The sequence below is a fragment of the Pogona vitticeps genome, chromosome 5 (genome assembly GCF_051106095.1).
Source record: "Pogona vitticeps strain Pit_001003342236 chromosome 5, PviZW2.1, whole genome shotgun sequence".
Classification (NCBI taxonomy): domain Eukaryota; kingdom Metazoa; phylum Chordata; class Lepidosauria; order Squamata; family Agamidae; genus Pogona; species Pogona vitticeps.
The window spans coordinates 183,565,469-183,670,122 of record NC_135787.1 but is presented as its reverse complement, the minus strand read 5'-3'; the positions used below and the strand labels follow the sequence as shown (position 1 = coordinate 183,670,122).

The following is a 104,654-nucleotide window of genomic DNA, read 5'->3' as shown; positions in this document are numbered from 1 at the left end:
CTGATCTTTGTTACTACAATATTGTGTGAAGTTTAATAGTACAGTCGCCATGTTCATTGCTTTTCTTTATTTCTGTGTAACTGAGTGCTAATAACATATGGTATGACAGGTGATTTGCTTCAGAGGGCTCAGTCCTTGGGAAGAATGAACCGAGGCTTCGTAGCGTCAGCCTGCAGCCCTCCACCTTCCTCCTCTCTAATTCTATAAACCCGTCGACACTCCCCCCCGCCAGAACAGAAAACAACAGCAACCAGCCGTTCCCCTTTTCCCGCGCTTTTACACCGCCTTGACAAACGAGAGAGACTCATGATTAGGGGCTTAAATGGAAGGGGCGGGGAGAACGATGGGCGGTGAAGGCAAGATTTGTCCCCGGAGCTGTCAATCGCGGGATGCGGCTCGCGGCAGAACCGTTGGCGAAGAACGGCGCCTCGTGACGCGATAGAGGTCCGCGTGCCGAGGTCGCCTCCTTCCGCGGCGGCCCGGCCCCTTCTTCCCCACCTGTTTTTTTAAACGTCGCCTGGGGCGCGCGCACACGTGTGCGCGCATTCCTCCCTTATTTTCCCCTCGTTCTTTCGCTTTTGTTTGTGAGGGGGAATAGTGGGAGCGGAGGGCAGGAAGGAGCGGCCGGAGTGGGGCTGGAACCCCTTTCCCCCTGGCTGGCCCAAGGGAGGGACTATGCCGCCCAGGTCGCTGCCGAGGAAAAGGCGCGAAAGGCTGTGAGGAGCCTGCCCGCCATGGAAGCCAAATATCCTTCTTCCCTTCGTGCCTTCTGCTGGCATCTCGGGAAGTTACAAAGAGCGGGAGTTGCCGCCTTCCGTGTAATTGATTTAAGTCCCCTCGGCATCGGCGGAGACAACACTTGGGCGTGTTGTGTGAGGGAAATCCTCGAAGGAGAAAGTACAGTAGGATCCCTGTATCCATGGGAATCGGTTCCATGACCTTCCCCATAAGGATGCTGAAAAACGTGGATTGTAGCGAAGGCTAGGCGTAACATGGTCTCTGGCTCTCCTATATTGGCAACCTCTGATAACGTCATTATGTGAACTTTCTAGGATTTAGAAGGATGTTTCTAAGATTTTCTTTAAATATTTTCAGACACAGACAAGTGACTCAGCAGATACTGATTCCATGGATAATGGAGGTTCTACTGCACTTTAATGTGGAGAAACCATGTTCCTTCATAATTCTGGGGGCAGCTGGGCTGTTGCACTCCTAAATCCCATGGAAATACCAGAGAACTGCTTTCTGCTCCTCAAGATATAGCACCCTGCTAACCCTAACCCAGCTTCTTTGTTCCCATAGGCTAAACCAAGATGTTAGTCCCAAATAGAATAGACACACTCAATCAGGATTTATGTGGCAAAACAAGTTGCACCAATTTAGTGGTCCATGTGGGGGGCAGGGGAGGGCATTGATCATTTGACTTACACTGTAATTATAAAAGTAAGGAGGCTTTAAATAATACTGTTTTACATTATTATAGCCCAGACCTGCTTTTTATGGATTTGTTGTAGACAAGAAATGGTTACAAATTTATACATACAGTATATATATACAATATATATTAATGCATTATAGCAGGACTCCCCTACTTATGAGCCCAAAGAATTTGCCATGTCAAAAAAACTTGTGGACTCTTGGAAGGGATTAGGAAAATGATTCTATGGAGGAGTCATTTTAAGTTAAAATATTAAATCTCATCTGAAGGAAAGCTTCCCTCCACCCACTGACTCGTGATCATTCTGTTTTTATTTAAAGTGTAGTTATTCTGTCACTGCAATGGATACTGATGGCTTGGACTCAGAAGGCTTGGTTTTGAAATCCCTTTCAAACATAGAAACTCACTAGATAGAGTTGAACTGGTACATCCTTGAAAGCTGTGTTAGGGTTGCTGTAAGTTCTACGTTAATGGCACAAAACAAAATTATTCTATCAACTAGATCAACAATAAAGCAACATTCTTATCGGTCCTGTTGACATGCTCTTGGGACAGTTGTTATGTGTAAGTTAGAGAGAAATATATAATTAAACACTGAAATAATAAAGAAGTAGAAATGTGAACATAGATTGTTGATTTCCTTAACTAGTTTCCATTTACATGGTTCCTAAGTATCTGTGGTAAGTTTGCAAAAGGAAAGATTAATTTTGAAAATACCTTGGAATTGCTTGATAAATTGGACATCCCTTTTGATCATATCCATGTGAAATACATTTTTAAGGTGAGAACTTGTATAATTGAGTAAGTGTAAAAGAATTATTCATCTCTATAGTTGAGAAATGTTTTAAAGAAGAGTTTACTATGAATCAAATGCTGATTAGCTTATAATATTGGCCAAGTTCAAAAGTAATCCAAAGGTACAGTAGTTGTAAAGTCTCTCTCCAGGACTGTATAATGCTTTATATATAATTGGTTTTACGTAATTGTTAAACAGCAGGAGAAAGAGGCAAATGTGAAAATCATACCATAGAAGTGATATATTTTCAGGCTAGCAGTTTTTGCTGTAATGGGTACCTCTGACGTATTCTGAAATCTCATATAAGTCATGAACTGCATAGTCTAGTGTTTTTATTTAGCTTAAATACAATCTGGAGCTCCCAGTTTTGCTTTTTGTAAAAAGAGCCATGAATGGAGTCCTATTTGAATCTGTGCCTCAGTGATCAACATCCCCTAGCCTCCAGCTGTTGTTGTTTAGTCGTGACCCCATGGATCAGAGCATGCCAGGTCCTCCTATCTTCCACTGCTTCACGGAGTTGTGTCAAATTCATGTTGGTAGCTTCAATGACACTGTCCAACCATCTCATCCTGTGTCGCCCCCTTCTCCTCATGTCTTCACACTTTCTGAACATCAGGGTCTTTCCAAGGAGTCTTCTCATGAGATGGCCACAGTATTCGAGCTTCAGCTTCAGGATCTGTCCTTCCAGTGAGCACTCAGGTTTGATTTCCTTCAAAATGGATAGGTTTGTTCTCCTTGCAGTCCAGGGAACTCTCAAGAGTCTCCCCCTGCACCATGATTCAAAAGCATCAATTCTTTGGCGGTCAGCTTTCTTTATGGTCCAGCTCTCACTTCCATACATCACTACCGGAAAAACCATAGCTTTGACTATTTGGACATTTGTTGGCAAGGTGATTTCTCTGCTTTTTAAGATGCTGTCAAGGTTTGTCATCACTTTCCTCCCAAGAAGCTGGCGCCTTTTAATTTCGTTGCTGCTGTCACCATCTGCAGTGATCATGGAGCCCAAGAAAGTAAAATCTGTCACTGCCTCCATCTCTTCCCCTTCTATTTGCCAGGGGGTGATAGGACCAGTGGCAATGATCTTAGCTGTTGTTTTTATGTTAAGCTTCAGACCATTTTTTGCGCTCTCCTCTCACCCTCATTACGAGGTTCTTTAATTCCTCCTCACTTTCTGCCATCAGAGTTGTATCATCTGCATATTGGAGGTCGTTGATATTTCTTCTGGCAATCTTAATTCCGGTTTGGGATTCCTCTAGTCCAGCATTTCGCATGATGTATTCTGCATATAAGTTAAATAAGCCAGGGGACAATATACAGCCTTGTCGTACTCCTTTCCCAGAACCAATCAGTTGTTTCATATTCAGTTCTAACTGTTGCTTCCTGTCTCACGTATAGGTTTCTCAGGAGATAAATGAGGTGGTCAGGCACTCCCATTTCTTGAAGAATTTGCCATAGTTTGCTGTGGTCAACACAGTCAAAGGCTTTTGCATAGTCAATGAAGCAGCAGTAGATGTTTTTCTGGAACTCTCTGGCTTTCTCCATAATCCAGCGCATGTTAGCAATTTGGTCTCTAGTTCCTCTGCCCCTTTGGAATCCAGCTTGTACCTCTGGGAGTTCTCGGTCCACATACTGCTGAAGCCTATTTTGTAGTATTTTGAGCATAACCTTGCTAACGTGTGAAATGAGTGCAATTGTACGGTAGTTGGAGCATTCTTTGGCGTTGCCCTTCTTTGGGATTGGGATGTAGACTGATCTTTTCCAGTCCTCTGGCCACTGTTGAATTTTCCAAACTTGCTGGCATATTGATTGTAGCACCTTAACAGCATCATCTTTTAAGATTTTAAATAGTTCAACTGGAATGCCATCACCTCCACTGGCCTTGTTGTTAGCCATGCTTTCTAAGGCCCACTTGACTTCACTCTCCAGGATGTCTGGCTCAAGGTCAGCAACCACACTACAGTGGACCCTTGACTTACAGACGGCTTGACTTACAGACTTTTTGAGTTACAGACTTCTCTGGCCGCAAAATTTAGGTTTGACTTGCAGACTGAGATTTGACTTACAGACCAGAAAAAAACCAAAATGGAACAAAAACGGCCTGTTACGGGATTAATCGGTTTTCAATGCACTGTAGGTCAATGGAGACTTGACTTACAGACTTTTTGACTTGAGAACCGCCTTCCAATACGGATTAAGTTCTCAAGTCAAGACCCCACTGTATACGGGTTATCCGGGGTATCCAAATCTTTCTGGTATAATTCCTCTGTGTATTCTTGCCACCTCTTCTTGATATCTTCTGCTTCTGTTAGGTCCCTCCCATTTTTGTCCTTTATCATGTCCATCTTTGCACAAAATGTTCCTTTAGTATCTCCAATTTTCCTAAACAGATCTCTGGTTTTTCCCTTTCTGTTATTTTCCTCTATTTCTTTGCATTGTTCATTTACGAAGACCCTCTTGTCTCTTCTTGCTATTCTTTGGAAGTCTGCATTCAATTTTCTGTAACTTTCCCTATCTCCCTTGCATTTTGTTTCCCTTCTCTGCTATTTGTAAGGCCTTACTGGACAGCCACTTTGCTTTCTTGCATTTCCTTTTCTTTGGGATAGTTTTTGTTGCTACCTCCTGTACAATGTTACGAGCCTCTATCCAAAGTTCTTCAGGCACTCTGTCCACCAAATCTAGTTCCTTAAATCTGTTCTTCACTTCCACTGTGTATTCATTGGGGATTTGGTTTAGATTACACCTGACTAGCCCAGTGGTTTTTCCTACTCTCTTCAGTTTAAGCTTGAATTTTGCTATGGGAAGCTGATGATCAGAGCCACAATCAGCTCCAGGTCTTGTTTTTGCTGTGTGTATAGAGCTTTTCCATCTTTGGCTGCAGAGAATATAATCAATCTGATATCGGTATTGCCCATCTGGTAATTTCCATGTATAGAGTCGCCTCTTGTGTTCTTGGAAAAGAGTGTTTGTGATGACCAGCTTGTTCTCTTGACAAAACTCTATTAGCCTTTGCCCTGCTTTGGCCATCTCATAAGAGGGGAAGACTCCTTGGAAAAGACCTTGATGTTGGGAAAGTGTGAAGGCAAGAGGAGAAGGGGACGGCAGAGGATGAGATTGGACAGTGTCATCGAAGCGACCAACATGAACTTGACACAACTCCAGGAGGCAGTGAAAGATAGGAGGGCCTGGCGTGCTCTTGTCCATGGGGTCACGAAGAGTTGGACACGACTAAACGACGACGATGGGTTTCTTGGAAACATCTCGTTGGCTATTGCTGGAATTAAAAAGTTAGACTAACCCTTTGTCAGATCCAGGGGGCTTTTCTTTTAATCTTCATTTTTATCTGCATAAGAGAAAACATGATTTTTTAGTTGTTTTAGGATTGCACAGAAATGCCTATCCTTGTTTTTCGTTTTGTATTAATGATATCATGTGCCCTGTATATTTCATTATACATTTGTCTGTCCATTTCCCCCCATGTAGGCAAGCGATTCACTGAAGTCTGGGACTATTACTCTAGATGATTTTAGAGGGATTTACCGGGCTATAGCACACAGATATGAAATTCATGAAATCTTCAAAACTCATTCTCCAAACCACAAAATCCTACAACTACCAAATCTAGTTGAATTTCTTAGACGTGAACAATTTCAGCCTGAAACTGATGAAACAACTGCTTCTCAACTGATTGCGAAATTTGAACCTATTGAAGAAGGTATGCTGATGATTTAAATTTTCTTAAACAATTTTATTTTATGGTATTAATTGTTTTTGGAAACTAATTTTTATCATTGAAGATGTGTATTTTGCAGTGATATACAGTGGTGCCCTGCTAGACGCTTACCCTGGTAGATGACAAAATTGCTTCACGATGAGTATTTTCCAATTTTCTTGCGATCGCAAAACAGTGTTTAGATGGGGAAAAACTGCTTGACGACAATCGGTTCCCTGCTTCAGGAACTGATTTTCCCTTTACGACGATCAAAACAGCTGATCGTCGGGTTTCAAAATGGCCACGCGCTGTTTCAAAATGGCTCCCGGCTGTGTTTCCTCGCTTTACAGGCACCAGAAAATGGCCGCCCTATGGAGGATCTTCGCTTTACGATGAGGTATTTCGCCCATTGGAATGCATTGAGCGGTTTTCAGTGCATTTCAATGGGCTTTTTACTTTCACTTGATGACGATTTCATTCTACAGCGATTTTGCTGGAACGGATTAGCGTCGTCAAGCGGGGCACTGTACTACATATATATATTTGGACATAAATCTAAGTTTATTGAGAACATCAGCATGCATAGAAATTTCAATTTTAAATAACTTGTGATCAGACCTAAGGCAAAATTGATATGTTTACTTTGTTTAATTTTGTAAGGGTGATGGCCAGTATCATATTGAGATTCTGCTGAGCAGAAAGTCCTACCAACATAGCAACACAAGGTCATGCTGTTTGCTCAGGTATTGCCACTGTGCATGCAGGGGGTTAGGTTTACTTTATAATGATCACTACTTGTACTATACCTGTTCTTGCCCAAGTGACATGATCCTACAGTACTGTACCAGAGGGACTTTCCTCATAGCAGAAACATGGCCAATACAGTCTAGGTTGCAGTACACTTCAGACTTACCCAAGAGTGAGTTAGAGTTTGTGCTATGTGAGAATAACATTGTACAGATACATGTTTAACACATGCTATCTTGAGTTGTATTTACTACGTGCTGTTTTAGCATTCAGAGACATTTTAACGTATAGCTCATAAAACTTTCCCAAGAGCAATACTGAACTTCCCAAAATATGTGGACAACTTATGGTTGTTCCTGTTCACTGGAAATGTTCATTGTATATAGTTCTGGCCATCCTTCTCCATTGGCTATGCTAGATAAGACTGATGGGAGTTGTCATCTAACAACATATACAGTGGTGCCTCCACTTACGAATGGCCCTACTTGTGACCATTTTGAGTTACAACCAGCTCTGGCCGCAAAATTTTGCTTCTACTTATCACCGGAGCTTCCACTTACGAACAGAAAAAGGCAGGGGGAAAAGGTGGGAAATTCAAATTTCTAACTGTAGGTAACAATGAGGCTGCATCTTTGTAGCTCTTTCATCCCAGCAGTTAGAGATCATTGGAGGCTTCGGAGGCTTGGGACTGCCTCCTTCTGCTTCTGAGAGTGTGTGTGTGTTTGCAGGGAGACTTCAGGCTCCTTGTAAGGTAAGGTGCTGTTTTCTGCTTTTTAAAAACTGTTCTGGGTGTTTTTGCGGCATGGTTTTGAGCTGAGGGGGTTATGTTTCTGTGCTGTGATGGGTCTTGGGGGGTTTGTTTGTTTTTTGGTTTCTCCTCCCATTTCCAATGGGTCTTGGGGCGTTTGGTTACTTTTTGGATTCTCCCCTCCCATTTCAGATGGGTCTTGGGGGGTTTGTTTGCTTTTTGGATTTTCCGCCCATTTCCAGTGGGTCTTGGGGGGGGTTCCTTGCTTTTTAGTCCCTCCCTTGCATGATCTGCTTGATTGCTTTTTGCTTTCTCTTGTTTGCATTTGCAATGGGTTTTGCACGGTTTATTGGTTTTTGGTTTGTTTTCTTTGCATTAGGTCTTCCACACTTGATTGCTTTTTGCCTTCTCTTGTTTGCATTTGCAATGGGTCTTGCAACAGTTGATTGCTTTTCTCTCCCCCTCCCCCTTTCAGCTGGAAGGGATTAATCAAGTTTCTGACCGGTCTTGCAGTGATTTGTGTGTGTGTGTGTGTGTGTGTGTGTGTGTGTGTGTGTGTGTGTGTGTGTGTGTGCGCGCGCGTGTGTGCGTGCGCGCGCGCGCTTCAACTTACAACCATTTTGACTTATGCCCATCTTCCTGAAAGAATTAAGTTTGTAAATCGAGGTACCCACTGTACAGATAATCCACTCAGGAGCTTTGTGGCACAGTAGTTGTACTGCAGCCAAAACTCTGCTCATGACCTTGGTTCAATCCCAAGTACCAAAAATGTTATACTCAGCCTTCCATCCTTATAAGGTTGCTAAATTGAATAATAATAAAACAAGCTCACTTTGGGGACAATGTGTAGCTTGCATAATTGAACTGTAAATTGCCCAGAGAGTGCTTTAAGCACTATAGGACAGTATATAGGCAGCACATCTCTTTCTTTGCTTTATCAGTAACCTGTTTCCCCGAAAATAAGATCCTGAAAATAAGCCCTAGTATGATTTTTCAGAATGCTCTAATACAAGCCCTACTCCAAAAATAAGCCCTAGTTAAGTGAAACCCTGTCCTCCACCATTGTGCAGCAACCAGAAGATGACATGACTGTATTTGAATAAATACAGTATAGATGGTTGTACATGAAAAAAAAAATTAAAACATCCCCTGAAATTAAGCCCTAATGCTTTTTTTTGAGCAAAAATTAATACAAGACCCTGTCTTATTTTCGGAGAAACATGGTACTAGAAACAGACCAACAAATGGAAAGTCAACATGTGAGAAGTTGACAACTATACCTAAAACAAGTAAGAATCATCTGCAATACCTTTTCTAGTTAGAGAAACCACTAATCAGAATAAAACAAATAAAAATAAATTGGTATTATAGATACTGAATTATTGTAATCAGTTACTGTTGAGCTACAGTATCTTTGTAGAAGCATCATGAATGAGATACAGACATTAAAACAAAAAATTAACAGAAAATACTGATAATAACCTAAAACAGATCAGCCCTATGCAGGTCACTATGCATGCACTTCTAAGAAAGCTGCACACACTTGTAAGGACAGATATTTTGAACTTGTTTCAACCTATGATTTATTTATGCCTTCAAGATATAAATAAGCTGAAGCAAATGAGTTCTGGAAAAAGGCATCTTGAAATAATTTGCATTCTCCACCTATTATTTGTATTTTCAGTTTAGAGTACTGTAATAACAAATAAAATATAGTGTTAGATTAGATTAATTTAATGTAGCTTTTTAGCTTGTGTAGCATCAGATGTTTTGAGCAACTAACAACATTTTAAAAACCTGAGAAATTAAGTAAAATTAAAATATTATAAATGTGATAGTGCTAGATGTTAAAAGTTAGCTTCTACCAGCATTATTATATCATCCTAGTCTTTAAAAAGTAACAATTTCCAGGAGTATTGTAAGGCCTTATGTGTACTATGTCACATATCCAGCTAAAGTCAATAGAAAGACATGTATGGAGTGTGTGCATAAAATATGTATAAATGAGATGCATCTATTTATAAATGTATGAGCATACCTTGTAACAATGCATTAGGTAAAATAAAAGGATCCATATCCATGTTCCATTCATATCTGAGACCTTGTGTATCATATTTATTAACTGACAGTAGATAGATATAAAGAAATAATTTGGTTTCCTTTCTTTGGTTGATACAATAAGCATTTTCAAAAGTGCAGGAGACTCTGGAGCACTCAATGCAGCTGGATCATTTTTCTGGTTGTTGTTGTTTAGTCGTGTCCGACTCTTCGTGACCCCATGGACCAGAGCACGCCAGGCCCTCCTGTCTTCCACTGCCTCCCAGAGTTGGGTCAAATTCATGTTGGTAGCTTCGATGAAACTGTCCAACCATCTCATCCTCTGTCATCCCCTTCCCCTCTTGCTTTCACACTTCCCTAACATCAGGGTCTTTTCCAGGGAGTTTTCTCTTCTCATGAGATGGCCAAAGTATTGGAGCCTCAGCTTCAGGATCTGTCTTTCCAGTGAGCACTCAGGGTTGATTTCCTTTAGAATCAATAGGTTTGTTCTCCTTGCAGTCCAGGAGACGTCTCAAGAGCCTCTTCCATCACCACAATTCAAAGGCATCAGTTCTTCAGTGGTCAGCTTTCTTTATGGTCCAGCTCTCACTTCCATACATCACTAAAGGAAAAACCATAGTTTCGACTATGTGGACTTTTGTTCGCAAGGTGATGTCTCTGCTTTTTAAGATGCTGTCGAGGTTTGTCATCGCTTTCCTCCCAAGAAGCAGGCGTCTTTTAATTTCGTTGCTGCTGTCACCATCTGCAGTGATCATGGAGCCCAAGAAAGTAAAATCTGTCACTGCCTCCATATCTTCCCCTTCTATTTGCCAGGAGGTGATGGGACTGGTGGTCATGATCTTAATTTTTTTGCTGTTAAGCTTCAGACCATTTTGCACTCTCCTCTTTCACCCTCACTAAGAGGTTCTTTAATTTCTTCTCACTTTCTGCCATCAGAGTGGTATCATTTGCATATCGGAGGTGTTGATATTTCTTCAAGCCAGAATTAAGATTGCCAGAAGAAATATCAACAACCTCCGATATGCAGATGATACCACTCTGATATCATATCTGCAGAGTGATATCATCTTTAGATATCACTAGAATCTGTAATAGTAAATATAGCTGTTTAACTGAAGCTGGCAGATCATGCCTACTTTTCACATCCTCCATAAAAAGGTTTTCTTCCCAATTTTAAGGCCGGCTCACCCCATAAAATTAATTTAGCATGTGAATGTGGGTCGAATTGGAATTATCTTGACAATATGTGCCATATTTTTCTTACTGCAGAGATTATTGTCCGTTTGGAGAGAGGCTCCAGGAGTCCAAGATGGATAACATCACTGTGGAACATAGTTCCAATAATTAATACCATTTAGCAGATATGCCTGAGGATGTAAACTAAGATTAGGAAAACCAAATCTACCTTCAGTAAAAGAAAATTGAATTCCTTTCATAGAAATTCAAGATGGCACAGAACCTTACATACATTTCTGAAACAGTATTTTAATTTTGTCTGCTGGGTATATGAAAGGCAGTACTCACTAGTATACCTGAGAGATCCATAGATCTTAAGCTGCAACTCATCCAATAAAAGATAATGTTTAGAATATACTGGACACTAGTGTCTTTTTAGAAAGGGTCTGAATATATATAAATGTTGGTACTGTGATTCTTTTGATGCATCTCTTACTGCTGTAGTTATGCCCAGCTGTCAGCTCATTTTGGAGAGGAGTTATTACTTGCATTAATTTTGTACTGGACAAGTCTTCAATCTTTGTTGATGCTTATGTAATTTAAAATCATTTATGCTGATGTTCTTGCCTTGGCAGTGCAAGGGGAAACCTTTGAGGCCATTGAGCACCAGCTAACCTCTGCATTACTATATCCTTATATGATAAAAATCAGCCAGTTGAAACCAAATCCTTTAAAAGCACAGGTTTTAAAGAACTTAGAGAACAGAGAAGCACAGAGGAAACTCCAAGTTAACTGGGAAGGCAAGATTTTGGAGCATTGCCCTACCCCCAAGTATTTTATTTTTCTCTGTTTCCCCTTTTTTCTTTCTATTTTTCCTTTGCTTTTGCAATATCATTATAATTTTGAGTTTAGAGCTATAAAAGAAATGTTTGATCTATCATAACGTGGCATATCAAAGGAGAGGTCTCTTATGTATATTGTGCAAATTTCCTAAATAAAAACCAGTAAGTTGAATTGTGTTTTGAAAACAGTAGGAAGCTAATACAAATCTGGGCTCTGGGGAAAGATCTTAGTAATCCATCCCCTTTGAAGATGTGCTGCTATGTTTTGTATCAGTTGTGAAGTTATGAATGATGGTTACTTGATCTAGACCACTGGTTCTTAACCTTGGGTTACTCAGGAGTTTTGGACTGCAACTCTCAGAAGCAGTGGTGGGATTCAAATAAATTAACAACAGGTTCTATGTCCTAATGATTAATAGATAAATAAATAAATAAATAAATAAATAAATAAATAAATAAATAAATAAATAAATAAATTAGACCACTGTAATGCGCTCTACGTGGGGCTACCTTTGAGGCTGCTGCGGAAACTACAGGTGGTGCAGAACGCTGCGGCCAGATTACTTAGTGGAGTGAGAAGATACCAACATATCTCCCCCACCCTGGCCGCGTTGCATTGGCTGCCCATCCGATTCCGCATCGACTTCAAAGTATTGATGCTTACTTATAAAGCCCTAAACGGTTTAGGACCTCAATATCTGGCGGAACGCCTTCTCCCACCAAGATCTACCCGGGTCACTCGTGCGAGCCAGGAGGTGAGGCTGAGGAGCCTGACGCCGAGAGAGGCCCGGAATGAGAAGACCAGAAATCGGGCCTTCTCGGCGGTGGCTCCTCGCCTATGGAACAACTTACCTCCTGAGATCCGCGCCGCTCCCTCGCTGGGTATTTTCAAGAAACAATTAAAAACACTTATGTATAGGCAGGCCTTCCCAACAGCTAACCCCTGACGATCTTTCTCTTTCTATATCATTTTGACCTTTATTTTTATTAATTTATAATGTTTTTAGAACTTATTGCTGTGATTTGTAAGCCGCCTAGAGTGGTCGAATAAGACCAGATAGGCGGGATAGAAATAAAATAAATAATAATAATAAAAAAATAAATAAATAAATAAATAAATAAATAAATAAATAAATAAATAAATAAATAAATAAATAAATAAATAAATAAATAAATAAATAAATAAATAAATAAATAAATAAATAAATAAATAAATAAATAAATAAATAAATAAATAAATAAATAAATAAATAAATATCCAGGACAGTGGGATCCGATGAGGGCTTCTTCCACAGTGGTCTTCCAGCAGTATGCCCAAACAGAGTATCTGTTTGGGCATACCACTGCTATTACCCTCACCATGGGCATGTGCCAAACACACACACAAACAAACAAACACCTCACAGTGGATGCTTATGACCAAGTCTGACAGAGAACTGACACATCTCTCCTTCCCTTTACCTCCTATTTCGCCCTATAGCTTACCAGTAAAAATTGCTTCCCTCCCCTTTCCTGCTCCTGAAATGACTGATAGCCCTGTTTGTTGTTACCTGGAGGCCGCCTTTGCACACCTGTTGTGGAGTTATTCTCCCCCCCCCCCCGTTTCCTTCTGGCTTGCAAGGTATGGTCTCTTTTCAATCTGTCGCCACTCCACCTCAACCCCACCACCTCAATCAGTCCTTCAGTTACTGAATCCTCTGAAGTCTCCTCCTCCTCCATCTTTCCCCTCCACCCTGCACCCACCGCTTCTCCTTGCCAGTCACTTTGAGGGGCGTTGGTGTTGGTGGCAGCGCTGGTGGTCATGATGTCTTCCCTCAGAGCCCTGGCAGGCTCCACCTCCCCCACTCACCCTCGGCGGCCGCTTCCAAGAGAAAAGTTTCAATTCCCCTTATCTATTGATTATGTTTATGTGTTTTCCTTTCTTGAACCTGGATATATGGCCTTCAAGAATAGTAAATCTTACTAGTGTTAAAATACTGATAGCTGTCTTCCTTCTTCTAACAGAGTGGGCCATATGTGTGCCATTTGTCTCCCGAAATTGTCAGTATTGGGGCAGGAGGAAAAGTTCTTTGTTATTCTAAATGGAGCTTGGAGCTTTGATCTCTTTGTGGTGTGAGTGACTTTTCTATTGTATACCTTGCTTGCGTGGATCAGTGAGACCGTAACCGGTTCATGCATTGGATATTCTCTGAGATTTAAAAAAAAAAACTGTTTCTAGGCAGAGCAACAGTCTTATGTGGTACCTTTAACTTGAAAAAAAATCATAGTAAAACGAGGACAGTTGGGTGTTTGACTGAAGCTGTCTCACTCCAAAACTTTTTCCCTCTGTGTCCTGCCCTCATGCCTTGTCAATCACCCCCCCTCAAGGAGTCATCCTCCCCCCCCCTTTCCCCCAGTGATGCCTCTGCTCTTTCCAGGGCTCTATCTCTCTCACCCCCACCCCACCTCAGATGGCTCAGTGTGGCATGGGAAGGGAGGCAGCTAATTGTGCCCCCTTCCCCCCCACTAGTCGCTGGTCACCTGGCCCCTCCTCCATTCTCAGGCCAGCAAACGGTTCTACGAACCAATAGTACATTTAGGAATCGGTTCTATAGAATAGGTGCGAACCTGCTGAGTCCCACCTCTGCTCAGAAGCCTTCACCACCAGCTGTCCTGACTGGGGTTTCTGAGAGTTGCAGTTCAAAAGCATTCAAGTAACAAAGGTTAAGAACCACTGATCTAGACCTGGGGAAAATGTCATGGCTATCTCGGATGACAATAAATAGCACTCTTGACTCCTCTTGATCTTCTGCCTGCTGTTGTAGAAGAAAACTCCAATTTAATGTGTCTACACAGGTCTACTTTCTCATAATAAGAGTGGGATTATATGGCATTTGTCCATGAAAGTTCACATTAAAATATTGTATAGCAGTTAATCTTTAAGGTGCCACAGTGTTTTTGCCTTCTTTATTATTATTATTATTATTATTATTATTATTATTATTATTATTATTATTATTATTATTATTATTATTATTATTATTATTATTATTATTATTATTGTTGTTGTTGTTGTTGTTGTTGTTGTTGTTGTTGTTGTTGTTGTTGTTGTTGTTATTATTATTATTATTATTATTATTATTATTATTATTATTATTATTATTATTATTATTATTATTATTATTATTTTGCCTGATATCCCTGTTGTCAGTAACCAAGAAACACTCGAAAAAGATGAGCTTCTATGACTAAGTGAAGCTGGTCATCCATAATTATTCCAACAGTGCATAGATTTGGAGGAGTGGATAATTTGTCTGGCCCTTTCTGTACATTATTTACCTTTAAATTGTATGCTTATGTTATCCTAAGGATAATGTGAGAAGAGTTTTAGATCTGGGGAAGTGCCTTTTGTGATGTCTCCCATGTGGCTATGATTTAGACACAGTTCAAAAATAAATTTATTTGTGCAATCTTCTAGGATGTATACAAAGGACATGCTATATTTCTCTACTTTTTTTAAATTTATGGTTATATTAGCTAAACTTCTCTTGCATAAAGTTATGTCCACACAAGCTGATGATGTCATTAGCCGTAGGCCTTTATCACTCATTAGTTTCCTTTTCTACCCTGCCCCCAGGTTCTGAAGCCCCCAGTGGTGGCAATTTTCAGGCATTAAAGGCCCCCTCCTCAGACCTGAGGCTCCCAAAGGCTTCCCCAGGTCAAAAGGAATCAAAAGGAATAGGAAATCTTTAATGAGTGACAAAAACTTGATGATGATTATGCTATCTGCTTGTGTTGGCATAACTTCACGCAAGAAGACTTTGGCTGCAATATTTAATTGATGTGTTACACATCTAATATATGTAGCATACAGTGGTGCCTCGGTTTACAATTGCCCCACATTACGATGAAACCACATTACGACGAAACCGCATTACAACGATCTTTTTGCGATCGCAATTGCGATTGCAAAACAATGGTCTGAATGTGGTTTTTTCACTTTGCGATGATCGGTTCCCTGCTTTGGGAACCGATTCTTTGCAAAACGACGATTTTTAGAACACCTGATTGGTGGTTTCAAAATGGCCACCGGGTAAACAAAACGGCTCCCTGCTGTTTTCTGGGACGGATTCCTTGCTGCACAGGCACCGAAAAATGAAGCATCTTCGCTGGACGGTGAGTTTCCAGCCCATTGGAACACATTGAAGGGGTTTCACTGCGTTTCAATTGGCTTTTTATTTTCGCATTGTGCCGTTTTCGTTCTACAGCGATTTTGCTGGAACGAATTAATGTCGTAATGCGAGGCACCACTGTATATGATTTTAGAATCAAATAAAGGAATATAATGCTGACTTTTGAAATTCATTGCCACTCATAATTTCCAACTGTTTGAAAAGTCTTGTATAATTTGGTAAGTTTTATATGATGAATTTTGTATTTTAGCTCTAATGCCTGAGTATAATACACACTAATGGCCAATATTCTATTCATGGTATAACATAAATGGTGTAACTTCTGATGGCAATTTGCTTGAACTAATGAATTATTTGTTGCCTGCTGAGTTGTGCAATGTAGTATGTGACAGATAATATCTACACTTGTTTCATAACATGCAGCAAAAGTTGTCTCATTTACACTATAATAAACAAATAAGCATAGTAGGATTTTGGTCAATGTTAACCATTTTTCTTTTTTATTTGAAAGCCTGTGTTGATATTTTACCTTGTATAAGAAGGACAGCTAATTCTGCAAATTTCTGTTTTGTTCCCTTGAGATTCCACATAGCATACATTCCATCACCGCGGTGTTGCTGAAATTCAGCAGTATGTTATATCTCAGGATTTCAGCAACAAACCACAAAAAATTGTTAAACAAGATGTGCTCTCTCTCTTTTTTGAAAGGCTGTCCCTAGTTTGCCACTGAATTTTGGGAAAAAACCAGAAAATGCTTTTTACTTAAACTGAAAATGTTATTTTCCAAGTGCTTTAGTACATTTGAAAGGGCTGACTGCTGGAATGACAGCCCTTGGGGCTGAATATGCCCATGTGATACGTGTGGTTCTCGTCTGTTATATAACATTTAATGGATTTATAATCTAAATCATTCTTTTATTAAAGATTCAGCCGTTTAAGGACAGATTCATAACTGGTGAATTTCTGATTTTTAAAAATCATTAAATTTAGATACAGTGGTACCTCGACTTATGAACATCTCCACTTACGAACATTTCGAGTTACGAATGGCTCAGTTCGCAAAATGTTGTTTTGACTTGCGAACGAAAAAAGACCTTTCCTGCACTTTTTTTGACCTAAATTCATCTTAGGTCAAAAGAAGAAAAAAATAAAAAAAAATCTCCCACCTAGTACGGACTAAGCGGCTTTGCATTAGTTCCTATTAGTTTCTACGGGAACTAATGCCTCTGCTTGCGAATAGCGCCTCGACATAAGACCAAAAAACAGCCGGAATGGATTTAATGGTTTTCAATGCATTCCTATGGGAAATCCAATACGGATTAAGTTCGTAAGTCGAGGTACCACTGTACTGTTAACCCATTATTTACTTTGCTTATAATTCTGTATTTGTGAACAATTTAAAAAGTGCCTGAATATAAAATGTACATGAAACACATTGGTTCTTCATTGTGGTCTCCATGAATCACACATTCCTGCACAGGAACAGTCTCAGAACTTTCTAGAGCCTAAGGAGAAGCATCATCACCCTTTATGTCACGGTGCATTACCAGGCACACCCTAAGGGCTCTCACCCAAAGCACAAGCAGCATTTCAGTGAGAACACTGGAGCCTTGATTACTTAGAATTCTACAGTTCTTCAAACTGTAAATAGTTCTTTCTTTATTTCTTCTACTTTCTCATTTTCCTCAGATCCTTTAAAAATATTCTGCCAAATGACAAGTTTCCCACATAGTATGTTCCATTCTGCAGCTGCAGCATGTAGCAGAAGGCACAGCTTATGTCATTCAATGACTGTTGGGTGTTCAATATGCAAGACTGCAAATGTATCTGCTTCAAATGTGGCTCCTTCACAGCTTGAATCCCCTGAGTTCCTTAAGTCCCTTGAGAGAATCACCAAATGAAGAAACTTCAGATACCAACCCATCTCAGAATGCACCTATCTTGATGGACAATTCCTACATACCTACTAATGGAAATTCCCTTCAGGCAATCTCACCTGTCCCATCATCTTCAAAACAGATGCAAGTTTAAGTGGGTGGGGAGCACATTGCCAGGAGAGCACCACTCACAGTTTCTGGACTGCAAAAGAGCACTAGCACCACAAATTAACTTGACTTGTTGGCATTTCTCAGAGCATTTTGAGCATTCAAGCAGCAGCTGAAAGGTTGAGTTGTTCATGTGTCCACAGACAATACAACAGCCAAGTATCACACCAATAAGCACGGAGCATTCATTTGTTATCCTTGCTCTTCTCATCACCCAACTATTTTGTACATCACAACCAATTGTGTTACCTACTTTTTTCAGTGATCCTCAAAGCCTCTCAACAACCTGGTGTCATCCTAAAGACTGACAAAATGGGTTTTAGAGACCATCAAGTTAGCTTACGAGATGGTCCATTGGCCATCTCAGGTATAACCTCAGGTATTAAAAGCCACCTAATGAGGCCTTTTGCAACCTTGACCAAGAGTCAGCCCAAAGAGGACTGACTTTGACATCTGCAAGGCTATGACTTGGTAACAGCCATTTATTTTTGTCAAGCTTTATAGGCTGGACATTCATTCCCAGCAGGACACTTCTTTTGGACAAACAATGCTTTCATTGGTGATAGTGTGATATCTCTCCTCCAGTGAGGTTGCTAGTCACCCATATACAGTGGTGCCTCGCACAACGAGTGCCTCACACAACGATGAATTCACACAACGATGCCTTTTTCTGTCAAATTTGCTGCCTCACACAGCAATGTTTCCTATGGGGGATTTTCACACAATGATCTCCCTTTTCGCTCCTGTAAAAGTGTCTTACAATGTTTGGAAGCTGTTTTAAATGGTTGCAATGGTTAGTCCACCTCCTGAAACCTATGCAAACTGATTTTGGTGTTGTTCTGACACTTCGTTAATTTATGATGATTTTTTGCATTTTCTCCATTGGAAACCATTGGATGGTCTCCCTAATGGTTTCCAATGGAAAAAACAAAAAATCATCATAAATTAACGAAGTGTCAGAACAACACCAAAATCAGTTTGCATAGGTTTCAGGAGGTGGACTAACCATTGCAATCATTTAAAACAGCTTCCAAACATTGTAAGACACTTTTACAGGAGCGAAAAGGGAGATCGGTAAGAGTTTTAAAAGGCAAACGGAGATCAAAGAGCTCTTTCCCGATCTCCCTTTTCGCTCCTGTAAAAGTGTCTTACAATGTTTGGAAGCTGTTTTAAATGATTGCAATGGTTAGTCCACCTCCTGAAACCTATGCAAACTGATTTTGGTGTTGTTCTGACACTTCGTTAATTTATGATGATTTTTTGCATTTTCTCCATTGGAAACCATTGGATGGTCTCCCTAATGGTTTCCAATGGAGAAAATTCAAAAAACCATCATAAATTAACGAAGTGTCAGAACAACACCAAAATCAGTTTGCATAGGTTTCAGGAGGTGGACTAACCATTGCAATCATTTAAAACAGCTTCCAAACATTGTAAGACACTTTTACAGGAGCGAAAAAGGACTTCGCAAAGCCATTGGAATGTATTGAGTCGGCTTCAATACATTCCAAATAAGGAAACATTGTTTCACACAGCGATGTTTCCTATGGGGATTTTCACTCAGCGATGGCAATCCATTCCAATTGGAACGGATTAACCGGTTTTCAATGCATTCCTATGAGAAATGGTGTTTCACAGAACGATGTTTCACACAACGTTGATTTTTTTGGAACCAATTAACATCGTTGTGATTCACAGAGACTACGATGAAGAAAGACAGTTTGCTTACCTGTAACTGTAGTTCTTTGAGTCATCTTCTGTGAACTTACACATCCTGCCCTCCTCCCCTTTGTCACATTCAGACAGAGGGGGAGGAACTTCCTTCCGGTGGTGGGACAGAGGAGACCTGAGTGAGAGCCATTAGAGTATGCCTGGGTATTGACACTAGAGGAGAGGGAAATGCTTCTCCTTAGATTCTCGAAAGTTCCAAGGCTACTTTCTGTGCAGGTGCAGAACCCCCATATACTGTATGCAAATTCACTGATAATCGCTTGAAGAACTGCAATTACAGGTAAGCATCCTGTCCATATATATATATATGGTTTTCATATATAAATTTTACTGATGGTAGATAAGGAAAAAGGAATTGCTCTGAAGACTTTTATTTTTTCAAAGATGGCATGCAAATATTCTAAATTATATATATTTGCATGCCATCTTAAAAAAATTAGTCTTCAGAGCAATTTTTGGTAAAATTTCACCTCAGGCTGAACTGTATCTCATTTTTCCTTATCTACCATCGGTCAATAAAAGCCTTCCAGGCTTTCTGGGTAGTGGGATAATGAGGACCAGCTTAAGTAATGCCATATGTTGGAGACTATCTAGTGTTACCATATTGTATTATTTTATGTAATCTCCCTTTGATGCCTTCTGCATCAAAAGACTAAGCAAAAATCAAATCAAATGAGGTATAAATGTACATATTAATGCACCTTTTATTCTGAGTAAGGAATGTGTAAAGTCCACCTAGACTAGCTATGTTTATCTCATCCAAATGTATTTTTTTTCTGATGCTATCAGTAACGAATTATAAAAAATTAAATACCCTACATAGATTAGAGCCTGAAACAACTAGTGACAAAAGTTAAAGAAACTGCAAAAAACAGGATTACAGGTGAACAAAATACAAAAATAGACAAAAACAATGAATATATTACAATTGAATAACATTATTGCTGACAGTGAAAAAACTGACATCACTGAAGGTATTCTGTGCCTTGGTTCAATTAGTAATCCAGATGGAGACTTCAGCTGAGAAGCAGAAAAAGACACTTGTAAAGGGATTAGAAAAGATACTTAAGTGCTGCTGGTCAAGGTCGTAACCATTCATAGAATTATGGATAGAATTACCTTATTTTTCGCACCATAAGACGCACTTTTTTTCTCTCCAAAGGGGGGGTAGAAAGTCCGTGCGTCTTATGGTGCGAAGGTGGTGACTTCTCCCTCACTGGCCCCGTGGGGGGGAGCATCACAAGGGTCCGAGGAAGCCTTCCAGCACCCTTGCGATGCTCCCCCACCCCCCCACGGGGCCAGCACAGGCGAAATAGCGACCTTCCAGGACCTTTTGAGAGGCTTGAAAGCTTCTCAAAAGGTCCTGGAAGGTCACTATTTTGCCCGCGCTGGCCCCGTGGGGGTGGGTGGGGGAGTGTGGCAAGGGTCTGGAAGGCTCCCTTGGACCCTTGCCATACTTCCTCCACCCCCCCACGGGTCCAGGGGGGGCAAAATCGCCAGCTCCCAGGACCTTTTGAGAGGCTTGAAAGCTTCTCAAAAGGTCCTGGAAGCTCGCTATTTTGCCCGCGCTGGCCCCGTGGGGGGTGGGTGGGGGAGTGTGGCAAGGGTCTGGAAGGCTCCCTTGGACCCTTGCCATGCTTCCTCCACCCCCCCCCCCAGGTCCAGGGGTGCCAAAATCGCCAGCTCCCAGGACCTTTTGAGAGGCTTGAAAGCTTCTCAAAAGGTCCTGGAAGGTCGCTATTTTGCCCGCGCTGGCCCCGTGGGGGGTGGGTGGGGGAGTGTGGCAAGGGTCTGGAAGGCTCCCTTGGACCCTTGCCATGCTTCCTCCACCCCCCCACGGGTCCAGGGGTGCCAAAATCGCCACCTTCTAGGGCTCTTTTGAAGCTTCCCAAGCCTTAAAAGAGCCCCAGAAGGTGGCAATTTTGGCCCCTCTGACCCCGAGGGGGCAGGGTGAGTCTCTAAAGGGTCCTGGAACACACTCTAGGACCCTTTGGAGGCTCACCCTGCCCCCCCAGGCTAGAGGGGGCGAAATTGCCACCTTCTGGGGCTCTTCTGAAGCTTTCCAAGCCTCAAAAGAGCCCCAGAAGGTGGCAATTTTGGCCCCTCTGACCCCGGGGGGCAGGGTGAGTCTCTAAAGGGTCCTGGAACACACTCTAGGACCCTTTGGAGGCTCACCCTGCCCCCCCCACCTGGCTAGAGGGGGCAAAATTGCCACCTTCTGGGGCTCTTCTGAAGCTTTCCAAGCCTCAAAAGAGCCCCAGAAGGTGGTGATTTTGCCCCCTATGGCCTTTGGGGGGAGGGGGCTGGGTGAGCCTCCAAATGGTCCTAGGTTGTGTTCCATAAGACGGACCTTTCCATAAGGCTCACCAATTTTTAGGAGAAGAAAACAGATTTTTTTCCTGTTTTCTTCTCCTAAAAATTTGGTGCGTCTTATGGAGAGGTGCGTCTTATGGAGCGAAAAATACGTATATTCCCAATTACTGTGTACAGATATCAAAAATGGATAGTGAAGAAAGGTGACATAAAAAAACTGATTTGTTTGAAATAAGGTGGTGGTAAAGATATTTACTGGCAACATGAACTGCCAGGAAAATTAATAAATTGGTGAGATTTTTACCCCACCCCCTAGACAACGTCTACTCGGGGCGGCTTACATATCAAGTTTGAAATCTCTCTAGAAGTGAAAATGACTGAATTGACACTATGGGTGTAGCACGAGAGGACAGAAATCATTGGAAATGGTTGGACAGCTCAGTGGTTTAGGTATCTGGCTGTGGAGCCAGAGGGTGGGGGTTTGATTCCTTCCAGTTCTGCAGTTCTAAGATAATGATGATGATGAAGGCAACAATGCTTGGAAAAGTTAAAGGCAGCAGGAAGAGAAGACAAAATGTAAGGTTGATTTACTTAAAAAGGAAGTCTCAGCTTTTCATTTCCAAGACCTGAGGAGGATTGTTAGTGCTAGTACCTTTTGGAGGTTGCTAATTCATAGGATTGCTATAAATTGACGCAATTTGGTGGCACATAACAACATGTAAGCTGAACTTTGCAAGCAGAAATGCTGTTTCAAGAACTGAGCTATGCTCTTCTAACATGAAAACTTATCTGAAGGCTTACTTACAATTTGATAACCTGGAACTATTTTGTTCACCACATGCCTGTGATGAATTTGAACGTATATTTTTAAAAAGTGATAATAATTTTGATTTAACAAACATGTCTTGACAAGGTCAGGATTTGAGGAGGTGTTTGTTTGGGGGAAACTCCCATGATAGATCTTGTCTACTTGGTAGCAGTTTCTGCCTACTGTCACTGCACAAATGACATTGAAAGGAAGCAATACTTCTGATGAGTATGTGTGCACAAAAGGAGCCAAAGAAGGTTCCAAAAAGGAGGATTTTATCCAATAAGAATTATAACAAACAAGCCAATTCTCTCTAATTTGACAGCGGCAGTACAGACAATGTCAAAACAGTCAAAGAGCAGCATCTTTGCCCTAGCCATGTAAGGCAGCATCATTCACCCCTGTCCTGCTAGAGTTTTGAATTCATAATTAAAATCACAGATCTTATTTCTTCACAATATTATAGTATTTCAAGCAGATACTTGGGAGACCAAGTCATTTTGATGGTATGTTATGCTCTTTCTAGCACTCAATCCTATGGTCTGCTGCCACATGGCAGTAAAGCAAAAAATTGGGTTATTTAATTAGCCTACAGCCTGGCTATCCCAGGGGTTCAGATGCAGAACAGTGTTTCTCCTTGAAAATGATGGTTTCTTTCTTCCCAAAAGGCTTGCAAACTAAGAAAGTGAGGATTCGAAATAATTTGGATCAAAGGAATGAAAAGTAAAGACAAAATGTACTTGATGTTGAAATAAAGATGGCTGTGTGCTTCAGAACTCTGAACATAAAGATTTCTCTTTTCTTTTGCACCACTTTAAAGGTCTCATCTTTTTCTTCTGCCAGCCTTATATACAATATTAACTACATAAAACTAATGTTGTACCCCACAAGATTTCTTAAAAATTATTCAGATGTCCTTAAAGGATCTCTGGATCTAACTCATTGAATCTTTAAAAACTAAAAATGGGATTTTATTTTATTGATTTTTTAAAAAAGAGAAGGATGTATTTTAAAATACAGGAGCCAAATGCCTCTCCAAAGCCAAGAAACAGGATGTAAAGGCAATTACCCCATTCTTGTTCTTCTCCAGTTATTGGTTTTCAGAGATTGTATATAGGCATTATGATTTGTATCTTTGTCCTCTATGAATTTGTCTAATCCCTTGCTTTTTTAACAGGCACATAGTTGACTCAGACTGACTACAAAGAACATATTGTGGCAATGTTTGTTTATATATTAAACACATCCATGGCAATATGCTCTCTATAGTCAATTCCAGTTAATAGACTGGCCAGCACATGCTCTACCAATTCATATTGCTGAATACTGTGCAGAGATGGTCACATTTATTGCTTGTTATGATAATCTGAACTGGCTAGGCATTATCAGAAAAATGATGCAGTTGGCTGGGAGGGGGACTATCTGCCCATGCCTGCTAGTAGACTTGATGGAGAACCTGGCAGCTGGGCTCCAGGAAGTTACAGAAAATGATTTGGAAGTTATGGTTGGGGAGAAAGAGCTGGAGGAAGATGAGCCACACCTGGAAAGGGGACAGAAGCAGGTCCAAGCTGGTGTGAGCCTGGTTTAGAGGAGGAAGAAGAGTGGATGAGATATTGCCCTCAACAGAGTTGGAGGCATAGGAGATGGGAGTGTGGCAGAGGAGCTGGAGATCATACAGTATTTTGTGCTCTGGGAGTGGATTATGTGCTGTGGAGAACCCCTGGACTGTGGTATGGGTCCAGACAGGTTGCTAAATGATAAGAGCATGGAGAAGGTAGAGTAGTCTTAATTGATTAGATAGGCAGGATATAAATAAAATAATAAAAAAAACACCAGTGCTGATCCCCTCATCCACTCCCTGCCCTATTGAGCACACCAGCCAGGCCCCACCCTTATTCAGTGAAGGTTCTGGAGGAAACACTGAAAGGAGTGCCTGTGGACCCCTGGAAGGACTTGGGGAATGAGGGAATCTGTGCACTCAGCAATACAACCCCTCCCTTAAGGACATTAGGTGGCTGGGGTCGTTTTGGAAGACCAGATTCCAGCCATGTACTGCAGAGTGCACCAGTCCAGTGGATAGAACTCAGACTGAACTTAGGAATGGACTTTGTGGGGGTTAGTGAAGTTAATTCAGCCCACCTGCGAATGGTCATGATGGGATGTGTCAGGCACCCAATCTTTCTTGTTCCCTTACTGTAATAAAGTCTAGTTCCAGCAGCCCTAAGAACTTCAACTTTATGGAACACATGGCCAAGGAGGGTCTCCCTGTCATCCCTTCCATGGGGTGGCAGCATTCCCACTGGCACAGTATTATTTATTTATTTATTTTATTTTATTTTATTTTATTTTATTTTATTTATATCCCGCCTATCTAGTCACTTAAGACCACTCTAGGCAGCTTACAACAGGCGTGATACAATATAATTAAAACAGTTTTAAAAAGGGGACAAACTTTGGACAAGATGTAACAGACACTAGGAGAGAGGGAAAAAGAGGGAAAATCAGGAATTGGTTGAGGGGAAGGCCTGCCGAAACATCAGTGTTTTTAATTGTTTTTTAAAAATACGTATGAAAAACGTATGAAAAATAGTCTTCATCTACTGAGTTCAGATGAATGTGAGATAGTGCTTATGCAAACCAAATAAGTTACGTCATGTAATTCTTTTAAGAAAGTTTACAACACATTGAATTTAAAAAATTAGGTCTTCATGTAGACTTCCAACTGCATTGATATTGTGGAATATTTTCAAGTTTGACTTAACTGAATGTAAATATATATTTTTTCTGTAATGTGGCTTTCAGCAAAGAGAAATAAAGAGATGACATTTGAAGGATTTCTAAGATACATGACTTCAGAGGACTGCATGATATTTAAAAATGAGCACAGAACTGTTTACCAAGATATGTCCCGTCCACTGTGTGAATACTTTATTTCATCTTCACATAACACTTACCTCATATCTGATCAGCTAGTAGGGCCAAGTCATCTCTGGGGCTATGCAAGGTATTTCCATCTAATTTAAATAAAATGAAATAAAAAATTAAATAACATTTAAATAAATAGTTAACAAAAAAGTTTATGTTCTCTTGCATCCATTAGCAAAAGCATTTTAGAAATGTAAGTTTATGTACTTCACATAAACACACATAGAAAACAAAGTAGACTACAACGTAATCTGAGAGATAACGCATAACATTTGAAACTGGCTATTGATTTGAGTAGAAGGATATATATTTGCATAATAAACAATACTTTTTAGTGTCTTATCAGTGATAACATAAACATGTAGTGTCAAAGTATGGCAAAGAATTAGTTCAAGAACGGTGGGAATTTCTTAAAAAGGAAGTTCTAAAGGTACAACTAAAAACAATTCCAATAAACAAAACAAAAAAAAGACATGTATAGGAAGTGGAAAGGAGGCTAAGTCACAAAGTAAGAGTACAGACAAGTAGCAATGAATTGCAGGGATGGCATTAGGAAGGCAAAAGCTGAAAATGAGCTGAGGTTAGCTAGAGACACCAGAAGTTAAAAAAAAAGCAGGTATGCATAGCAAAAGAGAAAAGAAACAGGGGCTCATTACTCAATGGAGATAATAATAATAGTAGACAAAGAAAAGGCAGAAGTGCTCGATTCCTATTGTAGTTCAGCAGCTGAGCAGGGAGATGTGTCATCCCGCCTCCTTGCTAGATTGGTCAGTAGCACAGGGAGGCAGGGCTGCTTCTGCAGTCGGCACAGCTTGAACAGCTATAGTTATGTGTGCCCCACCATGAGCGGCAAGTGGATGGCCCAGTTCTAGGGGGAGGGTCCAATCAGCCCCGCCACCTATGGCTGGGAGATTAATATGAACATCGCACCGCTAGTGGTGAGTGCTCCCACATTGGAGGCATTCAAGAGAAATGTAGACAACCACCTGGCAGATGTCCTTTGATTTGTATTCCTGCATTGAGCAGGGACTTGGACTCGATGGCCTTATAGGCGCCTTCCAACCTTATGATTCTAAATGGAAGGAGATAGACATCTATTGAATGTATTGCATTTATTTCTACTGATTTGGTTCTTAATCCAGGATTCTGCTAAATCCCAAATACACAACAATAGATAGCTGATGTAGGTACTGGAACTTCTCAGAGGGCATAGCATAGGAGAACCAACAATATATCTCTTGGGCAAAAGGGTACAAAGAGGATTTGTCACTTGAGTATAATCTAATTGTGCATAGTGTATGTGTTCATGCATTTGTTTGCATTCATGAAAATGTACATGGGTCCATTTGAGGACAAAGGTGGAGTAAAACTATTTTAAATAAATTTATTTATTTATTTATTTACAACTCACCTTTCTCCGTGAAAAGGACTGGAAGTGGCTTACAACAATTAAAAGACATATTTAAGGTAATAACAGTGAGCATATAATACCAAGACTACTATGAATCAATGAATACAATACAAAATAAAAATAAAAATAAGAAAGGATAAGAAATGAGGAGGGGACATTACTTTTTGAGTGAAACTGATAGCAAGCTTATTATGTTCTGCAGAACCTGGCAAGGCAGGTATCTCCAGGGATTTCTCTTGATTGGTTCAGTCCATGCTCTTTGTCATTACTACCATCTGCACCCAAGGCTTTGTAGTAACATCAAAATGTAGGCAGGGGATCATAAATTTGAATGTCTTCAATTTTTTTAAAGGTCCCTGGCAGTAGAAAGATTTTTTTTTTTGTCAGAGGGAAGGGTTGCAGCTTAATTTTATTGATGTGCTCTTTTATCTTTATACAAATATTTAAAATAAGCATCAGGGATATTCAGCTCCTAAGTCCCACACAAATTAGTAGGACTTATTTCCAATAAAGGATATGAATAATTTTCATCCCTAGAATGGAAATTGGCCACAGGGCAGCAGATTTTTAAGAAATCATGTTATCTTGGTTATCAATATTTTTTAAAAAGAAAACAGTAATTAGGTCAATCCATACAGTTGTTTGTATTGTACTGTTTGGCCTGCCTGTTTTGCACATGGTCGTCCCTTATGCAGCTCTGTTCCTTTCCATATGAGAAGAAAATGCCCAAAGCCTAGCTTCCTAGACGTATAATAAAAATGAAAACCATGGGCTCGTGGTACCTATAAGCCTAAAAAATTATTTCAGTATGAGCTGTTCTAGACTGTAGTCCACAGAAGCACAAACTGAAATCTGTTAGGCTTAAAGGAGCCAAACACCTTATTTTGTTTTTGTTATATACTCTGGAACAAATTAATAGAGCTACCTCTTTGAAAATTCCTCTTAGGCATGTAAGCTTTGGATACACATTTGATGGCATGTAAGCTTTGGGTACACAATTTCATGATGTCCACTTTCCCCACAGCCCAGTTGGGTGTGGAATATATTCTGTTTTAACAACTTCTAGTATGCTCACAAATAAAAATATCTTTCTTTGCTAAGTTTCTTAGTTGCCTCTCTCTCCCCCCCCCCCACACTACCTCTTTTAAGTGCTCTCATGAAAGGGTGCCGCTGCCTGGAAATTGACTGCTGGGATGGACCAAGCAAAGATCCTGTTGTTTATCATGGACATACCTTAACAAGCAAAATTAGCTTTAAGACTGTCATCCAGGTGATCAACAAATATGCTTTTTTGGTATGTATATGTATGACAGATCTAAAGGTAACCAGACATGATCATCAGTTGAACGTTTCTTCAGAGTTGCTACATATCTAATTGTTTATGTTTCTGCAACTATCTTAATGTCTTTTCATCTTAAATGTGTTATGATGTTGCTTGCTTGGTTTTACTTGGGAGCTACTTTGATCATGCATTTAAATTGAGTGGAAAGTTAGCAGCTATATCTTGAATATGTGTATACATCTGGTTTGTCTGTGGGAAAAATAATTAGTAGAACTGAAAACATGTGGTCTCACCTTTATTCTTAATTCAGTTTGGTCTATAAGAGCTGGGTTAAATGATAGACCAGCCTAATTAACATTGTGCTACCACTGGGTGAGAAATATTTTTAAAGTGTATTGCTTTACTATCCCTGGATGAGACAATTCCTATGGCAGAAATATTGTCTTCTATTCCTAAACACTGACTGAGCAGCAGTGAATCTGGAGAGAGGGGGAAAACACAGGGAGACACAAGGAAAATAAATTGGATATTAATTAGACATTTAATTATGCTTCAAGGAAGGAAGTTTGGTATTAGTTTGTTGTTATAAACTTAAGAATCTCCTGAAAACATTTTTGGCAACAACTCTAGGAAACTAAAATTTGTTTATGCTACTTGTAACAGCTATCTAAGGTGTTGATAAACAGCCTAGAATCAGTGACCTTGAACACTTTATGGCTGTTTGGAATTCCTTTTCTTTTTGAGGACGGCATTGAACTACAGATAAATTACCGCTAGAAAGCCCAATCCAGCCAAAGTGGAACTTTTAAACCGTATACTGGGTTCTGAACTTGATGTGACATTGAGCCTTTTGTTGTTTAGTCATTAAGTTGTGACCGACTCTTCATGACTCCATGGACCAGAGCACACCAGGCCCTCCTGTCTTCCACTGTCTCCTGGAGTTTGGTCAAATTCATGTTGGTAACTTCACTGACACTGTCCATCCATCTCGTCCTCTGTCTTCTCCTTCTCCTCTTGCCTTCACATTTTCCAACATCAGAGTATTTTCCAGGGACTCTTCTCTTCTCCCTTCAGCCTTTAGGTGGGGAAAACTCTCTACATCTGAGACTGGTTTCAAGCTTAACCCGAAAGATGATCAATCTATTAAAGTGGACCTATGGAAAGCAAGTATTGATGGAACTGGACGGATTACTTTAAGCATCTAGACAACCTTCACTTGGAATACAATTATTTGACATCTGGGACATAATGCCACAACAAGGACAATTTTGGGATGAAACAAAACCTACTCCAAGCAATTTTAGAAATAGTGAGGATCCCATAATGAAGAGGTGAAATTATTCAAGGAGCAGTTGAAGAAGAACCGAAGTAAACAGGAGACAGGGAATAATGAACAAGGAAATGAGAGGGTGGGGATGATGTATGCCAATCAAAAGAGGGGCTGGAGGAAATTATAGGAGAAAACCTAGGAGATTTAACTCTAACCCTGGAACCGAGAATTTTAGGTGTGCAAAGGGAAGTTGAGGGGAGAGAATCAGCAGATCTAATTAAAAAGAGCCTGGATGATCTATTGGAGATAGATCAAGTGTATAAAATGTTCTCAGATGGCACAAGGTATGGCAGAATTTTTAGAGAGCTAGAAACGAGAATTGGGAAAAGAAATAAGAGAAGGAGTTACTTAGAAAGATGAAAAAGGAAAAAAGTATTAAGGTGGCCTTTAACATGGGAAACATGTATATACCTAACTTCTGGAATTGTAAGGCGGCATATCCTATATATTGGAAAAAGGATTAAATTGAAATAAAGGATCACTAATCAGGGTAAAGGCATAACACAGTGGTTCTTAAGGTAAATTGAAGCTAGATATAAGGATGAGGTAAAACAAATACAGTGGTGCCTCGCTAGACGGTTGCCCCGCTTAACGACAAAATTGCTTTACGATGTTTTTTGTGGTCGTTTTAGTGATTGCAAAATGATGGTTCCAATGGGGCTTTTTCTCTACGATCACCCGCGCCCGCTTTAGAGCACTTTGGAGGCTTTTCCTGCACCGTCAGGAGAGGCCTCCAAAGTACTCTAAAGCAGGCGCGGGTGGTTTCGGGGCACCCCCGCCAGGGCTCTGATGGTGCAGGAGAAGTCATCAGAACCCTAGCGGGGTTGCCCCAAAACCACACCCCGCCTTTGGGGGTCCCCCGGGGCTTACTTTGCACCATAGGAGAACTCGCCCGGATCCCTCTGCACAGCGATCAGCATTTGCAGAGGCTTGTCCGAAACCCTTTTTAAAGTTCCCGCTTCTTCCTCCAGCCTTCGACAAGCCTTGGAAGGGAAAAATGCTCTCCCCCCCCCTTTTCCCTTCTGAGGCTTGCCGAAGGCTGGAGAAAGAGGAGGGAACTTTAAAAAGGGTTTTGGACAAGCCTCTGCAAATGCTGATCGCTGCGCAGAGGGATCCGGGCGAGTCCTCCCATGGTGCAAGGTAAGCCCCGGGGCACCCCCAAAGCCGACTCGTGTGGTTTCGGGGCATCCCCGCCAGGGTTCTGATGGTGCAGGAGAACCCATCAGAACCCTGGCAGGGGTGCCACGAAACCACCTGTGCCTGCTTTAGAGCACATTGTAGGCTTTTCCTGCGCTGTCAGAGAACTGGCGGGCCTCCAAAGCTGGCGATCGCAGCGAGGGGACCCCCCGCCAGTCCTCTCATGGTGCTTCCCCAGCTCCCTACCCTTTAAGTTCCTGAAAAAAATTTTTCCCCCTAGGAACGCATTAATTAATTTTCAGTGTATTCCTATGGGAATTTTGGTTTCGCAAGACGATGTTTTCTCAAGACAGCGATTTAAGCAGAATGGATTAACATCGTCTTGCAAGGCACCACTGTAGTAATTAATGAACATACAATAGATATGATATTGACATAGACATGATCGAAAATGAGGAGATAGAAATGGCTAAACAATTATATAAAGAAAATCTGTATAAAATGCTTTAAATCACTGGTTCTTAACCTTCGGTTACTCAGGAGTTTTGGACTGCAACTCCCAGAAGCCTTCACCACCAACTGTGCTGGCTGGAGTTTCTGGGAGTTGCAGTTTAAAAACATCCGAGTAACAAAGGTTAAGAACCACTGCTTTAAATAACATTTATTATGTGTTAAGAACCTATTTAGTTATTATTGATATAAAATACAAAATTCGTCAGTTAAATCACCTCAAAAATTATATAAATTTGGAACCGGAATTACTTTTATTAGATATGTTATTAGAGGACTTTGAGAACATTGCATACTATGAGAGCAATATTATGATAGTAGCCAATATTGTATACTAAAATATACACATGAATGGTTTAAATGTTTTTAAAATGTATAGATTTTGAAGGGGTAACTAAGAAGACACCAAGATGCAAAAGACAAAATAATTATAAGTAACCGATGTAACAAAATGTTTAACAAGCACAAATTGAATGTAGATAGATTGAAAAACTAATAAAAAATTTTTTAAAAAAGAAAAGGGTGAAGGAGGAGAATCCACATTATTCTGTTCTACCAGTAGAGTGGGAAGAATATTTTAAGCAGCAAATATACTCGAAGAGAAATGATTCTTGTAGTTTTGGAAATGAATTGCTATTTTGGTTTGTCCTTATAGTGGAATAGTAGTGATTCAGCAGCACTGTAAATTGTTCATGCAGAAGCAACCTGTGATAACACAATTTTGTTTTGTGTCTTTATTATAAATTACTGTACATACTTTTTACAGTGTTTATTGTTTTAATTTTACCATGTTCTTATTCATATGACTAGGAGTTATACTAGCCTTGAAATTGTACTTTCAGGTATCTGATTATCCTCTGTTACTGTCTTTGGACAATCACTGCAGCCCTAAACAACAGGAAGTAATAGCAGATTATCTGACAAGTATCCTTGGTGACAAATTGGTTACATCTACAGCTGATGATAGGATACCAACTCAGTTACCTTCCCCTGAGGTAGGAACAATGCATTTTTATCTTATAAAAGACAAAGTTGAAATGCTGTAATTGGTATACTTATTTCTTGGGGAAAAAAGCTTCTCCCTACAAAACAGAAATAATTATAAATATTTGGGATGGACCAAAATAATGGTAGAAAAGTGCACTGATTATTTTTACAGGTGTAAGTTAAAATATAATATTCTGTTGCTCAGCATAGTAAGTTATAATTAGAGTAGGCCTATGAATCAGTGGGGATTTAGTGAGTCAACTCCTCTCTATTTCATTGATTCAGTGAACCTATTCTAGATGTGACTTACTGTGCTAAGCAGCAGAATCTTCACTGTAGTGTTAAAATCTAAATTATAATATGGGATTGTAAGATCCCATAGAATTCCAGAAATGAACTAGTGTTTAGGAACTAGTGTTCAGAAATGGAATTATGGGTAGCAGCAAACATGCATATTTTCTCAACCATTTTTCACTTTGCCAGCGGTTCCAAATCATAGCCAATATCATAGTCACAATATAAGGGCAATCACATAAGCATTTCCCCACTTTAGCAGGCCCCTATTGCATAACTGATCATGCAGCAGTTTCACAACCAACCTCATAAGCAGTAGGAGACCTGGGATGCTGAGGGAAACCTGCCAGAACTTGGAGAATGCTTAGGCAATTGCTCTTCCATTATCATGTGACACAGGTGGATACTGGACAAAAGTTCTTTGGGAGATCATATAGAAAAATAATAATTTCACTTAAGAATACTGGAATAGTAATAAAGGGTTTAAACAGTATGTGTGAGGCTACAGACCACATGTTTTAAAATCTGTTTTGAATACTCAAGGGTAGTTATTGAGAACTGAAACCTCTGGATGCTTCAAAAATTCTTTCCACACAAATATCTTTCCCATGTGTTGGAGGCTGTTTTTCTCAGCAACACTATATTCACTAAAATTGTGTAACAAAGAAATGAAAGATTTTCTGTGTTCCCAGCCACAGAGTAATGATAAATCACAATCACACATATTGGAAAATTCAAGCTCCTAAAAGCATTATATCATTGTGTTTTCTCTTTATACTTCAAACTTCTGGTACATATATTTTCTTCTTAATGGAGGCACACTGCTTAATTTCTATTTGTTTATTTGTGTACTAACTTGAAATTCAAAATAAAATTCTTGGCCATGGAGAAGGTAATGCGGGTTTCAACAGAGCAGAACTAGCCTCAGAGTAGACTACCCTTTTTTTGTCTGTCTCATCAGTTGGCACGTAGTCTCAATTATTCATTCTGAGACACTGGTAAGGGAAAGAATAAAAGGTTCCATTTGCTCACAGTTCAGAACAGATAAAAAAGGCATACAGTAGAAAAATGACTGGTTACAGAAACAGGGCTTAGCTTACTACTGTATATTATATATTAGTGTTCTAGGGCAGGAATAAGCATCTGGTGTTGGTCATGGAGCTGTATTGCCAGTCTCACCTCAGGTACATTGCCGGATGCTAAAGCTAAATGGTATAGTAGCAATACCTTATTTGAGGCAGTAGCAATGTCACTGAGACTCCTGTGGGCTGTCTGTTGTTCTTCCATTCTAGGGTTTCAATAATGTCTTGTTAACTGACAACATTGGTCATCCTGAGCCATGGATCATAGATATAGTTGCACTGTCTGCAACTTAACTTTAGTCTTCATATACTGTATTTTTGAGCATTTGTAACCAGTTCATTTGTATCCTCTTTAGAGGAGGATATTTTCTAGAGCAGAAGTCCCCAACCCCGTGGCCTGAGCCGGACCAGGCCGCAGAGACAGACCTCCCCCCCACCCCTGCGTGCACTCCCCCCCCGCACAGCCCCTTTGTGCATGCACCCACGCACGTTCTCCCCCACCCCTTTGTGCATGCACACAATGCCCCGAGTGCCATCCTGCCCTTTGCACATGTGCATGAGCACGGGGGGGTGCCCTGCCTCCCCAACCAATCTGTGGGGGTTAAAAAGGTTGGGGACCACTGTTCTAGAGCTCATATTTATCCATATCCATGTGGTGGAAATACCAAGTGGTGAATCTAGTGGATACAATTACCTTGTTAGAGAAATTTATCACAAATTCTACAACACTACAGCCATTTTTCGGACCTATCAACCCAAGAAGAGTAGTAATCATGGTTTGTTTAGTACTATTGTGTATACAGTATAAAGTGGTGCCTCGACTTACGAACGTCCTGACCTACGACCATTAGGACCAGCTACGGCCGCAAAATTTTGCTTCGACTTGTGGCCGGAACTTTTAGTTGTGAACAGAAAAGGGCAAGGAAAAAAGGTGGGAAATTCAAATTGCTTACTGTAGGTGGTGACGAGGCTGCTTCTTTGTAGCTTTTTTGCCCCAGCAGTTAGAGAGTGTGTGATCGGAGGAGGCTGCCTGGTAAGGTAAGGTGGTGCTTTCTGCTTTTAAAAAACTGTTCTGGGTGTTTTTGCAGTGTGGTTTTGAGCTGAGGGTGTTATGTTTCTGTGCTGTGATGTGTCTTGTGGGATTTCTTTGGTTTTTTTGGGGGGGTTTCCCCCATTTCTGATGGGTCTTGGGGTTTTTTCTTATTTTTTGGGTTTCCCCCCCATTTCCGATGGGTCTTGGGGAGTTTGTTTGCTTTTTAGTTCCCCCCCCCCCATTTCCGATCTTGCACGATCTGCTTCATTTCTTTTGGCTTTGTTTTCTTTGCATTTGCAACGCGTCTTGCATGGTTGATTAGTTTTTTGTTTTCTTTGCATTTGCAATAGGTCTTCCATGCTTGATTGCTTTTTTGCTTTGTACACAGTGTACAAGTTAAGTATGTCCCTTTTCATCTGAACTCAAGATACTGTACTTGAACCATATATCCATGATAGCCTTATTTTGCTGGGACTCAGCTTTATATCCGTAATTCTCTACTGATCCATTTTGCAATTAAAAACAATACAACCTAGCATCTGTATGATTAAATCCATTCCATAAAAGCTCTTGCATTGTACTCCTGTGTAGATTTTAATGGTACACAATAGCTAAAAGAATATGAACATGATTGTCAAACCTGTATGTTTAAATTGTGCCAAACACCAAGCATGCTAGTGTAAATAAAGAGTCATCAAATTTAATAGGTATGTCAAAATTTTGCACATTCCTGAATTGCCTAAACGATATCAGCAACAAGAGCTCTTGCTTAAGTCATGTGTGCAATTTATTTTTGGACATTAATCCCAGTATAAGGTATCACAAAAATTATATGGTTGTGTGGCATTCACCCTAAGTTGCATGCATTATTCATAAGTTACATGCTAATGTGGTTGTGAAGCGGGGCCAAAGAGGCTGCTGAAGAGGCGGAACCTGGGAAAGAGGAGTAGAGTTGGAGTCAGAGACAGCTGGAGAAGAGAACAGTTTGGGGGTTTGAGGCAGAGAGTTTTTAAGGAGTGATTAGGCAGTGATTAGTTAGAGTCTGACCAGTATTAATTAATATAGAAGAGAGTACAGTGGTGCCTCGCAAGACGAATTTAATTTGTTCCGCGCTTAATGTCATCTTGTGAAAAATTTGTCTTGCGAAACACATTTTCCCATAGGAATGCTTTGAAATCTAATTAATGCGATCCTATGGGCAAAAAAAGAACAATGTCAAATTTGGTTTACAAAGAGTTTAAGTGCTCTTTAAAGCCATACATATTGTGCAGATGATTTCAAAAAATGCAATCAAAAAACGTTAACTTTTTAAACATCATAGAAAAACATTTAAAAATCAGCAAACATGGGGCAGGTCATCAATCCCATCACCAAAATCATTCGTATTGCGAGTTTTTCATCCCACAAGGCATTTGTCTTGCGAGGTACCACTGTAAAGTAAAATGTTGAAGCTGTGTGGAACTTTAAGAATCTGCTTAAGAATTATACCTGAAACCACGTGTAATCAATAAAGCTGTTTCTGTTAAAAGTCAGTACTGGATGTACCTTAATCTTTCATAAGGAATAAGTTGATAAAGTGATCAACTGGTGGAAGCGTGTCAGAGGGCATGTTGAGATACCTTTGTGAGTCTGTGTTTGGTGAGACAAGCAGGGGCCACAGGGGTAAATGGCACTAGCTGTTTGTGAGATGAACTTTTCTAAGCCAAATAAGACTCCTCTAGAATTACTATCTAATTACTGTGTTGACTCTGTCCAATTCTGGTTTTGTCCAGATGGGGTGATTTGAAGCACTCTGTTGCATAGTCTCTATACTATGTCCTTACAGTTCATAACAGTACTGTTTGCTCTGTGCATCCACATATATATCCAGGGTCTTTTATTCTGGAGTGTTTTGGTACATCTGTTCACACAGAGGATGAAAAGCATATGGCTGTTTCTGAGATGAACATTATCTCACAACACATCATCCCAACTCTTTCCCCATTCTCCTTCTCCACCACCAGTTACCCCACTCTATTCCCACAACCTTTCATCATGTTTGTTTACTGCCTCTCTTCACCTACCCCCTTCCCACCCAGTCACGAAACTAGAGTTTTGAGAACAATCAGTATTTCTTTTTGTTGTACAGTATCTCTACGTTTATTGCAAGTCTTTTTAAAGATATGCTTTATAATACATTTTATGTTAAAGTGATTCATTCATTGTAATCTCCTTGGTTAGCACTAAATGTACTGGTGGTGGGGACCAAGTTCACCCTGTTTGCACCCAAAACTGATCACCATCACTTTCACAGCATTCTGTTAGACACACCTTTTCCCCACATACCTGTTTAAAAATAAAATTGTGATAATGTTTTGCTGGCTTTTGTGTATGAGTGTCCTATATATCATATTATTTATTATATGCAGCCAAGTTATTTCCAACATCTGGTGAAACTGTGAATTGCTGACTTTTAAAAGGTCCAGTCATTAACAGCCCTGCTTAGGTCCTGTAAATAAAAGGCTGGAATGTCTTTTATTGAGTCTATTAATTCATGTTAGTTCTTTAGTTCAGCCTAAGCCACTTTGTTCTTTGCTGTCTAGCATTAAGCTCCTTGCAGAGTTGAATTTAAAAATGTCTATTGTTATTCATACTTTAGAGGATAATCCCAATGGAAGGCAGGGGAAATAAAAGAGGTTAGACACTCTTAACACCTTGTGTTATTGGAGACATCAAAAACTACATGGCCATCACAAGTCCAGTGTCAAACTGTAACATATTGTACTTGTATAAATTAGGACACAGCAAAAGACAAACAAAAAAAAAAAAAACTCCAATAGCACTCCAGGCTGAAAATAAAGATCTAGCAAGTTGCAAGAAAAGATTGACTTTTAAAAATCAGCATGAACAAAATATTGTCTGAACATCAGAGAAAATAGCATGCGGGACCCCTAGCTTACAGGGGGACAAATGTCAATTTGGGCAGGCCCTCTATTAAAACCAGTAGACTTTGGTGCAGCAATTGTTATTATCAATTTTATACTACAGGTCTTTTGTAACACCTGCCTATTGTATCATACGCCTATAAGTCAGTGTTCCCCAACCTATTTCAGACCACCGACTGGTTGAGGGGTATGGACTCCATGCGTGGACCGGTTGGGGGTCAGGGGCACCCCTTGCGCTCATGGGTGGGAGTGTCAATATTGTGCACATGAGTGACACACCCCTCACACTCATGCATGACATGCCAACCTCTTGGGCAAGCTGGGGGGAGGCACGCTTGCAAGGGAGAGTGGGCATGCTGTCAGGGCTGCGTGGAGCCCTCCTCGCCTTGCCCCATCGCCTTGCACTCCCAGCTGACAGAGCCCAGGAAAAATTCAAAAGACCTCCCCCCGGGGTTCTGCCTCCTGCCGTGGGGTCTCAGCAGCATGGAAAGACCCCGCGGCTGAAGACAGAGCCGGGGAGTGAAGGCAGGCTTGCAAGGGAGAGCGGGCGGGCTGTCAGGGCTGTGCAGAGCCCTCCTCACCTTGCCCCATGGCCGTGTGCCAACAGAGCCTGGGAAAAATTCAAAAGACCTTCCCCCCCAAAAGCTCCTGCCTCCTGCCATAGGGTCCCTCCGTCCTGCTAGCTTTCCAGCTGCGCTCCAGGAGACCACACCACCATTAGAGCAGGCACGCAAGCATGCACGCAGGCACAAACAACCATTGTGGGGGTGAGTGTGTATGTGGGGGGAGAGGTTCTGCCTTGGCGGTCCGGTCGGGCTTAAGCCACAGACCGGCAGTGGCCGTGGACCGGGGGTTGATGACCTCTGCTATGATACACAAGCCCTCATAAAGAGAGGAGCACTCTAGTCCCACACCTCAACTCTTGGCTTTTCTCATGTGAAAGCAATGAATCTGAAGAGGAAAGCCAGTTTTATCTGTCGAGGTTCCACATGTGAACCAGAAAAATAAAATTTCTATTTATGAAGGAAGGTGAGGCTACAGTGTTTCGTGTCTTGCACCTGGGTACACATATTTCTGTAACACCTGAATAGGGTTACTGTCTCATTGCCTGAAGATGCACGGAGTAGTGTCCACAAAGAAAATTTTGATCAGCAACAAGCTTGGGATTTATGTGGATAATACTACTGCTGCTGATTCTAGCACTTTACAGAATAATATAGATAATGGTGTACAATTCATTTATGTGAACAAAGACTATTTGAAGTTCTGTATAAATATGGAATCCTCCTATATGTACCTGTACGTGTCGTCATGAGGTCATACTCCAAGTACCCCATAATTCTAATGGGATACTCCATGTAGCCCATCATTCTCTTGTAGTGGCCCTGATCCTACTGGAGAATGGAGAATCATGTAGTATTTAATGTTTTGGTCTAATGCATGCTGCTTTCAGAGATTGTTTGACTGTATGGCTTATGTGATTTATGGCACTTAATGTCAACTTAATTATGTTCACAGTCACTGAAATTCAAAATCATTATAAAAAATAAGAAACTTGGAACACTTGAAGAAACACTTGCAAGAAAGGATACAGATAGCCATGGCCAAATAGGGGAATTTGAAGAAGAGGAAACAAGCGATGAGGAGCAAGATGATGATCCTTCACACCCTAAGCAACCCCTTCTTAAGAAGAGACATGCACATTGGAAAGGTTCAGGTCCGCCTTGGAAAAAAAAGAGAGTAAGTACACTTAGACGAAACTAAGATTCTGAATCTCAAAGGTTTTTCCTTAATTGAAGAATTTATCTTTAGAGAAGATTTTTCTGATCAAGAAGCGTCTTCAAAGAAAGATTCTTCACTTCTTAAAACTGGTTTATACGACAAGTTGAATGAACAAAAAGTGTGATTAATATTTCTCTCAAATTGATGTGCAATTTCTCACAGTTCCACAGTTCTTTCTGTTAGTAATATGGAAACTTTGTAGATCTATGAGTAGATAGGATGATTTTCTTTTGTCTTTTAAAGTTTAAATAAAGCTGCTGCATAGTTCAGTGAGTTGGAAATGTGGCTGTGAAGCCAGACATCAGAAGTTCAGTTCTCAGTGCTTCCCAGAAGAGCTAGCCTATGCATCCTTGGGCACGCTGCAGAATCCCAGGATGCTCCCAGAAGAAGGGAATGGTAAACCACTTCTGAGGAGAAAACCCTGGAAAGGGTCACTATAGGTTGGAATTCACTTTATGTCATGTCACGTCATGTCAAATAAAACTGTCTAAAATAGTATTTTTGTCGCTTTTTAATCTTCTGCTTTACTGGTATACTGTCTGAACCTGACTGTTGCTTCAGCTTTGGTGTTTTGCTTGGGAAAGCAGGCATGTGCTTTTGTTTTGTTAGAGTATGCTATCTGTTGCTGTTTTGAGTTAATGATATCCAAATGAGAGCAAGAATGAGTATGGAAAAATCCATTTCATCATCTTTATGAGACCGAAGAAGGAAATGAATGAAAACAAGTAGACCAAGATTTTATATTCACTTATATAGGCAATGTTAGATATTCAAGTATTTGATTTTTTTTCTTATCACTCTCAAAACTTCAGTAGACAACATTCTTACATAAATTACATATGCTGAAGAAATAATTTCAGAACTTCAGGACTGTCTTGTAAGCAACATGACAGATCTAATGCCCTAGCAAAATATTGAGGAGACATTTTAGACCAATGAAAACACCCTGGAAGCTCCATCTATATCAGTTGTTCCCTAACCTGAGTCCCCAGATGTTCTTGGACTGCAATTCCCAGAAGTCTTCACCACTAACTATGTTGGCAAAGGCTTCTGGGAGTTATAGTCCAAGAACATCTGGGGACCCAAGGTTGGGCACCACTGATCTAGACAATATGAGGGATTTGTATGAAGGCTGAGGCAACCCAGTCTGTTTCTTAGATGGAAATATTTTTAAGAGAAATACTCAATCTTTGAGGAGAGTACCACCATGAGATACTACATTGTTTTCCTATCCCAACCTACTCTTCTTAAATGGCAAACATTTACCTCCACTTAATTTTTATACCATTCCTCCTTTGGACATTGTATTACTGTAGTCTACAACAAGAGATGACTTGCCAAGGTGTTGTCAGGATCTTTTTTTAAAAAAAATGCTAGTGTCTACACACTTCTCGAAGTAGTTATTTTGTACCTGCTTCTTCTTACTATAACTACAAAAATTTAGACACCATGCTGACCATTTGGACTTTCTAGTGTTTACACTGAAGTTTCCTTTTCTGAGCCCTGAAAAACATGTGTTAAATTTTGAATCTTGAGCAACTATTGGCACAATGTATGTGATTTTTCTTGAACATAATCATGAGAGTTAGAAACTTATTTTCTAAAATATTACATTATCTTTTCTATATGCTTTGCCTGGAAAATGTAACAGTGGTCACTCCCTATATACATGATTCTGCTATAAGTCCATTAGACAGAGAAGCAGAAGCAGCCTTTGATTATGCTTTAAATCCAGCTCTGTAATTTGTTGAACATTGTACCTAAGAATCTATTGGTGGATGTTTATAGGTTCTCCAATTCCCTTTTCCTTCTACATTTTGTCTACCAGAATATAAATGTATGGGCAGGACTGTGTTATTTCTGATCTTAGGGCCTCTATACTTGGCGGATCGCCTACTTCCACCAAGTTCTACCCGTGTCACTCGCGTGAGTCAGGAGGTGAGGCTGAGGAGCCTAACGCCGAGGGAGGCCCGGAAAGAAAAAACAAGAAATCGGGCCTTCTCGGCGGTGGCTCCTCGCCTCTGGAATAACCTTCCCCCTGACATTCGCGCGGCTCCCTCGCTGGGTATTTTTAAAAATCAATTAAAAACACTGATGTTTCGGCAGGCCTTCCCTTCAGCCATTCCCTGATCCTTCTTCTTTCTCCTCTCCCCTGTCTTTGTCCCTTTTCGTTTAAGTATTTAAAATTGTCTTAAGTCTATTGTAATTGCACTTGTTGTAAGCCGCCTAGAGTGGCCTTAAGTGGCTAGATAGGCGGGATATAAATAAAAAAACAAACAAACAAACAAATAAATAAATAAATAAATAAATAAATAAATAAATAAATCTTTGTTAAACCACTATTGGAGCTTTCTACATTTAAGAGCAGGGTAAAAGAGTTTTAAATGGAAAATAAATACTTGTATGATTTCCACAATTCTAGCAACAAGCATGTACGATTGGCTAGTATAATAATCTCTAGGTACATGGTCAAATAATTGAATTGAAGTTGGAATCAGGATATTTTGGTGTGCATTTCATGCTTTTAACTGCTGTGTTACATTTTATTGAGATTCTTAATCTAGCTTTATTTCTATACTGTGAACCTTTTCAGCCCATTTCTCCAAATGTGACATCTCAATACAAAGATGAATCTGTCACTTCAGTATTTTCTAATAAAACGTCTTTATTGTTTAACAAGGTTTCGTGGGCTTTTTCAACAATAACATCAGCCTCTGATTTCACAGAAATGGTGCCATATTTATCTTCCTTAAACAACAAAAAGTTCCCCTTCCTATTGAAGGGTGAAGAATTCAAAACCAGTTTATAACTGTCAAACTCTGATAAGAAGTCCCCTGGAGATACTGTCTTTTGCTTCAGGGTGAGGGGTAAAAGATCCAGCCTACCTATGGCTCTCAAACCTTGCCTGGCATAGGTCTCAAATTGGGACGAAATGGACTGGCCCTACGGGGTCTCCCACCTCTCTCTCTCTACTTTGTTTGCTTTCTTTCCACTGAGCCTCCCTCTGTATCCATGCTTTATATCTCTTTCTCTCTCCTCTCTTCTGTCTCGCCCCCATAGGGTGGCTTCCTATATATCTGCCTTTTCCACTCCTTCTTCATGTACTCTTCAGGAACTCTAAATTCCACCCATTCTCCTGTCTAGGGGTCTTCTTGAACCAAATCCACTAAATCCTCCTTCTCTTCTACCTTCTCCATCCAGCATGCTTCCTCTTCCCCTTCTTCCTCCAACTGCCCCCTCTGCCTCCCTACACCTTCCTTTTCCTCTCTTTTCCCCACCTAAATGGCACCCCCTATTGCTTCTGTCCCTATGCCTAGTAGCCCTTGTAAGTCTTTCATTATATCTGCCAGCTATCCCTCGTGGTTTCCTCTTGAAGAGACCGGCAGTACACCTCTCAGGCCACCTCAGGTTGGTCTCAGCCTCACATATGTCAATATTAAACAACTATATTCTATATTGAATCGTTTGTTCATGGATTGTATCTATCAAGGGTATTCTCAGCATTAGTTTGGCATAGGGCAGACTAGACGTAGGTGTCTTGTTCACAAATGGGATGATCCCACTGGCAAGGTCTGAGTACTAAGGGTCAGATACTAGAACAAAGCAGACAGTACCTGGAGGTCTGAAGATATGTTATCACTAAGAAGGCCACAGTCCCAAAGCTAAACTTTATATGGCAGTGATGCTGGAGCCCCACACAGAGCTCATCTGCAGACATTTGAGTAGCTGGTTTCTGTAGGGAGAAGAGCAGCTGCAGAATTTTGAGTACTTATGTCTTTGGGAAGAATTGCTTTTCCCCGGGGCTGTTCTCTACTATCCTTCTCACTAGTCTTTAGTTGCAGCTGAGCAGTTTCCCTGGGGGCTTCTAATCAATTTTATGCCACCAGTCTGTGGCATTCTTGTGGGCGAAGAGACGGGTCTAGCCACCTCTTCTGACTCTGAGAGCGGCCTTTATCTGGGGGTCCAGCCTCCATGGCTACTTAGGATCTAGGGCTTAGGATGCTTGTAAGTTGCTCACTCACTTGATGGTCAGAAGGTTTCAGGCCCATGCTGTGACAAGAAGACCAAAGAGAGCCAAGTTCAAATATGCACTGTTTTATGCAATCCATTGCACTAGTTATTATCTCTTAGCCTAATCTACCTCTCAGGACTGTTGTAAAGATAAGATGGTAGATAATTTTGTACACCAACCAAGCTCTTTAGAGGAAAAAGTGGGATATAAATGTATTTACATGTCTTGTTTCTTTCGAAATTATTTAGCAGTCTAATATAAGTATTTTATTGACTGTTGGAAAGATCATTTTAAGCTGCTTCAGTTTTCCTTCATATTATTTTTAGATGAAGAAAATAAAGATTGCCTTGGCACTGTCAGAACTGGTGATTTATGGCAAATCTCGAAAGTTTGTAAGCTTTGAAGAGTCAAGAGAAAAGCAGTTATTTTATGAAAATAATTCAATTAGTGAGGCAAAAGCCCGAAAGTTGGCAAAACAGAAAGGTAATTCTTAGAATTCAGTCTGGTAAAACTGATAATGGTGCTGTTCTCTCTTGCTTAAGCCATCAGAACTGCCAATAAATTTTATGAGGCAGCTTGTCATAGACTGGCAGCTTGTGAAATGTTTCACATGATGATTCTGCACACACTGTGATTTCTGTGGCTAAAACTTCATGTTAATTGGCCACGAGCTACTACTTTTTATCCAAGCTAAGCAATATAAGAAAATATGAAAGATAAATAAATGTAATCTTGCTCTTGTTCTTTTAAACCCCAAGAAACTAATATTGTTCCTTGACCTTAGTTCAAACATAGTTTGAGCTATATAGGCTACAGAACTGTTTTTTTCATCTCTTGCTCTGTAAAAATTGAGGAATGGAGCTTTCCGCTTTTTTGGACTGCAACTTCAAGAACTGTCCTAGGCAGAATTCTTGGAGATACAACTAAAAACAGATTACACAGCAGCTTTAACTACCTACAGTTAAGGGTTCATGGGATAGGTAGTTTTCTGAATGCTGACCTTATAGAGCATGATGGGCAGCAAGACCCTCTGCCCCAGGAGCCTTCTAACTCGCATAGAAACTCATATCTCCCAGGTACCATCTGGGCAGTTTTCTTTTTCTTGAAAAGTGAGTAAGAGCAGTGAAAGCCACATGTAATAAGTGAATGGTTCTCTGTAAACTTCTGTGTTTTTTCTCCTGTGCCTCACAGAATTCTGCCTAAAGAAATTCTAAGTTAATTCTGGGAGTTGTGGACCAAATAATCCACATCCCTAAAAATTATTCTCAGCCATTTTCCATCCTTCTAATTTTGTTTACTGTTATCTGGCTATTGCTAAATCTGGCTAAAATGAAGTCAGATATTTTTCTAAATTCATGTTAAGAACTCTGTTTTAATCAGGATTTTCTGGAATAAATCTGACCAGATACAATTTGTTTCTAGTCACAGGATTAGCATGTGTATTGTGGTAGGACCTCATATCTGTCTCATTCACTCTTGTTCAGTGCTCCACAGTAGAGTTGGGATAACAGAATTCTTATGACCCTAAGGCTTGCTTTGATCCATGAAACCCTGTGTCCACTGAGCATGACGCAGACATCCAATCTTGAATTTGTGACTAAGAGGCATAAAAATATTTTTAAAACAAAGATATGAGGTCCTAACACATTACACATACAGAAGCAGGTGATATCTTTATTAGACCACTAAAAACCAAACAGACAGTGAACTTTCATCGGTCTAGTCAATTTCACTCAGGCTGTGCACCAGAGTTTTGTGGATGGTGCAGAAGAACTATAAATGAGAGTCCAAAAAAAAAAAATCATGGTAGGTGGTTGTGCTTACTCACTCTTGGATGTGTGCTTTACAGACTACACCACAGGTGTAGTTGGTTGGATATTACTCTTCCGCTCCTCAAATAGAGGAGCATGTGCCCCCCCCACCCCAAATAGCCTTCTTTTGAAACTGCGAGTGTCTGTTTGGCTCAGGAAACTGGGGAAGACAAAAACCCGCTGGATCTCAATCATAGAATAATGGAGTTAGAAGGTGCCTGTAATGCCATTGAGTCCAACCATCAGAGAATTGGGTTAAAATTTAGTCTGTCCATTAGGCAAAGCAAGTTGGAGCCAAATTAATAATATTACCTACTGCTTGGAAGTAGGTGTTTCCTTCAGTTTACAAATGTGCTTGGCTGATGTTGTGGTGTTGGTAACTGGGGGATGGGAGGACTTTTTATGGTATACTCATAATCTTCAAGATATCGGTGTATGGCCTGATTTGACTCATGAACTCTCCCTGATAGTTTCATTTTCTTAGTGGTCTAATAATAAAGATATCATTTTTTCCCTTCTTTTGCATTGTATAAAGATCACATGGCTTTGTTTCCCCCAGAACTATCGGTATTTAAAATATGCATACAATTCATTGGCTTTCATCAAATGAGCCGTTTTTCCCCCACCTTGTATCAATAACAACCTGAAAATGTTTCTTTTTAGCTAATGAATTTGTTCAACATACAGTCCGATTCCTTACAAGAATATACCCTAAAAGAACCAGAACTAACTCTTCCAATTATAATCCTCAAGAATTTTGGAATGTTGGATGTCAGTTAGGTAGGTGATTTATGTTTATTGTTGTAGTACAGAACATGATTTTTTTTTTGCTAGTTTTCAAAGGGAAAGCCCAGAAAACTGAACATTAATGTTTCAGAAGAGGTAGCCATGTTAGTCTGTGCTAGCATGTCAAGCAAAAATCAAATTAAAAAAAGACAAAGATGTTGTGGCACCTTAAAGACTAACTGCTGTATTTTAATGTGAGCTTTCGTGAACAAGTCTACTTCAGATTGCTACTTCTGAAAAAGTGGACTTGTCCATGAAAGCTTACATTCAAATATAACAGTCTTTAAGGTGCCATGTTTTGTCCTCTTAATTTTTTTAATTTTTGTTTTTGCATGACATGTTTACATTAATGTGTTAACTTTCATGTGCCATTTCTTAGCTCAGAAATGTGTGAGCAAAACAATTGTTTTAACAGAATGGCATGAAACTGCTGAAGATGTACTGTAATGATACTGAGATAAATCACAGACAGATATCTCAAACCCACTATCTCAAGTCCATAAATAGAAGGACACTATATACACGGAAGAAATTGCAGGGATGAAATATAAGATTAAAATAACACTTTTTTGTAGTAACAGGGGCCTTAAAAGCTAACTACTGCTAAAGTAGTAAGACATACATAATACAGCTTTACATTTGGTAAAAATTAGTATGTCTCCCACAAGCAATTGCAGTACAGTGGTGCCTCACTTAACGATTAATCCGCATACCGATGCGGATTTTGCGATCGCTTTTGCGATCGCATTACGATGTTGCCTATGGGGAAAAATTGCTTTAAACTAAAACTTGCATTAAACTAAGTTTAATGCGTTCCAATGGCTTTTTGCTTTCCGTTTAACGAAGTTTTCACATAGCGAAGGTTAATCCGGAACGGATTAACCTCGCTATGCGAGGCACCACTTAATGGTTGGAAACAAGTACGGTTCTTTTAATTATGAAGAGGATTCAAAAACAGCAGTTTATGCGTAGGAAGAAAATCTGAGATGATTATTGAAGTAAGAATGTTATTCTTCATGTTAGTTTTCTTAGCACAATAGAGTAATAAAAAAGCCCAACATATATCTAAGGTACTGTGTAAGCACGAATGAAACAGAAATATGTAATACTGTATAACAGTAACATCATTAAGCAGGTTTTTTAAAGGCAGTGGTAGGAACAACAAATCGCTTAGCCCATTTTAGCAAAACTTTAGGTCAGACTTCTTCCCTTAACAGAAATTCCTCCCCACACTCCAGGAAGAGATCATCATGAAAATGGCAATGAATCATGAATGATAATTTTTTAACATTATTTTGTGGTAGTCTCAAATTTTGAATTAATATAGAAAATGAAGGTAATAAAAAGAATAATAAAAGTAACCAATAATAAAAGTAACAAATATGGGGGGGAAAAAAACAATGGTCCACAGACTGGAAATGTTCCATATACACTGGTGCCTCGCTTAACGGGCACCCTGTTTAACGATGAAATCACATAGCGATTAACTTTTTGCGATTGCTTTTGTGATTGCTTTGCGATGTTCCCTATGGGGAAAAATTGCTTTGCGATGATCGGTATCCTGTTTCGCTTACCGATCATCGCAAAGCGATTATTTTTTAACAGCTGATTGGCGGTTCCAAAACGGCCACCGGGTTAAAAAAATGGCCACCCGCTGTTTTCTGGAATGGATGCCTTGCCTACCGGGCAGCGAAAATGGCTGCCGTATGTAGGATTTTCGCTTAAAGTTGAGTCTGAAGCCCATAGGAACGGATTGAAGGGGTTTCAATGCATTCCTATGGGCTTTTTAATATCGCATAGCGACGAAATCGCTTTGCAGTGATTTTTGCTGCACGGATTATCGTTGCTATGCGAGGCACCACTGTACATATACAGCAGATAATCTGTGGTGGCTGGGAACTGTGACAGCAGCATGGGGACACAGTACAGATGAGTGAGTGAGTGAGCACAATCTTAGAATACTAGTTGGAAGAGCAAAAGAGACAGAAGGAGGGAGCAGCAAACTGAAGTATGGCATATCGAATACTGTGAGCAGAGTGTGCCACCCTTTATTAAAGGGAACTTAAAGCAAGCCCAGCAATGGTTGACCTTAAGGAAAATAAGTTTTTCTACAGATCCAGGTTACAAGCGAGAATGGTGGGAACTGACAATGTCCCCTTCCTGAGAAAACATTTTTTCACTGGGCCTACTAATTGGTGGGCAAGATAGCAGTCCCACTGCCAGCTTGAACAGATTGCCCGAAACAGACTCCGTCTCAACCCAGTAAAACAAGGGACCAGTCTCTTTTGGTTTGCAGGGCTCCTGCATATATGCCTCTAACTCTGCCATGTCCTTCATCTAGGGTGGTGTTTCTGGAGGATAGTCCCCTGTCATGCTTGTCAAGACAGAGTCCCAGAAAACTTGTTCTGTTGTTGCAGGGGTGCAAGACCTGGACTTGGACCCTAGAATGCAACTGCTGGTACTTCTGTTTCGGATGCTATAAAAGTTGCTAGTTTCTTTTTGTTCTCTCGACCCCTTGGTACTAGTCAGACCTCCTTCACTAGCCGCTGCTGCTGCATGTGATGGAAATTTGGCTAGCATTGCAGCATCTCTTGCTGCTGCTTAATATCCATTGTATCCTGTTTAACTCAGGGGCCCAAGAGGGTTGCTAGAACATGTTCCTCTTTCTTTCACAAGGAAGCAAACCTGTACTGGAGCAGATCCTTTAGCTTGCTGGCCAGGGCCACCACTTCAGGCCAGAAAAAAAATACTGCTCTCCTTTTACAGAATCGCCCTGTCTATCCAGACCCCCCTCATGCCTTTCTATCATGTGAACCAAGCCCTGGATTGCCTTGCTAAGGATTGCTGTCATTTCACTGTGTTTCGCTCTCAATGCTTCAGAGGACATAGACCACTTGACCCACGTTGCCGACTCTTCTCTGTCCAGAGGAGCAGCCACACCAATTGAAGTCTCAAGTGCAAAATCGTAGAATTTACTGCTCTAGCATTCTTTCAAACATTCATAAAGTAGAGTTCCATTGAGTTGCTACATCCTGGATTAGGTGGCACAGTGGCAATCCCAATTTTTCTTGCCTCTACTGCAACAGCACACTGCCATGGACACTGGTGAAAATGCCCTGTCACCTTTCTGGCCCACTCAGTTATTTTAGGTATGTGCCTGTCTCCTGCAACTATTAGGTTGAGAGTGTGGACCGTACACCACGTCCCTTTCATCTTCCCAGCCTGCAGTGCTTACCACTATGTTGCCCTCATTTTTTTGTGACAAACAGATCTTGCTTTTCTGTAGATAGACTCCACTGATGAGTCAAGTCCTGTGTTGATTCAAATGGCCCTAATCTAACTGTGACTTACTATTCTAAAATAATTCACAGTTAGTCCATTTGAATCAATGGAACTTATGGAGGAGTTGACTCAACAAATCAGCATTGATTCAGTGAGCTTACTGTAGTGTGATTCCCTAAACTGAGCAACATAATTTTGTCCTGTGTGTTCTCAGGAATGCATATAATGGAGAATGAACTGTTTATTCAAAACATTTTTCTTCCTGTATCTTTGTAAACCATACAATGCAATTCCATAGACCAGAGATGCAGAGAAACCAGAGACATTTCATCACGGTGTTCCAAAGATGGATCGTTGCTGCATTTCCATAATTTTTATAGACTGATAATATTTAGGAAGTACTGTTGCCCATAATAAGCAGGGAAAAATTGGTTATGGATGTAGTTTCTTCTTACTGTTTCATGAAAGTAAAATTGTATGTCTCAGAAAAAAACAAATCAGTTCAGCCTTCAGCATATTTCAGGGACAGGTGCCTCTAGGTGAAGCACATATTGGTGAGTATGATTTTTAAAAAATCAGTCTCAAGACGTGAGTGTTGTTTTGTAAAAATATAATAACTGTAATCCTGTCCACAGAGCTCCATATGCTATGCTGATGATGTTATGGGTTATGGACTTCTGTTTTTATTTGAAAGTTTCAAACCTCTCCCTTGGGTTCCAAGGCTCTGTAGGGATTCATTTCAACCCGGGAAAGCCCTTGAGGTCCTTGGAGAGGGGAGACTTTGAGGTACAAAACTATTTGAAGGTCCCAGTGATGGAGATTATGAAACTCTCAAGGCTTCACCTTGCCCCAGGGACTCCAAAGGCTTCTCTCGGTCAAAAAGGATTCCTAGAGACCCTCATAACCTGATAGGCAATAATAATAATGATGATGATGATGATGGTGATGTGTCATCAAGTCAATTCTGGCTTATGGTGATCCTTTTCAGGGTTTTCTAGATATTAAGAAGTGGTTTACCATTTTCTTCTTTTGGGACATCCTGAGACTGTGCAGCTTGTTCAGGACCACATTGGCTCTAAACTCACAGGAGGCATAGTGGGGAACTGAACTTCTGACCTATGGCTGCATAGCTGGATGCTTAACTCAGTGAGCTATCCAGTCAGCCCTGTAATGGTTTGATAGGAAACTTAATTAAAGGTTAAAGTTCATGGCTGATGACATTTCAGTCTTACACATGGAGCTATGTGAGCAGGATTGCAGCCAATGCATATTATTATTTTGTTAATCATTTCCTCACACTGTAATTTTAAACTGCTGCATTGGATAACTTGGTGCTGCAATGGTCAATCAGAATGTGATTTATTAAAATATATCAAATTTAATAAATCAGTCTAACTAGATATTCGGTGGCCTTTGTTGTCATCTCCGTGCATCACATAATTGGGGTCTTGGACCTGTGCAGTGAGTACCATGAAATTTTCTGTAGCTGAGCAGTTCTGTATCCCTTCACCCACACCATGGATGTGCAGATGTACCAGCCTGCTCATCCTTTGGCACCAGTATCTCCAGGATGTGCACAACCTTTTGTATGCTTGTTTAGTACTTACCAGCTTTATTTAAAATAGTACCAGTGTCTAGGGTCCCCTCCCCCCCGATAATCCCTTTCGCCTGCTCTATGGATTTTGGACTTCATCTCTTTGTAATACTTCTGTGGCCTCCTTTGAAAATTGTACCTTCTGGGAAGGAAAGATCGCCCCTTCTATTGATCACAGTGCCTTTATTGTCTTGGCGAAGGTCATCTGACTCAATCACGTTGTTTAGTGCAGGGAGTTCACTATGTAAGGCTTTCATAACAGAGTACACAATAAAACCATTTGCCCCAAATACCTCTTTAAAAGCAGCAGACCAGACAGCTCAGAATAAACCAATTCGTAAGGTCTTGTTTCCTATGATTAAAAAGTCATTTTTATTACAGTGGGCCTGGAAGTATCATTGAAGTAAATCAAGTTGGCTTAGAGGTGTATGTCATCTACCACCATAGATGCCATTTGCCTTCTTCATCTGATTGCTCTGACACTTGTTGCTTTGGCCACACTACCACTCCTGATTTGTGCACCATTATTGGACAAACAGTCACCTGACTTAGAATCTTTTTACACATCTTCTTGAAGCAAATATTATGGTTCCAGATTACTCTCTTATTATCACCCCTGAAGCTGACTGCCACTGGCAACCACTGCAGAACTATCATTATTATCATGATTACTTCCCCCACCATAACAGTGTTCACCCTACTTATAACAATAAGTCCCCATCACTTTGCTATTGAGCCCAGCATTCATATGACTATGCCAGTTTGGATCACCCTCTTACCAGCTGACTAGTCACTGGAAACACCAATGTTAATATCCACTATCGACTACCAACTCTAGACTTCTACCCAACAACTACATAGCACTGCAACAGTGCTGCTGTTCCTCAGTATTGACATCAGTCCCAGCAGGTTTTTCGTTATCCATGGTACTGGCCATGATACCACCTTCATTACTCATGTTTTTTCCACTGATCACATGTCTTTCCCTTATTGTTTCAGCAGCACTCCTAGCATATCCGTCACCCTTATTTCATCTTGCACTGATTCTGACCCCTTCTCTGTCAGTCATATCCTACCAATGATTCTAGTGCTTACTTTGTCCTTTGCAGTGACTGCTTCAGAATACTAGTTTCAAGATAATGTGTAAAAGATCTCAAGTCAGGTGAATAGTTTGTCCAATAACTGCACAAATCAGGAGTTGTAGTGTGGCTAAAAGCAACAAGAGTCAGAGCCATGAGACTGAGACTGAGTAAAGCATTATTGGTATTCCAAGCAGAGTAAAAGGTGTTGCCTGCATAGCTGCTTATCAGCAATTCTTATAGAAGAAGCTGTAGCTTGTATAGCATACTTCACACCTTTTCATGGCACCTTATTTCCTCGACAAGGCTTATTGTCAGCAAATCCATAGTGTTTGGCATGTTGTACATTGCACCTCCAAGATGGTGGTGGCCACTGAAGCCCTTAGACTACATTCATGGTCCTGTAGATCAGATGTCAGAGCATGGAACAATGCTTTCTTTGGTGTACTGTCTTGCCTTTAATACTCCAAACTTGTCCACTACAGTAAAGTAGCTTCCTAGTTATCCAGTTGTGTGATGGATCTCAGAATCCCCCTACAGCTCTGTTATTTTCCCACATCAGAGTAGAAACTAAGAGGGGTGAACAAGGTGCACTTGCAAATACCTGGTATGGATGGGGAGATGGGATTATCTCTGAAAGACTGCTCAGCTATAGAACATTCTGCGGGAGCCCCTATATAGGTGCAAGAGCACAATTGCATGCATGTACAGATGATCACTCACCATGGTTACAAGAAAGTGAGCTCTTCTTTTTACATAAGAGCTAAAGTATGGCTAGATGTAGACAATAGTTATTTTAGGGAATAGGAAGTTGTCTGTCCTGTGTGCTGTGTGCACATCTTCTTTGTCATCGTGGCCTCTATGAATCATGTTGAGGATATTCCAGGCATGTGGAGCTTGACCAGAATGTGTACATGCAAAGAAAGATATATTAGTATAGCCTCCCCCTCTATTTGTACCTTGGAGCCAAGGCTCTCCCCTCAGTTCTTTTCAGGTTTTGAAGCAATACAAAGACTTGGTTGAAACTGGTTATCAGTACGTATCCTGAGCCGAGATTCTTCTTTCAAACTACCTTGAACATTAAGAATCTTTGGCCTGTTGAATGAAGCATAAAAAAATAAAGATAACTATTAACTGCAACCAGGCCCTCTTCTTTCTTTCTTTATGTGCCATTCTTCTGTTTAAGGATACCTAGAATGGGAAACAATGTGATTAGGACATTTAAAAAAAATTAAAACACATGACAAATATTGTAATTTTAAAAGAGCAAACAATGCAGTATGTCCTACTGATTTTGCTGTACTGTGTTGAAGAATGTCAGGTTTCTCCATAATTTGCATGATTAAAAATTAGACTGCTTCTAGGAAAGTGGTTTAATAGCTCTATTTGTTTAAGAGACTTGCGTGAAAACTTGGAGTTTCAATTTCAGAACCCAAAGCAGGTTTTAGGTTGACTACTGTAAACATATTTTGAAACTAATTTCTTACTCTTTTCCCCTTATAACTACATGCATTAATTTTTCATACAGTGGCCTTAAATTTCCAAACATCTGGAGTACAAATGGATCTTCAGACTGGGAAATTTTTGGATAATGGTCGTTGTGGTTATATCCTAAAACCTGAATACCTAAGAAGTAAGAACACAAAGTTTTCCCCATATGATCTAACTGAAAATTACCATCGTGTTATGCTTACACTCAAGGTCAGTTCAGTTTGCTGGTAACATTCTCATGGCTAATTTGCTAGACTACTTGCTTTTACAAATATTTATTCTTATGTGAATAGCCAAAATTCTCCACAGCCACTTTAGGTAACTTGTGCTTGATAACTCACAGGTACCCTATTTATATCAGGCAGGATCTGTGTCTTAACACCTGGTTACTATCTTTTTCAGGTAGATTAGTGAAGATGGTAATAGATTATTAGTTTTCATAGCTTTGAACATGATTCGATTCACTGTGAGAAGTATGCCATGAGGACTGATTAGCATACAAACACAAGCCTTGCTGAACGTTCCAGCTAGGAATATGTTTGGGAAGGATTTGAAGCAGATGATTAGTTGATGGTTGTGAAGAGATATGCCTATGTTATAAAATTTTAGGATGTAATTTTAAATATTCCTGTTTACTCAGGCATCTGGTGGCATTTGATTTTCATGCCTATCAGCTCCATGTTCTTTATATATATTGGCTGCATTTTCTCTTATTTTTTTATTGTCTAGATGAATTGTTAATGATATTGTTAATGATAGCGTGAAAACATGTCTAAGATGAGATAGGTAAATCATTAAGTAATCAACGATGGATGGATGGAAGGAAGGGAGGGAGGAAGGAATTTGGATGTTCAGGGATTAGCATACCTTTCAATTTCTGTTTTCACATCATTTGGATGCACATTTTGTTGTGGCTTAGGTGTCTAGCAAAAGTTAAAGTCATTCATCACATTTAGAGCATAATAAGATGGTAGAGTTTGTTGTGGCTATGAATACTGGCTTCTGTCTGGCCTGGGGAGTAGTTACAAAGGTCCTCTCAATTTCTTTGTTGACTCATCATTTAACAGCTACAAAGGAGTTAAAGGTGGGTGCCTGATAATGCTCCCAGATTGATCGGTCACTATGTTGCTTTTGTCCAGAAGGTCCAAAAGAAAAGCTTGTCTCATTCCAGAAATTCCTTTCCTATCTGTTTCCTCCCCACCAGGGGAAAATATTGCTTTTCTCTTCCCAGCTATAGTTTTCTTGACAATAAGATCAACAAGCTTATTCATCAGCTATAACCTATAAATATTATTTATCTGTTAAATCCCAGTGTATTAGACCTGTTGATTCAAGCTACAATGCTCACTATAGCAATGACGTAGAAAAATTGCCAGTCAGAATTAGAATAAACCACACCAGCTTGATTTATTATCTGCAATATTTCCTTCTACTTTTGTCTGCTTGCTGTTAGAAATAAATACCTTGAGTGCCACAGATGCTGAGATTAGCTTCCCTTAAGTGCAATGTAGTCATCAGAGGCATTTGACAAGTTATTAAATACCATTGCTATTGTTTCTTGTCTACTTAGACAGTGGATGTTCTGCGGCATGTGATAATTAGCTGGCTTTAATAGTTACAAAATTTTGAAAATCCAACTATGAAGGTTTATTTTACCCTATTGATTACAAATATGATTAAACTATTTTGTTTATTTTCATTTACATTTTTCTTAAATAATTTGCAACAATTTAGATTGGGTTTTAGATGTAGAGTGGAAACAATACCGAATGATTATGGTTTTCTTCAGATACCATAGTTTTGCCACTGTAAGAGAATGGTTCCTGCAGGGAAGGTTGGGAAGCACCGTAAAATGTCTGGGTTTTCTGATAAGGGCAGGGAAAAAACAAAAATGGGATAACCATGTAGGCAAAACAAGAGTTTGAGGAATCAGTTTAATCTATGATTATAAATAGCTATAGTCCATGATGGCAATCTATTGCACTGAATCCAACATAGCGCTGGCAGTTGCAAAAGATTTTTATTGCCTTCTCCCCACAATCTGATCTGCCACCCAAAAACTGGTTTGTGGGTTTTCCAGCTTTCGAGAGCTGGTGTTGGGGACACATAGAAGGGCTACAGTGGATTAGCACCAAATCTGGAGAGCATGGTTGCTAGTCCCAGACCTGCAAATAAGGGCAGGTCTAAAGGGCAAGTCTTCATGAGAAATGCAGATGTGGAAGCAGTGTTTAGGACAGGACATAGGATAAGATGTACACTACAACTTGCAAATATTTGATGTTTATGTATTTAAAATAGAATTGCTTTTCAAGGCAGTTCTCAATACACTTTTCAACATAATTTTGTTTTAACCACAAATATAAAAATACAACCAAAACAGCAGCATAAGACATTTAAAATAACAGCAACAGTAACATTATAGATGTTGTACAAATGAACTACCAATACAAAGGATTTTAACACTCCAATTTGCAAAGAAACATAATAGAAGAAGTTACTACCCATAGAAATTCACATTCAGTGTTTTGACATAGACAATATAAAGAGAAGGAGCAAAAAAGGTGGGGATGAAGTCAAGAGGAGAAAAAATACATACATGCTCATCTCGTGTACTTAAGATTACTTTAAGTAGCAGATGATGATTAGTTGTAGACTCACTGATATTCTGTGATTTGGAACAAGGTAAAGATACTATATGAATTAATGAGAAGATAGAACAGATTACACAGTTACAAGGCATATAAGTTAAACAGTTTTGTAGCCAATGGAATTGTGTTCTGGAATGGAGAAATGAAAAATTAGCCACTATTTAATCCTTTTCACCTTACCATTTCCCTCCAGTTAGAATTGCTTCTCCTGAATGCATTTTCATCTGCAGTAAAAAGGTACAGGTGCTATAGGAAGCTCTCTTCCCAATCATGAGTGAAATATTATGAAGAAACAATCCCATTCATTTCTTCTCATTTCAGGAAAATCCAATCCTCTTCACCATTTTCAATTAAAAACAAAATGGAAGCCCTACATATGGCTGCTCTGAAATGTCTAATTTGCCTATGAGACTGAAAACCGAAAAAACTTGTATTGTCATTTCAAAGGAGATTGCTATATGGAGATTTGCATCCTGATACATTCGGCATTTTCTCAAGGACACTGTATGTGTCACTGCAGTGAGGCAAATAGGTTTAGAGTTGCAGCAGGAAGCTTAATATATTGAGTTACTTGTACTGGATTCTCACTCATGCCACTAAAATCTGTGTTACTGCAGATAGTGGCTCCACCAATGGTGATTACAATTATTTTACACCGTTGTTGTACTTATATCTCCTGTGGTGAACATACTGGAATCCTTATTAGTCTGGTGGAATCTAGTAGGTCTTCAAGAGCCTAGAGCAGCGATGCCACAGCTGGCACGCAGAGCCCTCTCTGTGGGCACGCGAGCCATAAGTTGCTGAATCACTACCCCCAGCAGCCAAACCCGAGGAGGTGGCTGAAGCTGCAGTACTAGCACCATGACAGGCGGCGGGCCAGGATCTGGAGCAGCTGGCGGGCCAGCCAAGCTATAGGTAGTGGCGGGGTTGGGCATGACTGGAGGTGGATCTGGAGTGGGGTCTGGAGGCACCTCCGTGCCCAGGATTCCTGCATCCACCGCCACTTCCACTTCCCCCACTACTGCTTCTGCCACTGCCCGCCACCCACTTTTTTTTTTGGCAGTTTGGGCTCAAAAAGGTTTGCCATCACTGACCTAAAGTAACCTCCATGCCATGATGGGGTGGCAGAACAAAATGCTCTGAATTATTACCTTCATAGTTCAGAATAAATAGAATTTATGTAGCTTTTTTAAAAAAATAGCTTGTTGTTAGACTTTGTTGAGTAAGTTTCAGTTTAAAAAAAGTTGATGCCAAAATAGCATCCATTTATGTCTGATGCCGTGTTTGAAGTTTGTGTATTGTGTTTGCTTGTGCAGCTTATCAGTGGCCATCAACTACCACCCAGCAGTTTGTCAAGGACTAATAAAGCTGACCCAGTAGTTGTAATAGAAATTTATGGTATTCCAGAAGACCAGACAAAGCAACACAGTTGTGTAGTTAAGGGTAATGGTAAGTACAAGGATTGAATGTGTAAGGACTCAGTAATTTAGAAATGTGGCTCATTAACTTAAATAGGTTAAGGTCATCAAAGTTACTGGATGAGCAGTTGAGACAGTGTACAGAAGAAGCAGTGTACAATTCAATAGGAGAAGCAAAAATAGCACTGGAAGCATTTGTAATGTTAATTTTGACCATTTTAATTTTCTTTGATTTCTTCAGGTTGTAACATAATCACACTTATAGGGACGTGGTGGCGCTGAGGGTTAAACCGCAGAAGCCTCTGTGCTGCAAGCTCAGAAGACCAGCAGTCGTAAGATTGGCTCTATGGCTTGGAGGCGGGGATGAGCACCGCGCCCTAGAGTCGGACACAACTGGACAATTGTCAAGGGGAACCTTTACTTTTACCTATGACACACTTTCCCATGTTGACATATTATATAGTCTCTCATTCTGTTATATATAGCTCCAGACCCATATTTAACAACAAATGTACAGTAGAGTAAGGAGGACAAAAGAGGGTCAAGGGAGAAAAAATAAATAAAAATAGGATAAAAGATAGGTGGTATGACCAATGGAACTCCAAACTCAAAGCCTGGGGTAATTAGTACTAGTAAGATCAAGGATAGTAACACCAAAAGATTCTAAATACAGAATCCTAATACTGTACATACTTTCTGTTTTCAGTGACTAGAAGTTCTAACTGAAGACCTAACAGGTCTATTTTTTACATGTGGACATTGAGAAAATTTCCACTTTCTGAGAAGAAACACTTTGTTACAGCCATAACTTTGCAAAACCAGATTTGTTATTATTATAGAAATCCCATTACTTGAATCTTGATAGATTCCTGTGCTAAAATCGCAGAGGTGTTTTTGAACTGCAATGCAGGTTTTAGGGATGCTTTCAGATGAGGCTTTCAGAATCAATTTTCTCTCTCTCAGACAGAGTTTTCCTTAGGGGTGGTAGCAAAGCAACGTTGTTATCTCTCATTCATTACTCCCCCCATGCTTTGCCACAGTTTTTGTTTTGTTTAGTTTATTTCTACCAAAATGGCCGTTAAGGGGGCAAAAACAGGATAGTTATATAATGCCTTTTAATGAGTAGTTCTAGGAACTGTGTATCTAGAAGTACCTCAGGTTTGATCTTGAGTAGAGGAAGAAGAGATGGTCACAGATGAGGACAACAGAATATTCTTGTAATGCTTCATGTAGGAAATCTGTGGTAGTGTTTTTGAAATACATGTGCTTTGCAAATTTCTTTCTTGCTGTTCAGCCTGAATAGCAGATATTCAGATATTTATGTTTCCTAAATTGATAGGGTAAGTTGCAGAGATTCCCAGAATGATGTAGTGGATCGAGTGAGGGACTAGGACTCTGAAGAACAGGGTTCGGATCCCCAGTTGGTCATGGAAACTCACTGAGTGAGTGGAACTGGTGAAACCATGCCTTACATATCTCATATAACCTTGAAAGTCCTGTTAGGGTCATTATACGTTAATTCTGACTTGACAGCACAGAAAAAAAAAACAATAAAAAGTTGCAGATGTTTTAGATTTATCATGTGTAAAAGGCCTTGTGAAATACTTCCTGAGAGGACAGAGTGATCTGGACATCTGTACCCTTTTTGTTTTTAATCCTTTAATAGGAATTACTTGTTTGTCAGATTTTTCCTCTGTAAATAATTCAGACTAGAAGTGTGAACATCTTAAGAAAATTTGTATTTAGTTTTTCATTAGAGAATTAAACAGGGTGAAGGTGTCAGTATAATTGTGAATATGTGTCCCTGGAGAAACTTTCTCTCAAAGTACAGTGCATGGTTATTTTTCCATAAACAACCTTTGCATGTTACATCTGTACAATGGCAGTTTTTCAGTAGAAGTGCCACCGACTGGTGGGTTTTCCAAGAATGATATTCACATAGAACTTGCATTTGAAAATAGGTAAAGGTAAAGGTTTCCCTTGACATTTAGTCCAGTCGTGTCCAACTCTAGGGGGCGGTGCTCATCCCTGTCTCCAAGCCATAGAGCCAGTGTTTGTCCATAGACAGTTTCTGTGGTCACGTGGCCAGTGCAACTAGACACAGAATACCGTTAGCTTCCCACCATGGTGGTACCTATTTATCTACTTACATTTTTACATGCTTTTGAACTGTTAGGTTGGCAGGAGCTGGGACAAGCGATGGGAGCTCACTCCATCACATGGATTTGATCTTACAACTGCTGGTCTTCTGAGCTTGCAGTACAGAGGCCTCTGTGATTTAACCCACAGCACCACCACATCCCTGAAAATAACCAAGGAGCAATTCTTGAAGAATTGATGAAAATTATGTAACAAGGGTTTCTGCATAGTTAGAATTTCTCCTGCTTTTGTGAGCCTTTCAGACCTGTTCTCTTGCAGTTAACTGGCAAGGTGAAACTCATTTATGAGCAATGAAACTCACTACTTGGCTTATATTGCTCTCTTTATTTCAGCTTTGTGTCCTAGGTGGAATGAAACGTTCACATTTAATGTGCAAGCTTCAGAGCTTGCCTTAGTACGATTTGTTGTTGAAGATCAGCTTTCTCTCACTTCCAATGATTTCCTGGGTCAATATACTTTGCCACTTTTGAGCATGAAGAAAGGTATTCACTATTCTATATGCAAAATATTCTAAATCTCTATCAATGAACTGTTCTCTACATTGTTCTTGTATTTGAAACATAGGTTTAAATTGGATGCAGCCACTACGTAGTGCAGCTTTACTTAACTAGATGCCTTTCAGGTGTTTCGGACTATGCTTCCCATCTTCCAAGATCGTTGGCCATGCTAGCTGTGGCTGAATGGAGTTACAGATCAAAGAAATGGAGGGTGCTAGTTTGGGAAAGGTTGTTATAATACTAGTATGACAGTGCTGATCTGATATGGTATTCTTCTTAGCATTGCAACAGGTATTAAGAATTATAAATTTGTTTATTTAAAATACTACTATATGAATTTAGTTCATGGAATCTGTTCCGTTCCAGTCACAGCATCTATTGGATGTTGTTGTTGTTTAGTTGTTAAGTCGTGTCCGACTCTTCGTGACCCCATGGACCAGAGCACGCCAGGCCCTCCTGCCTTCCACTGCCTCCCGGAGTTTGGTCAAATTCCTGTTGGTAGCTTCAATGACACTGTCCAACCATCTCATCCTCTGTCGTCCCCTTCTCCTCTTGCCTTCAAATTTTCCCAACATCAGGGTCTATTGGATAACGAGCAATAATCTAAGAAGCATGCAGATCCACTTTGAGTGCTTACAACCTCAGATTTCATTTAAGTGAATCTGCAGCTAAATGCACACAATTTATTTGGAGTCACCTTGATTCTGAGGATCGCAGCAGCCACTTTTTCAGCAATGCTTGCTCTATGTACCATTTGGGACCCTCTTGTATGAATTGGACCTTGATCTGGCCAAGCCAGCACTTTGTAAATTGCAGCACTTTTGTTGCAGTGGGAGATGAAAGGGGTGTTCCTGTTCAGCACTATTTTCATTCACATAGTTTCATACATCAGGAACTTAAGAAAACAAAAGAAGATAGTTACATAAATATTGAGTTAGCTGTGAAATTGAAGATAAGAGGAAATAAGTCACTGGGCCAAAAAGAAAGAATAAAGATGTGGACCCCAAACAAAGAGTTAGAAGATGGGTTTGCGAAGAGTGAGTCAACCTTTTGATACACCACCTGATTAAGAATACAGGGGGCTGCTGTTTACCTGAGTGAAATGACTAGTTCTTTTAGCTTAGTGGTATCTACTGACTGGTTATGTTTCTCTGCAGATTCAGACAGAAGTCTTTCCCAACCCTCTATGGAGATGCCAGAGATTTTTTGCATGCTAAGCATGTGCTTTACCATTTAGATCCAGTCCTTATCCTAAATCAATTATCATTGTTTCAAGACTACTGTACCATTGTGATCACGTATCTATCTTGTTCACTAATATGTCAATCTGTATTTCTCTAGGTTTCATTTCTTGATGATAATGGAAAACATAGAACTTTTCTTTGTATATATTAGTGTACGTGCAACACTTTGTATGCAAAGGACTCATACATTGCTATTTCATTTGCAGGTTATCACCAGGTTCCACTGTTTTCCAAACTTGGTGTCAGCTTGCATCCTGCTTCACTCTTTGTACATATTTGGTATTTTAACCAATAATCCTTGTTAATGTTACTGCTGATTTCCTCAATAAAGAAACAATGGTGAAATACTAACAATTAGTAGTGCCAATTGCCTGATATATGATTTTATGCATAGAAGTTGTTATTATTTGGGACATACAAGGGCAATATAAGACTTGTGCTGGAACAGAATGGTTTTTTTTTCTCCTAACAGTTGCTGGACATATGTCTTCTGAGTTCTCAAAAGTATGAATTGTTAGTGACAGTTTTTTTTTAAAAGCAATCATAGCTAATGGCTGTTGGTAGGACTCTACACATTTGTTTAATTTTAAACCTATACAAGTCAATGATCATAATTACATTATGAAGTAGTGAATTCAATTAATTGCATGTTATCATATACCCAGATTAAAGTGTGTGGTCTTTCAGACTTCTTAGAGAGAGAAGAAGATGTTACAGCGAGCCTTCATTAGAAAAGGTGAATCCCTAAGGGCTGAGTAATAGTAATGGAATAATAGAAGATGCCTCCCTCGTCTCCCACTGTTTGTGAATTAGCTTGTTTTATTTTATGAGAGGTCTCCTGGACCTAAGCCTGGGATTCCTTTGAAATCTGATTTCCCAAACACGAAAACTACCTTGTTCAGATCTCTCCAACATTAGTGTGCTTTTAAGTGTTGTGACAAAGTGTTTATAATGTAACATTCATTTCTGTCCTCATTCCTATTCCATTCTCAAGCATGTTCCCCGCTACTCAGATGTGGAAGGCATGTCAATAGGTGAAATATGCAATATCTTTAACATAAGAACAAGTGCCTAGTGGTCTTCAGAATGAGATGTGTGCCATTTGGGACGGATGCCGCTTCAATTTTTCTTTGTACGTTGTACAGTATTCCTTGTCTGATGTTGGGTGACAGCAGTACCATTGAAGTCAAATGGCTGTCAGTTTTTGTGAACGGCTATTTGTAAGAGATTGCTGTGCTATATATTCCACAGCCAGTAAAATAAAATTACTCCTGAAGAAAACAGCTTGTTGTTTATAATTTACTATAGTGTAAGGCCTAAGGTGGCTTTGATGTAGGGTTTTTACCTCTGAATCACTGAGTGCCAAACTACAGGATGCCCATCACAGGTAACATGTCTTTTATTATGGGAAGGGACACTGTCATGAAGATTACAAATTAAATTATAAAAGTAGTACTGGAAGTAGTATTTCTTCAGCGTGGCCTCTGTGAATGCACACAAATGGGTAAAAACAGCGCCTGTGCTGTCCTCTTGGAATCTTCTAGGGCTTTAGGAAAAAGTAACAAACTTTAGGTTGCCCTCTACAGCGCATGCTCCGCCCGTCTCAGCTCTCAGTTCCATTTTTTCTTCCAGTGGAGTTGGAATCTCTCGACTAGAGCTCTCCTTTTCGTGTTCTTATTTTGGCTAGTTCGTATTTGACCTGGCTTGTTCATCGATTTTCCGCTTTTCTGTTGCTCTGACATCGGACTGAACAACTTCTCTACTGGCTAATCCCTGCAAGTACTTGTTGATTGTCTTTTCCCACCTATTAGACCGCCTGCTGTGGCGCCACGCGCCATCTTCCTAATCCTTTTAACACCTCATTATTGGACTTCCTCCCCGTAATTGCCGGCTTATGTCCCATTCAGGACCATTCAGCCGCTGTACTGCCTGTTCCCGAAAGCTACCCTTTTCTGACGGCCACAGTCTTTGTGGTTTTTGCCTGGGAGAAAACCATCAGCCCATTTCTCTGTAGGCACTGCAAAGGATTTTCCAAAGCTGCTCTTCCAAAGCCTGTCAGCAACGATTGAAATATTTTCTTTGGAACCAGACACTCTCTGCCTCTCAACCTTCTGAAATGGTCTATTCCAACTACATCTACTGTACGGTCTGAAGTTTGGGTTGCCTCACCACCCCCTCTTCAAAAAACTAAGACTGTGGACAAACCCAAGAAAAAAGCTATTGCTAAGAAGTCACGTACTGTTTCTTCTGCTTCCAATGCAGCCACTGAGCTGAAACAAAAGGATAAAACAACTAAGACCAAGGGGAGCATACCCTTTCAGTCCCACCAATTTCAGCATCTGTGCCTTCACCTATTCTGGAAGATTCTTCTCAGGACTGAGAATCGTTTTCTGAAACGGGGACTTCATTACCACCCCAACAACAAGAATCACTACCTATCGACACCGGACAATCACCTTCCACAAGCCAACTAGCCCAGACTGTTGCTAGTTCGGCTTTGGCCCATTGCAGCTCTGTTTTTACCGGGTGGGCATCACATTCTCCTTCAATGTTGAGGTCTTTGGCTTCGAATTCTCCACCCCGTAAGAGACCAGCGAAGGCCAAGAACCTCTCTCCTCCTCAACGTCCACATTCAGAGCAGGAGGTGGTCATTTTGCCTAGAAAATCTCAGCACCGACATAAGCACAGGTGGAATAGCTCGGACTCCGACATGGAGAAGAGGAGGAAACGATGCTGAAGAGATGAATCTCTTTCTGACTCAGATTATAGTGAGGACCGAAGGAAATCTCAGCATTGACGTCGAAGACGGGATTATACATCAGACTCCTCTTCGACATCGGAGGGTTAGAGGAGGAGAAGGAAAAGAAGGCATTACGACTATTCCTTGTTCTCTTCGTTAGCCTCTCCTCCTCGCAAGCATCAACGTCGAGATCACATCAACATCGAGAGTCGCAAGTCTTTGAGGCAAAACCATAGGAAGGAGACTGCGATCTCTCATCATGACAAATCACTAACTACTTCCAAAGGCGCAGTTTCTGCCCAGGGACAGTCATCTCAAAAGGAGTCTGGACATCCTGCCAAGAGACATTCGACTTCAGAGCAGGAGCAACTTATTTCTTCAGGCCTCTCTGACCAAGAGGATGATATGATGTCTGAAGCTTCCCTACATCTACGGCCCTGCTGCGAGGAGTTGACATCCCTGACATTTGTAGAGCAGCTACATGGTCCAATGTGTCTACATTCATATCACATTATAGACTGGACCTCAGGGCCAAGGAAGAGACCAACTTTGGGAGAGCAGTGCTGATGTCCATTCTTCAGTGATGGTCCTCCTTCCGGTAAGTGAGCTTGCTAGTCCCCCTTTTGTGTGCATTCACAGAGGCCACGCTGAAGAAAGACAGGTTACTTACCTGTAACCATGGTTTTTCAAGTGGACCTTTGTGAATTCACACATCCCGCCCATTCTCCCCACTGTACGTCACTGACTAAGTCTAGTCTAAGCTCAAGCTTCTGTGGCGGACAAGTGGAACTGAGAGCTGAGGCGGGCGGAGCGTGTGCTGTAGACGGCAACCTAAACTTTGTTTCTTTTTCCTAAAACTCTAAAAGATTCCGAGAGGACCAGCACAGGCGCTGTTTTACCCATTTGTGTGAATTCACAGAGGTTCACTTGAAGAACCATGGTTATAGGTAAGTAACCTGTCTTTTCTTTTGTACCATACCTTTACCATTGCAGGCACAATTCTACCACACAATTTGGTTAACAAAAAGTTTCAGCAGGCAACAGGAGCAGTGGACTATATACAGTAGCTGAACCAGACTGATATCAGAGGCCAGTAAGCAGTTTTGTATGAATGCAAAGCTTTTCCTTCAACCAGAACTACAAACCCAAATTCTAGGGTCTCCAAACCAAATGCATAGCCCCAGGTTGGCTGTATATTAAACAAGGTAAATAATTTTCTCAGTAGCCAGCCAACTGTCACTCTGTTTGTCTAAACATTTTCTAGCTGTGTGGACTAATGCCTGCATAGATCCCCTCACTTAATGTGTGAACTAATAAGCATCAGTGACTGTGGTTGCTTTACATAACATAAATTACTACTGTATGTAAATATTTTGTCTTAAATCTTTGGTCTCCATAGCAAAGGTAGCTCGAGCCTGCAGCTTGTATTAATAAGAAAATGAATATATACACCAGACATTTATAAGAAAATAATTCTTGAGTGCAATCAATCAGGCAATCTCTTTAGAGAAGATGATGGTTTTTACAAAACCTTATATCTCAGCTTTTGGATATTGGTGCTTTTTATGGACATAAAGTTACTTCATGTTCCTAATTTCTATGGCCTACCTATATTTGAGGGCCTGTATCATAATCCTAAGGCAGTGGATGAAAAAACTTGCAAATTCAAATTCCTCTGCTTCATATTCAGATGTACTGCCTTAATGCTGAGTATGTATTAAATGATGGCAAAAATCTAATGGTGTGTTTTGTTATCCAAGAACAGCAAAAGCAGAACTTCTGTCACCCTCGTGTTGTAGCCCTGTGTGGGTTTCCTAGCCCTCTTTTACAGGTTTTAAGGTATATGGGGCTTGTGTGGAAGAGCAGATAATCAGTGCTGATGGCAACTGAGGCCAATTTAATGTACATCACTGGATTCTGGGTGTTAGGTTCAATCTTTTAAATTTCTCATTTTCCCCTCAGAAAAAAGGAGGTTCTCGACAATGCGAATCATACTTACCCTTATTTTTAAAAGAAGATGGAAGGAAGGCTATTGCAAAGAACAAGAGAACACATCGTAAGAACAACAGTATGTGTTCTTTAAAAAGTAGGAATATAAATACTCGTGTTGGCCATCCCACTCTGAGAGAAAAATTCTACATCAAATAATAAGGGCCATGATGACCACTAGGCATTAATGACCTGTTTCTGTCTTCCATTTCATTTCAGTTGTTAGTACAAATACCTGGATTTGCACATGTTTAGAAAAAACCCTTGGTTTGTCTGGAAGTTGAGTCATGGCAACTGGACTTCTTTCTTATTCGGTTGAAATGTTTCACTACTCATCCAAGTAGCTTCTTCGCCCTTGGTTTAATGCATCAAAGCCTTAGAGCACAGTTACACAGCCATGAAACTTGGACACATGATGTCCATTTTATCTGAGCAAAGCCATGGTTGCTGTGAAACTAGTCAGGCTTCCTTCAGCAATGCAGCCCTATAGCTTCCTGAAGTGAGGGAGAGGACTGCCCATTTCATTTGAATGGGAGGATTTGCATCACAGCAGTGGAGAGGAGGCAGTTAGAATTAATAAATGAATTTTTAAAATAAAATCACCCTCAAGACATCCATCCATAGGGCACTCTTAGTGCCACATTTCAGTTGTCTCAGTTAGTGGTTTTGGAACTGTGAGTCTATCAGAGAGACATCCCTTTTTATTACTTTAAATTAAATACATAGATAACCCAAGATTATAGTTGGTTGCACGAAATCTCTTGAACTCGCTTTGACCTAACAATATGATGAATGGTTGAGCTATGCGTTTAACTGAATTATAAAGCTTATTACTCTGTGTGACAGTGACTCATACTGTAATCTCCATCTAGACATGGCCCTTGTTCCTTGAAAAGTACAGATAAAGAGTTCATTGATGAATTAACTAAATCATTTAGATCACAATTTTATTCCATTATTTATGTGTAAAAAGGGGGAAAATGTCTCAAAAATTTGGCAGTGGAATTAACCAAACACACTGCACAGATGTCTTGATTTAATGAAAGATGCCAGTTTTACAGATGTTGGATAAAATAAAGAGAAACTAGGACAAAGAGGAGTGCTTTAGGAATAGACAAGAATAGGAAGAGCATTAGTCTGAAGTGACATTTTCAACACATTTCTAAAATGGTATGATATATCTAGTGTGATTATCTTCTACAATTAGTTAGGCATCCTTCAGTCTCGAAAGACTATGGTAGCGTGCTCTGTGTGGAGGACTTGGAACAGCGTCTAGTGTGGCTGAGGAGGCCAATTCGAGAGTGACAATCCCTTCCACACTGAAGACAAATCCAATCTGTCCCCTGTCCAGCTCCCTGGTTTTGCTGCTTTTGTGATTTCCTCTTTGCCTCGGCCTGCTGGGCAAGGGTCGCTTCAAATTGGGAGAGGCCACGATGCAGTGCCTGCCTCCAGGCTGAACGCTCAGATGTCAGGGTTTCCCATCTGTTGAGGTCTATTCCTAAGGCCTTCAGATCTCGCTTGCAGACGTCCTTGTATCGCAGCTGTGGTCTCCCTCTGGGGCGATTTCCCTGCACTAATTCTCCATACAGGAGGTCCTTTGGAATCCGACCATCAGCCATTCTCACGACGTGCCCAAGCCAACGTAGACGTCGCTGTTTCAGCAATGTATTCATGCTGAAAATTCCAGCTCGTTCTAGGACTACTCTGTTTGGGACTTTGTCCTGCCAGGTGATGCCAAAAATCCGTCGGAGGCAACGCATATGGAACGTGTTCAGCTTCCTCTCCTGCCGTGCACAAAGGGTCCAGGACTCGCTGCAGTACAGGAGTGTGCTTAGGACACAGGCTCTATAGACTTGGATCTTTGTATGTGTCGTCAGCTTCTTATTGAGCCATACTCTCTTTGTGAGTCTAGAGAACATGGTGGCTGCTTTGCCAATGCGTTTATCCAGCTCGACATCCAGAGAGAGGGTGTCAGAGATGGTTGAGCCAAGGTACACAAAGTCATGAACAACCTCCAATTCTTGTGTAGAGATGGTAATGGAAGGAGGTGAGTCCACGCCCTGGCCCATGACTTGTGTTTTCTTCAGGCTGATTGTTAGTCCAAAGTCTTGGCAGGCCTTGCTGAAACGATTCATGAGTTGTTGGAGGTCTTCAGCAGAGTGGGCAACGATGGCTGCATCATCTGCGAAGAGGAAGTCCCGCATGCATTTCAGTTGGACTTTGGTCTTCGCTCTCAATCTGGAGAGATTAAAGAGCTTTCCGTCTGATCTAGTCCGGAGATAGACACCCTCGGTTGCAGTTCCAAAGGCATGCTTCAGCATGACAGCAAAAAAGATCCCAAAAAGTGTTGGTGCGAGGACACAGCCCTGTTTCACTCCGCTTCGGATGTCAAAGGGGTCTGATGTTGAGCCGTCAAAAACTACAGTGCCTTTCATTCCCTCATGGAAAGATCTGATGATGTTAAGGAGACGAGGTGGACATCCAATCTTGGGAAGTATTTTAAAAAGGCCATCCCTGCTGACCAGATCAAATGCTTTTGTAAGGTCTATGAAGGCCACTAAGAGCAGCTGTTGTTGTTCCCTGCATTTCTCCTGCAGCTGTCGGAGGGAGAATACCATGTCAGTGGTGGATCTATTAGCTCGAAATCCGCACTGTGATTCTGGATAGACTCTGTCTGCAAGCACCTGGAGCCTCTTCAGAACAACACGGGCAAGCAGCTTCTCTACAACGCTAAGAAGAGAGATGCCACGGTAGTTATTGCAGTCACCCCTGTCTCCTTTGTTCTTGTACAATGTGACAATGTTTGCATCCTTCATGTCCTGTGGTACTCCACCTTCCCTCCAGCAGAGACAAAAGATTTCGTACAGTTCAGTGGTGATGATCTCCTTACAGCATTTCAGCACTTCAGCAGGGATGTTATCCTTTCCAGGTGCCTTGCCGGAGGCGAGGGAGTCCAAGGCCGCTGTTATTTCTGCTAGGGTTGGTTCGCTGTCCAGCTCTTCCAAGACAGGTAGGCACTCAATGTTATTTAATGCTTCTTCGGTTACTACATTCTCTCTGGAATATAGCTCAGAGTAGTGCTGTACCCAGCGTTCCATCTGCTGTGCTCGGTCCTGGATGAGCACACCTGTAGCAGACTTCAAGGGAGCAGATTTCTTCTGTATTGGACCTAAGGCCTGCTTGATACCGTCATACATTCCTTTGATGTTACCTGTGTCTGCTGCTAACTGTATATGAGAGCTGAGCTGGAGCCAATAGTCGTTGGAGCATCTCCTGGCAGCCTGTTGGACTTGGCTGCGAGCAGCTCGAAGAGCTTGCAAGTTGTACTCGCTAGGACAGGCTTTGTATGCTGCTAGTGCTCTTCTCTTAACCTCGATGGCTGGCATTAACTCCTCTGAATGGGCTTCGAACCAGTCAGCCACCTTTTGGGTCTTCTTGCCAAAGGTGGACAAGGCGGTGTTATAGACAGTGTTCTTGAAGTGTTCCCATCGTTCAGGTGCATTTGCAGTAGCCGGACCTGGAAGGGCTTCCTCAAGTGCTTGGGCAAATTATTTCACTTTTCTTTGATCGCGAGTCTTGCTGATGTCAATACGTGGTCTTCCTTCCTTTTTCGTGTGATATACTCTCTTTGTTCGCAGTTTTACTCTACTACACACCAGGGAGTGATCAGTATCACAATCAGCACTCTGGTAACTGCGTGTGATCGTAATACTAGGAAGGCTGGAACGTCTAGTGAGGATTAGATCGAGCTGATGCCAATGCTTGGATCTTGGATGTCTCCAGGAAACTCTGTGTTGCAGCTTCGTGTTAAAGAATGTGTTGCTGACGCAAAGACCATAATGGCAGCAAAGCTCCAGCAAGCGCTGGCCATTTTCATTCATCTTTCCAGTGCCAAAGCGACCTAGACAAGTGGGCCAAGAATTATGATCAGCACCAACTCTAGCGTTAAAGTCTCCAAGAATGAACAGTGCCTCTCTTTCAGGGACTTTTTTGATAGCAGCTGCCAGATCGTCATAGAATTTGTCTTTCACTTCTGGAGTGGATGACAGTGTTGGTGCATATGCACTAATGAGGGTTACTGGTCCTGCTGATGAGTGGAGCTGCAGAGACAGGATTCTTTCACTCCCCACAGTAGGTGGAACAATGTATCTCAGGAGAGTATTTCTGACTGCAAAGCCAACACCATATTCCCTGGTCTCATTCGATGGTTTTCCCTGCCAGAAGAATGAGAAGTTTTTTTCCTTGACAGATCCCGAGTCTGGCAATCTTGTCTCTTGCAGGGCAACAATGTCCATCTGCAGTCTACTCAGTTCCATGTCAATGACAGCTGTCTTGCGCACATCGTCTATTTCTTGCAGGTCATTAGGAAAGCCGTAGTCAGGAAAGCCAGGGGTCATTGTCCGTACATTCCAGGTGCCCAGCTTTAGGGCAGGCGTTTTCTTACGATTGTTGCATGGTGCACAGTTATCGATCTGCTTGTCAGGTTTGACCCTAAACCCCACGCACCCCGTGAAGTTAACAGACCGTGGCGAGGTAGCACCTTACTGGCTGGGGGCTGCCCAGCTTAAGGCGGGCGGTATCTACCTGGTGAGGTGTAATGACCTCTCCCACCGTCAGAAGTAGCCCCTGGCATCATGCTCTACGCCAATTGAGCAAGGACTTATAACCGGTAACTGCTACTTCCCGTGTTGTTTCGACGCTGTATGCGAAGCTGGAGTGTCCTCTCCAGAGCACGAAGCCTGGGTAAAGTAGTATGGAGGATAGGCTGTTACCCAAGCAGCAAATCCCCCCTCTCCACGTCACTGAAATTGTCCAGTGGAAAGGCAAGAGCCAGTACAATTGGTTCCAGTGACGTCGCAGGAGTTGGCGGAATGATATAAACTGCCTCCGGGACTCCGGCTCCGGATTTTGCCTCGAGGTTATCTCCTGAAGCCCTTTCCATAAGTGGATATAGCCACAAGGCAGTGGAGGTTTGAAGTCGGAGTTTTCCTTCTCCTAGATGGGCTGCCTTCCAGGGCTGACGAGCCCCACCTACCCGGCCTCCTCTCTAATAGTGTGGAAGTGTTCTATGTTTGTTGTCATTCCAATGTATCAAATTTCGGTAAAGATAGGATTTGAAGATTTAGCACGCCATTTGACACGCTCTCCTGCTCAGCCTCCTTCAAAGCTAAAACTCCACCTTCCCACAGGCCATGCATATCTACCATGTTAAGGACGGAGATGGGATCGTAGATAGAATAGGAGTATTTGACAGTTTCGGTCCTGGGAAGTCCCAATTTAACCATGCGGTGGGGGGTGGGGACAGAGAGAATAAGCCAGAAAAGCCCATAGAGCCAGTACCTCTGCTTCCTTCCTAGACAAAACTTCCTGAGGAAATGGAGGGAGCTCTCCTGGGAAGTCCCAATTTAACCATGCGGTGGGGGGTGGGGACAGAGAGAATAAGCCAGAAAAGCCCATAGAGCCAGTACCTCTGCTTCCTTCCTAGACAAAACTTCCTGAGGAAATGGAGGGAGCTCTCCTGGGAAGTCCCAATTTAACCATGCGGTGGGGGGTGGGGACAGAGAGAATAAGCCAGAAAAGCCCATAGAGCCAGTACCTCTGCTTCCTTCCTAGACAAAAACTTCCTGAGGAAATGGAGGGAGCTCTCCTGGGAAGTCCCAATTTAACCATGCGGTGGGGGGTGGGGACAGAGAGAATAAGCCAGAAAAGCCCATAGAGCCAGTACCTCTGCTTCCTTCCTAGACAAAACTTCCTGAGGAAATGGAGGGAGCTCTCCTGGGAAGTCCCAATTTAGCCATGCGGTGGGGGGTGGGGACAGAGAGAATAAGCCAGAAAAGCCCATAAAGCCAGTACCTCTGCTTCCTTCCTAGACAAAACTTCCTGAGGAAATGGAGGGAGCTCTCCTGGGAAGTCCCAATTTAACCATGCGGTGGGGGGTGGGGACAGAGAGAATAAGCCAGAAAAGCCCATAGAGCCAGTACCTCTGCTTCCTTCCTAGACAAAACTTCCTGAGGAAATGGAGGGAGCTCTCCTGGGAAGTCCCAATTTAGCCATGCGGTGGGGGGTGGGGACAGAGAGAATAAGCCAGAAAAGCCCATAAATCCAGTACCTCTGCTTCCTTCCTAGACAAAACTTCCTGAGGAAATGGAGAAAAGCTCTCCTGGGAAGTCCCAATTTAACCATGCGGTGGGGGGTGGGGACAGAGAGAATAAGCCAGAAAAGCCCATAGAGCCAGTACCTCTGCTTCCTTCCTAGACAAAACTTCCTGAGGAAATGGAGGGAGCTCTCCTGGGAAGTCCCAATTTAACCATGCGGTGGGGGGTGGGGACAGAGAGAATAAGCCAGAAAAGCCCATAGAGCCAGTACCTCTGCTTCCTTCCTAGACAAAACTTCCTGAGGAAATGGAGGGAGCTCTCCTGGGAAGTCCCAATTTAGCCATGCGGTGGGGGGTGGGGACAGAGAGAATAAGCCAGAAAAGCCCATAAAGCCAGTACCTCTGCTTCCTTCCTAGACAAAACTTCCTGAGGAAATGGAGAAAAGCTCTCCTGGGAAGTCCCAATTTAACCATGCGGTGGGGGGTGGGGACAGAGAGAATAAGCCAGAAAAGCCCATAGAGCCAGTACCTCTGCTTCCTTCCTAGACAAAACTTCCTGAGGAAATGGAGGGAGCTCTCCTGGGAAGTCCCAATTTAACCATGCAGTGGGGGGTGGGGACAGAGAGAATAAGCCAGAAAAGCCCATAGAGCCAGTACCTCTGCTTCCTTCCTAGACAAAACTTCCTGAGGAAATGGAGGGAGCTCTCCTGGGAAGTCCCAATTTAACCATGCGGTGGGGGGTGGGGACAGAGAGAATAAGCCAGAAAAGCCCATAGAGCCAGTACCTCTGCTTCCTTCCTAGACAAAACTTCCTGAGGAAATGGAGGGAGCTCTCCTGGGAAGTCCCAATTTAACCATGCGGTGGGGGGTGGGGACAGAGAGAATAAGCCAGAAAAGCCCATAGAGCCAGTACCTCTGCTTCCTTCCTAGACAAAACTTCCTGAGGAAATGGAGGGAGCTCTCCTGGGAAGTCCCAATTTAGCCATGCGGTGGGGGGTGGGGACAGAGAGAATAAGCCAGAAAAGCCCATAGAGCCAGTACCTCTGCTTCCTTCCTAGACAAAACTTCCTGAGGAAATGGAGGGAGCTCTCCTGGGAAGTCCCAATTTAACCATGCGGTGGGGGGTGGGGACAGAGAGAATAAGCCAGAAAAGCCCATAGAGCCAGTACCTCTGCTTCCTTCCTAGACAAAACTTCCTGAGGAAATGGAGGGAGCTCTCCTGGGAAGTCCCAATTTAACCATGCGGTGGGGGGTGGGGACAGAGAGAATAAGCCAGAAAAGCCCATAGAGCCAGTACCTCTGCTTCCTTCCTAGACAAAACTTCCTGAGGAAATGGAGGGAGCTCTCCTGAGGAAATGGAGGGAGCTCTTCTACAATTACTTCTTTGTCATTTTAATCCTTTCATTTAATATCTCTCGTATGCATTCCTGCGTGGCTTAAAATTTGAATTCTGTCACTGCATGGATAATGTCTTGAGGTTTTCACAGGGACACAGTGCCTTTTGGGGAAAATACTATTTATTTACAGTAGAAGAGGCCATGATCAAGGTTTATTAAACTTCAGTGGTGGGGAATTTTATAAGAACCAACGGATCAGTGCCAGGGGGGCTGCTAGACTTACACTATGATGGGTCCATTACTTGGAGATAGGTTGTGGGCCACTCTGTTCCAGTCTTCTGCTGAAATGCTAGCTGGATAGATCAGTGAGTTAGGTATCTGTTTGCAGAGCCAGAGGTTAGGAGTTTGGTTCCCCACTATTCATCCTAGAAAAGTCAGCTTTATGGCCTTGGGCAAGCTGCACAGTCCCAGAATGCCCCTAGAATGGTAAACCTCTGCCTAGACAACTTCGAAAAGGGTTGCCATAAGTCAGAATTGACTTGATGGCACACAGTTATTGTTGGATGGCTAAATAGTTCAGTGATTTAGGCAGAGGGTTTGCGTTTGATTCTCCATTCTGCCTCCTGGGGGAACAGCCACCCCATGTTTTCATCGGCAAGCTGCACAATCCCAGGATGGCTCCAGAAGAATGGAATGGTAAATTACTTCTGTGTATTCGCTATCTAGAAAACCCTGGAAAGGGTCACTGTAAGTCAGAATTGACTTGACACCACACAATTTTTATTATTAGGCTGGAAGAAAGTGGAAACAGAGAAAGCCTTAGGTGTATGCTTGCATGTACCCAGAGACATTATAGCTATCTGGTGTTGGCTGTTTAAAGCTTCACATCTTGATGCATCTTAATTTTGAAGGTCCCAGTGCAAAGACACACAACACATCTCTCTGTATTTTGAAAGACAGAAATAATCTGAGTCAACTTCATCCCAGACAGCCTCCAATCAAAACCTTGGCTGTGATGTCCTATTTGTAGTCTGTGTTTGCTTGCAGCCAGTTTTCTTTTACTATGGTAAATAGTCCATGTCTTTTTCAGCACTGTGAAGGCATATTAATGTCTTTGCTCAAGTAGCTTTTCTCTTTCTTCATCAGGGAGAGCTTAATTTCCCCAGGCAATGTTTGGCTGTCTTCCAAGTGTGGACCAGAATGGTAGAAACAGCCCAGCTTTTCTGGCACTGCAAAGTATATTTTACTTTTATGTGAATTCTGTTTCTATTCCTACATTACAATTATTCATCAGCTACAACAGCTTTCTAAGCTATAAGCTCCTTAAGACTGATTTACGTTCTTTGAAACTATTGTCTTTTGGCTAAGGGAAAAAGAAAGACAATCCTTTTTATTGAATCCCAAGTTAACAAAATGTTATTTACAAACCAAAATAAATTGTTATTACATGGCCATGTGACCATGATCCAGAGAGGCACATAAATAGGTTCCCTCTGCTTAAGACAATAAGGAATTGTGTTTCTCAACAACAACTTCTTATGATATGATAAACCATCTCTGGCATTGTGTCAAATGGTGTTTGAACAGACATAGAACCTGCTGTTCAAATGAGAGAAGGCAATGGAATCGAAAATGCCACTGAGAAGATATAAGTCTTTGGATGCCATCATTAAAATAAGAACCTAAGAAAAACTGGTGGATTGGACACCTGCTGGAGGTGAGATAGAACCTTCCTGACCAGTAGTCTTCCATTGCCTTAATCTCCATGAAGGACCATTTATTTAAACCTATTTTAAAGCCATCCATTTTGGCATCCATCCCTACATCTTGCAGCAGTGACTTTCATAGTTTTAACTATGTGCTAAGCTTTAAATGTAAATGGTTTATTCATATTTGTTTTTTAAAAAGCCACCAGGGTACTACTTTGTACACTGACTGAAATCCAGTAGCACAACATATGCTGTGAAAGGCTGATGACATAATCAGCTGCAGCAGTTTTTCAGAAATTAATTTCCCAAGACTCCTTTGGGATCCCTTTGGTCTTGGGGAAGCTGTAGGAAGGGAGGAGTCTTTAATTTACAAGAAACTGTTGCAGTAAATGATCGATTTCAGCCACTGCATAAACAGTGGAAATGGTACAATAATATATGATGGCCATCAATTGGAACTGTTTTAAATAGGGATTGACAAATTCATGAATGATAATGCTTGATTCCCACCAGCAATGGTGGCTGTGTGAATTGTTCGTAGTTGCTAGGCAAGATGGGAGAAAAATGTTATTGGCCTCATGCCCTGCTTATGGGCCTCCCATAGACACCTGATCAGTCAGTATGGAAACAGACTGCTAGACAAGATGAACTTTTCAGCCTTACTCAGCATAACTTTCTCCTAATTTTGCAGTAGGACTTATTTATCTTCAAAATAGGTACTTCATCTTCTTCAAAGTGGCTATTACCAAAAGGTATTTATTTATTGGAAATTAATCTGGAACTGTGCAGTCAAGGATACACAGGCTGGCTCTTCTCCCAGAGAGCGAAGTGGGGATCAAGCCATCAACTCTTGGCTCCATAGCCGGGTGCACTCAGTCAGTCAGCCAGCCAGCCAGCAGGAAGCTGAATATAATCTTCAAAACAATATTTTTAAAGAAGCAGAAATACATAGCAGAAAAACAGATGGGTACTCTCATTTCATCAGTGACTGCAAAGTAACCTGTAGAAAGGTCAGAAGAATACATTGCCACCCATCTCCAAAGTCTTCCTTAAGATGTCGATTGTGGCCAACTACCTTAAGGCTCATCATAGAGCTAAACAGTTTTTGTTAATGAAAGTGTTAGAGTTGGCATTGGTTTTGGAAAACCTCTTTCATAGCTGCCACCCGCTGAACTTAAGTTGGCCAACACACATAGTTTAGGACCTCAAACATTTAGCAGAGCTCATAAGGAGCTAAGTACAGGAGAAGGCAGCTCTTAAGGTACAAGCATAGCTGGCATTCACAGTCACAAGCAAGCACATAGAGGGACACAGGTCATGACAGGAAGAACATAACCATTTTGATCCTGTTGAAGGGGATACCTATATTTTTAAACATCTCTGTTCTGAGAGACATTTAAGTTGACAGCACATGGAAACAAAATGGATTTCTTCAGGAGTTTGTCTCTGATTCACATTAGCATAAAATCCTTGAATTGTCCAGGCACCCCACTGAATGCCTACAAAGAATGACAGAGAACAAAATGTTGCCATTTTTGAAGAATTGAGTAGTGGCCTCCTGTTGGTTTAATGGTCTAATAAATTAGGTGCCTATAAATTAGAATGAGTGATATTTATGAAAGTCTTTGAATCGCTTTAACTATATTACCTAAATGGCAACCCAATTATTAGATGTAACAAATCACCCAATTATTGAAGAAAGGCTATAGAGGATGGCTGTTACCTTCAAGCCATTTGAAGGTGTGACTGCAATGCAGCATGATACACAATCTCTTTCACAATTGTATTTGGTTAAGATAATCATACAAAGATCCCATACTGTTTTGATAGCACTGGCTCTCAATCCAATGGAATTTGGTATGTACCCACAGCTTCCCTTCTTTTGAAACTGCCCACCAGATTATCCTTGGGTCTCGTTTCTTCTTCTTCTTCTTCTTCTTCTTCTTCTTCTTCTTCTTCTTCTTCTTCTTCTTCTTCTTCTTCTTCTTCTTCTTCTTCTTCTTCTTCTTCTTCTTCTTCTTCTTCTTCTTCTTCTTCTTCTTCTTCCTTTCCTGTGCAGAGGTGATCTACTGCTAAATTACTGTATCAATGCAGTGATAACATGATATAGCATTAAACCTGGTGGTTATTTTGTTTGTTTAAAAAACATTATAGGGTGAACAAAGATCACAGGGGTGAGTATTCCCATTGTCCCAAAATATCATACCCCACCTTAATACACCATCACCTTAATACCACAAAGAATCTTGTCCCCCATTCTCTTGTAGAAAACAATCACACAGGCAAAACACCATTCAAATACAGTAATTCTAGCTTTAAAAAAAGAGGCCTCCAGCAACAAGGGCAACCGGGGGCGGGGGAATTCCAAATTGAAAACAAGAGCTGGGTTGATTCAAATTGGCCTTGTGTCATGTGATAGTTGAACAATATTTTGAATTCCCCGATGCTAAGTTGTAGAGCAAATCCCAAAGTATCTGTCATTATAATCACAGTCTGAATCTCCTCGCACCTCTCTGTGCATGTTAGTACTAAATGGATCAGAACTATCGACCTTGTATGGACTTAAAACACTTTCCCCCATACTATGGCCAGAATCCAACTTTGATTTATGATTGTGTAGCTGAAATCATGTACGTATGTTACAGTGGCAGATTGCTGCTAATTAATGAGATGGTGCTTGTGTTCTGGAATGCACTCCCACTTGAGCAATTAGATACATGCCCGGCAACACAACTGGTACTTTGATAATGATCAGTAGTTTGCCACTCCAATTTACAGGACTGCACTTAAACCAAGCATAGATCATGATTTGGATCCTGGCCAGTAAGTGTTAACCTTCCTGGATTAGATGTACTGATCACCCACTAAGGATCTTAAATACCCCTTTATGACCACCATGAGATCTCTGTCATCCTCAAGGACAGTCTCTGACCCTTGATGACCACTGATTACTATCATCATGTTAGACCTTTTTGCATTTCATTGCTTCCACCTTTCCTTTACTGTATAAAGTTACATATAATGAGGCTATACACTATGGTCAATGACCTGTTTGGAGTGAAAGGGCACTCACATAAATATTTCCTCACTAAGCAGGTCCTGATCATGCAATCAATCTTGCAAACTTGCACAATGGGGCCCTTCTGCATTCAAACCTGTTGAAGTGGGTTATAGTCCAAGAAAGCTCATGCCAAATAAAACTTAGCAGTCTTTGAGGTGTCACGTGACTCCATGTTTTCCTTCAACAAACGTACATAGCTCCTCTTTGAAAGATTCTTATTTTCTAATGAATCATCCAATATTTTATATAGGAACATTGTAATTTACACTGATGGGACCACCTAATGACTAAGGATGGACTTTGGTTCAAGTTTCAATCCATCGACCTGGTTAATAGTACTGTACTCTGGAGAAACAGAAATCCTACCAAATGTACAAGAAATGTCTCTATCTTTGAAAACTGCACACTGCAAAATATATACATCTGTATTTTAAATGTTCATGCTAATGGGAAACATTTGAAAATAGAGGTAGTAATTCCATGTAGATAAGTAAATGACAATGGACCATGAAAAACTCATTATAATTTCATTGTGATTAGTGGCCTGCTCTGTGCATTTAGTCACTCCCCTATGCACACATTCTCTAAGGCACACACTTTAGCAAATGTAGCAGAAGTGCCAGTGGGGAAACCAGAAAAAAGAATCTTAATGAATAAATAATTCAATTGTCTAAGACAATGTTCATATTACATAGCTCCCCTTTGGGTGTCACAAGTCTGTCTAACTGGACATTGTTCAGTTGAATGTTAATGGCTCCTGCAGCTGTTCCTGTGCTTTTCATGATAAGCTGTAAAATATACCCTTTAGTACGGCATGACAGTCATTTGGTTCTTACCAAGGTGATGAGCCTTAATGTGGGCTCTATAAATAAATTTCCATGTGTGGAAGACTAGCATGTTGAGAAAAACGGCTGCTATAGAGGAATTTCATTCCTTTCTCTTCTTTTTGTTTCTTCCGCAGGGGAGTAGAATGCACTCATGTGTGGTTCCACCTACTTGTCGTAAGTGGCACACACAGGCGTAGATTTACCATCTCAGTAATAACTAGGTCTGCACTGTCACAGTTTATTGCCAGCTTTGGGCCCAAAGCAAGATGCATACCCATTGCCACCACAAATCTTTATTTTCTCTATTTGACCACCCCACTCCCCCGTCACAACAAATTGTGATGCAGCAAACAGAGTTTGAGGTGCCAAGAATTGCAAAAGGGGAAGGAGCAGAAGGGTGAAAGAAAAATCTTGACATCACATGCCCAAACAGTGTTCCACTTCTGCATCAACAGCCTCCTCTTTCTTCATGGGAGAGAGGCTGTCAGCCAAGTTGAGCAATGGGAAAAAAGTTGAATGGACATCCACCAGAGGACTACTGTCTTCATGAATTAGCTCTGATTCCCCCCTCCCTCAGTTATTGTAAGAATCAAGAAGTAATGTTTCCAGATGACTGCCTCTGGGACAGTTCAGAGTGGTTTCCTCTATATACTGTAGTTACTGCTATGTACCAACACAGTAGCTGAAATCTCGTTGCTTAGCATAGTGAGTTGCACTAGAGTAGGCCCACTGGAGATTTGTTGAGTCAACTTTTCCATAAACTCCATTGATCCAAATGGGCCTACTGCTTGCAATTTACATCGGCATAGAATTTCACAACTAGAATAGGCCCATTTGAATCAATGGAACCTATTGAGGAGCATCACAACATCACTGATTCAATGGGCTTACTTTAATGTGATTTAGTGTGTTAAGCAACAGGATTTTAGCCAGTTTTTAGGAACATTGCCTTTAAGCTGCATTGTCAACACAGCAAGGGCTTAAGAGAATGGTTGTTCTAGGTTTTTTTCACCAGAATCAAAGAACATGAGAGACACTGCAGACTAAAACAACTGGAAAAATCAAAAGTAGCTGAACATGCCCTGAAACAAGCTGGACATGAAATTCTATTTCAAAACTCAGAAGTACTGGACAACACCAGCAATCATTATGTTAGACTGCACAGGGAAACCATTGAAATCCACAAACACTAGCAGAGCTTCAACAAAAAAAGAAGAAAGTCTAAAACTCAACAAAGCCTGACTCCCAGCACTGAAAAACACAGCCTGCAAAAGGTCAACAAATTCTACCCAGCCACAAGGACCAGTGATCATGCACACAAAATGCCAGCTAACGACACCCATCAGTGACAGATCATCTCTCCTCGTTATCACAACAACACACCACCACCAAAAAACACAGTGATCACCATAATCACCCAATCTCCTGAAAAGGACAAAAAGGTCACCCCACAGCTATAAATACTCAACTATCCCACAAAACTGCACCAGAACACAGAGTTCTGACTCCTGTCCTCTGAAGATGCTGGCCACCGAGAATGGCAGAATGTTAGGAAGAAAAACCTCAAGAACATGGCCAGACAGCCCGAAAAACCTACAACAACCATTGGATTCCAGCCATGAAAGCCTTTGAGAATACACTTAAGGGAATATGGCATTTCTTCTCTTGAAAGTCTGCCAAAGCATCCACCAAAAGGATGGTTATGAAGAATGTGTACCAAATGCAAGACCCAGTTTGCATTTTGTTTCAGAAGCTGTTTGAATTAACTTGGGAATACAGGAATTCGTACTTCACTACAATACCATTAGATAATGACAGTAAAATAAGCCATTAAATTCCATTAAAGACCTGATTGAAAAAAGACAGTCCTCACTTCCTACCAAAAATATGAGGGACCTGTTTTTCAGTATCTGCATTCACTGATGCTATCCTGCTGGTGAGCTTTTGGTCCTCAGCTCGACCTCAGCATGATCCCTGCCTGCTATCTTCATAGTCTACATGGAGCTGTCATGCTTGTTATTGAGTGGGCCCAATGGACAGTTCCAATGGACAGAAAATGAAAATTATCCTCCTTAAATCATGCCAACATTATATAGAGCATTGAAAAACTTGATGTGTGTACAAGAGAAGAGTTTTCATTGTTCCTTCCATGGATCCATTATCATGGATCAAACATGTCCAGAATGATATGAAAAAGTCCTACCATGTTAGAGTCAGTATGAATTCAATGCATGTGCACAATTGTTTTCTGTAGGAAAAACATGGCACACTCAAGACCCCGACGAAAAACCTTCTGACTGCCACAGGGTTATCTTGGATCCCAGCCGTATGTCAACATCTCTCAGAATCCCCCTACTTTCTTATTCCTCATAATCATTTTTAGGCATTTATTTCTTGGAACTTGTCTGTCTCAGCTGGCAAACCATGCAAGTTCCAGAGACTGGAGAGGATTAACATAACATTCAATGCAGGTAATCACCTGGTGTCATATGTAGCATGAGTTGGGATTGAAAATCTAACAGACTCATTTTATGTAGTTTCCCAATTTCCATTGGCATTCCCATCCCATAACTTTTCCATACTGGGTTATGAGAGGATATTTCCTCTCTGTATATTTGAGTGAGCATTCCCCACCACCATATTTTCCTTTCTGTACACATGTTAACTTTGCCTAAAGCATGTTTGTAAGCCTTTTTCAATGCAAATGGATTCATTTAATCAGTCACATTTTTGAAATGTATGTACACATGATATTGTTCATATTTTTCCATTCAAAATGTATTGCAAGGCTCCCAAATGTGTACGTTTCTGAGGCAGATGCAATCCATTTCACTGACAGGTGCCAAAACGGGTATTTCTTTAAGAAAATGTAAATCCAATCTCTTTTCCTTCTCTAAACAGCAGAAGGCAAAAACATCCCAGGATTACCAATTATTCAAGTGCAACAAAAGAGCATTTAGAAGGCTGGATACAGGAAGTGTGGGGGAGAGCTCCTCCTGTAGAATGTTTTTAAAAATCCTGAAAGAAGAGTCAGTAGCTAGTGTACAGCTTTAAAAGCATGAAATGTTTAAATAGAAATTGATTTAAAAGATAATATTAAACACCTTGGTACTTTTGGGTCTTTCCTCTGGGTTCATTCTGGCATAAAGGTGCAACCTTTTGTGTTTTTTTTAATTGTTTCACTTAAGGAGCATTCTTTTGTATAGGAATAGGCATTCTTCAGTCTCGAGAGACTATGGTATCATGCTCCGCATGGAGGACTTGGAACAGCGTCTAGTGTGGCTGAGAAGCCCAATTCAAAAGTGACAATCCCTTCCACACTGAGGACAAATACAATCTGTAACCCGTCTATCTCCCTGATTTTGCTGCTTTTGTGACAGCCACTTTGCTTCGGCCTGCTGGACAAGGGTCTCTTCAAATTGGGAGAGGCCATGATGCACCGCCTGCCTCCAGACTGAACGCTCAGATGCACTGCATATAAAGAGAAATTAAATAAAAGTACAATCCAGCCTAGACACTACTGACCTGAATATTATCCATTAAGTTGAATGATTCCCCATTCCCATGAACCATTAGGCAATAAATCAAGGGAATCAGTGGGAATGTACTTGGTGATCATTTTTTTGTTTGCTACAGAATGCACTTCAGCAAGCTTAATGATATATCACTTCCAGATGCCTTAACCTCTCTTCTCTAAGAAGTCAGCAGTTTCTTCCAACGGATTTCAGTACGAGTGACTGGGAGTCGTCTACGTAGCATTTTCCATATTTCATCTGATAAAACCTGGAGGCTTTCCACCAAGCCAATCTGAAATTTGTTGTCTTCAGATTCAATTAATTTCTCAAAATCCAAGGCAAACTGAGTCCGGTTAATCAAGTATATAGATTCCTCAATATTATGGCTTGCTGTCCAATGGAGATTAGCTTTTCTGAAGTAGTGTATCTGCAGAGTAATACTCCCAGTGACCTGTGTAACTGGGGGAGTAATAGCAAGGGTCCATTCAGATTTCCAAAGAGCATTCCAGAAATGCTTATACTGATGGCTTTCAATGCACACCACAAAAAATGGGCTGCTTTTGAGGGTCTTCCAGTAAACACGACAGTTTCCTGAAGAGAAATGCTTTTTCACATAGTTTTCTAAAGTGACATTAAGGGTTTCTCTCCATAACTCTACACCATCTCTTCTGGCCCCTTGATAATGCAGAATTTTATCAGCTCTTCTTGTTAGGTGATCAAATCTGAAAGAAACCTTGCTCTGTGGATCAAAGAACCGATTCCCTCCAACATCATTGTGCCGAGTCACTAAGGAACATTCCCCTCTTATGCTCACAGTTGTAAAGTTGTTCCTGGTGTGATTGGCACACACCTGAGCAGCCTCATGCCTCATGAGATGATCGTCACAAACCAGAAGACGAAGATCTTCGAAAACATTCCTGAATTCCCCTGGTGGAGCCTGTTGCAGCAAACCACAGATTAAGTTTATTTTCTCTTCTGTAGAGAGGTCATCTTCTTCTTTAGATGTCATGATCTGTCTTTGGAATAAACAAGCAAAAGATGTGGTCAAAACGTGGTTTTTGGAAAAGGCACCAAGCATCTCTATGTTTCAGATGAGCATGGAAATTATTTTTTGTTGATAATAGTGTCCAAACAACACTGAATGTATGCTTCTTTTTCAAACATGCATCTGCACAGCTTATTCTAGATCTTTCCAAGACTAAAATAGATCAAGACAATCTAGAACTAATCTACAATTTTAACTTCAACTTACAGTTCGCTTTAGTACTTCTGAGGGTCAACACCATGGCCTAAATCTTATTATGCTTGCTGGTGTGACTCGGTTTGCATAATTCTCATTGTCAAATTGCTATAAATTAAGACGTTAATAGAAGGCATTTGCTGTCACCCTTGAGATCTGAGGTGCCCCTACCATTGAATTCAGTGGAACCTATTTCTTAGCAAACATGTTTATCAGTGAACTGCAACCTTATCAGTATTTATTCTCTTAAATAAAAATAGTCTTATGAATGTTGTAGAAGTCAAATGTTCAGCAAGTCTGTAGCAGGCAAGGCACAGTGATATGGTGCTGTATTTACAACCATTCTGAAGGTAGCTCCTTCAGGACCAGCTGTTAGTCTTGCCAGAGGTCATGATTTGAGAGTTGAGATCTATAGCATTTTCCAAGCCGTGAAATTTCTTGGTCCAAAACACTTCCATCGTGGTTTAAAAGAAGAAAGTCCTGCATCACAGAACAAATTTTTTTTGGCAGCCAGCACTTCCACATCCTTGTCAGCATGAAACTTCTAAATGTGATTTTGAACAGTAAGGGATGATTGCAAAGTATTAGGCTGGATTACAAACCAAGATCCAAATTCTTGAAAATACGGTGAGCTAGTTCATAGTTTACCTTCTTGGGCTCCATAATCACTGCAGATGGAGACAGCAGCCAAGAAATTAAAAGACACCTGCTTCTCGGGAGGAAAGCGATGACAAACCTTGACAGCATCTTAAAAAGCAGAGACATCACCTTGCCAACAAAAGTCCGAATAGTCAAAGCTATGGTTTTTCCTGTAGTGATGTATGGAAGTGAGAGCTGGACCATAAAGAAAGCTGACCGCCGAAGAATTGATGCTTTTGAATTGTGGTGCTGGAGGAGACTCTTCAGAGTCCCCTGGACTGCAAGGAGAACAAACCTATCAATTCTAAAGGAAATCAACCCTGAGTGCTCACTGGAAGGACAGATCCTGAAGCTGAGGCTCCACTACTTTGGCCATCCCATGAGAAGAGAGGACTCCCTGGAAAAGACCTTAATGTTGGGAAAGTGTGAAGGCAAGAGGAGAAGGGGACGACAGAGGATGAGATGGTTGGACAGTGTCACAGAAGCAACCAACATGAATCTGACCCAACTCCAGGAGGCAGTGGAAGATAGGAGGGCCTGGCGTGCTCCGGTCCATGGGGTCACGAAGAGTCGGACACAACTAAACGACTAAACGAATGAGTTCATATTTTGTAGGGTTGGTTTCTGAAAAACTAGAATCCTTGTTGTTTCAAATGTACAAAGCAAGTATACAGGCTCAAGGTCCCTTAGCAGAGATTAGTCATAGCTAACAGAAACTGGCTGTGTGAGCCAGCTGAGGCTGCGGAGGGAAAAAGGCATCAGCAGGCATGGGGAAACCTCAAGAGTTGTAGAATAATAAAATATATAGGGAGAAAAAATCCCACGGGGAACTCATCCCTCATCCCATCCAAGCACAACCCAATGAGGACCATGTTCAGGAACCATGGATTGAGAAATTGTCATCTGGAAAAGAGAAATGGACATTTGAGGTGTTGGGTGGAATGGAACATGTAGGCTGGCTGAAACATGAAATAGGAGCACTCTGTCCTGCAGGATTTTATTGCAGGTCCACCTAGTATAACAACATTTGAAAGAATCCAAGATGCTATTAGGTTTTCTGGAAATTGCTCGGTGGTTGATTTTTTGATTGTGGTATACTTTTTTTTACCTACCTGAATATCAAAGGACTGAGAACATTATTAGTAGCCTGCAGGTAGTACACTCAGATAGCAGACCACATAGTAGTTCTTGTGATGATGGAGTTTCCAAGCATTACTTTATTTGCCTTGGTCTGAGGTCTTCATGTTGTTATCAGCTAAACCTGTCTCTGCAGTGAAAATCTAGTCATCTTTACTGTGATATCAGCAACGCAGAGGTCACAAAGGGAGACAAATTCACTACTACATAGCCTGTAGCACTGCAGCAGATGAAAACAACTAGCCCTTGGGCAAGAGGACAGCAGAATTTGTTTGGTCTGCTACTAGATGTACGTAGTTGGTTCAAAGATACCATAAATTTGAACAAAATACTTTCTTGTTGTTTTTATATCAGCTCAAGGTCCACTCAGCCTTCCATTCTTCTGAGGTTGGTAAAATGAGTACCCAGCTTGCGGGGGGGGGGGGGGAGTGTGTATTTGCGTGATGATGTTGCAAACTTCCCAGAGAGTGCTCTAGGACTATGGGGAGATGTATAAATCAAAACAACAACAATTAGGAAAAATAAACTTTGAGATGTTCAGGTGTAATAAGGAGAGTAAAGCATTTGATATGCTTAAATAATATACTTAAATAGTAATTGTAATCAAGCACCCAGCCTAAAACAATTCTGTAGCAGTTTGATGACTGAAGTGGTGGTCTAATTTTAAGAAACAGAATGAGTACTTGGATTTCACTCCACATATCTATGATACTGAGATATCTGAAAATACTGATATTTGAAAATATACAAAGAATAGCAAGAAAAATAAAGGAGTTAAGTACCTCATTTGTTTATCTATAAACGTTCATCCTGCTTCTTTAGAAAAAAAATACAATTTACACATATATTTTACACAAATTAAAGATTATCCTAAACAATGGATCAAATAAACAGTAGCAGTTTTTAAAAAATCCACTACAGTCATGAATAGCATCATTAAAATCATATCAACCTATAGCAATTTATCATGTCAGGTTTTCTTGTTTGAGAAAAAGTCAACAGGCAAGGGAGATGAGACATGACATGGGATTATTAAACCATACATGTTTTAGAAACAGACCATCCTGTGATAACACAGAATGGGAGTCACTGTAAGAAATTGATTGCTTCTCAGTTTATGACACACAAAATATTGGTTTTCCTCACAAAATGTCTAATTAACTTATGAAATTTACTGCCACTAAGATGTGGTGATAACTGATGTCCATAGATGGTTTACTACCTATCTGTCAATGGCTGTTTGCCATAATAACTAAAAAGAACTTGAATATTCTGTGCCAGGATTTATATTAATTGATTAAAAATAGTTTATTGCTTTTGAAGCAAATCCCACTCTCCTGAAGCAGTTCACTGCATACATCTTTACCACAATAAAATAAAAAACCCTTGCATATGTTGAAAATCCATGGTTTCATCAGTGCAGGCAGTTCTTTCTGCAGATCAACCAGTACTGAACAGCATTACTGTTTTTGTAGTGGCTGTGTCCAGTCAACCACAGTGGCCAACCACAATTGCTGTGGCCATACCTCTGATGATGAAAGAAAAAGGGGAAAAAACAGTGAGTTAAAACAATACTAAAATCACCAAAGCAATATAATAATAAAATAGTATCAATATTTTTATGGGCTTCTTGATTTTATCTGACTAACTACTATTGGGCGAGATGAATTGAATCAGATCTAGTGTGGCCATTTATTATGTATAGAGATGTGCTCCTACTATGAATGGTTTGAACTAGCAAGCGCCGGGATTCAGAACATTGATCCTTCTAGTTTGTTCTTTCCACTGGATTTACTAAAATCTGGTCCTGATTGGTGGGTGTTGCTTCTGGCCCTCCTTTTTTCAATGATAGACAAAACAATTACTGTATTGTCTCTATTTATACAAATGGAGAGCATCGATCACCAGATAACTACAGACCTATCAGCCTATTATCTATCATTGGCAAATTATACGTAAAACATTTATTAAATAAACTCAACCATTGGATTAGGAATCAGATATTACTGGGTGTAGAACAAATAGGTTTCAGACTGGTCAACTCAATGCTAGGTCATGGCCTTATTTTGTCACATCTTATTAATAAACAGATAAAGGTGGACAACGCTAAGCTTCATGTGGCCTTTCTGGATCTGAAGGGCGCATTCAACTCAGTAGAAAAAGCACTGTTATGGGACAAACTGTACAATTTAGGCATAGATAAAAGATTGCTTTATCTCATTAGAAACTTATACTCCAGTACTACTTGTCAGATTAGACTTTCTTCAGACGCACACTTATCCAAGCAAATTTTAGCAAACAGGGAAGTAAAACAGGGCTGTGTGCTAGCCCGTACATTGTCCAACCTTTTTTTAAAATGACATAGCCCCCTATCTAGATGGAGTAGACTGTGTCACACCCCCTAAATTCAGACCACACCATGTATCAATATTGCTTTACACAGATGATTTGTTGTTTGTTGTTCAGTCATGTCCGACCCTTCGTGACCCCATGGACCAGAGCACGCCAGGCCCTCCTGTCTTCCACTGCCTCCCGGAGCTGGGTCAAATTCATGTTGGTCGCTTCAATGACCCTGTCCAACCATCTTGTCCTCTGTCGTCCCCTTCTCCTCTTGCCCTCACACTTTCCCAACATCAGGGTCTTTTCCAGAGAGTCTTCTCAACAGGGAAGTAAAACAGGACTGTGTGCTAGCCCCTACAGATGATATTGTAATCCTTTTTCAGACGCGCCAAGGACTTAAACGATTAATCAACAGTTGCACGGAGCACCTATCAAATAATAAACTCCAATTGAATTATAGCAAATCTGAAATCATGATTTTTGCCAAAAATGGAAAATATTCAGTTGGACATTCAAGGAAAATAATATTGGACAGGTTAAGCAATTTAAATATTTAGGTATACAGTTTTACTACAAACACACCTGTTTCAGCATTGCAAAGCAATATTGAGTTCTGCAAGGGCCGTGGTGGCAAAATTTTTTGGGGTCGCGTGCCCAAACTGGGGGGGGGGAACCCAGTGGGCAGCGTGCTGCGTTGGAACTGGAAGTGGCGTCAGCAGAACTGGAAGTGGCAGCGGAAGGAGGAATCCTGGCACGGAGGTGCCTCAAGACCCCACTTTGGATCTGCCTGCCGAAGCGGCAGCACCGTGGCTACAGCCACCTTCTCAGATTTGGCTGTGCAGGGGGGGGGGGTAGCGATCCAGCGACTTATGGCTTGCATGCCAGCAGAAAGGGCTCCGCATGCCAACTGAGGCACGCATGCCATAGGTTTGCCATCGCTGTGCTAAGGTGACAGTGCAGGCCATTGCCCATTTCCATTTTAACAGAGACAATTTTTATCTAACAGTGCCTCTTGTTTAATGCCAAAATTATGCTGCAAGTGTTCTATGGAGTTCCCATGTGGACGAGTGCTATGGACTGCTCAATGGAATGGATCCAAGCCTCATTCTTACGGGATGCCAAGATGTGTCTCTTATGCCACTCTGTGTTTAGAAGCAGGTCAACCCTTGCTAGAGGGTTAAGAGTCTACTACAACTTCTAGAGGATGCCCCCATAGGCTCATCTAATTTGGTTGAGAAAATTAGACCGATGAGCGTCACAATGGACTCCCTGGGTTCAAAGTCCCAACTGGAAGCATATCAAATGATAAAATGTAGGCTGTTGGACAAACAAGCACAGGAACTGCAGAATGCTGCAAATAAGACCTGTGTGCCGATAAGCCTGCAGATTGCCAACCAGCACAGTATCTTTACCTGCTAGAATACCCTGGAATGCAGGGCCTTTAGCCTTGCAAGATGCAATGCCATTCCATTGGCAATGCTGTATAGGAGATTCCATACAGCGAGAAGAAATGCTCCTGCAAGCTGAGTGGGACGGAGTCACTCTCTCACATGATTTTGTATGGTCCATTCTCTATGGATCTCTGCAGAAAATATTTAGATCCATTTTTGTTCAAGAAGAGGAGCTGTCTGGATAGTAACACATGGAGTTACTGTATATTTTCTCAACAGGAGAGTCATTTATTATAGTGAAGAATGTGACAGCCTTTTTGAACCAGTGAGACTGCAGACTGAGACATAATGAATTTGTAGATTCAGTTAATTAATAGTTTGTTATCCTGTATATGTGATTTTTAGTTTATGCTAATAAAAGTTCTGAGAGACTGACTAGTTTGTTCTATTGCTATGAGATGGTCTGTTCAGACTCCAGCCAGCTTCAGCTTTCACTAACTTCGTGTTCTTTAAGGAATGACGGTTCCTCATTTAGCTTCCATCTACTGGTCCTGAAGGCGTATTCATATACATAAAAATGGCCAATTTAACAGAAGTCAGGTGTCATTAAAAAAAATTATAGCAGAACACTTTCATTGGGTTAAAAACCCTTCTGTGTATTCCAAGGGCTTTTGAAGAGGGGAAGTGAAAGTGCAGAAATTAGTATTTCCAAATGACACCAAATTCAGCCAAATTTCACTGGAGTTTTCCATATCTTTACTCCAGCTGTAAAGAACTAGTGGTGTGTGGTATAAAGATTTGCCAGAAGTCTTGTGCTCTTAATAGTTCTTGCCATTAAAACCTATAGCTTAGAGCTATGCATTTTAAGAAAAATCTGGCATGTTTCCTCCTTGTTTAATGCCTTTAGGCTGCAATCCCAAATGGTAAAAAATGTCATGGTCTTCCAGGTCATGGTCTATCTCTAACATCTGCTTCTGTTGCTTTAGCTGAGTGAAAACCAAAGTGTTGATTGGGGTCTGCAGAAGTGAAGGAACATATTCTGACCCCATTGACTGGCCAGAAGATGGAGGCTATTATGATATATGTATGTGTGACGCTGGTGTCTCTTTTTTGCAGCAATTTGCATTATTCCAAATGCTTAATAAACGATGTTCAGGCCACCTCACTATTTACGCACATGATTAGCAGTCAGCACTTCAGGCGAATAGAATTCCCAATTTCTGGCACTGTAACTGAACTTACTGAGTTGCATGTGGAAAATGGCTGTGAGAGGTGTCCCTCAGAATAATTTGTCTATTTTATTAAGTATGTGGGGCAGGATTCCTGCATTTTGCAGGAAAAGACACATTTCAATATTAGACTATATTTTCAGCAACAATTTGTATACATAGAAATAAAGCAGAATATCTCACATTTTAAACTGGTAAATTTGCAGATCTCCTTATTAGGGAATCTAGGTGTGGCCTTCTCCTTTGGTAAAATGTGTGTTCCCCCCTGCCTTCACAATTAAAAAAGGTTGCCAAACCACAGATTACAGTTCCCACGTCTGGCATCAGTGTTCATCATACAGAACAGATGGAAATCTGAAACATCAGGGTATGGTTCAGCACAGCGAACTGGCATACATGTTCCCCTCCAAAACAAACCTATAGAGAAGTTCTGGGGTTGTGGTTGTAGGTATAGGTATTCAAAAATGTTGGATTTACAAGAACACCTGACTTTAAAACCACAGTCACAGATCTTCACTACACTGCTGTGGAAGAGGGATTGGCTCCCAGTTTAAAATCGACCTTGCAGATTTGTGGTGCAAATACAGAACCAGATAGGTCTGGCCCCACAGTGCGATGCTTTATCTATCTATCTATCTATCTATCTATCTATCTATCTATCTATCTATCTATCTATCTATCTATCTATCTATCTATCTATCTATCTATCTATCTATCTATCTATCTATCTATCTATCTATCTATCTATTTATAGCCCCTAATTTCTCTGATTTGGGTGGGCATTTTTATTTTTTTTTAAATAACATTTTAAATACTTTGGCCCGCTTTCCTCGGGCCCTCGGGAGCAGGAGTGGGGCGGGCGCGAGGAAACGGTTGCCTCGGCAACGGCCCGTATATGACGCCATCCATGACGCTGGGGAGGCGCTGGCGGGACCCGAGAGCCGAAGGCGGCTGCCCCTTTGCCGGGCGATTGTGACGTCAGCTCGCCCCGCCCCGCCCCCGCGGGCCGCCTGGTGGGCGTGTGGGCGCGCGCGGGATGGGTTTCCCCGCCGGCCCCGGACACCGGCGGGGACGGTCGCCCCGCAGGCGAAGGGGAAAGGGGGGGGGAAGGGAAGGGAAGGGAGGACCGGGGAGCGGGAGGGGAGGCAGGCAGGCCATTCCGCGCTGGGAGCTGCCGAGAACATCGCAGTAAGGAACAGGCGGAGGAGGCAGGAGGAACGGCAACATGGAAAACAAATATCCTTATTTAACAGGATGATGGGGGGGGGGAAGGGCAGGACGAGAGGGGAAACCCCCTCCCCATCGCTGCCCCCCCCATCCCGCCCCACGCACTCAGAAGAAGGGAAGCGAAGCCTTCGTAGAGGGAACGGTGGGAAGCCTTTCTCGGGGATAATAATAATAAAATAATAATTATTATTACTATTCCTAGGGAACGACCCAAAGAAACCCAGCCAGCACGTGCTGGGCTGTGTATAAGGGGAGTCATCATCCTCTTACTTCCCAACTGACGTCCCTTGAAATGCTTTTAAAATGCACCAGGAGCGAGTTGCACTCTTGAAAAAGGAGAAGGCGGCAGCGTAAAAAAAAAAAAAAAGTTTTCCATAGCAACCCTGGTAGGAAAGGCAGGTTTTCTTCAGCCGCCTCCCTCCCCACGCTATTCATCGGCACAGGTGAAAAACGTGAGGAATGGGACCCTCCTTTCCCCAGTAAGAGGGTTTTTCTCTGCCTCCTTGGCGCAGAAAATTTGCTCATCCCAGGGAGAAAGGAAGCAGCACAGCATCCTTCTCTATCCATTGTCATTCGAAATGCAAGGTGGAAATGCCATGGGCAAGCAACCTATATTTATTTATATTTATATTTACTCGTTTGTTTCATTGATATTCTGCCTTTTCTCCAAAAAGCTGAAGCCCCTGTACCTGGTATTTCTCCTCCCCACTCTGTTCCTCACAGTAACCCTGCGAGGTAGGTCAGAAGGAGAAAAGTCAGCCTGTTAATTGTTAACCCAGGTCTTCCGAGACCTAGTCCATCACTCTTAACATTTAGAGTCTAAATACAACAATACACTGGTTCTCATGGCAAATAAATATGTATTGATATCCAAGGAGGAAGACATAACCCTATCCATTCCCTCAACTCCTCTGTTTTCCAGTAAAGGATACTTCTCCAGAGAGATTCCGCAATATACAGAAAATCATAGCAGGGCTGTTCACTTCCATTTTTACAAAGTTTCTCATTTGTTAATTCTATATAAGTACTGTACAGTATTATAGTGTTCAGTAAGAATTTAGGAGATTTCATTAAAAAATACCCACACAGCAGGGTTGTTTGAACTGATACTCTGCCCCATTGTGTTCAAGTGTTCTCTGGGTGGTTTGCAACATAATTATTCAAGGCATACTTTGCTCCCCAGTGAGATGGGTATTCATTTTAATGACTTGGAAGGATGGAAGGCTGAACCAACCTTGAGCTGGCTGCCTGAATCTGTCAGGATCAAACTCAGATGCTTGACTGCCGTTTTTAACTTGTGCTGCAATGCCTTTCATGACAACTTTGGCCAGTCATACTTTCAGCCTGAGCAGCTTTACAGAGTGATAGTGAAGGTGAAGTGGGGAAGAAAGCAGTGTCCATCATGAGCTCATTGGGGGAAAGACAGGATGTAAATGTAAACTAAATCAATAAAACACCTGGATTCATAATAAATTACTGTAGATATATTATGTATATATCTGGCCCAGATCCCCTTCACAAATGAAAAAGTAGATTTCATTGTAAAAGCAGCCAAGATGTTTAGACTATCCGCTTGATAAAACAATTATTTTACTCTCTTATTATTGTCCTATGTCACACACTTTCTGAGTTGAGGAGACTTTTAAATACTTGAAAGACAGTCATACAGAGATCTGTTCTTGATCATCTCAGAGTGCAGGGCATGTAATAATGGGTTCAAGCCACAGAAAGCCAGATTTAAATATCAGGAAAAACTTCTTAATGGTTAGAGTGGTACAAAAATGGAACCAGTTACCGCAGGAGATGATGAATGCGCCAACCTTGCAGGTATTCAAGAGGAAATTGGTCAACCATCCATGAGGTCTGCCGTGACTTGGATTCCTGCATTGAGTAGGGGGTTGGACTTGACAGCCTTATAGGCCCCTTCCAGCTCAATTATTCTATAAGACTACCATTGGTGCTTGAAAATTTCCTTAATGAGCTTTCTTTTACATGGTTCATGGACATGATCTTTGATGAATTTAGGGATGGCAAGATCAACATAGATAAGACCTTGAAATTGTTCAACAAGTTTGAAGTCTCTTATGACTACGTTCATGTGAAAAAACTGTTTAAGGTGAGAGTAGATCCTTCCACTTCTGGAGTAGAATTGGTGGGCAAATCAAGTAGATAGGTTTTCTAGATTAAAGTTTTCATTTCTTTTTGAGTGGAGGTTTGCTGCTCAGCCAAATTACTTCACTACAGTTAAACTATGGGGTGCTTATATTTCATCGATATGGCTAGTGCCCTTAGGTGGTGTTTTCTTTTTAGGAGCCAATTCCTGATAGGCTGGGATGGGTTGATAACTTTTGTCACACTGGCTAACTCTTTTACTAACGGGAATAGCTTAAAAGCCAGGGTAGTGCTATCCCATGCCAAAGCCTTAATGGTCTTGGGAACGGAAATGTTCGGAAGCTCATTAAACACGTAGATCCACTTCCCCTCTGATTTATGGCTGCTTTCCTACTCAGATAGATTTCTGTTTATGACTGTGCAGGGCAGGAAGTTGGCGAGCTGGAGGAGAGATTTAATTAAGTGGCAGATGTGACAGGACCTGGGGTCTGTTTTTTCCACAACCTAACCTAACAGGGATGGGCAAGCTGCACAGCCCCAGAAGAAGAGAATGTTAAACTACCTTTGAGGGTTCATTACCTGCCAAACCCTGGAAAGGGTTGCCATAAGTCAGAATTGGCTTCATGGAACGTGATTATTATTTATTTATTATCCTTTTGCTTGATCCCAGAGGAAGGAAAACCTGGATGCCAGCATGCTTACACATGCAGTCAGTGCATGCAGTCATTTTTGCATTGAAGTCCCACTTTGGTATATACATAAATGGACCTTGGAAAGGGGAGGGCCACCAATAGCTGTTGCAAGTCCCGTAATTCCTATGAATGGTCTTGAAAAGTTGAACACGAGGACAGAAGGCAGGCATGGTCCAGGGCTGGACTGACGTTCTCCTAAGACTGGTCCCTGGCCACACCTAAGAAACGAGCCTACTGTTAATTACTTTGTGTCAGTCTGGTGCCTTGCCCTCCTAGATCTTCTTTTAATATAACTACCGTATTTTTCCATGTATAAGACTATACTTTTGTCTAAAATCTTTAGACTAAAAATTGAGGGTCTTATACACGGAAGTAAGCTGAGGAAAGAACAAAAGTAAGTGGAGGGGGAAGCAGGGATCAAAGTGATCTTGCAGGGTTTTGATCCTTGCTTTCCCCTCCACTTGCTAAGCCTCACTTGGGTTTCTTAATTTTGGGTTATGGTATTCTCTGTCTCTGTCTCTGTCTCTGTCTCTGTCTCTGTCTCTGTCTCTGTCTCTATCTATCTATCTATCTATCTATCTATCTATCTATCTATCTATCTATCTATCTATCTATCTATCTATCTATCTATCTATCTATCTATCTATCTATCTATCTATCTATCTATCTATGAATTTTAAAGACAAGGTTCCAGGCAAATATCTGAGACACAACTTTTGTCTCCACTGTTCCACTTCCTTTCCACTCTAGTGTTGTTGACAAAGCAGATTTCTCCCATTGTAAGTTTAATCTTCACAATCTTGAGGGCTTGTACTTTTAAATAATGAAATCAAGTATCCGTTTATCCATGTTCATATTAATATGCCTTTATTTAAACTAAATCCAGAATGGTTTGTTTTTATTTAGAAAAATGACAAACAGAAGTCTGGACTTCTTACCATGGAAGATTTTAGGGCAATTTATCGGACACTCCTGCACAGGCCTGAATTTAGCAAACTTTTCAACAGCTACTCGCAGAACAAGAAAGTGCTTACAGCAGCAAATCTAGCTGATTTTCTGAAGAAGGAACAGTTTGAGCTTGGTGCTGATGAACGAAGGGCTGTTTCACTCATTAATAAATATGAACCCATTGATGAAGGTACACTAGAGCTTTAAGGTTAATAATGGATGAATTTAGGACCATAACGTGATAATTGAGGGGAAAAGAATGATCATATGAAGAGTGGTCAGTCTACTACGCATTGTGATGTATTGTTAGAGGCTTTGTATTATGTAAAAAAAAAATAAGCATCATCGGATTTCTAAATTTGTAATCGGTTATGGACGTGGTCTTAGTTGTCTGAATTGTGTCTGTTATGTTTAAAGACTGTTAAAAACTGTAAAAACCTGGAAATGACACTGATTGCATTTTAATATAAAAACTCAGATTGTGTTAATCCATCACATTATTTTTGTTGAAATATTAAAGAAAAGCATAACACACACAAAAAACAACCCAACTGTTTTAATATTTCATTACTGGATGTTACTTACAAATTTTATAGGATGAAAAAAATATTGTACAATAGTATAAATAATGTGCATTTTGAATATAGTAAGCTTTGAGGTTGTCATTTTGATTTTGCATTTTGTTATTTAGTTTTCTTTTTAGATACAGTGGTGCCCCGTATAGCGATGTTAATCCGTTCCAGGATTAACATCGCTATACGGAAACATCGTACAGCGAAATTAAAAAGCCCATTGAAACGCATTAAAACCTGGTTAATGCGTTCCAATGGACTAAAAACTGGCAGGGACAGGGTGGGTGGGGGATCCCGAAGGCTTCCAGGCAAAAGCCTGGAAGCCTTCAGGACCCCTCCACCCTGTCCCCGCCGCCCCGCGCTGCCTTTCCTAGCCGAGATCGGACTCCCAGGAGCCCGATCCAGGCTGGGGAAAGCAGCGAGGGGTGGCTGCCAGCTAAGGGGACAGGGAGGAGGGGGAATCCCGAAGGCTTCAGGACTCCTCCTCCCTGTCCCCGCCGCCCCGCGCTGCCTTTCCTAGCCGAGATCGGACTCCCAGGAGCCCGATCCAGGCTGGGGAAAGCAGCGAGGGGTGGCTGCCAGCTAAGGGGACAGGGAGGAGGGGGAATCCCGAAGGCTTCAGGACTCCTCCTCCCTGTCCCCGCCGCCCCGCGCTGCCTTCCCTAGCCCAGATCGGACTCCCAGGAGCCCGATCCAGGCTGGGGAAAGCAGCGAGGGGTGGCTGCCAGCTAAGGGGACAGGGAGGAGGGGGAATCCCGAAGGCTTCAGGACTCCTCCTCCCTGTCCCCGCCGCCCCGCGCTGCCTTTCCTAGCCCAGATCGGACTCCCAGGAGCCCGATCCAGGCTGGGGAAAGCAGCGAGGGGTGGCTGCCAGCTAAGGGGACAGGGAGGAGGGGGAATCCCGAAGGCTTCAGGACTCCTCCTCCCTGTCCCCGCCGCCCCGCGCTGCCTTTCCTAGCCCAGATTGGACTCCCAGGAGCCCGATCCAGGCTGGGAAAAGCAGCGAGGGGTGGCTGCCAGCGAAGGGAACAGGGTGGGGGAGGGATCCCGAAGGCTTCAGGACTCCTCCTCCCTGTCCCCGCCGCCCCGCGCTGCCTTCCCTAGCCCAGATCGGACTCCCAGGAGCCCGATCCAGGCTGGGAAAAGCAGCGAGGGGTGGCTGCCAGCGAAGGGGACAGGGTGGGGGAGGGATCCCGAAGGCTTCCAGGCAAAAGCCTGGAAACCTTCGGGACCCCTCCACCCTGTCCCTGCCGCCCCGCGCTGCCCAGCCCAGGATGCCTGACAGGCATCGGGTCTCCCCACCTTCCCCCCGCGGCTTGGATCCGGCTTGGATCGGACCCGCGGGGGCTACCCCGGGCATGGCTGGACTCTTGAGAGTCCAGCCATGGCAGGGCTAGCCCCCGCGGGTCCGATCCAAGGCGGCGGGGGGAGAGTGGGAGAGCGGGGGGATCCGGATGCCTTTCAGGCATCCCGGGCTTGTATCCCACCCGCCGCCGGTTACCCAAGGCTGGGTAACCGGCGGCGGGTGGGATACAAGCCCGGGATGCCTGACAGGCATCGGATCCCCCCGCCCTCCCCCCGCGGTGGCCTCAAAAGGACCCTTCGGAAGGGTCCTTCAAAGGCCACCGCAGGCATTTTCCCCCAGCTGAGTGGCGGGAGCGCTCCTTTGGAGGCTCCCGCCGCTCAGCTGGGGGAAAATGGTGCTTACGGGGAAAACATCGCAAAGCGATTTTTCCCCATAGGCACCTTCGTTATACGATCGCAAAAGCGATGGCATTTTTGCCATCGCTATGCGAATTCGTCGTTAAACGGGGCACTCGTTATACGAGGCACCACTGTATTTTAAAGTTTAAAAGTGACATACACATTTTATTGACAAATGTATTGTGGCTGCTTAATAATTTGTGTGTATTGTGTAAGCTGTTGTTCAATTTATGTATCAAATGAAACCATACATGTATTGTTTCAAGGAATGGTAAATGATATGAGTATGTTGCTGAGTAACTTTTCTGAGTTGCTGTTCTGCAGTGCTGGCTCAAAATTTTACTGCTCAGACTGTAACAAGAGCAACTTGATAAAAGAGTGGAAGCAAAATCAAATGATGTATGAATGTAGTTAAGCAGTTTGTGTACCTATTATGTGTATCTCTTGAGCTAAATGTTCTCTACCACTGTTTATTCACCAGAATTCACATAAAGTTTGTGTAACTTAACAGGGCTAATTGCCGAGATACCAGAGAACATCTCAGTTGTGTGGTCAGGCGTATGACCAACACAGTGGGAAGTATCCTCCACCTTTTCGATTAGTTGTAATTTGTTTGCAAGTTACACAGACTTTATGCAAATACCAACAGGATTCTGGCCACTGTGTTTTCAATGAGTATTATTCTAGTGGTCCTGTGTGAAGTTGTGTTGATCTCTTGCATAACAAAGATCACATTAAATGATTTATTCTCATTCCCATGAATGTAAAGAATAATATACAGACTTCCAGTTAAAGCATACCTTTATCACGTGATTAAAAAAAGAGCACAGAAAGAAATTTTCAAATTCTTTGATTTTATGTTATACACCTCTGTGTTGTTGCACACCTCATTAATTTGAATTGTAGTTGTGCTTTTTACAGCACTTTGAGGAAAGGTGGACAAGTTTATTTTTGCAAACACATAGATTCTACCCCAAGTATTGCTGCAGTATAACCAGTTGTATGAGAAAATTGTTTTGTGTTGTTTTGTAAGAATTGTTCTTCAATCAAATTTTGAGATACGACAAAATGAGTGCTTTTTCCTACTGTTTACCCATCAGTATCAATAATAAAACATGTAAAGGTGCTTAAGTGTGCATGCACAACTTCGCTGCCTTTCAGTAGTACACTGTCGACTGAAAACTGTTCAATCTTAACATGAACATGTATGAATGGTATCAAATGAACAGTATCAATGTTTGGTACTTTGCAGCCCATTATAATTAAAGCATATATAGAAGACACACAGGTTTTTGCTCTGAACAAACTAGGCCACTTTTTAATGACCTTTCTGTTGGCCTAATGAAAATACAATATGAATGAGTGCATTTATTTATTATGGTCAGGTGACCAGTGCATAAAACATATTAGTATATGGCGAAAATATATAAAATGCAATTTTAAAAAATTTAGAAATTTTTCTATTGGCCACCATAGCTGCCTTTGCTTTCAAAGTGTTCATCATGTGCATTTTCATTTATGGGATGTACAGTTTGGTGTATACAAATGTACTGTTTAGGTATGCCTACCAGCATAACTCCGTTCATGTGACTTTCACTGGTGAATTGCTGCCAGGTAAAAAGGTGCAGTGGTCTTTCTCATTATGCAGCAGTCACATGACTTGGTGCATAATCAGAAAAAGTGCAGGCTTCTTAACTGGCAGCAATTCATGAGTGAGATCAATACCAGTGGGATTAAGACTGCTGTAAATATGTGATAGGTTTCTGGTCAGTAAATGTAAATTCAAATTAGCAACAAATAACATTGTATGCGAGTGCTTAAAAATTTGTATGTTATTTTGTGACATGAACACAGTGGCTCATTGCCCATATTGTGCATTCTTGTATATTTGTGTAAGAATAACATGTAGGTTATAACAAATAAAAAAGTCAGTAGCTCAAAAGTTGTGCTTATTTTATTTCACAATTATCTGTACTTCTTTCTTGCACAGTTTATGTTGTACAGAACTTGGTTACTATATTTTATTTTATTTGGTACATTTTAACCTTCTGTAAAGTATCATATTCTTTTCTCTAGTTAATTACAATGGGTTTTATTTTTGCATTTCAGTCTATTTTTTTATGAATCATTACTACCTCCTTTGTTTGCCCGAGTGTTCCTTTTTTACATTGAATGTTTTGTTGAAGATCTTGGCTTTTCAAGTCAAGAATGACATGAAATAAAATTAAAAGATGACACACCTTCTTTTGGTACAGCACTGTAGGTATTCTGTGTATGACATTTTTGGAAAACACTGGGTTGCAAGACTTAAATATCTGATGGACAGCAGAGGAAAAACCATCACAGAAACAGTATTTTGTCCATGTGACAGTATTTACAGTATATAGACAATCTTATCTATATGCCAATTACTGACTTCCAAAAAAGAATTTACACTCTGTGCATTAGTGTATTTCATTCCACTGTCCACTAAAATAAATCTGCTTCTTTTGTGCAAATAAGATGTTGCTGTATCATCAGACATGAAGAGTCAGGTATTGTAAAAATCCCATTTTCTAGCTCCATGCTTTGATTAAAGTAAGATACTTCTTAACATCAAACTAAACCCCTGATAAAATGTGTTAAAATCTTGATTTGGAGACGTTTCACAGATTTAATGTGTATGCTGTTCCCTCATAGCCTAAACCTTTTTCGCCTTATGTTTTACACCTTCTGTAGATCCTGGAGGTAGTGTGCAACAGTCTCATCTTTTTTAAATAGATTCCTAAATTAAACAGGCATGACTCCTAGTTGATAATGAGGAATACTGCAGCTATGCACTGTTGATTTGTATAGAAGCACCACACTTTGCTTTTTTGCTTTTTTAATTTGTAACTGAAGTTTCTAAATAATGGATTGGATGAGGGGAAGCAAATATAAGTAATACAAACAAGACAGAGGTGCTTCTGGGCAATCAAAAAGCAGATCAAAGAACTAGCACTGTGTTAGATAAGGTCATATTCTACAAAGACTCAGGTTCACAGTTTGGATGGACAGCATTTGGTCCTAAACCTGAATGCAACAGCTCTACCACTACTTAGAAGGTCAGATGGCTAACAAATTACACTAACAAGCAGTTCATTACTTGGGCTTCCCAACCTTGAGTTCCCTTGAACTATAACACCCAAATATGCTGGCCAACACAGTAGTGAAGGCTTCTGGGAAGTTTAGCCGAAAAACATCTGGGGACCCAGGATTGGGAACCATTCCTCTGCAGGATCAGATCCATATAGGCACATTGGAGATATAAGCAGCTGTACGAAAATAGATACCGAGTTGTAATTTTGTTTGGAAAAGTTGGCAATTCCTTACTAAACCGGTTTAATTTACTGCTCTCCTTTGGATGTTTACTCAGCTAAAAGACTCACTGCATTCGGTGGGTTTACTTCCAGGTTAGTGTGCATTGGACTGTAGTCTGAATTGGGATCTACAGCTCAGGCTTAAACATGTCACCTTAGAATAAAGGCCCAATAATGGGACATACTACCAAGAAATTAAATGGGATAGTAACTGTGCACAGAATTTTAAGTATGTTTACTCTGAAATACATACATCTCAGTGAATTCAGTGAAGTTTATGACAGTGTGACCAATGCATACATAGAATTGTGTCTTAGATTGCAAACTGGTGGCTGTTTATGTAGGAGTAAGTTTCTCTGAGCACACCAGGAGCAATGTGAATAAGTTTTAATAAACATGTATAAGACTGTGTTCTTAGTTTGCTTGGAATTAAAGATGCTGGTTCTACCATGTTGTTTTCCTAACCACTTGAAGGGGTTACTGTTTCTATAAGAAGACATCATGTTTGAACTACTCTAGTTTAGGTACAAAATTACATTTTTTTTTCATGGAAGTAGTTGCGGTGGGGCAGCTTTTGCTAACTTTCCTAGCAAATATTATGGTGGTAAATTGTCGGGGGAGGGAAGCTAACAAGAGGGTTACAGAAAGGGGAAGCTGAAATATTGAGCATGGTATCCTCTATCTTATTAACACCACGTTCACAAGACTTCTTCAGCCACAAAAAGAATCAATTTTTGGTGGGGGCGTGAGTGATAATACAGGTTCGTAGCTTGGAATTATTATTACTGTGGAGATTCAAAGAGAGCCACTTTCCACTTTATGCTAGAAACACAGTTATTTTTCCTGTCTCGACAGCCGTTTGAGAATTGGCACACACCAAAGGGTAAAACAGTCTCTAAAATAGAAAGGAGCCCACATGGAATTCATAGGTTGCTGACCTCAAATGTTCAAAAATCCTAATGAGATTCAGGGGGACAGTCTTTCCCTTAACAGAATAACTTTTGGACTTTGTTTTAAAACATTGTCTGGTATTTTTTGGTGTGCTCTGCTGGTTTTTGAGATTTCCCAGCATGAACAGTAATAAAGTGTCACCGTGTTTATTAGCAATAAATGTAAAGGCAGAGGTACTTGTATTATTCATGCTGCAAAACATGGAAACATTATTCAAGCTTTCCTCCTCCCCCTCCCTCTCCTTCATTATCATCATCATCATCTTTTTAAAGTATGGCTCATTAAAGGATCCAAGAAAACAGGTGCTTGTCCTAAGGGCCAGAATTTTTCACAGGGGCTGCCCAATGAAGAAGACCAGCAAAACAAAACTTGGCATTTGATGAGCAGTATCTAAGCAGCACGCTTTGCTTTGCTTTGAGTGGTTGCCTCTCAGCAATTGGCATCATTCGGCGAGGATGAGGAAATCTAGAAATATTGCTTTCCTCTCTGCACTGGAATGATTAAATCTCACGTGTTTTTTTTTTCTGCCACTGATATGGAATAGAGATGGGCACGAACTGCCAGTTCAGCAGTTTGTCTCGGTTTGATTATCTCTGTAATAGGTGTTTGTAGGTTTGGTGCCCTGTCCCTTTTGGCGGGTGCATACCCGGAAGCAGCACCTGAAGGAGGTGGGGCAGGGAAGCCAAAATGCTGCTTCCGACTGGGTGCCTGCTGGAGGGGTTGGGGGCACCAAACTGCCATACACCTGTTGTGGCAATAAATAAACCGGGGCGAACCATCAAGCCGGTGGTTCGTGCCCATCTCCAATATGAAATCATTTGCAAAAGTGAATTTTTCACCCAAGCTCAAAAGAGCATTTAATAATCTTACAACTGCGTAGCTGGAAAGGGGGATTATTGAGTCCAGTCCCTCTCAAGGAGACACAGTGGGGAATTGAACTCCCAAACAAACCTAAACTACTCAGCTATCCAGCTGTTCATTTAGACTAGTTGAGCAATAGATACAGTTTTTCCCACCATAGTGTTGCATTTACCTGACATACTGAAAAGGTGTTTGGGGGAAAAAGAAATGGCATTTTTAATATAGCACTAGGATGGTTGAATGCCAGACTCTTAAGGGTTAAGCATGCAAAATGGGCCTAGGTGAATGGAACCCAAGCTTTTTTAAAAAACAAAACAAAACTGAAAAGCTTGGTTTTGGACATTATTTTGAAGTGGCTTACCGCTGCCTTATTTTCACATCCCCTTGTGTCAATTTCACTTCACTCTCTCATCTGGATAAATTAGTCACACAATACGTTCAAAACCAGGTATATTTGACACCAGAATGTTCAGATACTGTGGCTGAAGGCAAAGAAAGGATTTTACACACAATGATGAAATGCTTTCAGAATATTTTAGAAGTTATATTTTTGGCAGCTTTTATTTTTGTCAGCCAATTCAGTGATGGAATAATCAAAAGATATTTCCCATAAAAGATCCTTTTCTGTGGATAGAAGAGATCATGATGACAGTCTTGGCTATACCATGATGAAATGCAACTTCTTTTAAACAAAGGCTAATTTGAAGAGTGCTGTTCCTCCTTCGCAACTCAAAACGGGCAGTCTGATGAAGGCTGAAGGCTATGGTAACATTTTGGAATGCTTCAGTCTGATTCGTACTGTACATTATCTTGAAACTAGTATGTGCAATTGTTTCAGATCCATCCCACTCTTCTGCAGCAGAGGTTCCCAATTAGAGATGGGCATGGACCACCCGATTGGTGGTTTGTGCTGGTTCATTGACCAGCCACTCAGCTGGTCCGCCCCCTCCAGCTGGTGCCCACTCAGAGGCAGCAGCAGCAGCTTTCCTGCCCCGCCTCCTCTGGGTGTTGCCTCTCAGTGGGTGCCTGCTGGGGGAGGCGAGGTGCCGGACTGCAGATCAGCTCTGTGGCTGATCTGGTTGGCTGAACTGCTGAACCTGTGATTCATACCGATCTCTTTTCCCAATGTTTTGGCATCGTAAGACCCCTTTAGTTTTTTCAGAAAACTTCAGATCTCCCGACATCAACTTGATCATCAGGAACTTTAACTGGAAAGAAACTGAGTTAAATTTTATGTTAATTCTTTTTAAAAAACAAACGTTGACATTCTTACCTACAGCTTATAATGGGGCCTAAGGAGGAATGCAAGAAGGGTTTCTCAAATAGTGATGGTCAAAGACAAGGTGGTGGGAGAGAATAAAGATGAAAAGGGAAATTGACCGATGAAAATTGACAGATACTGGATGTGTCTCAAGCCCAGCTATGAACACAGAGGTCTCTGGGGAGGCAACAGCAGCATGTGATTCCCCCTCCCCAAAGGAGTCAAATAATTTGTTTTTTGGGGTGACAGACAGAGGGTGACTGCATGGGGATTTGTTTGGTGGTTTAGTGTGCTCCTTCTCCTGGTGACCGTACAATACAAGTAATTGCCAGCATGAACCAGCCTGACCCCAGAGTATTCCTACCTGCATCTTTCTGGCTCTCTGTCAAGGGCTACGTTTTTTAGGTGTGGGAAGGATTGTTCCATTTTTGTTTGGCT

The 104,654-nt window shown here is 41.2% G+C and overlaps 2 protein-coding genes and 1 long non-coding RNA gene across 7 annotated transcripts; 1 reads left to right on the top strand and 2 right to left on the bottom strand.

The window, feature by feature from the left end:
- Positions 1-3,326: 3,326 nt before the first annotated feature.
- LOC144583159 (uncharacterized) lies at positions 3,327-28,083 on the bottom strand. Its single transcript, XR_013536800.1, has 2 exons — positions 26,031-28,083; positions 3,327-4,449 (listed from the first exon to the last, which is right to left on the bottom strand). It is a non-coding gene; the product is annotated as an uncharacterized LOC144583159 (long non-coding RNA).
- On the top strand, positions 5,818-66,096 carry LOC110084675 (1-phosphatidylinositol 4,5-bisphosphate phosphodiesterase zeta-1). 5 transcript variants are annotated; one of them, XM_078376405.1, is made up of 12 exons: positions 5,818-5,946; positions 25,386-25,587; positions 28,069-28,213; positions 32,021-32,173; positions 39,017-39,238; positions 43,619-43,775; positions 45,767-45,883; positions 53,373-53,545; positions 57,300-57,432; positions 59,894-60,043; positions 61,509-61,570; positions 62,297-66,096. In XM_078376405.1, the coding sequence occupies exons 2-12, from the start codon at positions 25,403-25,405 to the stop codon at positions 62,375-62,377; spliced, it is 1,578 nt and encodes a 525-aa protein (XP_078232531.1). In that variant the 5' UTR covers positions 5,818-5,946; positions 25,386-25,402; the 3' UTR covers positions 62,378-66,096. The 5 variants fall into 5 exon arrangements, with proteins under 5 accessions (XP_078232531.1, XP_020659895.3, XP_020659892.3 ...); XM_020804236.3 differs by lacking the exon at positions 5,818-5,946 and having other exon boundaries at positions 21,834-25,587; XM_020804233.3 differs by lacking the exon at positions 5,818-5,946 and having other exon boundaries at positions 21,834-25,587; positions 61,509-61,581.
- Positions 66,097-73,806: 7,710 nt separating this feature from the next.
- Positions 73,807-84,968, bottom strand: CAPZA3 (capping actin protein of muscle Z-line subunit alpha 3). Its single transcript, XM_078376404.1, has one exon. The coding sequence runs from the start codon at positions 83,650-83,652 to the stop codon at positions 82,753-82,755; it is 900 nt and encodes a 299-aa protein (XP_078232530.1). The 5' UTR covers positions 83,653-84,968; the 3' UTR covers positions 73,807-82,752.
- Between the last annotated feature and the right edge of the window lie 19,686 nt (positions 84,969-104,654).

Bases quoted from the DNA above. Each gene is read 5' to 3' on its own strand.
- LOC110084675 (XM_020804236.3), top strand. From the start codon at position 25,373: ATGTGGCTTTCAGCAAAGAGAAATAAAGAGATGACATTTGAAGGATTT. The intron at 25,588-28,068 runs GTATTTCCATCT...ACCTCTTTTAAG, and splicing joins CATCTCTGGGGCTATGCAAG to TGCTCTCATGAAAGGGTGCC. The intron at 60,044-61,508 runs GTATTCACTATT...TTTCATTTGCAG, and splicing joins ACTTTTGAGCATGAAGAAAG to GTTATCACCAGGTTCCACTG.
- CAPZA3 (XM_078376404.1), bottom strand. From the start codon at position 83,652: ATGCTTGGTGCCTTTTCCAAAAACCACGTTTTGACCACATCTTTTGCT.